Raw genomic sequence first — 144,179 nt, forward strand, 5'->3', positions numbered from 1 at the left:
ACCATATGTCAGGAGTGCTCTGATGGTGTTTCCTGCTTGGCAGGGGGTTGGACTCGATGGCCCTTGTGGTCTCTTCCAACTCTTTCTATGATTCTATGATTCTATGATCAAACATTAAAAGCTTCCCTAGACAGGGCTGCCTTCAGATGTCTTCTAAAAGTAGTTGTTCTCTTTGACATCTGATGGGAGGGCATTCCACAGTCACCAGGCAGGTGGAGAGGTTCTTGGGTGATGCCATCCCACTCATTGCTCTCCGTTAAGGATGGGAGGGAACAGCAATGCACAAATGATACGAAATAGGCTCTAATTGCTTTAGTGCTATAGGCATTCTTTATTGAAATTCAGTGACGATACATATTCCACTACTGATGAGAAAAAAATTTGCAGACCCTTTCTGATTTTCATGAGGACCACCCAGCAATCTGATATGCTCTCCCATTTGAAAATTAAGCAGCATTTTTAAGACAAGGCGGCGTCAAAATAACTTTGGGGGCCGATCACCAGGGAATTCTTCTGCACTGTCCCCATTGAAGTGAGCAGGATCTGTGCATTGGTGAGCCTGTCTCCGCAGTGGCTGAGCCTGTTGAAATGGCAAGCAAAGTACAGGATGGCAGGATTTTCTTCCTCTGACAGCTTTGATGTTAAGCACAAAGTTCCGTTTCATCATATAAAGGATTAATGTAATAGAGCTCGCTATTTTTGCTTGCCATCTCCTTCGGTGCCTCCTCCTCCTCCTCCACGGAGCACGCACCAGCTAAAGCCTAGAAGAGAGAGAGACCAGAGTGTTTAATGCGGCTGGTGCAAAATATAACTCTGGAGCTTAAATCCTTTGAAGAGAAAGTCGATCTTATGGGTTGAGATGAATCCATATTGTCAACGCAGCACTTACGTTTCACAAAGCAATGCTCAAGGCTGTTCGTTTGCTGTGCACATGATAACCCACTTCTGCACTTAGAAAAGCTGGATATTTGGGATATATATATATATATATATATATATATATATATATATATATATGCAAAGTTGCTTATACTGCACAAAACCTTTTCCCTATCTTTGCTTTATTCTAAGGACCAAACTGCATGCTGTGTTAAGCATGCTGTTCACAACTGCACTCTTTCTTGGCTTGGGAGGGTTCAATGCAGAAAGCAACTGTGGTGCATGTAAATGGTTAAATCAAGGCTACCTCCTGATCCCGATTGCTGCTTTTTAACAAATAGGGGTGTGCTGATGATGTGCTCAATGTTACATGTGGTTTAGTCCTAAATCTACAGCTTGGTGGGTTTTGGAATATTCCAGCCTGGACTGCTGGAACGAAGAATGTGGAAGGGTGGTGATGTGGTGGTGAATTCCAAGATATTTAATATATCATGGACAGATCTGAAAGCCTGTCTTCTCTCTTAATTCAATGGGTACATTCAGATGCAACCATTCTGATTTTGTTTTATTATTTCTCAATCCAGTCAAATCTAACAAACGCTTTAATTTCCCCGATGGCCTCCATTAGCGACACTTCTGGATGAGAGACCACCAGAGCTATATCATCAGCAAGCAAATTGAGCAGATAGGATTGACCATTACATATAACGCCATTGATTTTATTATTATTTTGAACAGTGTTTGCAAGTGTAAAGGTAAAGGTACCCCTGCCCGTACGGGCCAGACTTGACAGACTCTGGGGTTGTGCGCCCATCTCACTCAAGAGGCCGGGGGCCAGCGCTGTCCACAGACACTTCCGGGTCACATGGCCAGCGTGACAAGCTGCATCTGGCGAGCCAGCGCAGCACACGGAAACGCCGTTTACCTTCCCGCCAGTAAGCGGTCCCTATTTATCTACTTGCACCCGGGGGTGCTTTCGAACTGCTAGGTTGGCAGGCGCTGGGACCGAACGAGGGGAGCGCACCCCGCCACGGGGATTCGAACTGCCGACCTTTGGATCGGCAAGCCCTAGGCGCTGAGGCTTTTACCCACAGCGCCACCCGCATCCCTTGGCAGGAGCTGGGACCAAGCAACGGGAGCTCACCCCGTTGCGGGGATTCGAACTGCCAAACTTCTGATCGGCAAGTCCTAGGCTCTGTGGTTTAACCCACAGCGCCACCCGTGTCGTCCTATTTGCAAGTGGTTCCATTGCAAACATGAAAGGTAGCATTGACAGAGGCAGCCTTGCTTTGTACCTCTCTGTACATCTACAGAGTGGAAGAGTCGTGTACATTAACCCTAACTACTGCCTTGCTATTAGTATATAAAGGTTGTGATGCTAATACAAAACCATCGTCGAAGTTCTTTTCAGAGAGGAGTAGGTACAAATAATTCCCATGCATTTTATCAAAAGCTTTATGAGCATCTAATGAAGCGATCACACATGAATTTCTCTACAGTTTTCCGTAATATACTGCGTTTGGCATCTTACATGCAGGAACTTCTATATGCCTATGCTTAATGAAACCTGCTTGACCAGCACAGATTATACTAGGTACCTGGCTGTGACGGGCTGCCCTTCTCCCTCCTCGGGGAAAAGCCTGCACACACACTCCACGCGGCTCGTGAAAGGGAGCACTGAGCAGAGCCTGGGATGCATACAGGCTCTGCTCAGCACTCCCTTTCACGAGCTGCATGGAGTGTGTGTGTGGTTCTTGGGGGCTTTTCCCGGAGGAGGGAGAGGGGACTGACGGGCTGCCCTTCTCCCTCCTTGGGGAAAAGCCCCCAAGAGCCGCACACAGCTCCATGCGGTTCTTTAAAGGGAGCGCTGAGCAGAGCCTCCCGCCTGCATTCGCTCCATAAGATGCACACACATTTCCCCTTACTTTTTAGGAGGGAAAAAGTGCGTCTTATGGAATGAAAAATACGGTAATATATTTGCCAATCTATTAGCTAAAATACCAGAAAATATTTTAGCATCTTGCCCAATGACTGAAATGGGTCTATAGGATTCTGGAGTCTCTGAATCAGGAGAAAGGGAGGAAGCCTCCAGGTGCACAGAAAGACCTTTGTTGAGAACTTGGGATATAAATCCTCCTTTCTTCTCCTGCCTTAACACTTTCATTATTTATTTCTACAGTGCCATGAAATGTGCATTGCACCATACAAGGGGGCTGACCCCTGCCCTGAGGGGGGGTTACTATCTAACCCCACCCTGCTGCCATTTAAAAGAATCCCCTGGCTTTGCTGCAAGCTACCCTATGAACATAAGCTGCAATCGGGCATTTGTGCAACTTCATAGCCGTTCATTTTGGGATCCATTGACTTGTGCAGCAGCCTTCTCTCTGTGCTAAAATGATGCAGAAGGAGCTACCAATGATTTACATAAAGGTGGAATTATTACCGCTGGGTCACATGGTGTGTCGAAAATGGGATTATCAAACCCCTTGTCGGCTGTTTCTCCTGAAAGATCCAGGTCCCTTTTGCGGCTCCACAAGGAGGTAAAACGAACGGACGTGAGAGATCTGTAGAAGGAGAAATGACTGGAAATCAGCACAAACAACCGCCATGAAATTCTATGATTCTGTGTTGATCTCATAAGAGGTTTCATTTGGAGGCCCTGAACTCAGGGAACGGTCAGAGATTTAAGCTATGCACCATCACTGAACACTGGCTGAAGGAGGGTGGACAGCCAGATACAAGAGAGGCTTCTTGAGGCCAGCGGTTTGAATCCCCGCAACAGAGTGAGTTCCTGTTGCTCTGTTCCAGCTCCTGCCAACCTTGCAGTTCGAAAGCATGCCAGTGCAAGTAGATGAATAGGTACCACTGTGGCAGGAAGGTAAATGGCATTTCCGTGTACTCTGGTTTCCGTCATGGTGTTCTGTTGTGCCAGAAGCGGTTTAGTCCTGACCCAGAAAGCTGTCTGTGGACAAACTCCCTCAGCTTGAGAGTGAGATGAACACCACAACCCTATAGTCATCTCTGACTGGACTTAGCCGTCTAGGGGTTCTTTACCTTTACCTTATCTCTTGATCACCAGTAGGCCAACAGAGGTCATGTGAGAAGTCTTGACCCTTCCACATCCCCTACACAAGAACTCCTTCCCTGGCAAGCCAGTTTCAGTTTGTGGTGTATATAGCGCTTTTTTTTTCATTTAAAAGAAAAATGTTTAGGGACACTCATTTTGACTCAAGAAAATCACCATTTTATAGTTCAAATTGGGAAGAATAAATACAGTAAATGGATAAAAGTACAAAGAACATGCACAACACCGTTATCCCATCTTTTGTTTTTACAGAGTCGTCATTAACTTTACACTTCATTGCTGGCTGTGATGATGAAAAATAGTTAGTAATTGTCCTACTCGTATTGAAATACTGCCCCTCAATGAGGCCAAACTTTCATCAGTAAAACACCATGCATCCACATTTCACACTGCTTCACACATTAAACGCTCGCTTCTGTCTGAGACTCAGGAACACCATGAGAGGAAATGAGGCTGCCATTGGGGGTAGCAACGGAACTGGCGATTCACAGTGCTAGAGAAGAAACTAAAAAAATTAATTTTTTTAGATTCACAAAATGTTTAGGGGTATGCGTACCCTTGCACACACACACCCTGAAAAAAAGCACTGGGTGTATATATAGTGTGTATGTTTGAACAAGGGACCATGAAACTGAAACACCATTGATGATGACAGTCCCATAATTTACATGATTGCTTAACCTGGGATAAGGAGAAATGAGTGAAGAGACCCTTGTCTTGTCTCGAGTTGCTGACCATTTCAAACTCAATCCACTCTCTTACTCACCACCTGATTATAGTCACAAACCAACAGGCTGTAGTGACTTCAAAGAACATTTTCCCAGGACAACCGATAATGCAAATAGGCACAGAACAGGAAGGTTCCTTGCCTGATTGCTCTGATCCTCTATTTACAAAAAGATTTCCTCCAAACACCTCCTGCCTTTAAAAAAAGGGAGGGAGAGGGAGAGAGAGAGGACATTTTGTCTCAATAGAAAACCCAGTTTCCAAATCCACACCACAGGGAAATGCATGCTATATTCTCAGCAACGGAAGTTTGGAGTTTTATTTAGAAATTAAACGAAGCTCCTGTTTTATTGCCGGGAAATGCTAATCAGCTTGACACTAGCAAGGAAAACAAGCAAGGCCCAGGAGCTTTGCTGCCTGGTGTGTGTGTGTGGGGGGGGGACGGCTAGCACTAATGAACAGGAACAGCCCAAGCGCACAGAGCATGGCGCATTGGTTTGCCAGCTGGTGGAGCACACCGAGAATGAAGATTACCCCTGGGAGCGCATAGAAGGAGCATTTGGGACTTCAGCTGGAAGCTTGCCAGGGGCACGCACACACCGTGACCAACCACTACGCCCACTGGATATCTGCAGCATGTGTTTATATAGTCTACTGAAACGGCAGAACGGCGATGAGCAAGCAGGTCAGTCTAGGGCAGAGGAAAGGGCTGCCTGGCAAGGTCTCCATCCACCCGCCTCCTGCCTATAGCATAGGCATAGAAAGATCTAGGGTCTATCAATGGTTAGCGCGTCTACTCTGCATGCAGGAGGTTCCAGGTTCAATCTGAGTTATCTCCAGGGAAGGGGGAGATCCCTGTCTGAGATCCTGGAGAGACAATACTGAGTTGTGCAGAAGCTGCGAAAGGGGGTCCAATTCCATGCTAGAGATGGTTAGGAAAGGACTGAAAGCAAAACTGCCTGGAAAACGAGTGAGGTCCCAAGCAAAGAAGAATGGCAACATAAACTGATGGAATACGCAGAGCTTGCCGATTTAGCATATAGAATAAGAGAACAAGAAGAATGTATGTTCAAAGAAGACTGGAAAATGTTTACTGAATGTATGGGTGAAAATTGTGTTCATTTAAAAACGCTGGCAGCATTAAGACAAATTCAACAGTGTAAATAAGTTTTGATGGATGTAACAATGGATTACTGAATGGTTTAATTCATGCAAAATATGCAGGGATGTATGGTATGCAATTAAGCCAGAATTAAGATTGCCGGAAGAAATATCAACAACCTCAGATATGCAGATGACACAACTTTGATGGCAGAAAGTGAGGAGGAATTAAAGAACCTCTTAATGAGGGTGAAAGAGGAGAACGCAAAATATGGCCTGAAGCTCAACATCAAAAAAACGAAGATCATGGCCACTGGGCCCGTCACCTCCTGGCAAATAGAAGGGGAAGAAATGGAGGCAGTGAGAGATTTCACTTTCTTGGGCTCCATGATCGCTGCAGATGGTGATAGCAGTCACGAAATGAAAAGACGCCTGCTTTTTGGGAGAAAAGCGATGACAAACCTAAACAGCATCTTAAAAAAAGATAAACAGCATCTTAAAAAACCTAAACAGCATCTTAAAAAAAGCAGAGACATCACCTTGCTGACAAAGGTCCGTAGAGTTAAAGCTATGGTTTTCCCAGTAGTGATGTATGGAAGTGAGAGCTGGACCATAAAAAAGGCTGATCGCTGAAGAATTGATGCTTTTGAATTATGGTGCTGGAGAAGACTCTTCAGAGTCCCATGGAGTGCAAGAAGATCAAACATATCCATTCTGAAGGAAATCAGCCCTGAGTGCTCACTGGAAGGACAGACCCTGAAGCTGAGGCTCCAATACTTTGGCCACCTCATGAGAAGAGAAGACTCCCTGGAAAAGACCCTGATGTTGGGAAAGATGGAGGGCACAAGGAGAAGGGGACGACAGAGGATGAGATGGTTGGACAGTGTTCTCTCGAAGCGACCAACATGAGTTTGACCAAACTGCGGGAGGCAGTGGAAGACAGGAGGGCCTGGCATGCTCTGGTCCATGGGGTCACGAAGAGTCGGACATGACTAAACGACTAAACAACAACATGGTTTGCAAAATGAACCACGGAAAGAGAAGAAGGGAAGTCATTGAATTAAGGTTGTTTAAATGAATATTTTGAAATGTAAATTAGAATATATATATATGCATGCAAAACTGCCAATGCCAGAATACCATTATAGAGATGCATGTGTGATCACACTTGGAATACTGTGTCTAGTTCTGGTCAACTCAATGAGGATATTGCAGAGCTGGAAGAGGTTCGCAAAAGAGCAGCAGCAACAACAACAACGTTTATTATTTGTACCCAACCCATTTGACTGGGTTTGCCCCAGGCCTTCTGGGGTTGGAGTAACTTCCCTATGAGGAATTTTTAGTTTACAAGGCTCCCCTCTCCCCTGGTCTCCCAGGACCAGGAGAAGTATGAAGAGGGAGAAGCAGAGACAGGCACGCTGGCATAGTCTCAGATGACTTGGGAAGGACTCAGGGGAAGAAGAGACTTCAGCAGCTCAGGGAAGGCAGGGATGCTCAGCCTCCACAACTACCTCATAGGGGCAAGACTTATGAATAAGAGTTGCTGTGCTCATTAGTCCTGACACTCCTGAGCAGGCCTTGTTTCTTCTAACAGTGAGTTAACTTCACTTACTCCTTGTGATTTATTGCTGGCTCGCTCCTGACACAAGGCCAGCTCCATGGGAGTTTTTGTTTTCATACTGAATGATGAACTTTTGTATCAAAACGGGAGAGCGACAGATCTGATGATTGCTGGAGAATGCTGGACATTACTTTGCCTTGTGTGTCTGGGTGGGTCCGAGAACCTATCAAAACCTAGCATGCCAAGGGGCAAAATTCCAACCTCGCCTTCTTCCTGACATGCTTGTTTTCTGCATGCAAGGATTTTTTTAAACAATAAAAAATTGCAGAGGAGCATTTATATGTGCTTTCCCATGGTACATATGGTTCCCGAAATACCATACCGCGTACTGAATATGTAGCCTAGCCCTGTTACCTTAAAGTCCCTTTTCTGTAGAGTAGCAGGACAGCTCCCAAGAGCAGCAAGACAAGGAACAGAACGACGACTGTCCCAGCAATTGTAGCACCAGCCTCTTGAGTACTCCGGTTACTGCCAGTGGCTGCATGCAGGGTCCTCACCGCAATGCCAAACGGCACTCCTGCAAAAGCCAAGCAAAATGTTACCGCCCAGATGAGGTGTCCAATTAGTTTGCATGGAGTAAATGATCCATTTTCTGCTGGACAGCAAATGACTATATTCTACCTGTTGCCCCCATCATTATTCTATTGCTGATTTGCTTATACCAGACAGAATTGGTGCTGCCACTGCAATGTTTTTTCCAAGGGCACATTAGCACTGTACAATGGTAACTTGGTTTTTGAAACACCTTAGTTCATGAACAACTTGGAACCTGAATGCTGCAAAACCAGAAGTAGGTGTTCTGGTTTTCAAACTTTCTTTCAAAAGCTGAACATGCTCCGTTTTGAGTCCCCCTGTGTTTCGTGTTGCGCTGCTAATTTGCATCCCCCAATTGTAATTCTGAGGTGATATTTGGAGATTATATTTGGTGCTTTTGTTTTTGCTATTTATTTTGTGTTTTTTGTTTTGAGGCTTTTTCAGTTAATTTGTTTTTGTGACTGTGTGGATCCCAGTTCAGCTACTGATTGATTGATTGATTGATTGATTGATTGATTGATTGTGTGACTGCAAAATGAATAAAAGCCCCCCATCCAAAGTTTTTTAATTCTAATTTTTATCATTTACAATACTGTTTTGTTTATTGTATAGTACAGTACATTGATTATTGCTTTCATTTTATGGATCAATGGTCTTGTAAGGTAGTAAAATTCATGTTAAATTGCTGTTTTAGGGGTTCTTTTTAAAAGTCTGGAATGGATTAATCCGTTTTGCATTACTTTCTATGGGAAAGCACACCTTGGTTTTGGAACGCTTTGGTTTTGGAATAGACTTCCGGAACGGATTAAGTTTGAGAACCAAGGTACCATTGTACACCCAAAGCACTATAATACCATTTTGTCAGTCATGGCCTCTCCTAAAGATTCCTGGGCATGGTAGAATATTAGAATTATAGAACAGGAAGGGACCACCAGGGTCATCTAGTCCAAACTGCTGCTATGCAGGTATCTTCTGTCCAAAGTGGGACTTGAACACACAACCCTGAGATTAAGAATCTCATACTCTACTGACAGAGCTATAGTTAGTTAAGGGTGCTGAGAGTTGTTAAGAACCATAGAATTGTAGAGTTGGAAGAGACCTCAAGGGTCATTTAGTCCAACCCTGTGCAATGCAGGGATCTTTTTGCCCAATGCAGGACTTGAACCCATGGCCCTGAGTTTAAGAGGAAGAGGCCCTCATTTGCCTCCCAGAGCTACAATTCCCACAGTTCCCTGGGAAGAGGGATTGTTAAACCTCTCTGGGAACTGAAGCTCTGTGAGAGGAATAAGGGTCTCCTAACAACTCTCTGCACCAGAATTGTGGTCCCAGAACTGGAAAGAATATTTTGTTCATCACACCTAGTATTGCTGAGATAAAGAGCACTGGGCTAGATTTGACCTGCTACAAGGCAGCCACTCACCCAGATCTTTGGCAAAAGGCTTTCCCATCACCTGTTACCTGATGCTTTAACCTGGAGACACCAGGGATTGATCCTGAGACCTCCTGCTATGGCCCCTCCACAGCTATGGGGGATAAACCCAATTTGGTTAGCATTTTACCTAATTCACACTTCCTGTAACAATATGTCTGAACCGAAACACAGCCATGCTTCAAGATTCACACATCTCTGAATGTCATGCTGCAGTTCCCTGATCAAATAATGTGTACAGCGGGACCTCAGGTTAAGCACTTAATTCGTTCTGGAGGTCCGTTCTTAACCTGAAACTGTTCTTAACCTGAAGCACCACGTTAGCTAATGGGGCATCCCGCTGCCACCGCGCCACCGGACCCCGATTTCTGTCCTTATCCTGAAGCAAAGTTCTTAACCCGAGGTACTATTTCTGGGTTAGCAGAGTCTGTAACCTGAAGCGTATGTAATCTGAGGTACCACTGTACTAAAATGTGTATATTAGGGGACAGTGTGCCAACCCCCCCAAAACCCAAAACATAGATTAGCTTAAAAAAAATCACACACACAATGCATTATTTTAGGGGAAACTGCTTGCAAAAATGGTTATGCAACCAAAACGATATTCCAAAGGAGAAATTCACACCTGGTGGGTTTTCATGAGGAAACAAAGGTTCTTTTGTGAAGTGCGGCCTGTGTTTTAATAGAGAGACATGAAGGGACAGAAACATGATAATAGCATGGAACAATTTTCCTGCAGTGAGTTATCTCTCCTGGCTTGTAATACTTGTAAAGGGTCACTGCTGTTTTGCTCATTTCATACCTCGGGCCCAGTATACTTGAAGGAGTGTCTCCACCCCCATCACTCAGCCTGGACACTGAGGTCCTCCTCTGAGGGTCTTCTGGTGGTTCCCTCACTGTGAAAAGTGAGGTTACAGGGAACGAGGCAGAGGGCCTTCTCTGCAGTGGCGCCCTCCCTGTGGAATGCCCTCCCAGCAGAGGCCAAGGAGATAAAGAACTACACAACTTCTAGAAGACATCTGAAGGCAGTCCTGTATCAGGAAGTTTTTAATGTTTTACATTTTACAGTGGTACCTCGGGTTACATACGCTTCAGGTTACACACTCTGCTAACCTAGAAATAGTGCTTCAGGTTAAGAACTTTGCTTCAGGATAAGAACAGAAATCGGGCTCCGGCGGCGCAGCGGCAGCAGGAGGCCCCATTAGCTAAAGTGGTGCTTCAGGTTAAGAACACTTTCAAGTTAAGTACGGACCTCCAGAACGAATTAAGTACTTAACCCGAGGTACCACTGTACTATGTTTTTATATGTACTGTAAGCCGGCCAGAGTGGCTGAGGAAACCCAGCCAGATTGGCGGGGTATAAATAACAAAATTATCATTATAAATTATTATTGTAAGTCATGCAGAAATGTAGAGAACTGAACTTGAGAGAATCTGAAAGCCACAAATCCGCACATCCCTGCCACACCGACAAGGCACAGATTGCTGCCTACGGCAAAATGCTTTACCCTAGCGTTGGAGGCTTCACACGAGACCGATGGAACAAGGATCTGAAGCAGCAAGGGGCTGGCACACCTTACCATGCTCTGCTATATCCTTCACGATGTCCTGGGCCAGTTGCTCGGCTTGAGTCCCCGTCTCAGATCCGGTCCTGTTGTCGACCAGTACAATCTGGATGAACGAGGCTGAGCTACGCGGTATCGTTCCCAGGAAAGTCTGCCGCTCACGCACCTTTGACACAGCCGCCTGAACTCCTGCGTTCTTGGGCTTTGCAAAACACAAACGGCACACGGAACACAGTCACCATGTCTGCTGTGGTGTGCCCGGTAGAATCTCTGTACAGTGGCACCTCAGTTTTCAAACAGCTTAGTTCACGAACAACTTGGAACCTGAACGCTGCAAAACTGGAAGTAGGTGTTCCGGTTTTCAAATCCTTTTTCGGAAGCCAAACATGCTCCGTTTTGAGCCCCCCTGTGTTTCCTGTTGCGCTGCTAATTTGTGCCCCCCCCCCCATTGTAATTCAAGCGTTCCGTTTCCAATTGCAGTGTTCTGAGGTGATATTTGGAGATTATATTTGGTGCTTTTGTTTTTGCTATCTATTTTGCGTTTTTTGTTTTGAGACTTTTTCAGTTAATTTGATTTTGTGACTATGTGTTCAGCTACTGATGGATTGATTGTGTGACTGCGAACATACCAAACTGAGAAATGTGTGGAGTATTCTGTTCTGATACACCTCGATCTCAAAACCAGCAGAATATTCCAAGGAAATGATGGCTCCTGCAGTTTTTTATATAAAAAAAGAAAGAAGGCATGAAAACATAACCATTGGTTTAGTAATTGCTATGAACCTCCTACCTATAGGTGGCCATTCATAGCTCTAGCAGCTGAGTTGGTTGCTGCAGGGTGGTGCGTGTTTTTAGATGACCCTGTGAATCCCAGAGCAATCCTAAAATCCTAATTGGCACTTCTAGATCGTTGGATACAGTAAGCCAGCAACTTACACAGGAGTTATGTTCTGGGGAGTGCACCTAAAGCCCAAATTGTGTACACAGTGGTACCTCCAGTTACGAACTCAATCTGTTCCAGAGGTCCGTTTGTAACCCGAAACCGCTCATAACATGAGGCGCGCTTTCGGTAATGGAGCCTCCTGCTGCTGCCGCGCTGCTGGCATGCGACTTCCGCTCGCATCCTGGGGCGAAAGTCGCAACCGAGAGCATCTACTTCTGGGTTAGCAGAGCTCGTAACCCACAGTGTTTGCAAGGGGGACGGTACATAACACAAGGTTCCACTGTAGTCAAGACACATTGGGTTCAATGGCAGGTGGGATTGCCAAAGCCTTCCCTCCCACCAGATGTGTGCCCCTTTCAGCACCATTTTTAATTTTATTTCCCCCAAACGCATAAAACTGAATGTGCACAAGTTAAATATGTGTAAGCTGCAAGCTTAAGCCCAGCAGAGGGCAGGGTTGAGGCTAACAGACAGTCAGGGAAAATACACATTCTAGCCAAATTCCCCCTCTCCCTACCCTCTCTCTTTCTCACGATGCAGCCATGATTAACCAACTCCCACCTTGTAGGCTTAGAATCCAAATCCATCCTTGTAAAGTTGAAGAAACTGCAAGAACCTTTTCTTCGTTACCAATGGGACTTCTGTGTGTTTGATGTGTGAATGTGGAAGAACGGGGACTGGTGGGACTGGTAGCTCCACCTCTCTAGGTTTTAACTCTGCTATGTACGCCAATCTTATTTTTAAAACCCAAGGTAGACTTCCTGGGGCCTGGAGTACCCTTGGCCCTGTAGCAGGTAGCATATCTCAATTGCTGAAGTTCTTAGCTCTTCTGCAATTCTCCTCTATAGTCTACCTGATCTCTTGCAGGTGACACATTATGAGCTGCAGCTGTGAGGAGTGGCTGGATAAATCACCCTACATCATACCAGGTGGTTGACTAGATACCCTTTTGCTCTCTCCAGAGGTCTCCACCTAATCATAATATAATAATAATAATTTATTATTTACACCCCGCCCATCTGGCTGGGTTTCCCCAGCCACTCTGGGCGGCTTCCAACAAAATATTAAAATGCAATAGTCTATTAAACATGAAAAGCTTCCCTAAACAGGGCTGCCTTCAGATGTCTTCTAAAAGTCTGGTAGTTGATGTTCTCTTTGACATCTGGTGGGAAGGCGTTCCACAGGGCGGGTGCCACTACCGAGAAGGCCCTCTGCCTGGTTCCCTGTAACTTGGCTTCTAGCAGCGAGAGAAGGCCAGAAGGCCCTCGGAGCTGGACCTCAGTGTCTGGGCAGAACGATAGGGGTGGAGATGCTCCTTCAGGTATACTGGACCGAGGCCATTTAGGGCTTTAAAGGTCAGCACCAACACTTTGAATTGTGCTCAGAAACGTACTGGCTGTGTACACTTGAGATCCATGCACGCATACTCTTCACACATACCCCACATTTGTAGGGTGGCCCTTCTTATACCAGCTATTTCTGCAAAACCATCCAAACAAATTGCCTACAAGGCCACCATCTTAGAAGGTATGCAGAATCCAAGGCCTCCACAGCTCATATGTGATGAACATGCTTTGAAGGTCCCAGGTGCGCTTCCACTGCATCTGCAAGTAAATGGATCAGGTGGGAGGTATTGGCAAAGTTCTGTGCCCAAGACAGATGGGCACAGGGTGGAAAAGAAGGAAGGGGCAGCCCAAGCTTCAGGCAGCTTCATGTGAGATGAATTAATGTGCATGCACACCTGGCAGGCAAAAGATCAACCCCTGGTATCTCCAGCTGAAGCCGGGAGGGAGAGATCCCTCCCTGAAACCTGGAGAGCCACAGCCAATCAGGGCAGACAATTCTGAGCTAGATGGACTCTGTATCGGCCACCTTCCTATTGTAATAAAATTTTAAGGTCTTATATATATAATAAATGTTCATAAATGTACCAAGCAAACACGTACATAAATATATAAACCACATACATGTCTGAAGCAGCACAGGAAGACAGTCCCGAAACCATTTTGACTCCCAAACTGACCAAATGTTTCTCTGCCACGAGGGAGGGGGTGAGGGAACCTTCCCGTTGTCTCAGGAATTAAGTGATTACCATCTCAAAGGAATGGCCAGACTACCAGGAAAGGCAATCAGGTAACTTGCCAGACAGGAGATAAACAACGCACTCAGATTTCTGTTGTAGACCGCCTTTTCTGTGATGTAGGTATAGTGTTTGTGGGGGGTGTTCTTGGGTTACACCCCTTCTGTATGTATGATGTATGGAGGGGTGGTGTTGAGCTCCAGGGCAGGGAATTTAAAATGTCTATATAAGGGCAGGCACACCTTTGTTCTGGGTCCTCCTCCGCTCCTCCGCTGTGTGTGAGGAGAGCACCATGTTGCAACAGTTTTAATAAAGATCAGGCTTACTAGCTGCTTTGCTTCTCAATATTCTCTGGTTGGCCTCTGTTATTTTCTCCTACTGATGGAGAACCTACAAAGGACTCTAAGGGCTCTTGTGTACCCCATAAGGGAATAAGGGCAGATTTTGTTTACAACACTATGTCTCAATGTCTTCTGCCCCCACCCAATGCAAAGTGCGAGACAGCTATAATGTGCCGTTTTCATGGAAAGAGTCGATGCGGCCTCGTCTGTTCTACAGGAACTCTGATCCATTTAATTTGCTGCTCTATCAATGCTAATGGGACTTGGCTTCCTCTCTGCAAGGGGCACCGTTTTACAGACAGCTGGAGCAACTTGCATCGGCTTATTCTTTCCCCTTCACATCTCCACACTACTACTCAGATTAGACCTGTCTTCCTACCACATCGTTGCCCCCGCTCCCAAATGGTAAATTCTGCCCAGACTGAACCTCCATGCTTAGATCGCTTAAACCAAGGGTGCGGAAACTCAAACTCGGGGGGCCAAATGTGCCCCTCCAAGACCACTGGGACTCCAAACCACAACCCTTCTTTCTAGGCTTTGGCTCTCACAAACCCGACTTTGCACCTTCAGTGTTCTCCCCTGGGTGGAATGTATCCTTGAACTCTGATAATGCCTCTTTCTTGCCTGCACAAAGGATAGAGAAGGGTGTGTTGCAGAAACTAGCCTGCTGTACTATGTACAGTGGTACCTTGGTACTCAGACGGTTTGGTTCACGAACAAATCGGCTCCCGAATGCCACAAACCCGGAAGTGAGTGTTCTGGTTTTTCGGAAGCTGAACATCCGATGCGGCTTCCGATTGAGTGCAGGAAGCTCCTGCAGCCAATCGGAAGCTGCGCCTTGGTTTTGGAACCGCCTCAGGAGTCGAACGGACTCCTGGAACGGATTGTGTTTGAGAACCAAGGTACCACTGTATATTCATTACTCCATTTTGCTTCTGGCCCCATCCATCACTTGAACGTGGCCCCCAAACGTTACACATGGCTCTCTGGCTGAAAAAGATTCCCCATCCATGGCTTAGAGTCAGTGCTTCTTCTTTTTCAGCTGGAGAACGGCAGAGCGCAGTTCTGGCGCCTCTCAAGTGGGTGCCATTGCGGGCCGATGCTCCCTCCGCCTGCGTCTTACTTTTAAGTACTTCTGAGAAGCCCAAAACAAACACTTCAAGTCAAAACAGAAGCTGGTCAGCATGTGCGAGTCTACACTTGTTGTTGCTGTTTTAGATCTGTGAGTCCACCTAGCTCCTAACCACTCCTAGCCCTGATTGGTCAAGCTGCAAGGTGGGGTCAATTCCTATTTCCTTTTCTTCAGTCCATCTCTCATGTAGCGGCGGCAGGCTTTAAGTTTTGCAGCAAGGCTTCTATCGTCGCACACACACACAGGTTTCTGCAAGGACTGCTCTAGCCATCCTCCTGAATCTCGGAGGTGGCAGAGGTGCATTTATTTGATCTGCACCAGAACCAGGGGTGGACCCCCCCCCCAAAAAAAACCCAGCTAGAGAGACAGCATGCTGTGGTTTTTTTCTTGGGGGGGGGGGAAGCACTACTTATAGTCATGTAAAATCACCTCTTTTTATGATTTTAGCTGCTCTGAGCCCAGCTTTGGCTGGGGTACAAATAAAAATATTATTATTATTTAAAAAATGGTGCCAACTTAGCACAAAAAAGCCTTCTTGCCAGCCACTTATAGGTTTGAGTAAACCTGGATTTTCCTGGCACAGAACTGATGGTTGTGGGTGTTTCAAGAGGTGCAGCCAGCTCTGTCTTTACCCAGGAGGAACTACAGTGGCAGGCCACTGAACTTCATGTTCTCCATGACTCTGTATTAGTTTATTGGTTTTTCCCTGGTGAAGAAAAAAGCGGCTTCTGAAAAAATGTTATTTTAATTGCTTTAAAAGACTCGCCTAAGCAGCATATGGTAGCACCCTAAAGCATTCAGTTTTCATATGGTAATTAGGAACACTGTACAGAAAACCTCCACGTTTGCCTCCCAGGTAAACTAACAGACGCAAACCACGAGGAAGAAGAACGAGAAATGGAACTAACCTGTTGGATATATATGTCTCATTTTTAAATTGCATTTACATTTAGGTCCAGAACAGTTGTCTTTAGTTGGCCTCAGTTCCAGCTGTAGGCTGGAATGTGTTCCTAGCAATAAACAGGGGCTGAAATAATTTGGTAATTCATGACCTTTTGCTTTTGTGTTCAGGGCTGAGATAATTACGGTATAGACAATGAGATAGAGACAATGCACCAGGCCCCTTGGGTGATCTTGTCTGATCTCCACACTGTGATAAACTTCCACCTGCTGATTTCAGGCTGTTGCTGATAGCGCAAAAGCAGCCCAAGTTCGGTTTCCCCCTGGCCACTTAGCAACTCTGGGTTTAAGATGAAGCACTGTCTGTCGTGACCCAGCCTACCAGACTTGGGACTCCGCTACATTAGCAAAGAAAAAACACTTTATATGCATTGTTTATACATTCTAACACTGTGACACCAGGTGGCGCTGCAGAGTCCTGTTTTTCCTTACCCGATTTCTCATACAAAGTTTGTAACGCTTTTGACCGAAACACTTCTTTCATGTGTCTAGCTCCAGCCTTGGACTACCAGGAGCTGGGAACTGCCTCAGCAGGAGAGAGGACAGGCAGATCTATTATAAAATCCTCAACCTGGTTTTGGACTACAACTCCCATCAGCCCCATCAGTCAGGAGTGATGGGAGTTGTAGTCTAAAACCAGGTTGAGGATTTTATCATAGACATGGGGCAAAGTCACTCTTTCCTCGTTTCCTGGACTTGAAGGTTTTTTTGTCAGATTTCTCTACATTAAACTCACTTGAGAAGTACTGGAGAGAATTGAGTTCGAAACCTCACTCAGCTACAGAGCTGACTGACTGGGTGATTTGGGGTAAGTCATCATATCTCAACCGAATGTACCCCACAGACTTGTTGCTGAAAGGAAAAGAGGGAAAGAACCATGTGTGATGCCCAGAATTCTTCGGAGAAAGAGTAGGATATTGATAAATGTGGAGAAATAGCCTTTATCTCTCACCCTCGCCTAGATCACAAAATTGTTCCTTAGGAAAAATGAGATAATCCTGTGAATGTCAGGCTGGGGCTTTTAAGAAGAAGGATAAGATAGGAATTCATCCGGCAAATAAACTGACTCCCCATGCAGTCTGAGCTCCCATTGGAGAAATTTAAAGAAGCTACCATATGATGGATGGTTGTCTAATGTGAAAAGATCAGAGTATTATGTAATGGATTGAGTATCAGAATGGGGAAAATCTAGGATCACATCTCCATTAAAAGCTGATAAATTCATGGTGTTAGGGGCTGCCAGGAGAATAAACTTGTGTGTGTTTAAAATATGCCATTCTGTCATGACATCTTGGGAGGGTGGCAAAGATGCAAAGCTACTTAACCATTTTTTATTGCAAGATGTTTGCTGGAATTTCAAATTCAGGATGCAATGCTATCCACACTTAGTTGGGTGTAAGCCCCACTGCATACAGTGGGTCTTACTTCTGAGTAAACATGGATAGGATTGCATTATTAACTAACCCCCCCCCCTTCAATATTTTCACTTATAAGTCTTCCTGAGTTAACTGTTGATGAGACCCCAGGTATGTACATAGATGGGGGACCCAGGAAAGATGCTGAAAAGAGAGAGGAGGGAGGGTACCAATTGGGTAGCCATCTATGAAATGAGCCTGCCCACAGACCAAGAGAGATCATATTCTGAAGCGGGGATGGAGAACCTGTAGCCTGCCAGATGTTGCTGAAATACAACTTCAACTTTTTATTTTGTTTTTCTCATCAATATTCTGTAATGTGTTTTTAATGTTTACACCACCCAGGGATCTCCTGATAAAGGGCAGTATATAAATTGAATTATTATTATTATTATTATTATTGTTGTTGTTGTTGTTGTTGTTGTTGTTGTTGACTCCCATTGTCAAAGGTCCCCTAGCCCCGCTCCCTTCTTTCTTATATATATAAAAAACCTCACCTCGAGTCAATTTTCAAAAGCAAAACCTGTAACTGTTCAAAATGTGAAAAGTTTGAACTTATGCTGAATTTCAACACATAGCACTGTTCCAGCTTTACTTTTGATGCAGTACACATATTGCCATGAAGGGCTAATCCACACTTAGCTTCCCTCTGCTCTTTCCAGGCACAGTCTTAGGTTTAAAGCTCTGTGTCCAAACACCATCCCATCCCCCCGTCCTTTTGCTCCAAAGCTTTCCCTGCACATATCCGCTCTTTAAACCTCAATTGGAGCAAACGTCAATCTGCAGAAAACCCCAACTAGCGTTTGCTCCGATTCAGCTTAGAAGAGCGGATTTGCATGGGGAAAACTTGGGGTGGAGGAAAAAACAAACTCAGACACGGAGTGTTAAAGCACAGACCACTGCCTAGAAAGAGTGGGGCAAAAAGTAGATGTAGATAAGCCCTAATATAGGAACATGTGAGTCTGCCTTATATCATAGAATTGTAGAATTGGAAGGCACCCTGAATATCTAGTCCAGACATGCTCAACCGGTCGACAGCCATCGACAGGTAGATCCCCGGCGTGATCCTGGTCGATCATGGGTGATCCTGGTCAATCACAGTATTAAATGAAGAGGGCTAGGAATGTCGCCACCCCCCACCCCAAAAGAAGCTCCCCAAAAGAAGCTCAACAACTCTTGGTAATCTCCCCCCGCTTCTAGTTAGCCGCCACCTTCCACCCACCCCACGCACGCTCCTCCTCCCTCCAATGGGTAGATCACCGTCGGTTTTTTTAATACTGGGAGTAGATCGCAGTCTCTTGGGAGTTGGACATGCAGGAATATGCAGCTGTCCCATATAGGGTTCGAACCTGCAACCTTGGCATTATCACCACCGTGTTCTAACCAACTGAGCTATCCAGGCTGACCTCACTGGCTCGTCTAACTTAGAGTTATTGACTGGCAGTGACTCTCTCGGAGTCTCAGGCAGGAGATGTCAAGGACTGAACCCGGGGCCCGATGATAAGATCATTTTGGTGTGAGGTGAGGATATTTATAGCAAGAGTAATAAAAAGAAATTGTTATTTAGGGGAACTGAATTCTAAATTATATTCCAGAAATGTGGGAGATTTCAAGGGGTCAAAAAATATGTACCGTGCTATATTAGAAGCAAAAAAAAACTTGTTTTGATGAATTGGAAGAGCCACAAAAAGATTCCATTGAGTACATGGATTGATAATATGGACAGATTCGCTACATACGAACGAATTGCATGTCAACGCAAAATAAGAATGGATTAATATGAAGAAATCTGGAACGAATATTTAAATGATAAGGCACATAGTGGTAGGAAGTAGAGGGAAGAGAGATAGGTGGGAAAATATTGCTTAAAAAGGTGTAGTCATATGTATATCAGTGTATCCAAATCTGAATTGTCAAATTGTGTTATTACTGTTATTATGGTTTTTGTTGTATGTGTCTTTTGCGGTTGATGTTTGTATTAAAAAATTGATTAAATATATATATATATTTTAAAAAAGGACTGAACCCAGGGCCTTTTACATTCAAAATGCAATATATGCTGTATTTCCCAAATCCTTGCAATTGTACCTGTTGGCAGAGTGAATTGCAGGCGAACTGATTTGCTCCTCTGTCCTGTAAACAGCTATAACAAAGCTGGTCTTCACTTACCGCACATTTCACAGCAATGGCCAACGGGCTTCAGGGGGTCCTTGCACATCACCTGTGGACATTGATTCCCAGACTTCTGGAGCAAGGCAGCGCAGATTCTGTCGTGGTCCTTCAACAAGAGCTGGTAGATTACTCAGGGAAGAAAAAGGTTTCCGCCTGCACAAATGAACTGGTTTCCAGAGATCTCCAATGCAGATATCTAGGTGCTCAGACAAAGACTACGATACCCAGTGCTTTTTTTCCTGGGGGGGGGGGTACGCAGGAGTACGCACCCCCCCAAAAAAACATTTAATCTAAAGTTGGTCTTATTGAGGGGCAGGATTTCAATATGAGTAGGAAAATGAGAAGAAGAAGAAGAGTTTGGATTTGATATCCCGCTTTATCACTACCCGAAGGAGTCTCAAAGCGGCTAACATTCTCCTTCCCCTTCCTCCTCCACAACAAACACTCTGTGAGGTGAGTGAGGCTGAGAGACTTCAGAGAAATGTGACTGGCCCAAGGTCACCCAGCAGCCGCATGTGGAGGAGTGGAGACGCGAACCCGGTTCACCAGATTACGAGTCTATCACTCTTAACCACTACACCACACTGGCTCTCAAATGAGAGTACTCCTAATCATTTTTTTAGGGGGGGGGGGGAAGCACTGACTATACCTATTGCCTGCCTGCTTGTAAGAAGAATATAAGAAGAGTCTGCTGGATCTGGCCAAGGGCCCATCTAGTCCAGCATCCTGTTCTCACAGTGGCCAACTAGATGCCTGTGTGAAGACCACAAGCAAGATTTGAGCGCAATAGCTCCTGTGGTTTCCAGCAACTGGTATTCAGAAGCGTTGCTGCCCCAAACGGTGGAGGCAGAACATAGCCATTATCACTGCCACGCTCCTCTCCTCAACTGCAACTGTCCTGAAATCACCCCCTACAGAGCAGTTAGGCCGGGGGGGGGGGGGGGGGGGAGAGCCTTTCTTTCAATTTCTTTGTCTGATGTACTGTTTTTGTGTATTCTGTTGGAAGCCGCCCAGAGGGGCTGGGGCAACCCGTTCAGATGGGCAGGGCAAAAGCTGTTGTTGTTGTTGTTGTTGTTGTCTAATTCCAGCAAGGAACATCTCTGCAGGCACACATGTCCCCACAGGTGCCATGTTGGCAATCCATGTATGTGTTGGGCTGGCAGTCTGTCCACCTAACGCCTCCCATTTCTGTCAGAAGTCTCCAATATCCCTACTCCTTTCTTTACTGAATTCACGTTTTATACTGTATTTTATGCTGTTTTTTGTTGCATCAATTAAGTGTTTTAAATTTCTTGTTAGCCACCCTGAGCCCAATTTTTTGAACCGGGAAGGGTGGGGTATGAATAAAATTATTATTATTATTATTATTATTATTATTATTATTATTATTATTATTATTATTATTATTATTTATTACTGGTTATGCAGAAAAAGAGCCCCAGAAGACTTCACTGGCTGCATTGATCCTTATATCTCTGCAAAGTATTCTCAGTGAATCAGCTTCAATAATCTAGCAGTATATAACTGTGCTCATGTGGGTTTTCAATAGGCCAGACTCCTATTGAACTCCTCTCTTGAAGCCCTTGATAACAGAACCTAGTGCCTCAGAGAATGCCAGTGGCCAAGAACTTACCGCAGCATTTCCACATTCGCAGCCCGATTTGTCTGGGCACCTGGTGTTTGACAGCTGGAATGCCCCTTGTCCATGGAACTGTAGCTTTGCAGAGGAGCTCTGCATATACTCTGCCAGGGTGTTGTCACTGGTGAACTTCTAATTCCCGTTCAGGAGAAAGTAGCAGCGATGGGGAGGCAGGGGGAAAACAAAACTCAGAAATCAACAGTTCCCTCAAGAAAAATCAACCTGATCAGATAAAAAGTAAAGCTGTTTTTATGTCTCACCAACAACATGATCAGATAAAAAGTACAGCTGTTTTTATGTCTAAGCATTGTAAACTGCTGTGATTCTGAAATAGCAACCAGCTGCTAGTGGAAGGGAAGACCCTGTGACCTTGGATAAGCATCGAAACAACAGTGAGGGATAAGGCTTGATTCATGCAAATCAGGCCACTTGAAATCGAGAGTGTGCATGAACACAGCAAGGTTTTTCATGTGTGAAGGCTGCTTGACATGGCGATGTCGCTTTATCACAGTGCCAGAGAAAATGATGTTTCAGACCACCAATGCGCTTAATACAGAGGTGACTAACTGGCAGTTTGAGGTCTCGATCACAAGCAATTTTTTCCTGATCTTCCAAGACGGCACCGGAGGATGTGTATCTCTGTGTGTATCTCTATATGTATGTCTGCTTGCATGTGTGCATGCAAGAACAGAAGTGGATGTAGGGCAGCGCGAGGGGTGCAGGGGCACTGGGAACGCAGCTGAAGTATGTTCTTTTTAAATCTGGTAAGCGCTTGCCAGGCTTCAGCAAGGAGGGATGAGGACTCTGACAAGGTCCTAGAGTCTTCCTGCCTCCTCCCCCCAAACTAGGCAAGTGATTACCTGGGAAAGAGGAGGGAGGGCTTTAGAAGAGTTTGGATTTGATATCCCGCTTTATCACTACCCGAAGGAGTCTCAAAGCGGCTAACATTCTCCTTTCCCTTCCTCCCCCACAACAAACACTCTGTGAGGTGAGTGGGGCTGAGAGACTTCAGAGAAGTGTGACTAGCCCAAGGTCACCCAGCAGCCGCATGTGGAGGAGCGGGGAAGCAAACCCAGTTCACCAGGTTACGAGTCTACCGCTCTTAACACCACACTGGCTCTCTTCAATAGTGGACCCTTCAATAGTGAAGACTGGATCATGCCCTCCCCCAGAGCATCCTAGCTTAGCTGGCGTGGGGAGGTGGGCTGTTGCTTTAATCTAGCAGTAGGGCTATACCTGTTCCCCTCCCCAGGCTTTTCACAGTGAATCTGGAAGAAGTTGCCCATCTCCACTCGCAATCTTTTATTTTATTTTTGGAATCGCAAAACAGAAAATGGTGAAGCAGCCACGGTTTCATCTCACAAACACCCTGTTTTACCTGCCCCATGACTGAAATGCTCCTGAGCCGTATGGCCTGCTCAGACGACTCGATGTTCACACGGAAGGATGTTTCGGGCGGAAAGATAATGTCATCGTACTGGCACGGGACTCTTTCTTCATCCACGGAGAAGATGTGTTTGCCTTGATGGAGGTTGTCCAATGAGGTTGCAGCATGCCACAGGGTGGGGTCATACCACTGGAATTTGTCTGCACCGGCAAAGGTGACTTCTGAAGCTAATAGGAGGGAGGGAGGGAGGGAGGGAGGGAGGGAGAAGCTTGTGGAGTCTGTTCTGCTTCACGGATATTTATTCTTTTTATTTGTTTATAATTAACGCTAAGATTTCTTTTTTAAAGTGTGGCAAGTGCACGAGGGAAACTCACCAATCTGCATTGCCAGCCGCTGCACATGGGCGACTTCCGATTTTCATAATTAAAAATAAATGAGAACAAGGACCCTAGGAATCACCCATGCCATATTGATATAGTAAATTGCAGAACAGAACCTCTAATACCAAAGCTCATAAATCCACGGAAATTCTGATCATCTAAGCTTTCATTAGAAATATAGCGCATTTCTAACTTATTTCAAATATTCCAGTATTCTTTTTTGTTCTCCATTGAATTCCCCAGATATATATATTGCTGAAGTATTGATGCTTTTGAATTATGGTGGTGGAGGAGACTCTTGAGAGTCCCATGGACTGCAAGAAGATCAAACCTATCCATTCTGAAGGAAATCAGCCCTGAGTGCTCACTGGAAGGACAGATCCTGAAGCTGAGACTCCAATACTTTGGCCACCTCATGAGAAGAGAAGACTCCTTGGAAAAGACCCTGATGTTGGGAAAGATGGAGGGCACAAGGAGAAGGGGACGACAGAGGATGAGATGGTTGGACAGTGTTCTCGAAGCTACCAGCATGAGTTTGACCAAACTGTGGGAGACAGTGGAAGACAGGAGTGCCTGGCGTGCTCTGGGATCACGAAGAGTCGGACACGACTAAACGACTAAACAACAACAACATCACCTAGATGATCAACATCACCTGCAGTGATCATGGAGCCCAAGAAAGTAAAATCTCTCACTGCCTCCATTTCTTCCCCTTCTATTTGCCAGGAGGTGACAGGACCAGTGGCCATGATCTTATTTGATGTTGATGTTGAGCTTCTAGGTGATAGCCCACATCTGATTATTGTGGCTTCATACATATCACCCATCTAAAGCACATGACTACTCCCCCAAAGAATTCTGGGAACTGTAGTTTGTTAAGGGCGCTGGGAATTATAACTCTCAGTGTGGGATAGACACTTCCCAGGGTTCTTTGGAGAAAGTGATGTCCATTGAATGCATGGTGCATATGCAGCCCGGATTGGCATGGTGTGATCCAGTAGTTTAGCTCTCAGTCGGCAGAGCATGAGACTCTCAGCCTCAGGGTTGTGGGTTCGAGCCCCACCTTGGGCAAAAGATTCCTGCATTGCAGGGGGTTGGACTAGATGGCCCTCATGGTCCCTTCCAACTCTACAATTCTCTGATTCCACACGGCTATCCTCTGGTTTATTACAAGAACGCTGCACAGATCTTATGGAAGTCGCTGGGGAGGATCTTCCACAAACATCAAGAGTGAGTAATCCTGGGGAAAGCCGTGGATGACGATAACCGGAACAACTTTATTAGCAATGTATCAGCCACTGGTTCCCCTGCCGCCGCCCCCACCCCAGACCCGGCTCTCTGCAAGTGCAATTGTAAACATGCCATGCACGAACTATATCCCATAGTTCCTCTGCTGGGGAATTTAATATGAAAATAAACAATACACAGGGGCAGCTGTACACAGTCTATTTGCCGAGGCTCATATTTAATTCATTAACAACTTTCTTCCCGTTCAATATTAACGAAGCTGTCACAGATTTGCGCATAAGGCAGCACGCCCGTAAGAACGAAGGACGTCAAGGGCCTTGGTGTAGAATTTAGGTCTGACTTCTGGTCTCCTTAGATGGCATGGGGCCATAGACATCCTGCCCACTCATCTACAGATAAAGCCTCAGCCTCTGTCTCCATACAACAGAGCTCCATACATGCACATCTCCCTGTGTGGAGCTCTGCCTGCACCAGGCAGTTCCATCGGATATGACAAGGAGATGCAGGTGAAGGGGATTCCCAGTTCACTTAAACAGAGGGCTGCTGTTCATGGGCCATCCCATTCCGTGCACCGTGAGCAAGGCCAGATTTGGGTTTGATGAGGCCCTAAGACAGCGGTTCTCAACCTGTGGGTCCCCAGATGTTGTTGGACTACAACTCCCATCATCCCTGAGCTAGCTAGGGGTGATGGGAGTTGTAGTTCAACAACATCTGGGGACCCACAGGTTGAGAAAGGCTGCCCTAAGCTACTGAAGGTAATGGAGCCCTTGATACGTCCAGCTGTCCTTTGTCAACAACAAATTGTCACCATTTTTTGTGTTGAATATATGCTATATGGTGATTTATGGACCTAACGGGTATCTAAAACCATTTGCACATGTTGCCATGCAGCCAGTCCATGCAGAATGCAGGCACTATATATATAGAATGCGTATCCAGTAGACGTGCAATCAAACCCAGAAGTGCATTTAAAAACTGCAAAAGTGGGCTATGGATATTGGGCATAATATTGGGAAATGCTGAGTGGGGAAAATTATGGAACTCAACAAGGAACTTCTCAGAATGTTACCAAATAGGAGAAAATATGCAGCAGCAACAAAACGCAATATGGATTGGCCAAAAAATTGGCCAAAATGTGCAAAAGAGGTTCAAAATTGTGCTGGAAATGTCTGGTTTGCTTATTCATTTATGGTGGAAATGCAAACAGGCAAAGGTGTTCTAGGAGATGGTGTACAACGAGTTAAAGAAAAAAATTAAAGTTTACTTTCCCTAAGAAACTGGAAGCATTTCTTCTAGGTGTAGTTGGGAACGAATTACCAAAGAAAGCCCACAACTTGTTTCTATATGGAACGACAGGAGCAAGGATAGTATATGCAAGATGCTGGAAACAGAGAGAGATCCCAGGGAAAGAACAATGGCCATATAAATTAACAATATGCAGAAGTAGCCAGTATGACATCTAAAATAAGAAATCAAGATGATAAACAGAAGAAGAGTGAGTGGAAATACTTGGGGGAATATTTACAAAAATTCGACCTAAAATATAAATTCCAGGTAGGGGAAACTTTGTGACCAACAGTTGACAATATTAAAGATACGAGAGTGTGGAAAATAAGGTGAATGAACTGGTGTATATGCAGCCAGTTCTGAAAAGAACTGTCATGGAATGCTTGGGTGGGAAGTCAAACAGAACTACTGTATAAGAATGGAAAATTTGAAAACTTAAAAAATAAAATAAAAATAAAAATAGCAAAAGTGGCCCTTGAAGAGACCGGAAAGGATGAAAAAGGGCACAAAAGCAGCACCTGGCGACCCCACAAGTCTTTGCAAATGCAATGCCAGGAGCCCTTGCACTGACCATTGAAGCCTAGTTTGGCATCTGGTAAGTGCTGCTGGTTTTCCAAAGGATTCTCCAAAGGTTTCCAGATGTTTAGAGGGTATTTGGAGGTTTTCCTCATGGTGTTCCCAATATATGCAATTTCATGTAAACAACACGCGGTGCCTCGGAACTTAACCCCGGTGGAAATGGGGAGTCGCCTGTATCCACAAAAAAATGAACCGCATCCAAAATAGTGTTAGGTTGCGCTAGTCCTTTGGACAGTGTGGGAGATGAGCAGAGGGAAGAGAGGCGGGGGGAGTCCCATTGCACAAGCGGAAGTTGTTTTGCTTGCTTGGTTATTTAGTTGGGTACCACCCATAGGTTCCAAGACTTGGCTCCAGATTAAGTTAAGCCCAATGCATCCTTTTTGTTATAGGCCTTGAATCCAGAGAACGTGGATTTCAGTCTCCCTATGCTTGTATTAGACACAATGGAAAGGCAAACAATGAGCGTGATCCCACTGGGAATATCCCCCCATGTAAGCCGCACCGAAATGAATGCAGCTCTCTGGCAAGAGCAAAACAACTCATTTCAATGGGAACCTCTACGGAGACAGTCCTGCAGGAATGCCTGCAACCAATGCTTATCATTTCCTCCACCTCCTCCTCCTCTCTCTCTCTTTCCCCCACCTCCAATTATGAAAAGGAAAGCTAGTTTCGAAACTTTGGGGGAGGGGGCTCCAGGGGAAAGTTAATTATGACTGGGAGAATGACTCGTGAGCAGCAGCGTAACGGAGGCATATTCTCTCTGCGCTTAATTTGCATGACTAATGAAGGGTAGGTCGAGCACAATACCTGTCTCACATCCTGGATCAAAACTGCCGTCGAAGGCTGCAAACCCAGCACCAGGGGCCAGGATGAATTCTCCATCCAGTGGGATGTACTGAAAAAACAAACAAAAGGAAGAAAGGTTGCATCTTGGGGCTCTGTTCTGCCTGAGTCAGCCTCATAACTGAGCGACGTTAACAACATTCTTACACGGCTCCTCTCCGTAAATCCTTTCCACACATGATGAGCTTTAATAATATAGGGCTATACCCAGAATCCTCTGTCCGCTAGCCCAAGGGCTGTTGGGTTAGTGGACGGGCGAATTTGCTTATTGCAGAATGAAGGAATCCAACACAGCCGCTGCGCTAGCAGAAAACTATTAGGCAACTGATTGCGCTCTCTAAGGCCGATCGCCGAAGAATTGATGCTTTTGAATTATGGTGCTGGAGGAGACTCTTGAGAGTCCCATGGACTGCAAGAAGATCAAACCTATCTATTCTTAAGGAAATCAGCCCTGAGTGTTCACTGGAAGGACAGATCCTGAAGCTGAGGCTCCAATACTTTGGCTACCTCATGAGAAGAGAAGACTCCCTGGAAAAGACCCTGCACAGGGAGAAGGGGACAACAGAGGACGAGATGGTCAGACAGTGTTCTTGAAGCTAGCAGCATGAGTTTGACCAAACTGTGGGAGGCAGTGGAAGACAGGAGTGCCTGGCGTGCTCTGGTCCATGGGGTCACGAAGAGTCAGACACGACTAAACAACTAAACAACAACAAATCGCACAGCAAAGTTAACCTGCTTGCATTCTTCTTGTGCAATAACGTTCCCTGGAGCAAAACATTTCATGTACTGCTAAGTGACTTCAACTTGGCACTACATTGGGCACAACCCATAGATTCATGGATTGATTCATTCCCAAAGGTCAGCCCACATAGTCTGAAGTGCAGTAGAGTCCCACACCAAGCCAGAGGACTCAAAGTTTGCACAAATATGATGTTGACTTTTGCTGTCTGGGTGCCAGAGGGCACATCCACTCTTCTGCTTGCCCCATGCTTAGAAAGCATGGGTCCAAGAGGTTTTCTGCTGGTTTTGTGCTTTCTAGACATGGGTCCAAGAGGATTTTCGTTTGCCCTGCTGCATTCCCCAGGAAAACATACTCTTTACTGCTAAACCGGAGCAACCATCAATTTGCAGAAAACCCGGTGGACGTTTCCTGCGATTCAGCAGTAAAGAACAGGTTTTCCCAGGAGAAAGCAGTAGGACAAGTGTTCCCTCCTCGTCTGTCTCATGCTCTCTCCTTTCCTGTTGTGCTGAGATTCTCTCCTTTCTATTAGGGAGCAAAGGACAGGTTGTTATTGCTTTGCAAACCAGCTCAGTGATGAAGCACGTCCAGTGCGTGCAGAAGTTCAAGGCTTAGCATCTCCAGTTCAAAGAATAAGATAGCAGGTGGTAGAAAAACCATTTGCCTAAGACCCTGGAGGATCCCTGCTTGTCAGGGTAGACCATGGGTAGGCAAACTAAGGCATGGGGGCCGGATCCAGCCCAATCGCTTTCTAAATCTGGCCCACAGACGTTCCAGGAGTCAGCGTGTTTTTACATGAGTAGAATGTGTGCTTTTATTTAAAATGCATCTCTGGGTCATTTGTGGGGCATAGGAATTCATTCATTCATTTATTTTTCGAAATATAGTCCGCCCCCCCCCCAGGGTCTGAGGGACAGTGGACCGGCCCCCTCCTGAAAAAGTTTGCTGACCCCTGGGGTAGACAATCCCCACCTAGATAGAAAAACTATCTGCTTTGGTGGAAGGCAGCTTCTAGACAGAATTGGACTGGGTCACTGAGGCCCAGGATCGTTCATGTAGCACCAAACCGTGATTTGGCACAATGTCTGAATCAAGGCAGTATTTCTCCAAAGGTCAGACTCAGTGCTACCACAACTGCACTGTAAAATTTCAAAACCCATCATAGGGCAAGACCTTGATTAGGCCAGCCAAAAGTGTCACAAAACAGCACACCAACTTTTGTATTCTAGATGGCAAAAGCTTGCACACTGTTTGGGGACATTTTAGTTGACCTAATAACCTAATACGGATTTTCGAATTCTCCTCAACATGGCTACTTTTACCACAAAGTTTGCAACAGTTTATGTCAGATGTCATTGGACGATGACTCCCATCATGGCTGCCTACTGACCATGGGAATTGGAGTCCCAAACATCTGAATGGTGGAAGCTGGCTTGTATATTGAGCACATTTGGCAGGGCAGCATAAATTGGGGAGCGGAGGGAGCCCACTTTGTCCTCGCATAACAACCTAATGTGGCAACAGGCTAATCAGAGAGAGAGGTTGACCCACAGATCCCGGAGGGTTCAAGCCCAAGTCTTCTCAGTTTCAAAAGTATCCAGGACACCACACCGGAAAAAAGCTGATGGGAAAAGGGCAGGGAAGAATTAAGTTCTTAAAGCGGAGGCCTCCTGCTATGCAGTCATTTTAATTTGGTTCCTCCGAGCCAAGAACTCTCTCTGCTTCGCTTTGCCTGCAGTCGTGCCAGAGCTGTCCTGCTCTCCTGTCACAGACTGCATCATCAGAGCATGCTGTTCTGCAATGCTGGAAGCACTTGGGAGTGCTGCAAAGAGCTCATTTGCAATCAAGCCTCTGTGACGGCGCTGATTGGGCCCCGACTTCCCTTCTCCCGCCATAAAGCGAGAGCGAGAGCCATTTAGCTAGCCTGGCGCTGATTAAGGTGCCTCTTGGGGGAATGTGGGACTCTTAATATAGAAGCTTCCAGCATGTCTCTTTGCCCTGGACCACATCTCTGGGATTAGAACCGGGGAAGGAAAAGAAGGAGAAATGTAGATTCTGCTGTTACCCAGTTAATTACTTTCTGTCGGTTTTGAGCTGCCTTCGCCTGTCCTCGCCAGCGCTGACCTGCAGGTGGCAGCAGTTGGTCAGAGCTATCTGTACTGTCTAGAATGAGGCGCAATTTCCCTTTCCAGCTGGGGGAGGAAAAAAGGTAATTTAAGGATAAAGAGGCTGGGCCTGTGTCTTCTGGCTACCAATTCAGAAAAACCGTACACCTTTTTCATACGTAGGGGAAATTGGGCATGATCAAAGGGAAGAAAGGAAAGGGGTGCTGAGACCATAAGCTGCACTCGTGGGCTCGTGCACTAGCCGGCATGTGTGTTTTAATGTTGTGCAACAGAGAAATCCAATGCAACAATTGTGCTAGTGGAAATGGTGTGTTGCTAAGAACCGTCTAGAACAGCAGCATAGCGGACACAGCAGCCTGCACCTGAGAAAGCAGCAAAGCAGTTGAGTTCCCTGTTGCATCTTCTTTCCTCTGGTTACATTTAATCCTTGCTGTGTGATGAATGTCGGAAATGGAGAACTTGTAGCCCGACAGAAATCGGTGGACCCCAACTCCCATCAGCCTGAGCCAGCGTGGCCAATGGTTTGGGATGTGGGAGTTGTTGTTGTTGTTTAGTCGTTTAGTCGTGTCCGACTCCTCGTGACCCCAAGGACCAGAGCACGCCAGGCACTCCTTTCTTCCACTGCCTCCCGCAGTTTGGTCAAACTCATGCTGGTAGCTTCAAGAACACTGTCCAGCCATCTTGTCCTCTGTCGTCCCCTTCTCCTTGTGCCCTCCATCTTTCCCAACATCAGGGTCTTTTCCAGGGAGTCTTCTCTTCTCATGAGGTGGCCAAAGTATTGGAGCCTCAGCTTCACGATCTGTCCTTCCAGTGAGCACTCAGGGCTGATTTCCTTAAGAATGGAGAGGTTTGATCTTCTTGCAGTCCATGGGACTCTCAAGAGTCTCCTCCAGCACCTTAATTCAAAAGCATCAATTCTTCGGCGATCAGCCTTCTTTATGGTCCAGCTCTCACTTCCATACATCACTACTGGGAAAACCATAGCTTGAACTATACGGACCTTTGTTGGCAAGGTGATGTCTCTGCTTTTTAAGATGCTCTCTAGGTTTGTCATTGCTTTTCATGGTGGGAGTTAGAGTTCACCAATATCCAGAGCACCCTAAGTAGGTACCCCATCCTGATATTCACACTGGAACGTGCGCAGAGGAGGGTGACCATGATCCTCAAGGGTCTGGAAACCAAGCCTTATGAGGAATGGTTGAAGGAGCTGGGTATGTTTAGCATGGGAAAGAGGAGGACTGAGAGGAGAAAGGATAGCCAAAATCTCAAGGGCTGCTACATGGAAGAGGGAGCAAGCTTGTTTTCTCCTGCTCTGGAGGGTAGGACTCGAAGCAATGGCTTCAACTTACAAGGAAGGAGATTACGACTCAACATCAGGAAGAAATTTCTGACAGTAAGAGAAGTACCCAACCACAACCAAGAAACGTCCATTATATTCTCATATACAGTACTACCTCGGGTTAAGTACTTAATTGGTTCCAGAGGTCCGTTCTTAACCTGAAACTGTTCTTAACCTGAAGCACCACTTTAGCTAATGGGGCCTCCTCCTGCTGCTGCCGCGCCACGGGAACACAATTTCTGTTCTCATCCTGAAGCAAAGTTCTTAACCTGATGCACTATTTCTGGGTTAACGGAGTCTGTAACCTGAAGCGTATGTAACCTGAAGCGTATGTAACCTGAGGTACCACTGTATTAACTGCAAACCTCTTAAGAGGTTCTTCCAGCAAAGGCATTGAGATCAGTTCTTTATAATTTACGCCTTTACTGATACACCACACAGTCTGTTTGGCCGGTTCACAACATTTTGTATGTCCTTATAAAACCTCTTTCCTCAAAGCACGTGGAGTGACAGTCCTTTTTCACCGCCAGTTCATTGGACTTAACTGTCCATAAACTGCACAATAGCTTTCTTAAATAAAATAAAAACTTAGGTCTATTGTTCTTCTGCTACTGTAACCATCCCAAATGCATATAGCATAACAAACTGAAATTGTTCATCTCTCTTCATTGCCTCTTGCCCCTTTCTGACACAAGCTTGTGGACTTCCACAGGCGAGACATTGCTGGTAACATCCTCTTCAAGTCCAGAAGACTCCCTATGTGCTTTTCATGCTTAATTTTACTTCCTTACCAAGTAGCATTGATTGCAAACAGCATCTCCAAATGATGTCAGGTGATTGGCAGGTGAGAGGCTCCTCCCACTTGCCAAAGATTGCCCCTGGAGGGTGGAGGTAAGGATTTGATCTGCCAGCCAGCTCCAGCTTCCCATCTTTACTCCAAGACAGTATGGAAAATTTATTTTATTTTATTTTATTTTATTATTTTTAAATTGAATAAAACTGTAACTCCCAGACCCAGCTGCTTGCCATAGGGCTTAGAACCTGGCTGAGCATGACAGAGCCCAAAACCAAGCGCTGGAGCCAAGCCTTAACTTTATCCAATTTATCTAAGCCGTTTTTCACGCCATCATGCTGACTGACTTGAATCACCACAGCAATGCATTCTGCTCTGTCCTCCTGAGAAGTCTTAAGATACCCTGAGCTGTCAGCATCCTTCTGTTGGCTGTCCATAGCTGTGACCGTGGCAGCGCTCATAAATCTCTGCGCAGGACACCGTAACACTGACCCAGCATTTCAGGAAAAATCTGCCTTCCTGTGATTTATAGCAGGAGCTTCAGGGATCAGAGGCAAGGAGAGACTTTGCTGGGTTCTTTACAGCTCCAGAAAGGGGGCTCACCCCACAGGCTGCAGGGAACCAGCTCTTGCAGAGAACAGAAGCGCCTGGAGAGGCATAAGGAGACAGCAGGTTCCGAAGCAAGCAAGACATAAAGTGACCCAGGGGCGCCATTTTGGATTTCTGTAGGGCGGTGGGAAACGATGGGAGTGGAGCAAGATAGGGAGAAAGGTACAAAGGCTGTAGTGCCTTTCTTCATCAGGGAAGACATGTGTACCCTGAGAACATTTCTTGCAGCTACTCTTCATACTGCAACATATTATTTTATTTCATTTCATTTACGAATTGCTTCCTACGAAACACCTCGCAGGAATTGAACAATAAGAACATCAACCATGAATACATATATGTACAGCCGTTTCATATATAGTAGAGCATGCTGCTGTTGTTTAGTCATTTAGCCGTGTCCGACTCTTCGTGACCCCATGGACCAGAGCACGCCAGGCACTCCTGTCTTCCGCTGCCTCCCGCAGTTTGGTCAAACTCATGCTGGTAGCTTCGAGAACACTGTCCAACCATCTCGTCCTCTGTCGTTCCCTTCTCCTTGTGTCCTCCATCTTTCCCAACATCAGGGTCTTTTCCAGGGAGTTTTCTCTTCTCATGAGGTGGCCAAAGTATTGGAGCCTCAGCTTCAAGATCTGTCCTTCCAGTGAGCACTCAGGGCTGATTTCCTTCAGAATGGATAGGTTTGATCTTCTTGCAGTCCATGGGACTCTCAAGAATCTCCCCCAGCACCATAATTCAAAAGCATCAATTCTTCGGTGATCAGCCTTCTTTATGGTCCAGCTCTCACTTCCATACATGACTACTGGGAAAACCATAGCTTTAACTATACGGACTCTGCTGGTCCTGGGAGTTAATCAAGAAGCAAGGTCCAAGTCCAGTTCGTGGTCGATGAAGCAATATGAAGGCAGTCTGTAAAGGTCTAAGCTGGGTGCAGGGCAGGGTTCAGGCAGGGACTGACAACCACCAATGTTGCTCCAAGACTGGGGCTGGCTGGCTTTTATCTGCCCCGAGGTATAGAGCGGCCCCGATCCTCAGGTGACTCGCCTCTCCTGGCCTGAAGGCGAGCACTCCTCCTGCGGGAACTTAATTCCCTCCGCCTCTCTGCCCTGAGCCTCTGCAGCTAAGGAGAGGCTGGAGGGTTACCAGACCCCAGCTTCCCCTGATGTGGCTGAGAGTGGAGCACCTGAAGAGTGTCCTCCATCGCCTCAGGAGCCAGAGCAGACTCAGCTGGTGCCTGCACCTGAGGATCCAGCACAGGTGAGGACCCTTCAGACTCAAGCCCAGCCCCGGCTCAGCTGGTTCTGAAGGCGGGGGATCCTGTGCAGGCTGAGATTCCTCAGGTTCAGCATCTGAATATGAACCCCAGGCCATCACACGGACCTTTGTTGGCAAGGTGATGTCTCTGCTTTTTAAGATGCTGTCTAGGTTTGTCTAGTAGAGCATGGGGCTCTTAAATCTCAGGGTTGCAGGTTTGAGCCCCACATTGGGCAAAAGATCCCTGCACAGATGACTGTCATGGACTGGCTGGACGCAGAGGAGTGGTAGCTGGCACCAGCTGGGGAACCAGCAAGGGAAGAAGGCTCAGAACCAGGGCACTGGTGGTGGGACAACGATGAGTGGTCAGAGGGAGAAGAGGGAGCGGACTGGGAGGAAGAGGTGATGGAAGCTGAAGAGGGAACAGGGTTTAGTGAGCAGGGAGAGGCTGGGGTAGAGTATTGGCAAAACCTATTGTTGTTTTGCAACTTTCTGACTAGTTGCAGGACCTTAGCCAGACCTAGCAGAGTAAACACAGAGTTCACGAAAGCAATTGGCAACTTGGCTGCAGACAGGATGGACGAAGCAGGAACCAGAAACTTGTAGTTAGGTGTTTATTATATACAGTGGACTATTTACAGGAACAGAACAGAACACGGATCTTTGACTAGCTCTCTCTCACACAACTCTCAACTCTCAACTCCTGAACTCAATCTCATACTAACACATTCCAGTTAAAGGTAAAGGGACCCCTGACCATTAGGTCCAGTCATGGCCAACTCTGGGGTTGTGGCGCTCATCTCACTTTATTCAGGGAAGTTTAGGGAAGTTTTTAATATGTCACATTTTTGTGTATTTTTCATCTTTGTTGGAAGCCACCCAGAGTGGCTGGGGAAACCCAGCCAGATGGGTGGGGTACAAATAATAAATTATTATTATTATTATTATTATTATTATTATTATTAGCCGAGGGAGCCGGCGTACAGCTTCCGGATCATGGGGCCAGCATGACTAAGCTGCTTCTGGCAAACCAGAGCAGCGCACGGAAACGCCGTTTACCTTCCCACCGGAGCGGTACCTATTTATCTACTTGCACTTTGAGGTGCTTTCAAACTGCTAGGTTGACAGGAGCAGGGACCGAGCAACGGGAGCTCACCCCGTTGCGGGGATTCGAACCGCCGACCTTCTGATTGACAAGTCCTAGGCTCTGTGGTTTAACTCACAGCGCCACCCGTGTCCCGTTAGTAGACCATTAATCATTATTCCCATGAGAGAGCTTGACCAATCATGGAGCTGTCTCCATGCCTCTGTATCACCAGGCAGACTTACTCCTTCACATTGCCTTGGCTGTCGGCCAAACCCTAATTGACTCTGTGTGCGTAGCTGCACATATTCAGATTCCCAGCGTAGAGGACAGTCCAGACTCAGAGGCAGAAGAGAGGGGCCAGGAGACAGAGATGAGGCAGGCTGCTGAAGAAGCCAGGGAACTTCCCCCTTCTTGCTGTGACCAGTTTCTTTCCTCACTGGTCTCCCAAGAGTAGACCCATAAAATCGACAAACATTCTGAATTTACACTGTGCAAGTAGAAGTGGATATCCAAGGAAGACGCTCTATTCCACTGCAAGATTCTGCAGATGCATCTCTATTTTAAAATCATGAATTACAGCCTTGGAAGAACACTAATGAATATTATTAATTGGAGTTAATTGCAATGCAGCAGATATGAATAGTCATAATTGCGGCATATAAATATTCAGCGTGTTTACTTTAAACATATAGATAGTTTTATTGCACACTCTGAATGTTCTACCCAGGATGAATGTGCTATTTTTAGGGATCTCCATATTTTTTTAAGAATGACAGAATTCTCTCAGTTCTCCCTTCAGCAGTAAATGCAAAGCCCTTCTGCCGCTAGCGATGGTGGTTATGCTCTGGCCCAAGACATTTCGGCACCTGAGGCAAACCACAAAATGGTGCCTCCTTTGGCCAGGGAAGAAGGAGCAAGTGAAAATGTACATCAGAAGGAAGAGGAGAATAGAGACACTGGAAAGGAGGAGGGAATGAAGATCTACATTGGGAACCCAGGGGGGATCAAATCAACCTCACCTGGGGGTTGGAGTGGGAATCAAAGGCTGTTGCGGACGGCACTCTGAATCATGCCATGTGGGTGCAGAGCCTAGGAGAAGCCAGAGGGCAGCCCCAGCCATTTCCTATGGTGTAGTGGTTAAGAGCGGTGGACTTGTAATCTGGTGAACCGGGTTCACTTCCCCGCTCCTCCACATGCAGCTGCTGGGTGACCTTGGGCCAGTCACACTTCTCTGAAGTCTCTCAGCCCCACTCACCTCACAGAGTGTTTGTTGTGGGGGAGGAAGGGAAAGGAGAATGTTAGCCGCTTTGAGACTCCTTTGGGTAGTGATAAAGCGGGATATCAAATCCAAACTCCTCCTCCTCCTCCTCCTCCTCCTCCTCCTCCTCCTCCTCCTCCTCCTCCTCCTCCTCTTCTTCTTCTCCTCCTCCTCCTCCTCCTCCTCCTCCTCCTCCTCCTCCTCCCTGGGAGGAGACCAGCAGCACCTCCTATTCACCAAGAGGCAGATCAAGTTTTCCAAGGAGCCCAGCGCACCACAGCCATCACTGTTCAGACTTCAAGGCTGAAACAGAATCCCAGGACACCTGCCTCTCCCGTTGTGACAAGCTCCCTCTTTCCCCGGGTCTCCAAGAACACACAGGATAATGAGGAGAGCAGAACAGAGACCAGAAGTGCCCAGACACAGTTTGAGACTGCTTGGGGAACATCCAGGAGAGGAGGAGTCTTAGAAAGGGTGGAAGGCAACTGGCAACTCCCCCATAGGGGCTACTGGGAAGGGTAGCTGGGTTGCATGTTCGTTTCCTCGAATAGTTAACTTCCCTGGCAACTGCCTCTGCTTCTTCACGCTGACCTGCATCTTGCCTGGCTTGCTTCTGGCCGTGTGGATCTGGCTTGCTTTCCCTGCTCACAACACGTGAACCGCCCTGAGACCTCTGGGTATAGGGCAGTACATAAATTCAAACAACAACAACATTGAAGGGACAAAGCTAGAGCACCAGCAATGCACTCATTCACAGTAAACCACAGTATGGCGGGAAGCCTGGCTTATTGTTGCAGGTCAATGCAGGATGGAGGAGAAAGAGAGAATTCAGATATGTAAACAGGAGCTGTGATATGTACACCTCTGCAAATGCGCTTGGGCAGGTTTTGATCTTCCACTAGCAGGAATATGGCTGATGGCTCTAATGGCATTCCTGTTAGAATCCCAGTAGCACAGCTATGTGCCACCAGCCAGCCAGCCCTCCCAAACATGGATGAGGCTGGACGCACTGAATGGCATTAATAAACAGATAAAAAATCCCAGTAATGATGAAGCTTAATGGCTTTTCCTGAATGAGCAAAACAGGCACAGCCTGCCAGATCCCATAAAAATGACCAGGCAATGTGGTGGCGCAATAAATGACCGAAGAACCAGCAGGGCCAGGCAAGGAAATTCTGGTGTCACTTGAGATCTGGAAGCGATGAGATGGCCTTCTTCCTAGAAACACTCCTGCCCTCTCTGAGAGCTCAGAATTCTTTGATGGGGTGTGTCAGCCATGGGATTCCACAGAAGCCACGTGCTCGGCGTCAGGAGCGAGGAGCCTGGACCCGGAGGAGCAGGTGGCAATTTGCTGCCCTTTGAGCCACCAGGACTGACTGCCAGAAAAGACAACTGTGGTTAATTTATTGCCAGCTAAGAGCTGGCTGCTGAGAAGTGTCTGCTTCTAGCTACATACTTTATATTCCATGCCATTAACAGAACTGAGGTGCTTGGATTCTGCAACTCTGTGTCTGTGCTTGAATGCGAACGGCCACTTGAGAAACGGACCCTTCCAGGAAGAGATGTTGTAGAATTTTAGAGGAAACGGGAGTGGAAACTGCTGGCGTTCACTTACTCCTCCCATGTCTAGAACAGAAATCAATCCAGCAACTACGATCAATAATCGCTGTTGCTGTTTTCAGTCCACAAAGGATACGTAATTGCTTACTCGCTCCCCCATCGCCCGTCCAATTTGCATTGTGTTTCCTTTGCGCTGAAATGGATGGTGTCAAATAGCGTAACGATAACTGCATGAATAATTATGTTGAATTCCACCAGAGTGGACTGCAAGGCAAATAATGTAGTTTTTATAAGAAGCTGGACTGCAGTAGGAAAGAAACAGCACTGCTTATGAGGAACATAGGTCAGGATTGAAATCAGTATCATAGCTATGTATGTATATATCCATATATTTCATTCATTCATTTATTCATGCTCTACAGCAGTCTTCGCCAACCAAACCCCCTCCTGGTGCTGTTTGATTTTGCATTCAACATGCATCTGTACTCAATATGCCAGAGGATTTCAACCGTTTTTGAGTCCACAGCTCCCTTGACCAACTGCATTCTTACTGCAGCACCCTGTGGGGCTCAGGAACCCAGTTATGTCATCCCTTGCCTGCAGAGTTGGCAGCCTTGTAATCTTTTTCAAACACCCTCCCTTGCGGAGTGTTCCCTCAGCCTCCTCTCCTCTCCCCTCTCCTTGGGAGTCCTCTGGGCCCCCTCTTCAAATAAAGGTGCCTCCTCACACTGCCCCACAGGGGCCTGGGAGGCACCCCCTGGTCAGCCCCAGAGGCACCATTCACCTGAGGAGCTTGTAGCCAGGGCTGCTGCAGCAAACAGCTGTGTAAGCCTTTGGGAGGCAGAGATACGAGAAGGCAGCAGAGGAGGGAGGGAAGGAAAGAGGGACAGAGGCCAATGTTGCCTGTGGTACCCCTGGCCATCATTCAAGGCACCCCAGGGTTGAAAACCACTGCAGTTTGCCTTTGGATACCAGTTGCCAGGAACTGCAACAGGGCAGAGCGCTGCTGCACTCATGCCCAGCTTACAGTCTTGCCATAGGCAACTGGTTGGCCACTGTGAGAACAAGATGCTGGACTGGACGGGTCTTTGGCCTGATTCAATGGGGTGGTATTCAGTTAAGTTTTTAATAATAATAATAATAATAATAATAATAATAATAATAATAATACATTTTATTTATACCCCACTCTCCCCGGCCAGAGCCGGGCTCAGGGCAGCTAACACCAATAAAATTACAATAAAAACATAATAGGGGAAAAAACACCAATTTAAAATACAGGTTAAAATGCAATTTAAAAAGCAGCCTCATTTTAAAAGTAGCCCATAGATCAAAACCGTAAGGGGAGGGAAAAACATAAGGGTCAGACTGAGTCCAAACCAAAGGCCAGGTGGAACAGCTCTGTCTTGCAGGCCCTGCAGAAAGATGTCAAGTCCCACAGGGCCCTGGTCTCTTGTGACAGAGCGTTCCACCATGTCGGGGCCAGTACTGAAAAGGCCCTGGCCCTAGCTGAGACCAATCTAACCACCTTGAACTTGGGACCTCCAAAGTGTTGTCATTTGTGGACCTTAAGGTCCTCCGCGGGGCATACCAGGAGAGGCTGTCCCATAGGAACGTGGGTCCTAGGCAGAGCAGACCTATTGAAATTAATGGGCCTAATGTCGTTGTGCTCGTTAATTTCAGTGGATGTACTATGAAGGAAGCTTAGTGTATCTAAATTCTACCTCCAGTGTCAGAGGCAGCTGAATATACCAGTTTCATAGAATCATAGAATTGTGGAGTTGGAACGAATCTGTTGCCCAACATGGGGCACAACCCTAAGATGAAAAGTCTCTTGCTCTGCCAATTGAGCCAACTCAGGAGCAGTTGCTGGGAATCACAAGTGAGGAGAATGCTTTTGCACTCAGCTCCTACATGTGGGCTTCTCACTGATGCTTTTGGTTGGCCACTTTGAGAACAGGATGTTGGGCTAGATTCATCTTATGCTCTTACATTTCATTAAATCTATCCATCAAAACCCCCAAGGTGAAAGACTTCTGGGAGAAGATTTATAATGAATTGAAAAAAATGTTGAAATATACATTTATTAAGAAACCAGAGGCCTTTCTTCTTGGAATAACAGGTATGGAATTGCCCAAGGAAGATGTTAAATTATTTCTGTATGCCACAACTGCTGCTCAAATTTTATTAGCTAAGAATTGGAAAACGCAAGAAGTACCAACAGTGGAAGACTGGCAGATGAAGATGATGGACTTCTTGGAGCTAACCGACCTGCCTGGGAGAATCCGCGACCAGAAGGAGGAGGACTACCAGGAAGAATGGACGAAATTTAAAGACTATCTAGTTAAACATGTTAAGTTAATTTAATTGAAAAAGCTTGTAAATACCAGATAGGCTTAGGATTTTAATATGTTAAGTGATGAATTAAGATGTCGTAATGCTGAATTGAAAAGAAAGATATTAATGAAGAATTTTTTAATTTTTTAAGAATGTTGGTGTTGGAAAACCGTTAAAATGATCTGCGCTGAAATTCAACCAGGGAGATACGAGGAAGTCACTTAACAAAGAAGTGAATATCTGAAGAAGTGTGCATGCACACGAAAGCTCATACCAAGAACTAACTTAGTTGGTCTTTAAGGTGCTACTGGAAGGAATTTTTTTTGTTTTGACTATGGCAGACCAACACGGCTACCTATCTGTCACTTAACAAAGTTACTGAAGTTTGGTTTAAATAGAGGGAAGATTTATGTTTGTTTGTATTGTTTGTTTGTTTGTTTGTTTTAAAATCTTTTGGGGGAAAACTAATAAAAAAAATTTGGGGAAAAAATTATCCAACAAAACCTGAAGGCCTTGTGTGCACCAGTTGTGCTTTGCTGACAGTGGGGGTCTTGTGGAGGGGTACTCTGGCTCCACTCTCATCTCTGAAAGGAAACCCCCCCCCCCCTTTCTTTTGAAAACCTCTTCATTTGGCTTGGCCTGGCTTGGCCTCTCTTTGAAAGCCTCTGAATTTTCCTTCTTCTTTGCAGTGCCACAAAAAAATAAAGCACATCTGAAAATATAGACCATTAGGCAGCCCAAGCCAGTTTTTGGCTGTCATTTACTCTTACGCAACCTGATGGAGCAATCTTCTCGACACTGGGCCGCTGCCAATCGTGGAATTGATGTTCATTTTGCTGGGAGCACTGCTGCTAAATGATGTATTGATCAAACTCAGGAAGGAAGGGTTTGGAGCAGAAATACCCTATATTTATATGCCCAAATTTTCTGCTGCTCAGAAGCAAATGAAAAAAAGAAGAAAAAACCCATATACCCTCCTCCTTTCATGCACACCAACACACCACTGCCTTTGCTAAGCAGCTGGCGGTTACGGTTTTTAAATCGTCCTTTACAAAGCAACAAAAACAGCACTGTTTATCTCTGATGTGATCTCTGGTGTCGCTGCACAGGATGGGAGGGTGAGACAACATGGGCAGATGAACTGCTGGGGGAGGGATGTGTCCTACTTTACAGAGGACCATTCTCTAGTTGATGGGCTGTCTGGCCCAAGACCTCTTGAAAGGTCGAGAACCCTTGAGAGCAGATGGGCCTTGAAGTGACTCACCAGCCATTAGCACCCGGGCAGGTGACGGACCACCTGGTCATGGCCTTTTCCGCTATGCCAAAATGTGTTGCATTTCTATTGTATGGCAGTGGGACTTATGGGAGTTGTGGCCCAAAACATCTGCAGACTTCGGATTCCTTGAATAATATCTCCTTCTTCCAAGAGGACCTTGTGAACGATAGCTCTTCAACAGGGCTTTTACATATCTCATTGCATTTGTAAAACATGGAGAGGGTCCTTCCAAGTGACGCAGTGGGGCATTAAATATCAGGAAATAAAAATAGGGATGTATGGGGTTTTAGGGGAGGTAGGACCTCCATTAGGGGGACATATTGTGCTCCTTCTGGGGTAGCTTCTCCATCTTTGGTCCCCAGCATGCATCTAGCTCTCACCTGTGGCTCCTAGAAGCTGTCAGCATGTGACAGCGGCCACACCCTGGGACTGATTTGACTGGCTGGCTAAATCAGGTGAGGGTAGCCGATGGGTCTCAAACCCTCAGTGACTTCCCCTGCATGTGAAGACAGACTTCTGAGGATTCAGCAGACGAGACCCACAGCAGGCCCAACAGTTTAGAAGGCCCAGTGTACCTGAAAGAGCGTCTCCACTCCCATCGTTCTGCCCGGACACTGAGGTCCAGCGCCGAGGGCCTTCTGGCGGTTCCCTCACTGCGAGAAGCCAAGTTACAGGGAACCAGGCAGAGGGCCTTGTCAGTAGTGGCACCCGCCCTGTGGAATGCCCTCCCACCAGATGTCAAAGAGAAAAACAACTACCAGACTTTTAGAAGATATCTGAAGGCAGCCCTGTTTAGGGAAGCTTTTAATGTTTAATAGATTATTGTATTTTAATATTCTGTTGGAAGCCGCCCAGAGTGGCTGGGAAAACCCAGCCAGATGGGTGGGGTATAAATAAATAAATAAATAAATAAATAAATAAATAAATAAATAAATAATTATCATCATCATCATCATCATTATTATTACTACATTCTGCACATGCTGTAGAGGGAAGTGAGGGGCAGATGGGGCTTGTCGACCTCAGAGGTTAGCCCATCTAAGAGAAGGAAAACTCTGATCCCAAATCACTACCGCCTTGTGGGATATCTTTGGGAGAAGAAAAGTAGGTAAAAGGCAAAGGACCCCTGGACAGTTAAGTACAGTCAAAGGCAACCATGGGATGCGGCGCTCATCTCCACTTTCAGGTCGAAGGAGCCGGCGTTTGTCCACAGACAGCTTTCTGGGTCATGTGGCCAGCATGACTAAACCGCTTCTGGTGCAACAGGACACCATGATGGAAGCCAGAGGGCACAGAAATGCTGTTTACTTTCCCGCTGAAGGGTTACCTATTTATCTACTTGCACTGGCGTGCTTTCAAACTGCTAGGTTGGCAGGAGCTGGGACACAGCAATGGGAGCTCACTCCATTGCAGGGATTCGAACCGCTAACCTTCCGATCGGCAAGCCCAAGAGGCTCAGTGGTTTAGACCTCCTTCCGGCAACTACTGCAGCCAAGCTGTTGCATTGCTTTGCTTTCCTTTGTACCACATCAGCAAGCCCCAGAGAGGGGGGTCTTGTCATCTGGGCAGCCCAGGACCTCCACACACACACTGCCCAGGCTTGCAGACTTCAGTTGGATTTCCCCCAGAGGCGCACTGACAGACGGATGCCAACAACAACAACAAACTAGTTGCCTAGGTCCCTTGGACAGAAACTGCATCAGTTCAAGTGATATGAAACTAATGGAAGTTTGTAGTGTCGATTCACCCTTTGAGATAAGAGTGGGTCTGTACATGTCTCCGGAGGTAGAAGCTAGGAGAGAGGATGTTTGACAGGGTATATTCACAACCTAGATTATTTCCTAGGACATGTCATGGGAAAAGCCAAGGCAGATTTCACCAGCTCTCTGGCAGAGTCACTGATTAAAGTTTCACTTCCAGGTAAGGATGGGGGACTGTCAGTTCAGGGCTCCACATTTCTGCATCAGTTTGTGAGGGATTATTTTTTTTAAATAAAAAAATAGCCCTCACAAAAACCCAGTAGCATTTCAGTGCAGACTCCTCCCAGTACACATCTCTACATGCAGTGTTCCCTAAAACACATTTTTGAAAAGCAATTTCTCCTTATACAAAGCATTTTTATGCTATTTTCACTAATATGTATATTTCAAATGTGCATTTTACCCTCATATATGTATTTTTATACACTGTGTATAGGATTTATTGCAATCAATACAACTTGTTAATTGAAAGAAATAATTGTTTTGTACACGTTACTTGCCTCGAGAAATGGGAATGCAAAAGTGTGAATTTTGAGGCATACCTGTGTTTCAATTCGCTTCAGGTTTCAGAAAATGAGAGATAGTCAGGTTTGCTTTCAAAGGGAAACGGCATCAAATTCCTTCCCCATCCCTGACCCCCCACCGCACCCCACTGGTAAATAGCCTCTGCCCAAATTCTGATTCATCAGCTTAATGTGAATTATCATAATCCCTTTCAGATCTCTGCTTCTTTTTAACCAGTATCCCCGCTATTTTAGAGGAAAGGGGAAGGCTGAAAACATTTGAGCCCCTTAAGACTTCAGTGGAACATTTCAGCTGGGTAGGAGCTGCCTCTCTGGAGAGCAGTTGGCATTTCAAGATCAACCTTCCTGCTAGCTGAAGGATGCTGAAGCGAAGTTTGGTACATTCTTCCCATACCAATTAGGAGGCTAAGAATAAACCGCCGGGACCCCAAACTCTTGTTAGACGTTGTCACCTTCTGCCTCTTCCCCGGCAGCCATCTCTTCCGTTTGCTTTCCTCCTCCTTGCCTGCCTAAATAGCAAGGATGCAGTGTGCTATGGACCATTCCCTGAAGATGCTACTCAGAGGCCTTGGGTCTCTGGTTTGGGGTGGAATGGTTGAAAGAGCTGCCGGAGAGAGAGACTATGTTTTTGGTCAGGTGTCAACAATTCAGCCCTCTTTATTTGCTCCTTTGTTTTCCTTCTCTGGCCATATCTTGATCCTGAGGGTTAGACGAAGAAATGCCAGACGAGCAGCTGTCAGCAACTCTTTCTTCAGAGGCATGAGCTGCAGCCACACGTACGCTTGCCCTTTATTTATAATGGAAGAGGGGGACGTGATTTGTCAATGCGGCGTTCGTGATCTACAAAAGCAAAGCCCCGAGAATGCAGAACAAGAGCAGGGGATTGTGTGTAGCTTGCCACGACCGCCTCTCACCTCCCCATCTGCCGCACAAAGGCGGAAGCGACCCCCATATATTGGCAGTCGCTGCAAAGGGGGCCCCCTCCTTCTGCTTACATCTGCAGAGCTTTCTCTTCTGTAATGCCCCCATTCAGCAGCCATATGGTGCTTGTTCTATGGAATTGGCTTTTGCCCCTGCTTAAGCGACTTCTGCGCGAGATTGAAACGAAGCCGTTGTGGGCACCCAGAGAGCCTCTTTGAAATCACAGCCTCGGGGCAGGGCTTAGATTCACGAAGGCTGCCAAGCCTTGTGGCACCAGACTGCGACCCCTTGTTTGTCACAGGTCGGCTGAGGCAGCTTCACACATGCAGTCTAAGTCCACTGGGTTTCGTGTGCGGCTGATTCGCATGCCACCTTCCCTTGGTGTGCACTTAAGGCTGCGCACCAGAAATGGCAAACTGTGAATTTAACGAACGTGTTGAGGAGTGCAAGACATCAGTAGGTTCATCAAATTTGAGGGCAGCATCCAGATGCCTTATGTTTTGCATCACTATTAGGAAGCCTCCTTACACTGAGTGTTGTCAACCAGGGCCAGATTTAGGTTTGATGAGGCGCTAAGCTGCTGAAGGTCATGGGGCCCTTATATGTCCAGCTGTCCTTTGTCAACAACAAATTGTCGCCATTTTTTGTGTTGAATATATGCTATATGGTAATTTATGGACTTAATAGGTATCTAAAGCCATTTGCACATGCAGAATGTTGTTATTGTTGTTTAGTCGTTTAGTCGTGTCCGACTCTTCGTGACCCCATGGACCAGAGCACACCAGGCACTCCTGTCTTCCACCGCCTCCCGCAGTTTGGTCAGGCTCATGCTGGTAGCTTTGAGAACACTGTCCAACCATCTCGTCCTCTGTCATCCCCTTCTCCTTGTGCCCTCCATCTTTCCCAACACCAGGGTCTTTTCCAGGGAGTCTTCTCTTCTCATGAGGTGGCCAAAGTATTGGAGCCTCAGCTTCAGGATCTGTCCTTCCAGTGAGCACTCAGGGCTGATTTCCTTAAGAATGGAGAGGTTTGATCTTCTTGCAGTCCATGGGACTCTCAAGAGTCTCCTCCAGCACCATATTTCAAAAGCATCAATTCTTCGGCGATTAGCCTTCTTTATGGTCCAGCTCTCACTTCCATACACATCACTACTGGGAAAACCATAGCTTGAACTATACGGACAGTTGTGGGAAAGAATGTAGGCACCCTATATATAGAAATGAGCAAAGCAGTGATATTTTAGGGAGCAGGCTAGCAGGCGGGGCCCATTGCTTACACATAGCAGCCTACACAACACAAAACACTGATGCTGTATGCAGGTTTTATTTTATTTGTTTTTTATCTTATATTTTGGAAATGTATATCCAGGTTGTTTTTTCCTTTAAAAAATTCTTTTGGGGGGGGCCAAGAAAGTGGGGCCCTGAGCTATAGCTTGTTTAGCTTATACATAAGTGTTGTCAACACTGACAGGCAAAAAATGTAGATCCTGCACTGCCCTTATGTCAGTAATGCAAGAGATGCAGAGAGGCAAGAGATGCAGCTCATTCATGCCCATCAAGCCACCCATTAGATTCCTAAGACACAAATGAAGGACTGGGCTGTGACCTGGAGTCATAGAAGCATAGAACTGTAGAGTGGGAGGGGACCCTGAGGGTCATCTAGTCCAACCCCCTGCAATGCAGTAATCTCGACTAAAGCATCCATGACAGACAGCCATCCAACCTCTGCTTAAGAACCTCCAAGGAAGGAGAGTCTGCAACCTCCCAAGGGAGATCGTTCCACTGTTGAACAGCTCTTGCTGTCAGAAAGTTCTTTCTGATGCTTAGTTGGAATCTCCCTACTTGTAACATGAAGCCATGGGTTCGAGTCCTGCCCTCCAGAGCAGAAGAGAAAACAAGCTTGCTCTATCTTCCATGTGAAGGTATTTGAAGACGGCTATCATATCTATTTTTATTAATTTTTTATTTTTAAAAATTTCTGTACCCCTTTATATTTTCAAGAAAAATCTCAAAGCGGTTTACAGCATATTAAATCAATAAAATGTAAATAAAACAATCAGAAGAAAGTCAAATATAGAGTATACAGTCAAAGCAACATAACAGAAGACTAAAATATTATCTTAAAGGTTTCAAAATAAAACATTATAAAGGAGGTCAACTACAGAATACATATTTAACATAGTAGGGCTGGGTGAGTGTGGGCTCCGCCCCCTAAGCCAGGTGGAAAGGGCCTTGCAGGGAGCGGCCTTCACCCCTCACTGCTAGGCGATTTTCCTCTCAGTCTCCTTTTCCCCAGGCTAAACATACCCAGCTCCTCCAACCGTTCCTCAAAAGGCTTGGTTCCCAGACCCTTGAGCATCTTGGTTGCCCTCCTCTACACATGTTCCAGCTTGTCAATATCCTTCTTGAATTGTGCCCAGAATTGGACACAAGATTCCAGGTGTGGTCTGACCAAGGCAAAATAGAGTGGTACTGTTATTTCCCTTGACCAGGACACTATACTTCTGTTGATGCAGCCTAGAATAGCATTAGCTTTTTTTGCCGCTGCATCACACTGTTGGCTCATGTTAACCCACTAGATCCTTTTCAGATGTGCTACCTTACCAAGGAGAACTAATTTATGTTCAATCCAGCCTATTTTCCCTGCAGGCATAATACGCCGATTTAACTGCAATGATACTTGCTTCCTGGGTAGACCGTTATACAAAAGGAAAGCTCAGGATATACATTTGTATATTAGAACGGCTAAGCACAGCTGAAAGTGCAACTCCTTATAGGCTTTAAGTCTATAGCATAATAAGCTACTGTGTCTGCAAGATTTGATGAAAGAATAAGTCCTTAATTTTCAAATCTAGAGTCTTTTGCTTCAACAATCAACTTCACCAGAAAATGCAGGATCGTTTCTAAGACAACGCAAAACGATTTGAAAGAATTTTCACTTCGCACCATGTGGCCATACAACATATTTGCTTTGTCCGACTATCACTTCTGGTCAAACAGGTTGGGCATGTTTTGTTGCCGTACAAAAACCTGCAAGGCCTGTTTAGCCAGAAGCAATTGTAGGGCAAATATATGCACCACATGCAGCAATCCAATTTCAGACATACTTCAGTTCTCTAGAGGGGTGGGCATAAAGTAAATCAGTTTCTACTGGAAGATCTCTGGGCGATTTGAAGTCAATCAGGAAGGAGTCCTGACTCCCAGTTGTTTAGCTATGAAACCACAAAAATAATTCTCCTTGCTCTGAATCATACTACTGAGACTAAGAAAGCTGAGGGGAGTGTTGTGGAAGCGGATTTCGCAGAATCGCCACATTTGTGTGCGGAAGGACTGTGAGCTCCTGGGCTCAGAGTTCTTTCATGTCTTCGGCATCTTGCTCTAGCTAACAGATCACAAGGAAATGGTAAAAAAAAACCAAAAAACCCAAAAGATCCCACCAGCCTGAAGTTTGCCTATTGTGGCTCTAAAGAAACAAAAGTCAGACTCTGCTTTGTAATCTGCTAACAAATACAGTGGTGCCTCGCAAGACGAAATTAATTCGTTCCGCGAGTTTTTTCGTCTTGCGATGTTTTCGTCTTGCGAAGCACGGTTTCGGAAAAGTTTTGGAAAAGCTTCAAAAATCACCAAAGTCTTCAAAAACCTCAAAAAAGGCTACCACACCACGTGCTATGAGTTGCTCCTCGAAGTCAAGTCGCAACTGTATTAATAGTTTTAAGAAAAAGGAAACAAACTTGCAAGACGTTTCCGTCTTGCGAAGCAAGCCCATAGGGAAAATTGTCTTGCGAAGCAACTCAAAAAACCAAAAACCCTTTCGTCTTGCGAGTTTTCCGTCTTGCGAGGCATGCGTCTTGCAAGGTACCACTGTATATACGGTGAGCCTATCTTAGGGTGGTTGAATCTGCCAATCATGGTTTCCCTCGGGTCCTCGTTTTTCCAGTCTTAAATTCAATTATCCACATTTCCACAGCAGGTTGTGATTTTTTTTTTTTTTTAAGAAATCCTCATGAAAATTTGTTTGCACAGTCGTTCCCAAACTCCCCTGCCCCTTGAAATAATTTGTGGAGGATCTTGGCAACCCACTTCATAATTTTGCTGCCTGTCGTAGCAATTGTAATGGGCTGGATGCCGGACGATTTTTAAGCTTATTTTTGCAGACATGCTGCAAACCACCTGGATGAAGCTCGCGGACCACAGTTTGGAACCCCTGCATTTCCATTTCTTTCCGGATTTCTGCTCATAAGTATACATGTTTTTGTATGCAATTTGGCTTAATATACACCTTTTTTTCTTCTTCTTCTTTTGCAAAGCAAAGCAATGCTCTCTAATATAATGCAGTGTTTGTATGCTATTTTCAAGAATATATACCTTATATGCAGACCTTATCCTAGCACGTGCAATTTTGTATGCATTACTTGAGCTGGAGAACTTGCATTGCAAAATTCAGAGAAGTGTGGGTTTTCAAGAATGGCTTCATTCTCTCTCCCCTGCTCCTGGCCTGCCCTATCCCTTTAATGCTTTTTAAAAAAAAATGGGTTGGGGGTGGCTAATGCTGTTCTCATTGTCTCCTCTGTGCCTGTTTCAGAAATTAGGTTCGATTGGGGAGCTGTAGGTACTTGGGAGCCACACAAGATTTAAGCTCTAAAAGGAAGCCCTGCAGGAGAGGACAGAATTACCAGGGCCCTTTAAATGTTTAATGCCAGGCCTCCTCCTTGGAAATGTGAGGGGTGGACCAGTCAGCTGGGAAGCAAGGTCTGGCAGCCTGTTCCTCCATCACGGTTCCTATTAGATTTCCACTTGCAGCTGGTTTATGGGCCACTGTTAAAACGGGAGCGAGATTAATACAGGAAAGCGTGGCAGGCGTACGGAATTATGTGCGTTGCGCGAACATGCCGAGATTTTTAAAAGGAGCCTCGACACTGAGGAGACTTCAAAACAGAGCCCTGATTCTCTCCCCTCCTCCCAAAATCTGACTTTAACCTTGAAAGATTTCCAGTTCGGAGGATTCTAGTGCGATAAATGCAGGTCTCTGTTCCCTTCGTGTGATGGCCTGGGACTCAGGCTCGGACTCGGAACCAGAGGAGTCTCAGTCTGCACCGGATCCTTTGCCTCAGGTGGCATCTGAACCAAGTCTGGGGCCTGATTCTGAAGATCCCTAGTCTGCACAGCTTCCCCTGCAACAAGCACCAGCTGGGCCGAGTCAGGGGCCTGAGCCTGCCCTGGCTCCAGATGTGGGGATTACCTTGTTACCCTCTGCTGGGCCATCACTTACAGCTGCCCCACTACCAGTTGGGTCAGGAGAGGCTGAGGTGGCCTCTGGGTCTAGTAACCCACCGACATCTCCCAAGCTGCAGAGACTAAGGTCTGAGAGATGGAGAGACCTCAGTACTCGCAGGAGGAGTGCTCGCCTTCGGGTGAGACAGGGAGGTGAGTCACCAGGGGATCAGGACTGGCCACTACCCCGACAGAGATAAAAGGCTGTCGGACCCTGCCCCAGGTTGTGGGAGCAACATTGCTAGAACCTTCCTGAGACCCTGTGCCTGACCCTGCCTTGTGTCCTGCCTTGGCCCTGTCGGACTGACTCCTCGCGAAACCCTTGGATTCGGGACTGGACCTGGATGGTGTTGTTTGGGTTACCCCCGGGCCCAGCACACTTCACCTGACAGCAACTAAATAACCTGGTGAAGTTGCCTTGGTCTCTTGTTATAGGAATTTGGCATAAGGACAAGTACAAAACCCTGGAATCATAAAGTTGGAAGGGTAACCTGGTCCATTGTTTCCCAACCCTGGGTCTCCAGCTCCCAACCCTGGGTCTCCGGACTACAATTTCCATCATCCCCAACAATCACTGGTCTTGCTAGCTAGGGATGGTGGGAGTTGTAGTCCGAAAACAGCCGGAGATCCCAAGGGTGCAAAACAGCAATCTAGTCCCAACCCACTGCGATGCTGGAATCTCAGCTAAAGTACCCATGACATATGAGCAAATGAGAGCGGGGAAATACCACGGGAAAAGTCACCCAACACACATTCTTGTGGGCTTCATCCAAGCCACCTTTTAACAAAATCATATGCATGGAGGCATTGGAATACAAATGTCCACATTTGATTTTTTTATGGAACTGGCAGAAATGACTGGCAGAATCCGAGACCAGGGAGAAGAGGTGGTGGAAGAAGATTGGAAGAAATTTAAAGACTATTTGCAGAAATACTGTAAAATTAATGAATGTTAAAATGATGTTGGATTGAAAATAAGTGGTATTGGTAATAAGGTTAACAAGAATATGCAAATATGGATTGATAATGGATGAAAATATATAGTTATAATAGGTTAAGATATAGAGTAAAGATAAATGAAAGAGGGTAAGGATTTGCTGAAATGATTTTGTAAATGGGAATACAAAAAGGGGAGGTATGAGGAGGTCAAGGAAACAAGTAAACGAGCCTAAAGATATTGAAAAATGGATTTATTTTTAATTTTTTTCTAGCTATTTGTTTTTTGTATTTTGTATCTTTTTTCTTCTTTTTTCTATGTGTGCTTTTTAGTTTGTTAATTTTTGTTTTAATTTTCCTTATTCTGTAAACCTATGTTTTTTTTGTAAAACCTTAATAAATATTCCTTAAAAAAAAAACAGAAATGGAAAAAAATATATGTATTTTTGACCCTTGGAGTCACTTCCAAGTCTACAAATTCTACTCTATGAGTCTATGATATCAGGAGCTGCCCCTGGCCACATTGGGGACCAAGATTTTTGAATCATAGAAACAAAGACTTGTAGGGTTGGGAGGGGCCACAAGAGTCATCTAGTCCAACCCCCGGCCATTGTGGAATAACAATTAAAGAACCCCTGACAGATGACCACCCAACTTCCATTCAAAAACCTCCCATGACAAGACAGTCCACTGCCTTCTGAGGGAGCTCATTCCACTGCTGAACAGCTCTTACCATAAGAAAGTTCCTCCTAATGTTTAGTTTGGAATCTCTTGTCTTGCAATTTGAATCCATCGGTTCAGGTCCTACCCCTTTAGCAGCAGAAAACAAGCTTGCTCCATCTTAATGTGACAGCCCTTTGGACAAGGCCAGATTTAGAAGAAGAAAAAGAAGAAGAGGAGGAGGAGTCTGGATTTGATATCCCGCTTTATCACTACCCGAAGGAGTCTCCAAGCTGCTAACAATCTCCTTTCCCTTCCTCCCCCACAACAAACACTCTGTGAGGTGAGTGAGGCTGAGAGACTTCAGAGAAGTGTGACTAGCCCAAGGTCACCCAGCAGCCGCATGTGGAGGAGCGGGGAAGCGAACCCAGTTCACCAGATTACGAGACTATCGCTCTTAACCACTACATACTGGCTCTAGGTTTGATGAGGCCCTAAGCTACTGAAGGTAATGGAGCCCTTTATATGTCCTGCTGTCCCTTGTCAACAACCAATTGTCACTGTTTTATTGTGTTGAATATATGCTATATGGTAATTTATGGACCTAACAGGTATCTAAAGCTATTTGCACATAACAAACAGGAGCCTACACAACACAAAACACTGTTTTATTTTATTTGTTTTTTATCTTATATTTTGGAAATGTACATCCAGGTTGTTGTTTTTCCTTTAATTTTTTGGGGGTCCCCAAGAGAGCTTATACGTAAATCCGGCACGGGCTTTGGAAATATCTTCTCTCAGTCTTTTGTTCTCCAGGCTAAACATACTCCAGGTCCCTCAATTGCACCTCATAAGATTTGGTTTCCAGATCATCTTCCAGCTTATAATATCAGTCTTAAATTGAATCAATGGTTAGTTTAAACCTAGTGCCCCATGGCAGCAACAGTGCACTGAGGTAGTTTTAGATGCTGGATTTAATCAGCTTTTGGGGGCGGGGTGAGGAGACTGTTTAGACGGATTATTTTACAAGGTTTGTTAGCTAGCCCTGCTCCATTTGGGGGCACTCCTGTTCGTTCTGCAGAGTGGCCCTCGACTTTGGCAAAGGGCTGCAGCTCAGTGGCAGAGTTTTCCATGCAGAAGCTCCCGAATTTAATGCAGAACTGGCCAGTTAAACAAGGAGAACACCGAGGCTAAGGAAAAGGAAGAAGACAGGTGGTGCCGCCCTCTGGACTGCGTTCAGGTAAGAAGGTAGGCAGGTGGGGGCTACCTGAGAGTAAACAGAGGCTGATGGGAACAGCACCATACAGCACCCAAATTAACAATCTCAGAAAATTAGAATATTAAATGAAATCAGCATCTGGCATTGTGTGCCTCTCCATTCTTCCTTCAGACTCTGGGTCCTTGGTTTCCAAATGAGATACAAAAGCTGCTCTCATCAGAAAAGAGATTTGGGGAGCCATGTCATCAGCTGGTGTTGGTCCACTGTGCTTCATTAAGTCCAGGGTCAACACAGCTGTCTACTAGGAGATTTTGGAGCACTTCATGCTTCCTTCTACAGACGAGCTTTATGGGGATGCTGACTTCATTTTCCAGCAAGACTTTGGCACCTGCCCACACTGCCAAAAATACCAAAACCTGGTTCAATGCCCATGGGATTACTGTGCTTGATTGGCCAGCAAACTCACCTGACCTGAACCCCATAGAGAATCTATGGGGCATTGCCAAGAGAAAGATGAGAGACATGAGACCAAGCAATGCAGAAGAGCTGAAGGCTGCTATTGAAGCTTCCTGGTCTTCCATAATACCTCAGCAGTGCCACAGGCTGATAGCATTCATGCCAAGCCGCATTGAGGCAGTAATTGATGCAAAAGGGGCCCAAACCGAGTACTAAGTACATATGCATGCTTCTACTTCTCAGAGGTCCAATATTGCTGTATTTGCAATCCTTGTTTTGCTGATTTCATTTAATATTCTAATTTTCTGAGATTGTTAATTTGGGGTTTTCATCAGCTGTACGCCATGATCATCACAATTACAACAAATAAAGGCTTGACATATCTCGCTTTACATGTCATGAGTCTATCTCATATATTACTTTCACCTTTTAAGTTGAATTACTGAAATAATTATCCGAGTTTCACCTGTATTTGCCCTTATGGGTAGGCAATGGGTAGGCAAACTAAGGCCCAGGGGCCGGATGCAGCCCAATCGCCTTCTAAATCTGGCCCACGGATGCAGTGGCGTAGCGTGGGGGGTGCAGGGGGTGCCGGCCGCACCGGGCGCAACATCTTGGGTTAGGGCAAATCCACAGGTTAGGGGGCGCAAATTACTTGCCTTGCCCCGGGTGCTGACAACCCACGCTACGCCGCTGCATGGATGGTCCGGAGTAGAACGTGTGCTTTTATTTAAAATGCATCTCTGGGTTATTTGTGGGGCATAGGAATTCGCTCATTTATTTATTTTTCAAAATATAGTCCAGCCCCCCACAAGTTCTGAGGGACAGTGGACCGGCCCCCTGCTGAAAAAGTTTGCTGACCCCTGGTCACTAGCTGCTTCTTCTGGCATCTCCAGATAGGGCTCCTGACTGACATCTGCCCCGGAGGTGTGCCCTGATGGCTGTGCTTCCCATGGCATCAAGCTTTATGACATCTGCTTTTGCAGCCAGTATAAGCAGAGGTGAAGGGGGGGGGGGAGCTGAGACCAGTTAATGATCCCTAAATAGAGACTTCTATGCAAAAACACGAAACACTCCCATTATCATGGTCCATGTTTCCTTCTCCTAAGTCTGATAAAAGCACTCGGTTAAAGAAGTCTTTAATTGAATGAGCCTTAGCCAATTATTTTATCTATTATGTCTGCATCAATTTGCATGCGAGCATAAAAACAGTAGTTCGGAAGGAAAAAAAAGGATTATTTGCTTTTAGACAAGGTTTGCGTGAGCTGCAGTTAGGATCACCTTAGGAGAGGCAGTCTCTGCAGTGGGAAAGGAAAGGGGGGATATTTTCAGATGGCGCTTGCTCTCAGCATGGTTTAAAGATAAAATACAAAGCACTTATAATTCAAAATAGTATTTTTATTTTTATTTTTATTTTTTATTTTTATAAATAAATAAATATAAATAAATAAATAAATATTTTAATAAATAAATAAAATATTTTATTATTATTATTTTTAATGAGGCCTGATTAAGGCTGCAATCCAAGCCACACTTACCCAGACATGGGGGTGAATAAGCATTCTGCTGCTTGCTCCATAGTTGCAGAGTACTAGCAAGAATTCCAATCAAATGTTCACAAAGGCATGAATGTGCATTCGATTCAAATGTTCACAGAAAGATCAAAGGGCAAGCACCCTCTGCTGTCGCCATAGTAAGGTAAAGGGATCCCTAACCATTAGGTCCAGTCGTGACCGACTCTGGGGTTGCGGCAGTCATCTCGCTTTATTGGCCAACCATGGGATGTGGCGCTCATCTCCACTTTCAGGTCAAGGGAGCCAGTGTTTGTCCACAGACAGCTTTCCGGGTCATGTGGCCAGCATTACTAAGCCGCTTCTGGCGAACCAGAGCAGCGCACGGAAATGCCGTTTACGTTCCCGCCGGAGTGGTACCTATTTATCTACTTGCACTTTGACGTGCTTTTGAACTGCTAAGTTGGCAGGAGCAGGGACCGAGCAACAGGAGCTCACCCCGTTGCAGGGATTCGAACCGCCGACCTTCTGATCAGCAAGCCCTAGGCTCTGTGGTTTAACCCACAGCGCCACCCGTGTCCTGTTGTCGCCATACCAAGGCCTAAAAGCTTATCTTGGAGCAGGGTGATGGCAGTGGGCACTGCCCACGTCCCACGAGATCATCTTTCCCTTCTAGAGATGGAACTATAAGTGACAGAATCCCAGGTTGAGAACTGATACTGGAAATTTAGGTTTGTGCATTCTGGCACAACAAATCATATTTTTTTTCTTTTTAAGGACTTTCTGAGGTTATGGAAATCATGCAGAATTGCGCTACAACATATGGGATGACTAGTTAAGAGGAAAATGCACAGCCACTGTGAAAGCAAATCAGGATGCAATCGGGGTGAATGCTCATTGTCGTATAACCCTCCAGCAAGCAGATTAGAACAGATGTCCAATAATGGCTGGAGGTTTTCTAATCTCTACGTAAGTGTTGCACAAGCAATTCAGTATGAACGTTGAATAATCAGGTTGTCGGAACACTTGTGAGCATTTGAGTCAGTGCCGGATTTACATATAAGCTAAACAAGCTATAGCTTAGGGCCCCACTTTAGGGGCCCCCCAAAAAATTAAAGGGAAAAAACTGGATGTACATTTCCAAAGTATAAGATAAAAAAACAAATAAAATAAAACCTACATACAGCAACAGGGTTTTGTGTTGTGTAGGCACCTATGATGTAAGTCATGGGCCCCGCCTGCTAGCCTGCTCCCTAAGATATCACTGGTTTGCTCATTTCTATATATAGGGTGCCTACATTCTGCATGGACTGGTTGCAAATTACCATGTAGCATATATTCAACACAAAAAACAGCAACAATTTGTTGTTGACAAAGGACAGCTGGACATATAAAGCGTAGAACCTTACATTTGTCTCTACTGAATTGCATCTGTTTGGACCCGATTCTCCAAACTGTTAAGATTCACTGGAGGACACACGACGCACCCTTATACTGAGTCAGACTATTGCTCCATCTCTCTTAATATTGCCTACACAGGCTGGCAGTGGCTCTCCAGGGCTTCAGGCTGGGTTATTTGGTTCCATGCCTAAAACCCCGAACAGCTGCTGCCAGTCAGTGTTGACAATACAGTGGTACCTCCGGTTATGAACGGGATCCATTCCAGAGGCCTGGCTGTATCATAACCGGAGGACCGCTTCTGCGCATGTGCACAGAGCCGCAGAGCGCTTCTGCGCATGCATGAGGGGCAAACCCACTTCCGGGTTTGCCACGTTCGCAACCCGAGGGTCCACTGTACTGAGCTAAACAGAGCAGTGGTCTGATTCTGCATACGGCAGGTCTCTATATTCCCAACACTTTGTATCAGCATCCTAATCAGATACTTTGCAGTTCTTTTTGAATGGGAAGTGCTTTGCCAGAAATAACCACAAACCATTAAGCCATAAACCTTCTGCGGGAATTGGAACTGTTCAGCTTTAACGTTATAATAAGGCCCATATTTCCAAACATTCCACCTGTCCATTTCCTGTCTGCTAACATTCCACATGCTTTTTTTTTTTTTTTTGTGCATACACAGGGAGATACAAAATTCCTCATGTGGGTGTTTATAGACCAGTTAAACACAGCATGCTGTCTTATTAAAACATCCAAGTAATTAGCAGTTTAAGCAGCTTGGATAAATTATGGCACATAAAATTATAGTGGCTATTTGAACAGAGGCACTTGCACACAAACCTTCTTACAACCCACCCACTCCAAACAGTGTAAGAGGCAAAACACCACACACACACACACACACACACACACACACACACACACACACACACACCATAATGACTAGAAGCCAAGTGACCTTCTTCCCCCCCCCCCCCACAATTTTCCTGTATTATTTCAAAGTGGAGCGTGCACTAATGGTTAGAGTATTTGATGGACTAGGGGGGAGCAGGATTCTGATCCCTACTCAGCCGTTGAGCACACTAGGTGAACTTGGGCCAGTCAGCCTAGCCTACAGGGTTGTTGCGAGGAAAAAGTGTGGACCATAGAGTTGGAAGGGACCCTGAGGATCAACTGATCCCTTACGGGGATCGAACCTGCGGCCTTGGCTTTACCAGCACCACACCCTAACCAGCTGAGCTATCTAGCTGATGGCATGGAAGGGACTAAGTTTAGTACACCGAACGCCTTGGAGAAAAAAGGTATAGGCAATAAATTAGGGAAGGGGTGATTTAGGTGTGACCCAGACTTCCAAGAAAGAGACTGAGCAGCCTGCCTCCCCAGAAAGAGAAATCATTTTCAACTGCACAAGGCTCTGCTGGAAGATGCAAAACGGTATTTTGGAGCAGATTTGTGGCAGACAGTACGAAGGTGCTTATCATATACCACACAATGGATCCTTAGAACTTCCAAAGACATCGACAGCCGATCCTGCTGGACCAGACCGATGGCCCATCCAGTCCAGTCTCCCGTTCTCACAACGACCAAGCAGATGCCAGTGAGTAACCCACAACCAAATATTCAGCCCCAGCTACAGAGGACGGGCATAGCCATCAAGAAGAAGAGTTTGGATTTGTTATCCCGCTTTATCACTACCGTAAGGAGTCTCCAAGCTGCTAACAATCTCCTTTCCCTTCCTCCCCCACAACAAACACTCTGTGAGGTGAGTGGGGCTGAGAGACTTCAGAGAAGTGTGACTGGCCCAAGGTCCCCCAGCAGCTGCATGTGGAGGAGCGGAGACGCGAACCCGGTTCACCAGATTACGAGTCCACCGCTCTTAACCACTACACCACACTGGCTCCACAAGGCTTCTAGCCATCGATAGGCAAGCAAGTGCAGGGCTGAGGGCAGGCGGAAGGGGTATTATTCACTCCCCACCGACTGACCCTTCTCGGCCCTCCATTTTTTTGTCTATCCCTCCCTCAGCAGAGCATTTCCAATCAGAATATGTTTGTCACTACCACAACACCAATGGGACATGGCACACATGCCCTCCACTGTCCTGAGAAATCCTCTTAAGTCTGATTTTATTTTATTTTATTCTTTGGTAGACTTACAATACTGTCAGACTTCAAGGGAATCCCCCTCCCTCATGGCTGGATGCCAGAAATGGGGAAAACAAGACGTTCTTGCCAATGTATTTATTCAAGATTCACAGAGAGAGGCGGAAAGGCAGCCGATCGGATAATGGCGTTGCTCCTACTGAACTCCTCCCCCCTCCCTTCCTAGCAACAACACTTTCCCCCCGGCCACCAGGGGCTATTTGTCTCTGAGTTCTTTGCTCTTGCACTTTCAATGCACGCCGGGTTCTGGGAGAAGGGGGATTGGGAATGCTTTCCAGTGACAACGTGTCAGCTGGCTGCTCTGTCTCTGTCTCCCCCTCCTCTTCTCCCATCACCTCCCAACTCTTCTGTTCACCTGTCTCTGGGCTGTGACCTTCCTCTAACCAATGCTCTAAATCAATATTGTCTTCCTCTTCTCTGGAAGGTTCAAGAGGAGGGTGGGCCGGTCTCCACCATCCCTCCTCAGTCCAGTCCCCCTCAGACCAGTCTCTGACAAAGCCACACACCAATAAATAAATTTGAGAAAGGGGCAAGATTAGACATGGATGCACAAAGCGTTAAAAAAAAATTAAGGCCCCTTGTGCTCTGCTCCACTCCCCCTTTCTTCCTGCCCAGGGCAGCCCTCTGCCTGCATCTCAGAGCCTGCACCTCACTCGAAGCTGGGTCTCAGCAAGTACAGCATCTCCTCCTCCTTGCCTACTCTCCAGTAGCCGATACGAGATGCCCAGAGGAGGAGGCTGGGAGCAGGAGTTGTGGAGAGGCAACACGATGCTCCCTTGCAGCTGCCACTCAGGATAAACATCCTCCCCTTGAGCTCAGCAGCGTTAGCACTGGTGGGGGAAATAGGAAAATTCTGGGATCAAATCAGAAGCTGGGATGGCTTTCATAATTTCTGGGACTGTCCTTGGAAAATTGGGACACTTGGGGGGTATGCGATAGACCAGCTTCCACCGCCAACTGGGTCTCCCAGGGTGGAAAGGACAACAGCCTGGGTGCAGCAGCTGACAAGACCCTGCCATGTGTCCCCAACCAACTGCTCTTGCAATGGAGGTAGGACCTAGAGCTGGGCCGATGTCCAGGGCGGGTGGGAAGAATCCTGCGTGGGCAAGACGGCCCTTTCATTTTGTCCTGTGCCACTGCAGAATACAAACACTCCCGAATTCAGCTAGATAAGGGCTGGTAAGTCAGTGGCTGAGAAAAATCAAATCACCGTAGCAACCTCAGTTGCCATTTCCCAGAACAAGCGCTGTTGGAAGCAGAAGGGCAGGGAGAATTAAAAGGCGTATATTTTGACACAATCGTTGTTTACAGCAGCAACAAAGGGCTACTTGCTGCAAAGTAGTTTTGCTTCGTCTCTGTGTGCTCACTTGGCTATTTAAGTGCTCTTTTAAGTGCTCTGAGAACGGCCGAGCATGGGAGTCAAAAATGACATTCTTGGATGGGAAACGGCAGCTCAGAGTATAGCCCCATCCTTGCGAGACGCTCTCTTGCTCAGGTACCTGGATGAAGCAACAGAATACCACTCAGTCACGTAGCGATTCACAAACGTGGAATTGTTCCCTCCAGAACATGCCCCAAAACAGGATCTGCTCAGTCAGTGGCATCCAGGGTTGCCATATTTCAAACAGTGAAAATCTGGACAGAAAAGCTGGTGAGCTCTTTTGGCCAAAGTTGTTGAGCTTTTTGGGCAAATGCTGTTTTTGAGCTATTTTTTAATACGCCTGTATTTTCCTGGACATTGTCCCGATTTCTGCCTGGACACTGCTGCCGACTGCAGTATTCCAGATATGACAGTCCTAAGTGCATCGGGAATTAAGATTGCTGGGAGAAATATCAACAACCTCAGATATGCAGATGACACAACCTTGATGGCAGAAAGTGAGGAGGAATTAAAGAACCTTTTATTGAGGGTGAAAGAGGAGAGCGCAAAATATGGTCTGAAGCTCAACATCAAAAAAACGAAGATCATGGCCACTGGTCCCATCACCTCCTGGCAAATAGAAGGGGAAGAAATGGAGGCAGTGAGAGATTTTACTTACTTGGACTCCATGATCACTGCAGATGGTGACAGCAGTCACGAAATTAAAAGACGCCTGCTTCTTGGGAGAAAAGCAATGACAAACCTAGACAGCATCTTAAAAAGTAGAGATATCACCTTGCCAACAAAGGTCCGTATAGTAAAAGCTATGGTTTTCCCAGTAGTGATGTATGGAAGTGAGAGCTGGACCATAAAGAAGGCTGATCGCCGAAGAATTGATGCTTTTGAATTATGGTGCTGGAGGAGACTCTGGAGAGTCCCATGGACTGCAAGAAGATCAAACGCATCCATTCTTAAGGAAATCAGCCCTGAGTGCTCACTGGAAGGACAGATCCTGAAGCTGAGGCTCCAAGACTTTGGCCACCTCATGAGAAGAGAAGACTCCCTGGAAAAGACCCTGATGTTGGGAAAGATTGAGGGCACAAGGAGAAGGGGACGACAGAGGACGAGATGGTTGGATAGTGTCTTCGAAGCTACCAGCATGAGTTTGACCAAACTGTGGGAGGCAGTGGAAGACAGGAGTGCCTGGCGTGCTCTGGTCCATGGGGTCACGAAGAGTCGGACACGACTAAGCGACTAAACAGCAACAACAACAACAACTGCATCGTTGCAATTGGATGCTTTGGGCTCCTGCAGAGATAGCATAGACTGAAAAGAAAGACAAGGGAGGGCAGCTATAATGTTATGGCTGATGGGTGGCCTTCTTTCTTTCTTGGCTGGACTGATGGCTAGCAGTCTGGGAGGTTTGTTGTTGTTTATCAGTGGGAGCTCATGGTTAGGCAATGGTCTCCTGGTAGCAGGGAGTCTCTCTTGTGTTTTGAACGAGAGGCCCATCAGAGCTTGGAAAGGGCGATGGCTTTCTCCGGCTAAGGTTTGAGTGTCTTAGAAACAGTTGGCAGTTTAGGAGAAACAAAGGACTGTATCTCCTTGAATGAACCTGACTGGGCTTTGAGATCTTCTGGAGAGGCCTTTCTCTCAGTTCCGCCACCTTCACCCGCGAGTTTGGTGAGGACACCAAAAGGGGCCTTCTTGGTGGCTGCTCCTAGATTTTGGAGCTCCCTTCCACAAGAGGGTAGGCTCCCCCCTCCCTCCCGCTTTCCTTTCACAGGCAGGCAAAATAGTTACTCTTATAGGCCTTTGGCTATGAACTGGCTGTCGTAGTAGCAGGGTCTTCTGAGGGTGTGTGGGTTTGTGGGTGGGTGGGTGCATGCTTTTAAATAGTGAGTGTTTCCAGTGCTGTTTCCAGTAGGGTTATTTATTTAATCGTGAGGTTTTCTATATTGCGGTTTGTTGTTGTTGTTGTTGTTGTATCTGATTTATTTTATGCTGTGAGCTGCCTTGAGTTCTGCACTGGCAGAACAGCAGGATATAAATTTTAAAAATACAAATATTCTACCTGGAGATGTTGGGAATCAAACTGGGACCTTTCACATGCAAAGCAGAAGTTCTATCACTGAGCCACAGCCTTTCCCAGCTCTCCATATTTCAGTTATTATATATCTTTGTAAATGGCTCAACATTAAAGCACAGTGCAAACTGTGAGCCACAAAGCCTGGCATCAGAGACAAAGGGGTCCATTAGCAAACAAATTAATGTGAGTGTAGAAAGCTTTAAACCTGCTGCTTTAGTATTTAGCCTGCTTTCTTGTTACATTGTAAAAACTGACATTCGTGCATGAATGCTATAAAAACATCACTCCCGGACCAGAATTAAATTTATTTGATGGCAGCTCCATATAGTTACAGCTATGGTTTTCCCAGTAGTGATGTATGGAAGTGAGAGCTGTACCATAAAGATGGATGATTGCCGAAGAATTGATGCTTTTGATTTATGGTGTTGGAGGAGACTCTTAAGAGTCCCATGGACTGCAAGAAGATCAAACCTCTCCATTCTGAAGGAAATCAGCCCTGAGTGCTCACTGGAAGGACAGATCCTGAAGCTGAGGCTCCAATACTTTGGCCACCTCATGAGAAGAGAAGACTCCCTGGAAAAGACCCTGATGCTGGGAAATATGGAGGGCACAAGGAGAAGGGGATGACAGAGGACGAGATGGTTGGAAAGTGTTCTTGAAGCTACAAGCATGAGTTTGACCAAACTGCGGGAGGCAGTGGAAGACAGGAGTGCTCTCGTCCATGGGGTCACAAAGAGTCGGACACGACTAAACGACTAAACAACAACAAGGTGGTTTTTAAAGGGTGAATGCGAATTACTTTTTAAAAATACCTTTCTTATAAAACTAGACATCAATGTCATCCAACAAACGGCTGAAAAGTTGATTTTGTTGTTGTTTCAATACCCTCAACATGGCAAAACTTGTAGCTAATACAACAAAATCAGAACCGACAGAAAAATGGACCCCAAGTCCTACTCCAACATAGTTCATCTAACCCAGTGGTTAGCTAGTTCATCTAACCCAGTGGTTCTCAAACTTTTTCAGTTCACCGTCCCCTTGGTTCTATAAGCTCATCGCCAGGGCTCCCCACCCTATAAAAAACATTATTCAGGATAGCGGCTTGCACGACCCACCAAGGAAGATAATAACGCAATAAAATTCAGCAAAGAATGTTGCATGGAAAATATGCTCATGCATTCTTAGTAACAAAAACATGAGGCTGAAGGAAATTTATAGCATAAAATATTTATATACAACTACTTACCGCACATGCACATAACTTCACTTCTTGCAGGTAACTAACTTATAAGAAAATTAGTAGCTATTGCCAATAATTGCTCCCCCCTGTGACTGGTGATGACCCAGAACGGTAAATACATACAAGCAGCAAAACTTTAAATATGAAACGAGGAAGGTATTCTGCTCTGGTCAGACCTCACCTGGAGTACTGTGTCCAGTTCTGGGCACCACAGTTCAAGAAGGACACTGACAAACTGGAACGTGTCCAGAGGAGGGCAACCAAAATGGTCAAAGGCCTGGAAACGATCCCTTATGAGGAATGGCTAAGGGAGCTGGGCATGTTTAGCCTGGAGAAGAGGAGGTTAAGGGGTGATATGATAGCCATGTTCAAATATATAAAAGGATGTCATATAGAGGAGGGAGAAAGGTTGTTTTCTGCTGCTCCAGAGAAGCGGACACAGAGCAATGGATCCAAACTACAAGAAAGAAGATTCCACCTAAACATTAGGAAGAACTTCCTGACAGTAAGGGCTGTTCGACAGTGGAATTGGCTGCCAAGGAGTGTGGTGGAGTCTCCTTCTTTGGAGGTCTTTAAGCAGAGGCTTGACAACCATATGTCAGGAGTGCTCTGATGGTGTTTCCTGCTTGGCAGGGGGTTGGACTCGATGGCCCTTGTGGTCTATTCCAACTCTATGATTCTATGATTCTATGAAGGTGTTTCGCTCTGAGCTGTAGCCTGGACAATTGTAAATAAGATGTCAATGTGCTCCAAAGGCCGTAGGGCCCTCCCGATACCCAATTCCGTCTTAGTGACCCCTGCTGCCCCCTCGGCTCCTAATAATAATAATAATAATAATTTATTATTTATACCCCGCCCATCTGGCTGGGCCTCCCCAGCCACTCTGGGCGGCTTCCATAAAAACCAAAAATACAATAAAATATCACATGTTAAAAACTTCCCTGAACAGGGCTGCCTTAAGATGTCTCTTGAATGCCAGGTAGTTATTTATCACTTTGACATCTGCTGGAAGGGCGTTCCACAGGGTGGGCGCCACTACCGAGAAGGCCCTCTGCCTGGTTCCCTGTAGCTTTGCTTCTCGCAATGAGGGAACCGCCAGAAGGCCCTCGGCGCTGGACCTCAGCGCCCTACACAAATGCAGATAATGGACCCCTCCCTCAAATAATCCCTGCATCCCACTCTTTACCCTGTTTCTTACTGTGTTTGAGATTTGTTTTCATCCATCTGGCTCAACAAACAATGGAGTGTGCCTCTGGGAGTGAAGTCAGAACCTCCGTGTTAGCAGCACTGAAGGGACCTCCCTGGCAGTGTGCATGGAGGTCCAGGGGTGCCCAGTTGACAAAAAACCCCTCTTGGCCTCTCTGACTGGGTCCAAAGGAAAGAAGGGCTTAGGGCCCTCGTATTTACAGGACTGCCTCTCCTGGTATGCCCCGCAGAGGACCTTAAGGTCCATGAATAATCATAGTTTAGAGGTCCCGGGCCCTAAGGAAGTCAGATTATCCTCCACCAGGGCCAGGGCCTTCTCAGTGATGGCTCCCACCTGGTGGAATGCTCTGCCCCATGAGACCAGAGCCCTGCAGGATTTAACTTCCTTCCGCAGGGCCTGTAAGACAGAGCTATTCTGCCTGGCTTTCAACTTGAACTTAGCCTGATCTTTTATTCCCATTCCTTCTCTCCCCCTCCCCTTTTTATGAAGATTACCCACTCTGGGATCCCACAGCTAATTCTCCCCTGGTCTCCTCGCTGGCCCAAATAGGACTAATTTAGCCAGCTAGCCCTGGTGATCATCTAATGTATATTGGATGGATTTCCCCCCTAAATTGATCTTTGAATTCTGAATTTATTGTTATTCACGTTTTATATTGTATTTTATGCTGTTTTTTGTTGCATCCATTAAGTGTTTTAAATTTGTTAGCTGCCCTGAGCCCGGTTTTTGAACTGGGAAGGGCGGGGTATAAATAAAAATTTGTTGTTGTTGTTGTTATTTGCATTTGGCACCAGCTTGGCTGCTGCAGTTGCCAAAAGGAGGCATATAGTGAGCCACCAAAACGTCTTAGGGACTCCACTCTGCATTTGTGTAGGGTTTACTCCTTGGCCTTCTCTTCTCCCAAAGATGTCCTGCAAGGCAGTGGAGTTTTGGACCAGGGTTTTCCTTCTCCTAGATGGGCTCCTTTCCCAGGTAGACAAGCCCCACCTGCCCCGTGTTCGATTCTACATGCCACGATTTCAGGTGCACTTACCATGTCTGCCAAGGAGTGGGATGACTGGACGTAGACTGACACAACCTGGAAGAAGCAGGGACACGGTTTCACAAACTGCCAGAAAAACTCCCCGCAGTAAATTTTATGTGTGTGCATTTTTTTTAAAGAAACAAAACCAGGTACCTCACTGCTCCGAAAAAGGACGACATCGTTGCCACACGGGATTCGGCCCTTATCCCAATTGGAGGCATTTTCAAAATTGGTGTCTGGAATCCATTGTTTGTACACTGCACTTGAAGCCCCTGAGAATGACCAAAAAAAACCCACAGAAGGTAATTGTTAAGTTGTGGGTGAACATATCAGACGACACAGCGATTCTTCAAACAGCTCTTGTTTATTCACAGGCCAGAACAGAACTGAACTGAAGGGTTCAACCAGCCTGTTTATATAGAGCTCCACTAGAACGCAACAGTAAACATTTTCTGTAACTATCCAATCACTGAACGTCACTTTCGATCCTTTATTTGCATATGTGGACCTGAACTATCTACAGTATCCCCCTGCTGGCCCAGGGTGAGAACTTCAGTACATAACACCAATAACAATAAGCTTTGACTGGGACTGCTGTGCCTGTGTGGACACAAGCGTTGCAGAAATGGCTTCTTGGTTAGGCAGACATGTTGCTGGCTGGCAGCAATTCTCCAGGTCTTCAGGCCTGGGTCTCTCTCAGCCAGAGGCAGATCTACCATGAATCTAATGAAACTTCAGCTAATCCCAGAGAGGGCCCAGAAGCAACTTTACTCCACATTGCTTTTTTAAAAAAATGGATCTAAGAAACCCAATTTGAGTCACATTGATTTGAGTCATATTTATTTATTTATTTTCTTGTATATATTTCAACAACCCCAAAGTTTGAGAGTCGGTAAAGAAGGCTGATCGCTGAAGAATTGATGCTTTTGAATTATGGTGCTGGGGGAGACTCTTGAGAGTCCCATGGACTGCAAGAAGATCAAGCCTATCAATTCTGAAGGAAATCGGCCCTGAGTGCTCACTGGAAGGACAGATCCTGAAGCTGAGACTCCAATAGTTTGGCCACCTCATGAGAAGAGAAGACTCCCCGGAAAAGACCCTGATATTGGGAAAGATGGAGGGCACAAGGAGAAAAGGACGACAGAGGACAAGATGGTTGGATAGTGTTCTCAAAGCTACCAGCATGAGTTTGACCAAACTGCGGGAGGCAGTGGAGGACAGGAGTGTCTGGCGTGCTCTGGTCCATGGGGTCACGAAGAATCGGACACGACTAAATGACTAAACAACAACAACAAAGCACAGATGTTGTAAAGGTGTGTTGATCTGTTGTGGAACAAGCCCACTTGTGAAGCTAACAGTGGTAGTGGGATAGGAGAAATGAAAATAATACCAATATATTTCACATCTGAAATGTGCCCCTTTGGTTTCAGATAGCACATGGGTAGACAAGTCTAAAAAGCCCAGGACACAAATTTTCATGGCCCTCTAGCTACTACGGTGGCTCATTTACCAGAAAAAACAAATTTAGTGTTAACTCTAGAAGTATATACTCGATTCTGATCAAAATAAGCCTCATACACACCAGGAAGCTTAGGTGAATTCCTAGCCCTGAGTGAACATGCAGGGAATTGGAACCAGGAGCTATACTGTACCCCGGAACTATGGCTGTTTGCCAGAGAGAGATTGCCCTGCTGTTCCCACAATGTTCTACTGTTCAGCTCACAAAAGACTAGAGCCGAGTCTGCAGGCAATTTCTAGGCAGAGAATGGCTTCATATATTTTGGCAAACTCCAGCAAGCGCTACAGCAAGCAGATTGACAGGCAGTTCCTGCTTTCGCTGCAGCATCCAAAGCAGAAATGGCAGAGGGGTAACGGCAACAAGCTGTTGACTGCCGAAACAGGGGGTGCGTGGCAATTGCTTGCCGCCCCCGCCCCCGCCCAGCCCTCTTTCACACCTGAAGCCTTTCCCAATCTACTGAGAAGAGGGCAGCCAAGAAAGTGCTTTGTGATCATTATGGCGAAGGATCGTCGGCTGCCGTTATTTAGAAATGTTGAAGAAAATCTACAAAGCAAAATGTGGCCACAGAAGAGCCACGCTTGAGGAAGCATCCTGAGTCCTGTTGCCTTAAATCCCAAACCAAAAAAGGATGTTTCCAGTGATCACTTGTCGGAAGGGCAGTTGGTGCAGCATCTTCAAGGGTGAGGGAGTTGCTGAACAGGTAAAATCCAGCATATTTGGGCAAGATGTCTGTCTCTGCTGGATTTACCTCCCCCTGAAGCAGTGTATGTGTGCGCACATGACAGATAGCAAATGCTGGCAGGACTTCTGCCCCTTCCAGATTTTAGGCATGTTCGCTGCGAGTCTAGGGTGGACAAACAAAACCCAAGAATCGCACCTGTAGCTTGAGTACAGCCACATACAGCCTTCTCTTTTAGACTATGGTATTAACATGCAATTCGATCAGTTTCCCAGCAACAACGCTGAGTGCTCCTGATTGGCGCACCACGAGCTTTACTCTAAACCTCCAAGGGTATTTTGCTTCATGACAGAGAGCTTGCTATGTCTTGTTAGGAGGGCTAAGTCATCTCCGTGGCCCGAGAATCTTCTTTGCCTTCCTACTTGCATTGGTGAGTGACGCTAAGGGCCAGTAGGGCAAATTTTGCAAGCGATGTGATCTTTCTTTTTTTGTCTGTGTGGCTGATGCTCAAATAATGTGCTGCTTGCTTTGAGGAGCATCTTAAAAGGCAGAGACATCACCTTTCCAACAAAGGTCCGTTAAAGCTATGGTTTTCCCAGTACAGTGGTGCCTCGCAAGACGAAAATAATCCGTTCCGTGATTCTCTTCTTCTAGCGGTTTTTTCGTCTTGCGAAGCAACCCTATTAGCGGCTAAGTGGATTAGCGATATTAGCGGCTTAGCGGCTATTAAAGGATTAGCGGCTAAGCTGCTAAAAGGCTATTAGCGGCTTAGCGGCTTTGAAAAAGGGGGGGAGCGGGGGAAAAATCGCAAGACTCGCAAGAGCAAGCCCATAGGGAAAATCGTCTTGCGAAGCAGCTCAGAAATGGAAAACCCTTTCGTCTAGCGGGTTTTCCGTCTTGTGAGGCATTCGTCTTGCGGGGCACCACTGTAGTGATGTATGGAAGTGAGAGCTGGACCATAAAGAAGGCTGATCACCGAAGAATTGATGCTTTTGAATTATGGTGCTGGAGGAGACTCTTGAGAGTCCCATGGACTGCAAGAAGATCAAACCTCTCTATTCTGAAGAATATCAGCCCTGAGTGCTCACTGGAAGGACAGATCCTGAAGCTGAGGCTCCAATACTTTGGCCACCTCATGAGAAGAGAAGACTCCCTGGAAAAGACCCTGATTTTAGGAAAGATGGAGGGCACAAGGAGAAGGGGACGACAGAGGACGAGATGCTTGGACAGTGTTCTCAAAGCTACTAGCATGAGTTTGACCAAACTGCGGGAGGCAGTGGAAGACAGGAGTGCCTGGTGTGCTCTGGTCCATGGAGTCACGAAGAGTCGGACACAACTGAACGACTAAACAACAACAACAATTAAGCTCCTTGCTCTGGTGGAACTTCCTCCTGCCCCCTCCAGCCTGCAGATTCAAAAACTCCCTTCTGATCCCTGTGTCTGCTTCTGCCCAACCTGTCCTCATTAGACACGGCGATAAACAAGGCGAGCCAGAGACATCCAGTCCATGCCTTTCCCCACCAGCAACCCCTCAAAACAAACCCAATATATATATATATATTACTGCTTGCAGTGATGGCTGGTGCCCATGGTGAGTGGTTGAGCAGAAGGTAGGGAGCCTAGACAGTAGGGGGCGAGAGAGCCAATGATACACGAGAGCCAGTGATACACAGAGGCAGTGTGGTGTGATGGCTAGAGTGGTGGGCTATGGGCCAGTCTCCTTGGGCCAGTCGTCATCTCTCAGCCTATCAACAGGGTTGTTGTGTGAATGAAATGAGGAGGAGGAGAACCGTGTTACACCTTGACCTTCTTGGGAGAAAAGGTGGTATTTAAATGTAATAAATAACATGAGGATTGGCCTTTTCTGTGGTGTCGCCCCCACTGGTGGGACACTCTCCCCAGGTAGACTCACCTGGCACCTTCAGTACTTATATCTAGGCACCAGGCAGAAGCATTCCTCTTCTCCCAGGCCTTGGGATTTAACTTCCTTCCGCAGGGCCTGTCAGACAGAACTATTCCGCCTGGCTTTCAATTTGCACTTAGCCTGATCTTTTATTCCCCTTCCTTCCCTCCCCTTCCCCTTTTTATGAAGATTACTTGCTCTGGGATCCCACAGCTAATTCTCCCCTGGTCTCACTGGCCCAAATAGGACTAATTTAGCCAGCTAGCCCTGGTGATCATCTAATGTTTATTGGATGAATTTCCCCCCTCAACTGATTTTTGAATTCTGAATTTATTGTTATTCACGTTTTATACTGTATTTTATGCTCTTGGGTTTTTTTTGTTGCATCAATTAAATGTTTTAAATTTGTTGTTAGCTGCCCTGAGCCTGGTTTTCTGAACCGGGAAGGGCGGGGTATAAAGAAAAAATTATTATTATATTATCATTGCGTTAATTAAACAATCTATGGCCTTTTAAGTTGGGTGGTGGTGCTATAGTTTTGCTTGTTATGTATTTTTCTGGCTTTATACTGTAAACCGTGCTGTGGAAATGTGGGGAACTGAATTTAAGATTGGGAAAAGGAGCAACTGAGAGAAAATGAAACTGACCAATTCGCCCATCCCTAGTTAACAACCCAGTAATACTCATAGTAATACTTGTGATTAAACAAAAATGGGGCGAGCTCCTCTTAGAACTAAATTACTAGATATAATGTTAAAGGCGTTACACGTTTCAAGACATGTAAAGTTGTTGTTCTTCTAAATGGTCTCCTCCAAGGGGGTTCCCCCCCCCCTCCAACGGCTGTTATTTTAGAAGGGGAAACCTGGGCACATGAATGTCACGTCAAGTTTCACACTTACTTTTTAAATTTTCTTTTTGAGTCTATAAAAGTAAGTCTAAGTAGTGAATTTCTCTTAAGTCACGTGGGTGAGGGGGAGCAAAGCCACATGGTACAACCATGATCAGATCTCCTGATATGTTGCTTAAAAAAGCCCCAAAACTGCAATGTGTTCTTTAAATTACAGCTGCCTCAAGAGTTTCACTTTCCATTTAAGTAGTGGCGTTGGAGGAGAGGCTGTTTAAGCCTTCTGCACACCAATCTCCTCATCTAAATCAACTGCCCACAAACAGGGACCTATATTTAGCCCAGACACGGATTCAAAGCCCACCTTTGAATTTTTCACCATATTTTTATATGGTGGTAGTCCTACTGCTGGAGACCACTATAGGTCACCATTGGGCCCTGACCCACTCATTTGAAGGCCATAAGCCCCATAAGCTTTGATTCGCCACAAAAGGGGGAGGGGAAAGATAGCCTACATGGTATTTACCGCATTTTTCACTCTATAAGACGCACCAGACCACAAGACGCACCTAGTTTTTGGAGGAGGAAAACAAGAAAAAAAAATTCTGAATCTCAGAAGCCAGAACGGCAAGAGGGATCGCTGCGCAGTGAAAGCAGCAATCCCTCTCGCTGTTCTGGCTTCTGGGATAGCCGCACAGCCTGCATTCACTCCGCAAGACGTACACACATTTCCCCTTACTTTTTAGGTGGGAAAAAGTGAGTCTTATAGAGCAAAAAATACAGTATATTTTCCCAGGTGCAGAGCCATTAGGAGTGGTCATTTACACCAGGAAAACACCCTCCTCAACCTCTATGGCAGCTCCAGTCAAAATGGGAGTCCTCTTGACTACTGTGGCGCAATGAGTCAGCACAACTGGCTGTTAACCAGAAGGTGGATGGTTCGAGTCCAGCCAGCTGTGGGCAGGATTTCTGCATTGCAAAGAGTTGGACTAGATAAACCTCAAGGTCCCCTTCAACTCTAAGATTCTACTCTAAGATTAGCCACACCAAAGTAACATTTAGTTGTTGTTGTTTTTTAACTTTTTAAAATGTTTAAATGTTTTAAAATGTTTTTTTAAGCTTTTTAAAATGTTTTTAACTGTTTCTATTTTAGTTGTAAGCCACCTTGACTCCCATAAACAGCCTCCTTCCAGTATATCTGAAGGAGCGTCTCCACGCCCATCGTTCTACCTGGATACTGAGGTCCAGCGCTGAGGGCCTTCTGGCAGTTCCCTCACTGCGAGAAGCCAAGTTACAGGGAACCAGGCAGAGGGCCTTCTTGGTGGTGGCACCTGCCCTGTGGAAGGCCCTCCCACCAGATGTCAAAGAGAAGAACAACTACCTGGCTTTTAGAAGACATCTGAAAGCAGCCCTCTTTAGGGAAGCTTTTAATGTTTAACAGACTACTGTATTTTAATACTTTGTTGGAAGCCGCTCAGAGTGGCTAAGGAAACCCAGCCAGAGGGGTGGCGTATTATTATTATTATTATTATTATTATTATTATTATTAGGGGGGAAGGTGAGATATAGATATAAATAAAATGATAATGATAATAGTGCATCCATCATCAGTAACTTCTAGCACACCCATGCAGTCATATGTTTGCCCTAGGTATGAAAGGAGGAGGGGTGAAGCATGTTAAGACACCTTATCAGGCTTCCCATTCTCATGGAGGACCTGTACCCCCATGTACCGATAAACACTTAGGCCACCTTTCGCACATGCCGAATCATGTACAACTTCCAAGAGGCCTCTCCAGGGCCTGGGGGCATGGCCGGCAGTGGCAATATCCCACTAGGGCGTGTTGAATTTTTCAGCTTTCAGCTTCCAAAAATGAGGGGTGCTAAGAAGTTGTAGCCTGACTTGGGAATTCCAATGATATTTCTGTTAAATTAATATGATTTAGTTTTGCTTGGTGAGTAAAATGCGTGTAAAATGGCTCAGAAACCATGACAAGTGATTACAGAGTACTTGCAGTTATATTATGTATTCATTTTGCTTGTTTATTTGTTTTAGCGTCACCTGGCGTTTTCAGAAGGTAACGTTAAAATTCTTTGGCTTTCCGAAAGCAGTTTATGTGCTTCTTACTCAACGAGATGTTGTACAATCACAGAAATAAGAGCAGATTTGAATTCTTCACACCCAAAAACATATTTTTACGACCCCCCCCATTAAGAAAATAGCAAAAAATTAAGTATCACCCCCCTAAAATGGCACGCCTTAATATCCCACTCACCAAGAGGGCATGTGCGCTTGTCTGAACTGCCCACCTCAGGAAGCCCTGTCACGGTTCTCCTGCATCCTGCTCTGCCTGTTCCCTCGACCATCCCAAATTTGGGAAAGTCTGCTTTACCAGTTTCTCTCGCCGGCATGTGTGTATCTTTGGGGGGGGGTGCCTTTTTAGAGAGGTGTTGCCTGCCCATCTCCAGATATGCTTCTCAGTCCCTTGCAAGTTGTAGGCTATGCCTGGTGGTTGCTAAGCAACCATCAATTATTTTCCGTTCCCATCCTCCCTGCCTCAGAACTAGCAAAGAAGCCAGCTTGGGGGGCAGGAGCTGGGGGTGGCTGGGTAGGGGCAAATGGCCGTATGTGGGGAACAGACACGTGGCAAAGGAAGGCACGAACAGAGAGTCTGTTCCTCGCATCCCCTAAATACCTGCCTCTCTCCAGAAATCGCTTATTAACGGCCAGGAAGCTCTAGCCAGAAACAAGCAAAACACGGGGTGGGGGGGGGGACCAATTCCTTTGAATAATCCTTCTCTCGCCCCAATCTTGCTCTGAAGCTGGACAGAGAAGCCCCCCCAACCCCCCAGCGCTTAAGCGCCTTTGGTCCATTGATTGTGAGTTAGTTAGCAAGCGTTGTGTGTGGCCAAGTCACACCAAGCTGAAGGCTGCTGGCTGACTAAGGGGGCGGCAGCACGGCTCACGATAATAAAGCCTTTTTCTGAAGAAATGGTGCCCTGTGGGCCAACGATGGTGGAAGTTTAATTAGTTGGATTCCAAGCTCTGAGGCTCTAGGAAGGTTACTGGGTTTGTTTTAGACGCGTCCAATATGAAAGATCTGACTCCGGAGTGAACGTTCTATAAAAGCTTAGAACAATTTCTTATCCTGCTTCTTTTTAATTCCTCACCTGTCTGAGGCAAGGAAGCAACAGAAATTGTGTGCGTTTTGGCTAATGAGGCAGCCGTGAGTAAGAAGGGATGTCTTTATGGTTCACAATCAGTTTGAGATTGAGAGAACAGACTAGATTCCAAACAATGGCTGTTCCATACTCTCAGGGCCTTTGATATTTATTTGATGATCATATTTGTTGGAGGCAGGGAAGGACAAAATCTGTCACTTTTGGTTTGTCTCAGATTGCTACATTTCCACATCAGTTTGTGAGTGGTTTTGTGTGTGGTTTTTTTTAAAGTCCTAATGATGCTTTTGGATTATGGTGCTGGAGGAGACTCTTGAGAGTCCCATGGACTGCAAGAAGATCAAACCTATCCATTCTGAAGGAAATCAGCCCTCAGTGCTCACTGGAAGGACAGATCCTGAAGCTGAGGCTCCAATACTTTGGCCACCTCATGAGAAGAGAAGACTTCCTGGAAAAGACCCTGATGTTGGGAAAGATGGAGGGCACAAGAAGAAGGGGGCGACAGAGGACAAGATGGTTGGACAGTGTTCTCGAAGCTACCAGCATGAGTTTGACCAAACTGCGGGAGGCAGTGGAAGACAGGAGTGCCTGGCGTGCTCTGGTCCATGGGGTCACAAAGAGTCGGACACGACTAAACAACTAAACAACAACAACAATGTAAACTCATCAGCATTTTAGGGCATCATAAGCAATCTCTTCTATGCAATATCCCCTAACAGAGTGCATTTTTGTAGTGCTATGTTCAAAAATATGTGAATTATATGAATATATGCACATTTGCCCCCTAGCAGACACATGTTTGCATTAGAGATCTGCAAAACAAAATTTGAGAACTCTGAATTTCATATGATAGCCGTGTTACAGTTTGTATATTGTTTTGGAAAAAAGCAGTCTGGGGCGGGGAAAGCAATTTTCACAAGGAAAATGATGCTCAAAGAAATATTCTAAAAACCTCTTCCCCAGGAGCTAGATTTTAATCAAGTTTTCTGTTTACATTCTTATTTGTACTAGTATTTACTACTGCTGCTGATTTTGCATGGACTGCTGCTGTCCAGTTTTGATTCCAGTTTTCCATTTCTATAAATATTCTGTCTTCTGCTTTACTCGGTTCCCGCAGTAAGGAATTGTGGTCTTTGAATGCTAAATAGCCATGCATATTCAACAGAAGTCATTTTACAGTGCATCGCTTCAGGCCTTACATGGGGTGGGGTGTCGGGAATTCAGAGATAGAAGACAGACCAAAAAAACTCAGAAAATATCCAACTTTCATAATTGCACTGCTCTGGATACGTAGATTGCCACTCCAGTGCTATCTCTTTGTCCTCCTGGAAATGATTTTTTTACCCCTGCTTGAAATTTAAATAACTCACAAAACTACCAGATTCATAGTCCCATTGCTCATCACAAAAGTTGGGCATGTGGGTGGACTGGTTTCTCCCTCATCCTTCAGTCTTAGGTGCTTCTCTCGCCATCTATTACTTACCAAGGAGATGTAAGAAAATGTAGAAGAAAAGCAGAGGCTTCATTTTGCAGCCTGTGGTTTGCACTTTATCTCCTCTTGGACTCCCAGTGAACTTTGGAGCGCTCCAGCGTCACGTGACACCTGGGAACTTGAAGGGGACTTTGTGAGACTGAAGAGGCTCCTGTCTCAGGGAGCTGAGAGGAAGACACAGAGTTTTCTCTTTGCGTCAGAATAGGCTGTGTAGGAATAGTACGATCAGGATCATGGTTTCCTTGCACCAAAAGAGCAGCATCCAAAACACAATTCAGAAAATCACACCTGCACTTCAAGAAAAGGAACCTGAGTACGATTGCAAGCCTGTACAACATTGTGAACCCCTAAATCGGGGGGGGGGGGAGAAGGTGGTGCTTTTTACCTTTAACCCTTGGAACTAGGGGTGAGCAAATATGTCAATTTCCGTTCTCTTGGTTACAAATTTTTCCACAGTTCCAGTTGGTGACTTATTTTTTTAAGTCTTCATGAAAATTCACCAGGATGTTAGTGTAAATTTATCCCAATTTTCACACATTTATCCTCATATCCACACATTTTTGTATGCAATTTATTATTATTATTATTATTATTATTATTATTATTATTATTATTATTAATACCCCACCCATATGGCTGAGTTTCCCCAGCCACTCTGGGTGGCTTCCAATTAAATGTTAAAAACAGTACAGCATTAAATATTAAAAACTTCCCTGAACAGGGCTGCCTTCTACCTGCTAGACACATTTTTGCAAAGCAATCTCCCCCGCTACAATGCATTTCTGGCGTGCTATTTTTCACGAATACATGCATTTTTATGAATACATGCAGCAGTGTGGCTGCTGTCGCATGCTGGCAGTTTTTGGAGCTACAAATGAGAGCTGAGTGCAGGCTGGGGACAAACAAACCCAGAAGGAGCACCATGTGTCCCCCACCAGAGGTACTACCCCATACCCCCCCAAGCACATCTAACGTGCATCAGATCTTCATGCGCTGCTTGTGTCTGTGATGAATGAATGATAAAGATTCAGTTAGCAAGACCTCCCCGTGAGTCTCTAAAATGTGAGGGAAGACGTGACATTGCTAGCATAAACCCTTGGGTAAAAATATGAAAGGGGAGAAAACTTTAAAAGAGATGCAAGGAAATAAATAGCAAAAAATGCAACGGTTAGTATGCCCTTTTCAGCACATATTTGACTTCGCAGCTGGTCCCAGGATCTTGCTGTTAGACTGCAATCCAAAATTCACTTACTCCGAAGTAGCATTATTAACATTAATGGAACTGCTCCTCAGGAAATGGGGTTGTAGGTTAGGACGATGAGAGCCCAGTTCTGAAAACGATTTGGAAGATATCTTTGAGCCTTAATTAATTGGATTTTATTCCCTGCTTGCACAATGGTAACATTCTATATAACTGCCGCGCTTTATCCATTTCTGCTCATTCCTTCTCTGAAATGCTTGTTATCTCATAATTACTAATAATAGTGCCAAATGGCACTCTCTCTTTTTCCTAATTAATGTTCTTGAAAGAAAGCAACTAGCAGAAATGGCTTCACATTGTCCTTTGGACAGTGGGTGGTTTTTCATTCTTATCCGCCAAACTCAGTTGTGGCTCCTTTTCTAACCCCACATATGAGACGTCAAGGCAGGGATGGGTCAAAAGAGGAGCGAATGGAGAAGGAAGAGAACCATGTCTGTTTGTAGTTTTTGCCCCCCTCTCTCCCTGGAGGCAAAATTAGGACAGAGTCTCAGAAGCAAAATTTGTAACACTTTCCCTGATCTCTCAACGTGTGAGAAATAGCAACGCTTTACTGATACCGCCAATTTTCTGCAAGAGCGCTTACCCTCTGCATCTCCTGGTTATATAAAATAGAGATTTCATAACAGAAATCTCTATTGCTTGGATAAGTTGAACGGAATCCGTTCCGGAAGTCCGTTTGACTTCCAAAATGTTCAGAAACCAAGGCGCGGCTTCCGATTGGCTGCAGGAAGTCCCTGCAGCCAATCGGCAGCTGCGGAGGTCACGTTGGATATTCAGGTTCCAAAGAACGTTCACAAACTGGAACACTCACTGGTGTTTGGGAGCCAAAAAGTTCAACTCACAAGGGGTTCGGGATCCAAAGTACAGTGGTACCTCAGGTTACATACACTTCAGGTTACATACGCTTCAGGTTACAGACTTCGCTGACCCAGAAATAGTGCTTCAGGTTAAGAACTTTGCTTCAGGATGAGAACAGAAATCATGCTCTGGTGGCGCAGCGGCAGCAGGAGGCCCCATTAGCTAAAGTGGTGCTTCAGGTTAAGAACAGTTTCAGGTTAAGAACGGACCTCCGGAACGAATTAAGTACTTAACCAGAGGTACCACTGTACAACATTATTATTATTATATCACAGGGCAGTTCACAACATAAAAATACAAAATGAGAACATGAAATATATAATAAATCAAGAACAAACCAATAACTCCCCTCCAACAAACACATTTAAAAGACCAAAGAATGTTATTCAGCCAGGAGGTCAAATCGGTCATGATCAAATGGACAGAGGATATAGGACATAATATACAATTTGAGGGAAAATTGTGGAAAGTAAATCTGAAATTTACAGATTGTTCTCTTTTGAAAGAAAATTATATGAAAATGATGTATATTACACCAGTACAGATAGCAAAAATGTACAAAACCGGGTCAAACACATGTTTGAAATGTAAAGAAAAAGAAGGGACTTTTTATCATATGTGGTGGGAATGTAGAGAAGTTTTTAAAAAATTGGGAAATGATATATAATGAATTAAAAAAAAATGTTTTAAATGACATTTGTCGGTCAATAGATTTTATTGCGTTAGCCGTGTGGCCATAGCATGATATACATAGAAATAACAACATAAAATGGGGGGTGGGGAGATAAAGGTAGATATCGTCCTGGGCGAGTACTTAAAGAAAGGGGGGGGAGGGGGATAACAAAAGGGACAGGGGATTTAAAACATCGAGTGACAGATAGTACAAAAACAGAAAGACAAAAAACTGCTGAGGCTGGCGGAGGATCATTAAAGGGTCCTTCGGCTCCTCAGATTTGTCCTAGCTCCGTTGTCCTTGTATAATAAGGCTACTTGGAACTTCGTTCGGTTGTGCGGCATATTGACTGCAGCTGTGGTGTTAAAGAAGAAGTTAGTGCCGCTTTCCTCTTCATCACACTGAGCAGGAAGTTAGCTGTCATCTCGGTAATCCGACAATCAGAATCCTGCAAAAGAAGGGACACTATCCAGGGCTGGATTGGGAGATGAAGCTTGTTCACGAGAGGAGTTAAAAACCGAGATCTTTCATCTGTCCAGTTGGGACAGAAGAGCATTACATGTTCCATAGTCTCCAGAGCCGTGTCATTACAGGTGCATGTTCTATTTGCGATGGGAACTCTGGAATAACGACCCGACAGAACTGCTGTAGGAAAACAGTTGAGACGGGCACAGGTAAAGGCCCTTCGCTTAGCCTCCGAAGAAATTGTGAAGCAGTATAGAGGGATCCCTTCAGGGGGTGGAATAGCTAGGGCTAGGCCTGAACACGGCCCTCTTGCATGGGCAGCTGTATTAGAGAAGTCAAGTTGCTGTAGCTTCTTTTTAATTGGAGGTAGGGCCGCCGGACTGATACACTCTAAGTTAAGAACAGTTTTGCAATTCAGATTGAGAAAAGAGCGGAGTTTGAGGTTAATTGTAGTTTTCCAGGGGGAATTATGAATATCTCTTAGGATCAGATTGGAAAAACCACCTCTAATTCGAGCATCCGATGCTAGTAGGTGGGAGCTATAGGAAATGGCTCGACTCCATGCTCGTTTTACAATTGAGGGCTGGGCGAACTCAAGTCGTAGGGCTGCACCTGAGACACATCTCGGGACGCCGGAAAGAGATCTCAGAAACATATGAAGTGGGCGATCCAAGTTACCTGATATTGCTGTAGTCCATACTTCACAGCCATATAATAATTTAGGGACAACTTTGGCATTAAATATTTGAATTGCTGCTGGAAGGTGTTTGCCGCCCTTCTGGTGGTAAAATTGGACAATGGCATTAGAGGTCGTGGTTGCAGCGAGAAAGGCAGATTGTAGATGGGTGGTCCAGGAGAGATTATAGGTGAATATTAAGCCTAGATATTTAAAGGCTTTTACCTTTTCTAAGTAGCCACCTGTGATCTTAAGCGGCTCCAGCTTGAGTTTGCGGGAACGAGTGAAGTGGAGGACTTTCGATTTTTTATAATTAATATTAAGAGCTTCCGCCTTACAATAGGCGATAAATGCATTAACTGCATTTGCTAGGTCCGCAGCTGTTCTGGATAAGATGATGGCGTCATCTGCATAGAAAAGGGAAACAATGGGGTGGCCTGCTAAGTGAGGAGGATACTTAGATGCTAGCTTCAAAGGGGTAATTGCATCATGAAGATAGAGATTAAACAGTAAAGGGGCCAAGAGACAACCTTGTCGGACGCCCTTGGCTGTTGGGAATGGAGTGGTAAGGGAGCCGTTGGGATCACTTCGGACGCAAGCTGTGGTGTTTGAATAAAGGGAAATAATTAGGGAGAGGAGGTGCGGATCAATTCCCAGATGGGCAAGTTTGGACCATAATCTCTGCCTAGGAATGGAATCAAAGGCGGCCTCCAGGTCCATGAAAGCGGCAAATAGGTGGCCTTGTCAAAAAAACCAGAAGCATTTCTGTTAGGGATTGTAGGACAAGACTTGCCAAGAAAAACAAAGAACTTATTTATGTATGCTACAACAGCGGCAAGAGTCTTGATAGCACAAGGATGGAAGAATGAGGAAATCCCAACGAAAGAACAGTGGCAAGAAAAATTGATGAGCTACGCAGAGCTGGCTAAATTGACATACAAATTGCGGGACAAGGACAACTGTGACTTTAAGGAAGAATGAGAGCTTTTTACAATATATCTAAAAAGACAACAAAATGAATTGGACTCCTTGGCAGGTTTTGAATAAACATACACTGATTTATTGGCTGGTAACATGGTAGATAGATAATGTAAGGATATGTATAATTTTATAGCATGCAGAGAATAATATGTGCTGAGAAATCAGAGAGAGGAGCCGAGGGAAGTCTCGGGGGGAGGGTTTGAAGGGGGGAAGGGGGAAATAATGAATATTATATGTTTTGATAATTTTGTTATGTTGAAATTGTTAATAAAACTTTTTTTAAAAAAAGAATGTTATTCGGCCAAAGGCCTGATCATAGAGAAACGTTTTCACCTGGCGCTAAAGATTTGGGGCACCAGGTGAGGCTCCTTGGAGAGACCATTCCGCAAAGAGGGAGCCACCAGAGGGACAAGAGTCCCTAGCACAAGTGGTTGTCTTTGTCGGAACTCCGTTCGACCTAGCCTTTGAAACCACCTCCAACGTGTTTAATGACCTGAGCCTTTGATAAGGCTCCAAGGCACATTCTTCAATCAGCAGAGTTCCCAGCACAGGGAAGGATGAGACAGTATGAGTTACATTGTAAAGAGTTTTATTTTCTAGCTACGCAGAACAGAAAAGACATCCTCTCTCTATGGAAGCAGAGAGCAACTGAAAACAAAGGAACAAAGGAAACAGGAAACCACTAACGTCACATCCCGTCTCCCTTTCCCGTGAGACTTGAAGGTCTCTGGAATGTAAACAGAGTCCTGTGACTCCACGCAGCTGCACAGTGATAAAAGAAACTAACATCCTTGACCAATCCAAGTGCCTTGTCCACATCCTCAAGCCTTATGAACTGAAACTCGTCCAACACAACAGGACTAGCCGGTGCTCTGGACACCTCTTGAGATTCACCTGCTGGAACAATGGAATCAAGATCCCACTAGGTGCAAGTTATTTTGTCCTTGAAATGCTTTGCAAACAAGTCGCAATGAGCTACGTACGGTCAGCTCTGCCACCTCCTCTGGGCCAGATTGCAAGAGGTCCTGTAGAACCCTGCCAGATGGCACAATGCGGATGCAATGGAGGCAGCAAAGTATGCCTTCTTTGCTGCCTTTGCTGCCACTAGTTAGGTTCCATGATGTGCCCTCAGCAGTGTTTGACTGCATTTGACTGGAGAGAGAGCCTGGAAAGAAAGAGAGAAAGAGAGAGAGAGGAGGAGGAGAAGAAGAAGAGTTTGGATTTGATATCCCGCTTTATCACTACCCGAAGGAGTCTCCAAGCGGCTAACATTCTCCTTTCTCTTCCTCCCCCACAACAAACACTCTGTGAGGTGAGTGGGGCTGAGAGACTTCAGAGAAGTGTGACTGGCCCAAGGTCACCCAGCAGCTGCAGGTGGAGGAGCAGAGACTCAAACCCGGTTCCCCAGATTACGAGTCTACCGCTCTAAACCACTACACCACACTGGCTCCCAGTGTGTGTGTGTGTGTGAGAGAGAGATCTATAGACCACAGCAACTCTCCCTTCCCAACCCTAAAGTCTGCCCTGATACTGCACCGAGTACCCAGGGGCACATCTGCGCGAGACCAACTCTACCATGCTCACCCACCCAGGTCTCAGTGATACAGACCATATCAGCCTACTCAGCCTCCAGATCAGCCTCCTCCTTGTAGATGAGGGAGGTCTTACTCCGAGTCAACCTGGCATTCAGCAACAGCAGCCGCAGACCAGAGAGCTGGCTGATAGGTCAACTACAATTCCCCAGGTTGGAGGACGGGCTGGCACAGGGCACAGCCATGTCACTCTCAAGCCTGGAGGACAGTCAAAATGAAGAATATTCACAACATCACCCCAGTCCTTCCAGATATGGCTTTGCTGGAATACTCTTTCCCAGAACAGCTTCCATCACCCCCACACCATAGGAGTCAGTGGTGGCAGAACAAGACAATGGTCTTTTGCATTCCTCTGTCCAGGGTCCTGAAAGGTCTTGCCTTGCCTCCCCTTGCCTGAATGGGACTTTGCCTCGCCTTAACATGGCTCAAAGCATCCGTTTTGTTGTTGTTGTTTAGTCGTTTAGTCGTGTCTGACTCTTTGTGACCCCATGGACCAGAGCACTCCAGGCACTCCTGTCTTCCACTGCCTCCCGCAGTTTGGTCAAACTCATGCTGGTAGCTTTGAGAACACTGTCCAACCATCTCATCCTCTGTCGCCCCCTTCTCCTTGTGCCCTCCATCTTTCCCAGCATCAGGGTTTTTTCCAGGGAGTCTTCTCATGAGAGCCAGTGTGGTGTAGTGGTTAAGAGCGGTAATCTCGTAATCTGGGGATCCGGGTTCGTGTCTCCGCTCCTCCACATGCAGCTGCTGTCACACTTCTTTGAAGTCTCTCAGTCCCACTCACCTCACAGAGTGTTTGTTGTGAAGGAGGAAGGGAAAGGAGAATGTTAGCCGCTTTGAGACTCCTGAAGGGGAGTGAAAGGCGGGATATCAAATCCAAACTACTCCTCCTCCTCCTCCTCCTCCTCTTCTTCTTCTTCTTCTGGTGGCAAAAGTATTGGAGCCTCAGCTTCACGATCTGTCCTTCCAGTGAGCACTCAGGGCTGATTTCCCTAAGAATGGATAGGTTTGATCTTCTTGCAGTCCATGGGACTCTCAAGAGTCTCCTCCAGCACCATAATTCAAAAGCATCAATTTTGCAGTGATCAGCCTTCTTTATGGTCCAGCTCTCACTTCCATACATCACTACCGGGAAAACCATGGCTTTAACTATACGGACCTTTGTTGGCAAGGTGATGTCTCTGCTTTTTAAGATGCTGTCTAGGTTTGTCATTGCTTTTCTCCCAAGAAGCAGGCGTCTTTTAATTTCATGACTGCTGTCACCATCTGCAGTGATCATGGAGCCCCAGAAATCATGGAGCATCCGTTACCCCTCTGCTAAGAGGTACCACAAACATAACCTGTTCTCTGGATGCAAGTTGGAGCCCAGCTGGGGGAGACCAGGACAAGTGCATCTGCTTTCAGCTCCTATTTCTAAAAAGCTAGATTATACAGAGGGACCATTAAGAATAATAATCGCTATTCCAGATCGCAGCAGTTACTTATTGAGGTTGCACCAGTTTGCCATCTAGCTAGGGGCTAAATTCACGAGGAATCAGGCCTCCACATATGTCTCCCTGGAAAACCACAGGCACAAATGTTGGCTTAATGAGCAGTGCTTCTCTCTGTTCCTTCTGCCAGCGCTGTGCACATGGAGACATCTTTTAAAAATAAGTAGCCACACAAACCAGTTCTATGGAAGGGGTACAAGGGCACAGAAGAATAATTACTCCTCCCAGCATGACTACTGATTCCCAAAGAGGTTTTCACATTTGAAGCCACAGCTACAGAGTGCGTCTATAGCTGGAGAGCAGCCTGCGTCTATTTCTGCAGTCGTGTTGATCCCTTTTTCTTGTTGACTGTGAAAAGGATGCATAAATACAGCCAAAGTGGTGTTCTGAGAATAGGGATGGGCAGATCTGCCAATTTCAGTTCTTATTTGTCCAGTCTTAAATGCGGTCCTCCACATTTCTGCAGCAATTTACATTTTCTTTAATTAAAACAAACAAACCCAAAACCCTCAAGAAAATTCTTCAGCCTGTTAGTGTGAATTTCTCCTAATAAACAGTTTTGACTAATGTACACATTTTTTTGCAAGAAACTCCCTCTAATACTATGCACTTGTACATTATTTTCACCAATATATTCATATATATTTTTTGCACCTATTCCCCTAACATATGCACTTTTGTGAATGGGCCTTTTCCGCAGTGGTCTCTGTTGGAAAACTAGCCCCCTCGGGAGAGGCTGGCCCCTCTCCCAGGCTCCAGGGGCTTGTTTGCCGGTGATCTACCCTGGCTGGCATCCCGGCAGTCCAGGAAGATCTTGATAGGCGACACCTCCCTGCGTGAAAGGTGCACACCCCCTTTGCTCCTGCATACCAGCAGGAGAAAGAAGATAGTCAGAAAGTCTATTACATCTCTAGTTTATTTCTGACTGTCCAACTGTACAAAAACATGTCTGCTCACTCAGACTTCTCCGAGCGACTCACTGAGACTTCCTTCACACAAGCAACAGGAAGGTCTCATGTTACACAAAGAACAAATGCCTGAGAAATCCCTGGAACTTCCTGTCCCACGGTCAGGGCCATCATGTGATGTAAACATCGAACTGCTTGTTCTCAGCTGCGTAGTACTCATATCCCAACAGTCTCCTGTTTGTGGAATGCTCTCCCCAGAGAGGAGCCATACTCCCCACAGAAGTGGAGTGGTGGCCGACCTTGGATGGCTTTAAAAACAGATTAGACAAACCCAGGGAGGACATGCTACAATGGCCATGTAGCTTCACTTTCAAAGGCAGTTTGCCTCTGAATATCAGTTGCTGGGAATCGCAAGTGAGCAGAGTGCTGTAGCACTAAGGTCCTATTTGTGAGCTTCCCATGGGTTGACTTCTGTGAGAACAGGATGCCGCATTAGATGGGCCATTGGCGTGACCCAGCAGACTTCTCTTACGTTCTTGACATTTTGAATTGCACTCAGCAGCCAGTGCAGAAGAAGAAGAAGAGTTTGGACTTGATATCCCGCCTTATCACTACCCAAAGGAGTATCAAAGTGGCTAACATTCTCCTTTCCCTTCCTCCCCCACAACAAACACTCTGAAGTGAGTGGGGCTGAGAGACTTCAAAGAAGTGTGACGAGCCCAAGGTCACCCAGCAGCTGCATGTGGAGGAGCGGAGATGTGAACCCGGTTCACCAGATTACGAGTCTATCGCTCTTAACCACTACACCACACTGGCTCTCAGTGCAGCTGTTTAAGCAACAGGAAGATATGTTTTGTATAACCCAACTTGCTCCAGCAGCCGTGCTGCAGTAATTTTGGACCAACTGAAGTTTCCAAGACATCTCCAAACTAATCTCGCGCATATATCCAAATGCAATAGACTAGCCTGAAAGGACAACAGCAGCAAGTCTATCACTATGTTTTGTTTTGTTTTTTTAAAAAAAGTTTTTTTCAAGTTTATACATTTCATTAATTTTACAATCAATTTAACATTTCCAAATTTGACTTCCTTCCTCCTCTTTCTGCAGTTCCTTAATTTTATTTTTAATATCTTCTGTATATCCAAATTCATTTAATTTGCTCATTTAATTATCTACTTTAAATATATACTCTTCTGAAACTGCAGGTTATTACAATAATCCTGCTGATGTTTTTATCTGTTTGCAATATATCTGTAAATATTCAATAAACCATTTCCATTCTTTTATAAAAAGTTTGTTTATCTTGCTTTCTTATTCTTCCGGTAAGTTTCGCCATTTCTGCATATTCCATGTTTTTGTATCCATTCTTCCTTTGCTGGGACTTCTTCTTTCCACTTTGGGGCAAGTAGCATTGTTGCTGCTGTAGGTAGTTCTGTCCCTATAATTCCCAAAAGAAAAGCTTCTGGTTTGTTTTTGTTTTTGTTTTTTAAAGAAAAGTTAATCTGAACACCCTTTTCAATTCATTGCATATCATTTCCCAGTATGCTTTAACCTTACTACAAGACCAACACATATGATAAAAAGAACTTCCTTTTTCTTAACATTTCCATTGCTTGTTTTAGATTTATACATTTTTGCCAGTTTACTCGGTGTTAGATACCAACTATATATCATTTTCATATGATTTTCTCTTAAACCATAACATGCTGTAAATTTTATATCCATAAACAAGTCTATCACTGTTAATGAGAGGCCACAGCTGTTACACAATTCTTAGGCAGTAAAAGTTTGCTTAGTTCAGTGGTATGAGATGGGGATCCAGGAAGGGTCAATTTTAAGAGCCTCCACCTTCTCGCTCTGAGCTATAAACCTGATCTATCCAGGGGAGTCCACATCAGGTTGAAGAACGTTCACCTGATTGACCAAACCACACCAATAGTATCTCCTTCTTGTCTGGCTTGAGCTTCAGTCCACTGGCTGATAGCTAGCAGTAGTGCAGTGGGGAGGCTAGCCCGGACACAGCAGATAGTGAATAATTCCTTGAACTTATTTCCTATGCATGGACTCAGGGTGGTGGATATAACAGGGGACAAGCTCCACTTTTCATGAACAGTGAAAAGGCAGGCTCTCTTGTGTGTGCAAGGCAGAGCTAGGTTGCAGTAAAATTGTATGCCTTATCATAAGCCCATAGAAATTGGTGGGTTGCACTGGAAAGGAAGGCTAGCTCATAAAAGCTTCAGGAAAGAAGAATGGCTTAATTCAGAGGCAATCACAACAGCATAGCCTGGAGTGTGAGACAATGGCCGGTTTTACCATTCTGCAATGCATCTGGTGTGCAGCTAGGCATTCTCCAGAAAACCCTTAAATCTTAGCAAATATCCACATATAAAAGCAAACGTCAAGACCCTGCATCCACTGGCGGGTTGCGAGTGCAAATCAAACACGAACCAAAAGGGAAGTTTCTGCTATGAAACTTGTGCTGTTAAAAACCACCCGAGAAGCAAATGGCAGTGTTTTCAAAAGCAACACCCTCCAGAGTCAAGCACAAGGCTTGCAGAAGCCAAATCTAGCAGCTTTCTCTTCTCAGTCTTCCTCGTCAACAACACCGCTTGAGCAAACTGCACTCACCAACAATCTAATAATAAATTAATAAATGACATACCCAGTGAAGAAATGAAATGATGAAATAGCTGGCCATTTGCTCTTCTTTTAAATTATGCCCACAGTCAGGGCCAGGGTCCTCACTCTACCACACTCAGGTAATGCCCCCCTCCCCAATAAATAGGCATGAGAGATCATTGCCACCCATTAGGGATGGGGGGGGGGAGAAAGAAAGCAATCCAGTTCACATTTAAAGTCAAATTTATCAAATTTGTACTTTCCAAAACAATATGGGAATCCAAGCACGCTCATCCTTCGAAATCCCCACTTATCTGAATTTTGCAAGCGTTCAACCAGTGTTTACAAAAATGCATATATCAGGTTAAAGGGTGCATTGAAATGAATGATTTGGTGAAAATAACAAAAATGTATTATGGTGGGATAAATAGCTTGCAAAAAATATGTACATAGGTCAAAACTGCAAACACAAATGTGTTATATCAGGAGAAACTCATACCAAAATGCTGAATAAATTTTCATGAGGATTTAAAAAGAAAAAAGAAAATTCACCACTTGCTGCATAAATGTAGAGATCGGAATGTAAGATAGGAAAAATGAGAAATCGAGAGACCTGAAATTGACAGATCCACCCATCTCTTCTACCACCTATTTACTATTTCTCTGTTCTTATTAGTAAGAGTATCAACCTAAGTGGCCCTTTAATACAAGAACTGAGAGACATAACTGATTTCTTTTCTGTTTTGTTTTGACTGCTTTCATCCTGTTAACGAACACACAGGCTGTTATTATTTCTACGCGATGCAAGCCAAACTGAACATTTGAGATGGAAGATTGCTGGGATATCTAGTCTAGGCTATTAGTACCCCGCTGTCTTTGGCCACAGATCTTCTCAAGGGATGCTGCAATCAAACCACTGGTGTCAAGTCGGCTGCTTTTAATGAAACCAGGATAAAGGAGCTTGATAAAAAAAGAAAGAAACCACACAAGATGGAACACACAAATTTACACCCAAGGTGATGCCAGCTCATGTTTTTATCTGCCTTAAGAGAGGAAAGGGGTTGTCTGTCCCCCCCATACATCCAGAATTTCCCATACATATCCGGAACACCGCAGTCGGAAGCTCAAAAACTTCCATTTTCTTTGTGAATTTGCCAAAAAAAAGCTCAACAACTTTTCTGTCTGGGTTTTCACTGTCAAGCGTAATAGACAGAGCAATTATATATGCTACATAATACTGCATATTCAATAAGGTCAGCCTGGATGATGTCGGTGAGTTCCTAACCTGCGATCCTGTATCTGAGAGGGTACAATGTATAAAAGAACAAGAGAACAGGCCTTTTCTGTAGTGGCTCCATGATTGTGGAATGCTCTCCCCAGAGAGGCCCTCCTGGCGTCGTCACTACATGTCATTAGGCACCAAACAAAAACACTCCTACCTAGACCCATGGCTATTAAGTACTCTATGGCCTGTGAAAGTGCTGAGGAGATAGCTGTTATTATGATGACTATTTTATTATTAGGCTATCTGTCAGTATGCTTTTTATTATGCTTTTATCATTGATGTTCTGGAATGTGCATTTAATGGGATCATCTGATAAGGGGCGGCATATAAACTGAAATTATTTATTTATATATACATACATACATACATACATACATACATACATAAATAAATATATACCCTGCTCATCTGGCTGGGTTTCCCCAGCCACTCTGGGCAGCTCCCAACAGAATATTAAAAACACAATAAAACATTGAACATTAAAAACTTCCCCAAACAGTCATTCAGATGTCTTCTAAAAGTCAGAGAGTTTTTTATTTCCTTGAGATTCCACAGGGTGGTTGCCACTACCGAGAAGGCCCTCTGCCTGGTTCCCTGTAACCCCACTTCTCGCAGTGAGGAAACCGCCAGAAGGCCCTTGGAGCCAGACCTCAGTGTCCGGGCTGAACAATGAGGGTGGAGAGGTATACCAGTATACTTCAGGTATACTGGGTCGAGGCCATTTAGGGTTTTAAAAGCCAGCACCAACATTTTGAATTGTGCTCGGAAACGTACTGGGAGCCAATGTAGGTCTTTCAGGACCAGTGTTATATGGTCTCGGCGGCCACTCCCAATAATAATAGGAAACCAGCCAACCCAGTATCTTTGTTTAGGGTAGTAATGATATTGGCTGACCAGTTATGTGCTGTCATTTACATGTCCTAAGCAATTGCCGTAAGGGAGAGAAAGGGGGAGCCTTTCTCCACTGCCCCTCACCTGGCTGGATGCCACGCCATCCCAGGGTGGGGGACAATAAGCCAATGAGTTTTTATATGTGCATTAGAGTTTTGGCTGGAAGCTGGAGACACAGAAGCTTGTCTTGTCCAGCTCTGTGCTGGATCCAAAGCTGTGACCTAGGGCTTCCCTGGAAACTTAATGGGGAAGCAAGGTTTGCAGGAGTGTTAATGCTGTGAGCCCCTCCATCCTATGCTCAGGTTGTGTACAGGGCCGTCTTTACCCGGGGGTGCAAGGGGTGCGGTGCACCCGGGTGCCGAATTCTGGGGAGCGTCAAATGTATACCTACTGTATACCGGTCCCTCTCAATCGGCAGCAGTGAAAAGCAATGGAGCGAAAGCCCCCACCCTCCTCCACCACCGCTCTGTTACTCCATAGTGTCAAATATTCCTGACGAGTCAGGAAACAAAAGCAGTTATTGTGACGTTAACATATGAGAGTGCTGGAGGTGAAATAGTTAAACAAGTTACCCAATCAGAACCCAGGGGGGTGGAGTCAGAGGGACTATAAAACCAGCTCTGGGAGGGGCGAAGGAGGAGTTCATTGGGAGTTGGGTGGTTGGTTGGAGTGGGAGTGAATTGGGATAGAGTCTGTGGGTAGGCTGAGTTAGTGTAGCGAAATAAGCCGAGTCAGGAACAGTTAGGAGCCAAGAAGACAAGTAAATATCTGAAAGGTGGTTTACTGAGTGAGAGCAGGTAGCAGAAGTTATAGGTCTGGATAGGCACCCCATGATTGTAATGGACCGATACCGTTTATGAAACCACACGCTTGTTAAACTGCAATAAATAAACAGAGGTTTATGTTCCAATTTAACCCTGACTGGACTCGGTATTGTACCAGGTAGGGCCTGGGTGGTGGCAGCGAGAAATAAAGTGGTGGCACAGGGATCAATAGACGGTGAAACGTCTGGGGACCCTGTGTGATCGACAGTTATTTCCGCTGCGTCCTTGTTACAGGGGAGCGATTTTCCTCCCCCAAAACAACTTTGGCTTCCCCCCTCCCAAACAAAAGCACAACAACTTTGAGTTCGTCTCCCCTAAAAAATCTGGGGGTGGCTAAACAAAATCTGGGGGCGCTGGGTGGATCTTTGCAGCTGGCGAATAGAAATAGAAAAACAGTGGTACCTCGGGTTAAGTACTTAATTCGTTCCGGAGGTCCGTTCTTAACCTGAAACTGTTCTTAACCTGAAGCACCACTTTAGCTAATGGGGCCTCCTGCTGCCGCCGCGCCGCCGGAGCACAATTTCTGTTCTTATCCTGAAGCAAAGTTCTTAATCTGAAGCACTATTTCTGGGTTAGCAGAGTCTGTAACCTGAAGCATATGTAACCTGAAGCGTATGTAACCCGAGGTACCACTGTAGAATAGAAATACTTTATTGTCACTGTACCAGTTGTTTACAGTGAGATTAAATGAGCCTCCCCTCCCCCCCCACAATCTCTCAGTCCTTGTTACACTCTGTGTGCTGTCGTAGGACCACCAGCCCCGAACGTCAGCTGCAATGTTGCTGTCTTCCATTCAGCAGCCTCACTGCCCACGAGTAGAAACTGTTCTTTAACCTGTTGGTGTGGCTTATCATGCTTCTATATCTCCTGCCTGAGGGCAGGAGATTAAAAAGGTGCTGGCCAGGGTGTGAGTCATCCCTGAGAATGTTCCTCGCTCTTCTGAGGCAACGGCCTCCTGTGATAACATCTAGCGGACTCAGGGGACAGCCCATGATATCGTGTGCTGTCTTCACCACCCTCTGTAGGGACTTTCTGTCCATGGCTGTCAAACCAGCGTACCACAGCGTAATACAGTATGAGAGAACGCTTTCTATCGTGGACCGATAGAAAGAAATCATCAGTTGCTGTCTAACATTGTTCTTTCGCAAGACCCTAAGGAAATGAAGTCTCTGTTGGGCCTTCCTAACCACCTGGGCTGTATTGACCTTCCAAGTAAGGTCTTCCCTAAGATGGACTCCCAGGAATTTAAAGGAAGAGACTCTCTCCAACAGCCCCCCCCCCCCCGATATACAATGGGGCTAGCTCCCCCTCTCTTCCTCCGAAAGTCCAACACCATCTCCTTTGTCTTGCCAATGTTTAAGTGCAGATTGTTCTCTGAGCACCATGTGGATACCTTTTGAACCTCCCCCCGTACGCAGATTCGTCTCCGCCTGTGTTGTTGTTTAGTCGTTTAGTCGTGTCCGACTCTTTGTGACCCCATGGACCAGAGCACGCCAGGCACTCCTGTCTTCCACTGCCTCCCACAGTTTGGTCAAACTCATGCTGGTAGCTTCGACAACACTGTCCAACCATCTCGTCCTCTGTCGTCCCCTTCTCCTTGTGCCCTCCATCTTTCCCAACATCAGGGTCTTTTCCAGGGAGTCTTCTCTTCTCATGAGGTGGCCAAAGTATTGGAGCCTCAGCTTCAGCATCTGTCCTTCCAGTGAGCACTCAGGCCTGATTTCCTTCAGACTGGAGAGGTTTGATCTTCTTGCAGTCCATGGGACTCTCAAGAGTCTCCTCCAGCACCATAATTCAAAAGCATCAATTCTTCGGCGATCAGCCTTCTTTAGGGTCCAGCTCTCACTTCCATACATCACTACTGGGAAAACCATAGCTTTAACTATACGGACCTTTGTTGGCAAGGTGATGTCTCTGCTTTTCAAAATGCTGTCTAGGTTTGCCATCGCCTTTCTCCCAAGGAGCAGGCATCTTTTAATTTAGTCTCCGCCTGTAATTAAACCCATTATGGTGGTGTCATCAGCAAACTTAATACAGTGGTACCTCTTGTTATGTACTTAATTCGTTCCGGAGGTCCGTTCATAACCTGAAACTGTTCTTAACCTGAAGCACCACTTTAGCTAATGGGGCCTCCACCTGCTGCTGCTGCTGCTGCCACGCCACCAGAGCACGATTTCTGTTCTCATCCTGAAGCAAAGTTCTTAACCTGAGGTACTATTTCTGGTTTAGCGGAATCTGTAACCTGAAGCGTATGTAACATGAGGTACCACTGTAATTGCAGTAGATGGGTCAGATGAAATGCAATCATATGTATACAACGAATACAGGTATGGACATAGCATGCATCCCTGTGGAGTGCCAGTGCTGAGCTTCAGGGAGGTAGATGTAACAGGCCCAGTCCTCACTATTTGTGCATATGCTAAAGACGGCCCTGGTTGTGTATATGTGTAAACAGAACCATATACCCTAAAGGCACCATAGTTTCCATTGACCTTCCTTTTAAGGAAAACGAACTGCTCAGAGATTGCGATGCATGCAATCTGTGTAGCTGCTCTCTGTGCCTGGATGTTTTCTGCAAACCCAGGTTGCATCCTGGCACACACACACCCTCCACCCCCAGTGCAGAATCATCCCAGAGTGACCTCCCAGCAGAGACTCCAAGGCCCTGGCAACAGATGAAAGAGAGATGACTTCCTTGGAGAACACCGTGACCATTTCTTTGAGAGCCGCAAGCATCCACAGCCACTGCAACGGTTTTCCTTTTTTTCTGAACATGGAAATGTCGTTCCCTGACAGAGAGGTGTGAGGCAGCGACAGCTCAGCTCTGCTGTTCTTGACTCGAGGTGAATCACTTCACCTCACTTTATTTTACCTTTCCTGTCTATAAAAACAAAAGCCAGGCAAAAAAGATTTGAGATAATGATACAGCTTGGAGACACAAATGGACATGAATTGTTTAAAACTACTATTATTTCCCAGGATTGACAGCCACCCACCGAGAAGGACAGCGCAAACCAGCTGCCCGTTTTCTCCATGGAAAGAATGTCAGCCATTTCATGGCACACATTCAATAGGTGTATTTGTTTGCTTGTTGTTTTTAATTCTCCTCCCCCCCCCCCCGACATCTTTATTAAAAGTTAAAAAGTACATAATTATACATAAATAAAAGAGAGAGAAAGAAAAAGAGAAACAGTGCCAGTGTAGAAGGGAAAGTAAAGGGCAGGAGGGGGACACACAAAACTGTATACTTTACAAAGTTGTTATTGTACTTCACCAGATAATATTAATATCATCATCATCATCACCTATTACAGTATTTGTAAGAATGGATTCCAAATATCATTGAATTTGTCCATGGCAAGTCTGCGCTTATATTCAAGTTGTTCATATGTTGTGAGTTTGTATAAGTCTTCAATCCAATCGTAGAAAGGAGCCGCATTTTTATTTTTTCCAATTCATCAGTATCAGTCTTTTTGATGCAGTAATGGCACAGAGAGTCCACTCGTATTGTCCTTTTGTAAGGTTCCATGTGCTGGGTATATACAGTAATTCAAAAGGATATTCTGCTCTGTAAATGTAAGGCTGTTCTGTACCGCTCTGTTGATAGTTTCAGTTAACTTCCATTAAAACTCTTTCAATATAGGACATATGTTTTAGAGAAGCATTATCCCTATTGCATCTCCAACAGTTAGATACCTTAAATAGCCCTTTTTAAAGCAAACATAATGGGGTCCAGTATAGTCCAAATATTAATATTTTGTTGTATGAACCTCAATTTAAGGTCCAGAGGCGCCCTTGTTATAGAACTTAAAACAGATTCCCACTGTGTGGTCAAAATTAATAAATTATTATTATTATTATTATTATTATTATTATTATTATTATTGCCACTGACCCAGCCACTGTGATCCACGTGACGGTCACCTGCAGACTGGATTATTGTAACTCACTCTACGTGGGGCTGCCCTTGAGACTGACCCATAAACTCCAGCGGGTGCAGAATGCCGCGGCGAGACTCCTTACGGGGTCATCACTGCAGGATCACATTCACCCGGTGCTATACCAGCTGCACTGGCTCCCGGTGGAGTACAGGATCGGGTTTAAGGTGCTGGTTTTAACCTTTAAAGCCCTATACGGCCTAGGACCCTCGTACCTACGGGACCGCCTCTCCTGGTATGTCCCACGGAGGACCTTAGGGTCTTCAAATAAAAACATCTTGGAGGTCCTGGGCACAGGGAGGTTAGGCTGGCCTCAACCAGAGCCAGGGCTTTTTCAGCTGTGGCTCCGATCTGGTGGAACGCTCTGTCACAAGAGACTAGGGCCCTGCGGGACTTGATATCTTTCCGCAGGGCCTGCAAGACAGAGCTGTTCCACCAGGCCTTGGGCCAAGGCACAGCCTGACCCCCTCCTTTGGTAATTCTTCACAGAACTCTAGCCCAATGGTTGCCATCAATTTGGTATGAACTGATTTTATAATGAATTGCTTTTAGAATGCTGTATTATTTTACTGTTGTTAGCCGCTCTGAGCCCGGCTTTGGCTGGGGAGGGCGGGGTGATGATGATGATGATGATGATGATGATGATGATGATGATGATGATTAACATTGGGAGGAAGGGGGGGAGCAGCAGCACCTCCTGCCCACCAAGAGGCCTCTGTAGAGGCAGCATTGGGGGCACTGCCAAGGATGAGGCAGCTTTTGGTGCCACAGCAATGGCAGTAGTAGTGGGCAATGCGTTCCTTGGAGGCTGGATCTGCTGCCCCTGTAGATCCTGTCGCCTGAGGCAGCTGCCTCACTTTTGTCAGTGACTTGAATTGATCCTCAGAAACGTTTGCCCATAGCAACAAGTTTGACCCTGGCAACAGGTCTTCCCCAGCAACAGGGTTGCCCTTAGCAAAAAAGAAAAAAGCCTTCTTTATAAGGCAGGGTCTGGAGGAGAGAAGGCGTCTGTGGTGTGAAGGCTGTTAACTCTGGCCGAGATGGCTGAAGAGGAGTGAGACAGAACAATTCTCTGTATATAGTTCCATTTCGCTTTCCTCTAGACCAGTAGTTATATAGGTTGTAGTGTTAATTCTGCAACAAATACTTTAAGAACAGAAATGGGCGAGGTGTTTATTCCCAGGTGGGAGTTCACCAGTGGATGAGTGGAACTGAGAAAGGAATTCTGGAAGACTTTCTGGGTGACTCTGGTGACTGAAACAGGGAACCCCAAACGACTGGCAAGCTACACTAACAACCATGCCTCGTGGGTGAGCCAGCCCTGGTGCCCTCTACCCGAAGGGCTGTCCAGTCCAAAACCAGTTTAAAGAACCACAAGACAGGACTGAGCAGTTGCCCATCTGGAACCCCCTTATTCTGAGTCAGACCCTTGGTGGAACTTTCTGAGTATCAACTATTCTGACAGACCCTGAGGCAGCCTTTCTCAACCTGTGGGTCCCCAGATGTTGTTGAACTACAACTCCCATCACGCCTAGCTAGCAAGGCCAGAGCTGAGGGATGATGGGAGTTGTAGTCCAACAGCATCTGGGGACCCACAGGTTGAGAACCGCTGCCTAGAGGATGGTAGTGGCCATTCTCTCTCTCTTTTTTTTAAGATATTTATTAGAATTTTACAAAATGAAAAAATACAAATACAAAATAAAAATAGATAAAAAACAATTCCATCTTTCCATCACTTTCTTTCATTAGCTTATTTCCCGGACCTCCTCACACCTCCCTTTTTGTATTCCAGTTCAATTTGTTAGTTCAGCAAATCCTTCCCCTCTTTGTTTATCCTAATCTTTAATCTTAAAATAATGTAACATAAAATTTTTGTCTATTAATAGTCCATTTTTTTTTCATACTCCTGATAGCATTATAGCTAAAAACCACATAACTTTTCATCCAACATCATTCTAACATTCATTAATTTTACAATATTTCTGTAGGTAGTCTTTAAATTTCTTCCAAACTTCTTCCACCGACTCTTCTCCCTGGTCTCGGATTCTGCCGGTCATTTCTGCCAATTCCATGTAGTCCATCACCTTCATCTGCCATTCTTCCAGGGTGGGTAGATCTTGTGTCTTCCAATACTTTGCAATAAGTATTCTTGCTGCTGTCGTGGCATACATAAAGAAAGTTCTATCCTTCTTTGGCACCAATTGGCCGACAATGCCCAGGAGAAAGGCCTCTGGTTTCTTCAGAAAGGCATATTTAAATACCTTTTTCATTTCATTATATATGGTAGTGGCCATTCTCAGCCTTACTTGAATTGAACTTTCTGCATGCAAAGCTGAAATCATAGGAGCCAACTCCTAGGGGCCGAGGGGTCTTTGCCCCCACCTCAAAATAAAACATTTGCGAGGGCCACCGCCCCCAAATTGGTGGGCATTCCAAATCTGCAACCTGTTGGGGAGTTCCTTTCCTTTTTAGTGTTCTGCCCTTGCATATTGATGAGAGAGGCTTCCTCCTCTGCTTCCTTTACCGCACCAGTCATTGCAGTACATGCCTTCTTCACCCTTCTGCATGTAACGCTTCCTGCTCTCTGTCTCGTCTTCTCTCAAAGGGAAACAACCCCTGTCATTTCAGCCTTTCATCACAGGCTGCTCCTGCTCCCTTAATCGCTTTCCCAGAGCAACTTTTGCCAGTCATATGCCAATTGCTGCTCGGATGTTGCTGGGGAGGGAGGGAGGGCGAAAGGCATGCATGAGAATGTAACTGAGCTGAATTAAAAGCACTTTGCAAAAACGCACAGACCGGCTATTATAACCATGCAAGTCTTTGTAGTGATGCCTTTGCCAGATGAAAGGAGGCAGGGACATTACGCTGGTGACCTCACAAATGGATCTTGCTCAGTTAAGGCTGCATTTCAGGTCGGCTAGGTGAACCCATTCCAAGGACTCTCCCCCCCCCCTCCCTGACATAATGTATGATTCAGGAGCTAATGCAAAAGATTGTAGCTTCACGAACAGGGGAAATGGCCCTGACATACGGCAGCCATCACATTATACTTCAGGATAAATGAAGAGGGGAAATACGTCTTTCATTGGTTTAGCTTAGTGGTGGGGAATCATTTGGCCTAGGCAGGCCAGATCTTTAAGCGGATTCCAACTACAATGGTACCTCGGGTTAAGAACTTCATTCGTTCTGGAGGTCCGTTCTTAACCTGAAACTGTTCTTAACCTGAGGTACCACTTTAGCTAATGGGGCCTCCCGCTGCTGCGCGATTTCTGTTCTCATCCTGGGGCAAAGTTCTTAACCCGAGGTACTATTTCTGGGTTAGTGGAGTCTGTAACCTGAAGCATCTGTAACCTGAAGCATTTGTAACCTGAGGTACCACTGTACTACATGCTCCCCCTGCATGTGTCATGCCCGCCCACCCTCAAAAAAATCTTATCCAGAGAACTGGGGGAATACCCAGAGCAGATTTGTGGCGTACACAGGGAGATGTGAGGGCAGGCATTTCCAATGCACAAATGGAAATCTTTGCACTGATGGGATGCATTAGTTCAATACCACCCTTGATCTCTCCCTCATCCTGCGCTGTGGTCTAAACCACTGAGCCTCTTGGGCTTGCTGATTGGAAGGTTGGCGGTTTGAATCCCCGTGACGGGGTGAGCTCCCGTTGCTCTGCCCCAGCAGCTCAAAAGCATACCAGTGCAAGTAGATAAATAGGTACTGGTGTGACGGGAAGGTGAACGGCGTTTCTATATGCTCTGGTTTTTGTCATGGTGTTCCATTACATCAGAAGTGATTTAGTTCTGCTGGCCACATGACCCGGAAAGCTTTCTGTGGACAAACACCATCTCCCTTGGCCTGAAAGCAAGATGAGCGCTGCACCCCATAGTCGCCTTTGACTGGACGTAACCATCCAGGGGTCCTTTACCTTTAGTCGGGGCACCTTGCACAGTCCTGCTGTCTCTCGGTGTCTAATATTCTTTGCCTGACCATAGCTTTTGCCTGGTCCAAGCCCAGACTTAGAAGGGCTTGAGGGGCAAAACCCTTTTTCCGGAGGGTGTTCAGAATTGCAGTCTGCCAGCCTGACTGGAATTGATCGCAGAGGATCAGTGGGGCTATCCCTCAGGGGGAGCAGATTCAATGTCAGCCATTTGTAAATTGATATTGAGCAAATGCTAGCCTCCACTCTCATCATCCCCGTTTCCAATCTAACCCATGCGTTTGAGACACATCTGGGGACTTGGAGGAGAGCTCTAAGAAGTCTGGATTGAACTCTCTCAAGGGGGGAGAAAGCAGAGAAAGGCGGACCCAAAAAGGAACCATACAGGAGTTGTGCCAAAGTTTTGGCCTTGTATAATTTTAGAGCTGCGGGGACGAAGAAGCCCCCTTGTGCACTGAAGAATTTAAGAATAAAATTTGCGGTTTTTTCTGCTGAGCTCCCGATGGAGTTTATGTGTAGTTTGTTGGTTCCTGAGGCCTGTACCACCATTCCTAGATACTTGTAGTTTGTCACTTGTTCTAATTCAGTGTTTCCCAAACGTTTTTGGGCAACGGCACACCTGTTTACCGGAAAAAAATCTCGCGGCACACCACCATTAAAGCCCCGCCCCCGTGACGTCATTCGGGGAGCCGGCGGCCCGGGCCTGAGCTGGAAGGAGAGGCGGTGCTTTTCGGCACAAGGCAATCGGCCTGGAATTGTTTCCCGCGCGCTGCGAAAGGGAACAGCTGCGGTCGCGCGAACCCTCCGGCGCTGGGAGGGGAAAGGGCGGAGTCGCAGAGCACCAGCTGGCCGAGCGGTTGCGCGCAGCGTTGCGCTTTTGGAGAGCGTGCGGCTGCTGCTAGGGGATCCGGGGACGTGAGCAGGCCTGGCCCGACCCGGGTTGAAGGAGGACAAGCCGGCAGCGCGCCAAGTGAGTTCGGTTGCGCACGACGGCCCCCGCTCCCCCCACCCCCGCCGGATCCTCGCCGCCGCCGCCTCTCGCCCGCCTCCCTCCCACGGCACACCACCCGATGTCTCACGGCACAGTAGTGTGCCGCGGAACACCGGTTGGGAAACACTGTTCTAATTTATGGCCTTGGAGTTCCCAGCTTCTAAGCTTTGGTTTTCCCCCCAAAAGCAAGTATCTTGGTCTTTTGATAGTTGATTTTGAGACATTCAGATTCACAGTATGCTGCGAGCTTTCTTAGTGCTCTTTTGAGACCAATGGGGGTTCTAGATAGAATTACCACATCATCGGCATATAGCAGGACCGAAATATGCCGATTTGCAAGCTTTGGCGGGTGGAGTTCTGAGTCATTGAGTGCAGATACTAAGTTACTTAGATAGAAATTAAATAGTAGAGGGGCCAATAGGCACCCTTGCCTGACTCCTTTGAAGGTTTTAATAGGGTCTGTTAGGTGTCCTACGCGGCTGCACCTGACTCTAAGAGCCGTGTTTGCGTGCAGTGGCCTGAATTAAGAGCAGGAGCCTTCTATCTATATTGGTACCCTGTAGTCTGTCCCAGAGTCTGGTTCTGGAGACTGTATCAAAGGCTGCTTTTAGGTCGACGAAGGCCGCGTATAGTGAGGCCTGCCCTCCTGATTTGTATTTGTCGATGAGATGTTGTAACATTAGACAGTGATCTATTGTGGACCTTCCAGGTCTGAAGCCCGCTTGTTCTGTTGCCAGGATATCTTCATTCTCTAGCCATTCTGTAAACTTATTAAGGAGGTGCTTTGAGTAGAGTTTACTAAACACACTTAATAAGCTAATCGGCCTATAATTCGCTGGGTCAGATAGCAAGTCGGATTGTACTCCTCACATATCAGCTGATGGATTCAACTGATACTATGCAGGGATTGGGTGTGCAACAGAGGGTCCCTGACAGGCTGGAAGTTCAATCCTGCTTGGGGGGGGGGTTTAATGCTGGGTGTGGGTGGGACATGGAGCTGTTCTTTTGGCAGAGCTGGTGGAGTGAACCCTCCCTCTCTACCATAGACAAAGAGAGTGGCAACTGGTAGATGACAATGAAAAAAATAAAAACTCCTGCTGATCTTATGCAGGATCTAGAAGACGTCCCAGGCTTTTATGCCTGGCAGCTGGACAGCAATTCAAAAGCTGGCATGTTCCTTTGCCAGCAGAGGTTAGTCCAATAAAAGACCAGCATTGTTTTTGTTATTTCGCAGATTTGGCTTTCCGTCGCAGTTCGTCAATAGCGGACTCTGAAAGGCGTCCTCTCCAACTCCTTTTATCCTTGCAGGTAGAATTAATGACATGGTTTGTGTGACAGCGGCAGCTGAAGGAAGCAGAGATGACTTTATCACACCCCTGAGATGATTTCCAGCTGGAACCATTGGAGGCCAAATGCATTAATTTCAGTTACTCTCTCTCTCACGCCCTGCCATCCACTCCCAGTACAGTTTCTGATGATCACGGCTGGTACCTCTCCTTGGCAAACCTATCAGGTTCCAATATGTAGCCTGTGAACAACAGAGACTGAAGTATATATTACGCTCTCTGCTGTCAGATGCAATAACTTAAATTTAGGAACAGAAGAAGAGCCTTGCTGCTTTGTTGTTGTTGTTTAGTCGTTTAGTCGTGTCCAACTCTTTGTGACCCCATGGACCAGAGCACGCCAGGCACTCCTGTCTTCCACTGCCTCCCACAGTTTGGTCAAACTCATGCTGGTAGCTTCAAGAACACTGTCCAACCATCTCATCCTCTGACATCCCCTTCTCCTTGTGCCCTCCATCTTTCCCAGCATCAGGGTCTTTTCCAGGGAGTCTTCTCTTCTCATGAGGTGGACAAAGTATTGGAGCCTCAGCTTCAGGATCTGTCCTTCCAGTGAGCACTCAGGGCTGATTTCCCTAAGAATGGATAGGTTTGATCTTCTTGCAGTCCATGGGACTCTCCAGAGTCTCCTCCAGCACCATAATTCAAAAGCATCAATTCTTCAGCGATCAGCCTTCTTTATGGTCCAGCTCTCACTTCCATACATCACTACTGGGAAAACCATAGCTTGAACTATACGGACCTTTGTCGGCAAGGTGATGTCTCTGCTTTTTAAGATGCTGTCTAGGTTTGTCATAGCTTTTCTCCCAAGAAGCAGGCGTCTAATGGGGCCCTTTATATGTCCAGCTGTCCTTTGTCAACAACAAATTGTCACCGTTTTTTGTGTTGAATATATGCTATATGCTAATTTATGGACCTATTAGGTATCTAAAGCCATTTGCACATGCAGAATGTAGGCACCTTATATATAGAAATGAGCAAACCAGTGATATTTTAGGGAGCAGGCAAGCAGGTGGGGCCCATTACTTACACCATAGGAGCCTACACAACACAAAACACTGTTGCTGTATGTCGGTTTTATTTTATTTGTTTTTTAACTTATAGTTTGGAATTTATCTTATATTTTGATTTCCTTAAGAATGGAGAGGTTTGATCTTCTTGCAGTCCATGGGACTCTCAAGAGTCTCCTCCAGCACCATAATTCAAAAGCATCACTTCTTCAACTATCAGCCTTCTTTATGGTCCAGCTCTCACTTCCATACATCACTACTGGGAAAACCATAGCTTTAATTATACGGACCTTTGTTGGCAAGATGATGTCTCTGCTTTTTAAGATGCTGGCCTTGCGGCTAGATCAGGGCAAAGGCCCATCTAGTCCCGCATCCTATTCCACAGTGGCCAACTGAGAAGCTCAATAGCAGTCTCTCCCTCTGAACTGGCATACAGAGAGAGGCATTTTTCCTCTGACTCTAGAGGTAGAAGCTAGGTACTATAGCTAGCAGCTATATACTCTATGAATTTGTCTTTTAAAGCCATTCAAGTTGTCGGAGTGAATTTCATAGTTTGACTGTGTGCTTTGTGAAGAGGTTCTTTGTCCTGAACCTTTCAACATTCAGTTTCATTGGAAGGTACTGCGTTCTAATATTTTCAGTGCCTACTAAAAACATTTTTCTATCCAGTTGTGTATTAACAGGTGTTTTAATCTGGGGTTTTTTAGCTTATCGTTGATTTATTTATTTTCCCAAAAAAATGTTTCAAAAAGGTTTTTTTAACTTCTTTTTCTTTCACTGATAATCTTCTTATTTTGTTCCTTTGGTGAGCTGCTTAGAGGTTTTAGGGTTGGGTTTTTTTATTTTGTTGATTGTGAAACAAAAAAAAGCTATATAAAGTTGGGGGGGGGGATAAATAGGCAATAAAAACTTCTATCCACTCCCAAACTGTGTGAATTTCACAAGATGTCTTGTGCTTCAGTTAGCGTAGTGTTTTGGAAAGGGCGGATTTGGTAGGTTTGCCTTTAAAATGCAAACTGAATCAAATTTCTCCACCAATCCTAGGCACCAGATCCCTGTAAACTCGGTTAGGCAGGGGGCCACACATTTTTTTGGCGCCACGGTTGCTTGAGATTTTAAAAAGGCAGGAGGTACACAGGAGGCAGCTAAAGCCAGCAATTCTCCTTTCCTCAAATAACAAGCATTCTGAATAAAACCCAAAGCTCCATGGCTCTGGTGAAAGGGCTCCAAATTGATAAACTGGCAAGAGTTCAGCGATGGCTGAGGTAAAAAAAGGAGAGAATTTGAGGGTCAAACTGTGCTTTATACGTAATGCATAGTGTGTATCTAAGGTCTCTTAGTTAATTACAGCCATGGGGAGGGAAATGTTTACACTGAATGCCAACCCTTCCACACAGCTATACAAGGCTGAACAAAAAGCAGAAATAGTTCCCGTTGGCAAATTAAGGCACATGGCTCCCCCCCCCCAAAAAAAAAATATTCTTTGGAGCTACAGTTTATATAATATATAATAAAACTTTATTTATATCCCACCCTCCCCAGCTGAAGCCAGGCTCAGAGCGGCTAACAACAATAAAAGTAACACAGTTTACATAAAATCACAATCAAATTAATTGAAATACATTCTAAAATCAATTCATTCTAAAATCAATTCAGAGTCAAATTAATGGCAAGCATTGGGCTAGAGTTCTATGAGGATTACAGAAGGAGGGGGTCAGACTGCCTTGGCCAAAGGCCTGGTGGAACAGCTCTGTCTTGCAGGCCCTGCGGAAAGATGTCAAGTCCCGCAGGGCCATTGTCTCTTGTGACAGAGCGTTCCACCAGATCGGGGCCACGTCCGAAAAAGCCTTGGCTCTGGTTGAGGCCAGCCAAACCTCTCTGTGGCCCGGGACATCCAAGATGTTTTTGTTTGAAGACCGTAAGGTCTTCCGTGGGACATACCAGGAGAGGCGGTCCCGTAGGTACAAGGGTCCTAGGCCGTATAGGGCTTTAAAGGTTAAAACCAGCACCTTAAACCTGATCCTGTACTCCACCGGGAGCCAGTGCAGCTGGTATAGCACTGGGTGAATGTGATCCCACAGCGAGGACCCCGTAAGGAGTCTCGCAGCGGCATTCTGCACCCGCTGGAGTTTCTGGGTTTACCCTCCAAAGCACTACAGTTCCCAGCACAAATCTACAGTTCCTAGGATTCTTGGGAGGCAGCCATGTGCTTTTGATGTCCTTTAACTGTGTATCCCAAATGCCCCCATCTCCCCAGACACATCCCAGCAGTCTCCAGGATTTCACACATAGGTCTTTCCCAGTCCTATCTGGAGATACTGGCCAGGGATTGAACCTGGGAACTTCTGTACACAAAGTACTGTATTTTTCGCTCCATTGTTGTTGTGTTGTTGTTTAGTCGTTTAGTCGTGTCCGACTCTTCGTGACCCCATGGACCAGAGCACGCCAGGCACTCCTGTCTTCCACCGCCTCCCGCAGTTTGGTCAGGCTCATGTTTGTAGCTTCGAGAACACTATCCAACCATCTCATCCTCTGTCGTCCCCTTCTCCTTGTGCCCTCCATCTTTCCCAACATCAGGGTCTTTTCCAGGGAGTCTTCTCTTCTCATGAGGTGGCCAAAGTATTGGAGCCTCAACTTCACGATCTGTCCTTCCAGTGAGCACTCAGGTCTGATTTCCTTAAGAATGGATGCGTTTGATCTTCTTGCAGTCCATGGGACTCTCAAGAGTTTCCTCCAGCACCATAATTCAAAAGCATCAATTCTTCGGCGATCAGCCTTCTTTATGGTCCAGCTCTCACTTCCATACATCACTATTCGCTCCATTAGACACACTTTTTTCCTCCTAAAAAGTAAGGGGAAATGTGAGTGCGTCTTATGGAGCGAATGGCGCTGCGCAGAGAGGTAGAGCTGCACAGCGCCCCTTCAGCAAAACGGGAGGAGGAACGGAGCCCCTTCTGTTCCTCCTCTGGCTTCACGGCGACGCGCCTGTCCTGGAAGCCGGAGGAGGAACAGAAGGGACTCCTTCTGTTCCTTCTCCAGCTTCGCTGAAGGGGCAGCTTGGCACGGTTATCCCAGAAGCCAGAACAGCCGCACGGTATCCCAGAAGCCAGATCCCTCTTGCTGTTCTGGCTTCTGGGATTCAGAATAATTTTTTCTTGTTTTCCTCCTCCCAAAACTAGGTGTGTCTTATCATCTGGTGCGTCTTATAGTGCGAAAAATACGGTAGATGCTCTGCTACTGAGCTATGGCCCTTCCTTGATTTATCGCCTGTACCTTATTCCCTTTCCGTTCTTCTTTTCCCATGTCACCAGGTAGTCTGTGAATGCTCTGTACGAAAGTTTTTAAAATCGGATGTAGGCAAACATTTGGGAAGTAACTTTTGCCCTCCTCCTGCTCCCCATCATGTCATTAGGCAATGGTGGTGCACAACAGGACTGTGAGTTGCTGCACATTTCTGCTCAATATGTTTTCTTAGATGTTATTTTGTTTATTCTCTAGCTACTTGTTAGCTTCGGCTGGTAATAGCCAGAGGCTAGTTAAAAAGAAAATCCTTCTGCTTTTTAGTTTCCAGTATGGAGACGCTTAGGGGCACGGAGGAGTTAGAAGGCCAAACTAAATAAAATGCCACTTCTCCGAATGCAATTTGCATGCATGCTTTTTGTTATGTAAATAATAGCCTTATGGAAACATGAACAGCCTCAGGACAGGGGGCACAGTGGAGAGGGGAAGTTTCTTTCTCTGCCTCCAAGGTCCTAACAAAATACTGTCTCTCAGAAGTTGCTATTTGCTCTCTCGGCACAAGAGGCTCGCTCGTCAACAGTTCTGATAATCAAGATGTTTCTCTTCCTTAATTTATAACTAGTATCTTGTAAACAAAACTGTCAGCATCGCCCTTGAGCCAGTGCCACCGACTGGACTCATCCACTTCAGCCCCGACTGGGCCAGGCGAGCTGGGGTAGCACTTCCAGAGATCACCTTCTGCACAGGAACAGGTCAAGGTGCTGTGGACTCACAACGCAGAGCTGTGAGCACCAGATTCACTCCCGAAGACAATCGTTGCACAGCAGAGTACAGCAGAGCATAAACCACTCGAAGAACAGCTCTGTAGAATAACTACTTTTATTCTATCTACAACTATCATACAAACTATATACAGAGCTAAATGGAGAAGCTGAACTGCACTGAGTGTCTGCAGCTGCTCTTAGCAGCAACCTTATCTATACAGAGATAACACTCTCTCTCTCTCTCTAACACTCAGTCTCTCTCTTTGATGTGAGGCTGGAGCGGAATAAGTAGCGAGCAGAAACCGTCCCCCTCCTCTCTGGAGAATCAGCAGAGAACATCAGCAGATTCTTGGAATGGGAGGGGTGAAATCTCCTCAAAAACGAAGCACTAAAAGGAGTTAAGAAGTAAAATGGAAGAGAGGATAAAAACAAGTGCTAAGGCTTGGTTATAGAGCAGAAACTTGCCTTAGAGTTGGCCTTAGAGTTCAGAACCCTGCTTCAAGCATTTGGCAGCCATCTTCCTTTTCCAAGAGGGAGCTTTCCTTGAAATGCAAATAGCAGCTTGCGGGGGGGGGGGGGGGGGAGAGAGAGATGTACCTTCCTCACCCACCACTCCCAGAGTCTTGAGGTTGTGCCCAGGTTTCCCTGTAGCTAGGGTATTGTTTTTGTAAACTGCTTCAAGGTCAGTGAATATAAATATAAATAATATAAATATAAATATAAATATAAATATAAATATAAATATAAATATAAATATAAATATAAATATAAATATAAATATAAATATAAATATAAATATAAATATAAATATAAATATAAATATAAATATAAATATAAATATAAATATAAATATAAATATTACTGTTGTGCCTGTGTCCTACTTGTGTTAGTTGCTTTCCCTGTTACTCTAATCATGGTCCAAGCAGCTTCTACAGCAGACATACACAGATGGCATAGTGTCATCCATTTAGAGCCACCGTGGCTGCTGTACTGTGCACATGGAATATACCATAACTGCTGGTTGTGACGGCTATGTAGGCCTAGCAGGACCCAGATCAAGAGCTTATAGGATTCCCACAGGCATTTGGTGCAGCTGAACTGGATGGGACAGCTGCCAAGGCAGGAGCCAGGAGTCAGTCAGCAAGAGCTCCCAAGGTGTCAGTTTCAAAGAACAACTCTTCCCAGTGGGTCTTGCCCCAATGAAGCAGTTGCAAGGACTTGTCTTTCCCCCTGCTCTAAGTCTCCTCCTCCCCGGGGTCCTTCCCAAGCGACCTGAGACTTCTTCGCCTGGTGTGCCTTTGCTCTGCCCTCTTCACACCTCTTCTGGGAGACCAAGGGAGAGGGGAGCTGGTCTCAGTAAGAGGGGAAGACTCCCTGGCTCCTTCAGCACCCTGCCTCATCTCTGCCTCTTAGCCTCCCCTCCTCTCCAGCCTCCGCTTCTGCCTCTGATTCTGGTCAGCTCTCTGCCACAGCCTCTTCCTGCTCACTAAACCTGTTACCTCTTCAGCTTCTGATGCCTCCTCATCTTGTGCCCAGGTTTCCCATGGGAATCTGGATAGCCACTGTAAGAACAGGATGCTGGAACAGATGGACCATTGGCTTGATCCAGCAGACCCCTCTGCACTTAGAATAGTAGATTAGGTAGGACTTTGGTCTGATCCAGCAGAGCATATGGATTGATTTATTAAAATAATCAAACCCAGTCCCCCTCTTCCTCCATTTTGTCCTTCTCCGTGTCTTTCATTTGTAAGCCGTCCACAGCTCTCAGATTTGGACCTGGCAGAATGTCGAAGTCAATGGCAGTTTTGTATTGTCAGGAAGTCTGTTTTTCTTCCCTTTACAGATAAAAGGGAAATAATATCCACCTATATAGGAAGTAAATGAAAGGAAGTGACAGATTGTGGTAAATTGTGAGAATGGAAGAAATAAAAAGAAGACGACTCTGAGGCAAAATCGTGTTTGACAAAACTATCTGTCACTTCTAAACTAGAAGCAGTAAGAATAACAAAAAACATTCCAGTTCCTGCATGTGATAATGAAAAGTCCCATGTGTGAATGAACAAGTAAAAAAGCCTTCGTAGAGTCTACATCATTAAGTGTGCAGTAAATCCCTGAAGATTTTGTGTTTTTGTTTCAAGTTTAAAACACTGGGAGGAGGGGAGAGAAATGTCTCTTAACTTCCTTTTCAAGAAATTCAGGCTGCAGTTATCATTTCTTTCCATCTCCTGCTCTTGCAGAGAGCTAGCATCACACACATGAGAAATCATCTTAATTATTTCAACTTCATCTGCAAAGGGCATTAGGATTAATCATGCAGAGGCTGAGACACAAGGCAGGCTTCAGGTTTGAGATGAAGTATCCTAATGATGATACTACAGTTGTGTGTCAGCTTCAAGAGTGCAGCCTTGAATTTGATTCAGGAGGTATCTGTAAGATTTGAAGATGATCCTTTGTGCGTGCCTTGCTATGCTGCAGGATTCTATTCAATGTGCTGAACCGGTATGTTAATATTGAGCAAACTCAGACCGTTAAACCACAGGAAGCTGTGTGTACAATGTCCAATTGAAGCATCTCCTCAGAATGTCTCCTCATTCTGGAGCACGGACAGTTGAATGAGAGAACAGGTCATTCCAGTGGTGGCCCTACATTTGTGGAAAACTCTCCTCTAAATAGGTCTGTCTGGTGCCTAACTTTAATATATATTTTTGTGCCGCAGGGCTTTCTACATTTCTTAACAATTTAATGTTATTTTAATGCAATTCATTGTTAGCCTCTGTTTAGTGGATGACGATTAGCTGGTTTTAGCTCGGATGCGGGTCTTTTAAATTTTTTTAACGTTAATATGAGCGTGCCAGCGTTGATTTCTATTTTTTTCCCCATTTTGTTGGCTTTGTTATCGTGTTTGCATTTTGATGCTTTCATCGTACACCGCCTAGAGCCCTTCGCTGCATGAAATTGATAAATATACCAGACAAACAAAATTATGGAAAAGACTGAGAAAACAGCGTGAAGTCACAGAGCTGGAAGCTGTCCTTCTGATCCGGAGGCATGTATGGCTCCTACGCCTGATCCTTAAGAACTCCAGAGCATCTGTGCTGGATCAGAACAAAGGCCCAGCAACTTGTTTACCACAGTGGCTAACAAAATACCTCCGGGAAGCCTTAAAGCAGGATATGAGGGCAATAGCTTTCTGTTTTTGCTCAGCAACTTCCGAGAGTGGAAGGAGCATATCGCCATGACAACTGATAGCCACAGCCTCTATGAATTTGTCCAACTCCCAAAGCATGTTCAGGATTCACAGAAGATGAAGAGCAAAGGATGCCAGAAACTTATCTGGTGTGATCCCATTCTGCTTATAAACAATCTGCTCCCAAGAAACTGTGATGCCGAAACCTGAATGCTGTACCCCAATCAAGTTCATAGCAGTACGTTACTTCCATACTCAAGTGTCCTGGGGAAAAGGGACATTGCAGCAACCTACAGCACAGAATGTACTACCATTTTATTCCTCAAGATGACATCATTGGACCTTAAGGTCCATAAATAGCAACACCCTAGAGGTCCCGGGCCCCAAGGAAGTTAGATTAGCCTCAACCAGAGCCAGGGCCTTTTCAACACTGGTGGAACACTCTGTCTCATGAGACCAGGGCCCTGCGGGATCTGATTTATTTCCGCAGGGCCTGTAAGGCAGAGTTGTTCCGCCTGGCCTTTGGTTTGGAATCAACTTGATTCCCCTCCCCTCTTTCCTTTCTCCTTCTGTGATGGAACTCCTATTTGGGGACTTCCCTGGCTTTTTTCTGGCCCACATAGGACCAGTCTGGATAGTTGGCCTTGGTGAAGATTTGACGTTTTCATCCCCCAAACGTTTTTGCTTTGAGTTTCTACTGAAATGAGGCTGCATTTTAATGTTGTGTTTTAATCTTGTTTTTAAGTTGTATTTTAAATCAATTGTTTTTATACCTGGTGTTAGCCACCCTGAGCCCGGTCTTGGCTGGGGAGGGTGGGGTATAAATAAAATGTATTAATATTATCATCATCATCATCATCAAACTGAACTCCTGCACTTTGTTTTAACCTAGCCAATGAAGAGTTTCACTATGTAAAAGAATCTGGTTTAAAACGTGTTAAATTATTTTGGTTTTTCTAATACTTCTTTGCTGCTCCACATGAGAAAGTCCCAGCTCTTAGTATATCACAACTTTCATTGTTTCATTTCATCCTTTTCAGATTTTCATGCTTTGCCCGTTTTGTTGTTGAGTATATGAAAAAGCTGTGAAAACTGATTGAATTTCATATTCTTGCAAGACTAACTCTACAAAATATTGAAATCTCATGCTTAGACTGCCTAAACCTTCCCACTACTGTATTGCTGCCAATTAAGTAAGATGCGATCCATTTCTTTGTCCAAGGTATTAAACTAATGTAGTGAACTATACCTGATAGAAATTGATTGAGAAGCCAAACTTAATAGTTCTTGTTTACTGTCACTCTCCACTCAATAATACACCAAGACTGAAATTGTATGCCCACTCTCCTGGGAGTAAGCGATGCTGAACTCAATGGGCTTACTTTTGAATAGGCATGCATAAGATTGCACTATAAATGAAATGTTGAAATCCACCATGTGTCAGACCTTGTTAGTTCCTTCAAGTTATTAAAAGGATGTCTATGTTAAGCCAAGACATAGCCTACATGCAAAAATTGATCCAACACGTATCTCAGTGAAAGAAAATTCAAATGCTTTGTGGAAACAAATCTACACAGGATTGTATTTATCCCAGTGTTTCCCAAAATCGGACCTCCAGCTGTTTTTGAACTACAATTCCCATCATCCCTGATCACTGGTACTGCTGGCTAGGAATGATGGGAGTTGTAGTCTAAAAACAGCTGGAGACCCCAAGTTTGGGAAACACTGATCTATACACCATGAGTTAAGTTGCAGTTCTCCAGATGTTGGGGGACTGCAAGTCTCATAATTCCTAACCATTGGCTATAGAGATAATGGGAGTTTGTAGTCCAGTAACATCTCAGGGACCACAGATGAATTTTTAGGGGGGGTTATTGGGTTGTTGTTGTTTTGATTACCGTATTTTTCGCTCTATAAGATGCACCAGACCACAAGACGCACCTAGTTTTTGGAGGAGGAAAACAAGAAAAAAAAAATTCTGAATCTCAGAAGCCATAACAGCAAGAGGGATCGCTGCGCAGTGAAAGCAGCAATCCATCTTGCTGTTCTGGCTTCTGGGATAGCTGAGCAGCCTGCATTCACTCCATAAGATGCACACACATTTCCTCTTACTTTTTAGGAGGGAAAAAGTGAGTCTTATAGAGCAAAAAAATACGGTATGTATTTTGTGATTTTGTATTTTTATTTTGTTCTGTGAACCGCACTGAGACCTCTGGGTATAGGGTGGTATATAAATTCAAAGAAGAAGAAGATGATTATTCCCCATTTGTGAGAGAACATGTTTCTAGGAGCCATGAAAGTGAACTGAAAATGGCTCAACACCATACGACAAAATAAAAACGCAATTCTGTTTATTTAAAAAATATCACTTCCTATTTAGGTTTATTTCCCCTCCCCCCTTTAATACAGTTCAGCATTTCAAAGTTTTGCATTCTACACACTGTTCTCATTTATTAGCATCAAAACACAAGACATAGCAAGACCTTCAAACACAAATAAATACCAAATAACAATACAACAAACCGAAGGACAACATATAATAATGCTATTGGGGAATCAGGGCTTGTTGCTAATCATTATTAACAACCTGGGTATTGCTGAGCAATAAATTATACACTTTAAAAGTTCTTTTCCTTTAAAAAATAAACATACAAAAACCATTGATTACCAGATTCACTTACTTGCACTGTATCCTTTATAGCTATCAATAATTAAGACAGGCAGAATATACACAGTCAAATAAGATTGGCCTTCTTTGGTCTTTGTTTCTGGATCAGAAAACCGAACACAACCAATGTACCTTTTTACCAAATATGAAATAAAAAGAAGTCACACAAGTTTTATACAGACTGATTTTGTACACAGTTCATGACTACTGGTGTGTTTTCAACAGATATTTATTCTTGGAAAAGGATGCCCATATTTCTTTTCCAGCTCATTCAATAAATGGCATTTTATGGATGTTAAAAGGTTATCCTACTTGTCCTAAAGGAGAATGGATTCATTGCCCATCTCTTCAGCACAGGGGTGTCTCCCAACACCCCCTTTTTATCCCTAAATCATGAGAGCTTTTGGATCACAGCTGGGCGGGGAAATTATATATTTTCTTATAGTCGTACAAAATGCAGAAGATATATATCCTACATAGCTACATGGAAAACAATACTATGTGAATGATTTGGTGCCTCAGCACTAGCAAAAGCATTATTCCCCCACCCCACCCCCCCAATTCTACAAGTACCAAAAACTCCGCGAGCAGAAGCAGTAATGGCTGGGAAATGATATGCTCGCAAGCGGCAGCCCAGTTCATAGCTCTAAGAGTATTCTCTCTGCAGGGAACGAGGTCCCTTAAAGTATGCCAATAAATGGTTTAATCTCTCTCTATATATATAAAAACCAGTTTACCAAGCAATCTGCAGGCAGCACTGCCTTTTGTAAGAAGTTTAAAGTCCTTGCAGAACTAGCCACTGCAGTTAATAGTTTTGTTCTTATGGACGACTTTTGAGTCCCTTACATGGTGGGTGGGATGGATGAAATCTAATCAGCAGAGTTTAGGAAGGGAATCCCAATCTTAACTCCAAAAGCATTATGGGATTCCAGTTCAAAGCTGCATGCTTACAAATATTAAAAGTGTTAGCATGAATTCCCCATTAATAATAATAATGAAAATTATTGAATATTGACTCTCACTGCCTGACCCTAAGCTTCGATAAACCTTGCCGATCCTCGCTTGGAATATGGTCTCCTGATAGCTGGTCCCGCAAGTCACACTCAGCGTAATGCCAGAAGTGCAAACAAATGTTTAGGATCAGGGCTTGAAACTGGGAAGTGGAAGACAAAAAAGCTACATAGTCTTGCCAATATGTCAGAAGGTAATTTAGGATGAAACAGATCCCTTTTCTGGTGTATCATTGCTTCGAAACAATGAAGGGTGCCCCCTCATCAGCACCCATTAACGTACTTATTCCTACATCTGGCACAGGTCTCAATAAAGTCTAGGGATCGGTTCCAACGTAATATTTTACATCTGAAGGATGGCTCCTGAATTAATCATTCTCATGGGTGCGTACTTGGAAAACACTGTCAGAACGGGACAGTAATTCTACGAGAGGAGAATGGAACATCAAACTCCTCAGTATGCACATGTAAGTTATGAGCAAGTTATATAACCAATAAGTGCATGGATAGCATATACACATTCCTTGGGAATACATTTCAGTAGCCATGCCGCAGATGCAAGAATGTTACGTTGGATTAAAAGGCAGGAAGTAATAGTAAAGCCCTCAGTATTTTATTTCTGTTTAAAGTACATAATTAAAGTATTCACAGTGGAAAAGGTGACAGAACCAGAATTAAGTCATGCACTTAAAAATATTTTGAGTTTTCCTTGTCCAATAAAGCCCTTAAAAACTGAATCCTCTAAAACAAAGAACATAAATTGCTGTATCAGAAGATTATTTTTTTTTATAAAACCAAGACACAGGTTATCGTTTATTACTGGGCACAAGTGGGAATATGTTATGCTAAGCTTCTCGTTAATCTCATGAGCTCTGAAGAGTAAAAAGGGACACTGGAACGTGGACAGCCGAGTCATCACATCACAAATACATTCCCAAAGCATGACAGCCGATATGTCAGTTATAGACTTTGCAATCCGTAAAACAGGTTCCTTGTCCCCTGTCCCCCCCCCAAAAAAAACCCTTCTTTGTGGGTTAGAGATCAAAAAGGATGTTTCAGTGGACTGAAAGCAGCACAAGGAAGTAAGAGCTGGTGTTTACCATATAGCACCAACACCAGCTTTTCCTCTGTGCAACATTCAATTTCTACATAAATAAGCAATTCTATATTCATTCATTTTTTGAGGCTTGACTGACATTTTGTAAAGCAGTGCACAGATGAAAGATGCACCAAGCACCAAGAGCTGTTATTTTAAACAGACTTGAAATCCCAGGTTCATTGGCTTATAATTGTTTTTGGATTTATAACAGTGAAGAGTACTAAACACAGTTAACTGTGGAAGCTGGTAGACTTTCCCACACTGCCAATTTACTTATTGTTTTGTCCCTCCTGTCCCCGTATTCCATTTCGGTCTGCTGAGTTCTATGGTCAGTTTCTAGCTTGACCCTATGGCCCCTCCAGAGGCTCTCGGATATGGATGTTACCAAGAAGCAAGCAGGCTGCTACTTCACGTCAGCCAAAGCTGATCTTTTATGTTCTGGGCTTTTGTTGCCCAAAACTATTACTTACATCCATGAGCCCCTGACATTCGCAGCAAAGGGAGGAGGTGGAAGATAAGTGAGCTACTAGGAAAAGGACAAATTTCTGTGAGATTAAAGCTTCTGTCTTTTACCAAAACAGAACACATGATTTCTAGCAAACCAAGGCTATGATCTATTATATTAGGGTCTGTGCGGCACCAATTTTTTTAAAAAATAAAAGTTTCTTTCGTGGGCTTATTTCACAGAACCACAGTTCCCCCACCCCCAGTGGCACCTGGTTTTAAAACTCTTCTTGGATTTGGCACAAAAACATTTCAAGAGGACAGCCCTGGCCCTGGCTGTGCACAGGAGCTAATTCTCCCTATCACCCCCCTTTTTTGTGTACAAGGGACAAAAGGAAGGAACTTCTTTATGACCAGGTCAGACTATTTTGTTTCTGTCCACCTGGCTTTTGTGATTTGCCCAAGCCCCCCTGGGTCTCCAGGAGAGGCCCTTTAAATCATCAGATACCTGGTCCTTTGAGGTGCAGATGCCAGGGATTTTATCCAGGACCTTTGCATGTCAAACATGTGCTCTACCTCCCCAGCTACTGCTTCTCTCCCTATTAAGGGATTTTAAAGAACAGTTGGGAGCAGCTATTGGGTGTATGTGCTTAGAAGAATTCCGGCATGTGATACATGCCTTTAGGTCCAGACCTGGAAAATAAAATTACCAAGTTGTTGTTGTTGTTGTTTTTCTTCTTAAAACCTGCCCACCTCTTTATACATTTGCATAGTTTGCATAAATGAAGGCATCAAGACTACAGGAGATTGGAACTTGTGTCATCGAGGTGCAGAAAATATCTCCTGTAGTGACTGCTCTATGCCAGCCTTTGCATGCACCAGTCGGTATTTCTAAGGAGGCTGGTTTGTCAGTGAAATGCCTGTTCAGCACGATGAAAAAGAGATATAAACAGGTGAGGTTTTAGAGAGAGAAAAAGCCCACTCAAAGTTTTATAAGCAGGAGAAATTGGTAGTACAGTCATACCTCATGTTGCGTTTGCTTCATGTTACGTTCTTTCAGGTTACGTCCCGCGGCGACCCGGAAGTACCGGAAAGGGTTACTTCCGGGTTTCGCCGCTCGCGCACGCGCAGAAGCGCAAAAATGACACCACACGCATGCGCAGACGCGCTGAATCACAACCCACGCGTGCGCAGACGCGCTGCTGCGGGTTGCGCTCTTTTCATGTTGTGAAAGGGCCTCTGGAACGGGTCCCGTTCGCAACCAGAGGTACCACTGTACTTTGAGCAATACAATCCCAATCATTATACCAAATCTCTATTTGAATTTTGACAAAGATTAGTATGGCAAAACATAAACATTCCACATCTTTGAGTTTCCCTTCTCCCAAGGCGTAAGGAAACGCAGCTTTTATAAAGGAACTGAGAGTGCACCTCACTTTTAAAGTTTTAAGAGATCTATTACATTCCATCGCTTGTAGAGCCATATCTCCACTTCTTTTCTTCCTATTCTACATTCTTCTCAAGAACAATGAAAGTTACAGTACAAGGCTGAAAGTCAATGCTGCATTTTAGCCGCTCGCATCTTACTCAATAATTGTGTCGTAGACAGCAGCTGAAACGAAATCAACAGAGAAGCAATGCAAATACAGTCATGAAGGAAGATCACACATTGATCTTCAGGCACCGGAACAGTTTACTCCTGTTTGGATCTGAGACTTTAAAAAGAAGAAAATAGGAAACAGGGCGGACGCATGTGGTGCAAAAATTGTTTGATGCGGCAGTCTAAAGTGCTTTGTAGAAGGTAGGAAACAAAAGCTGCTTTGAAACGTAGAATGGGGAGATAAAGAACAGCAGCAATGGGACTGTGCTTTCTTAAGCAGTCAGTGGCCAGAACTGTACTTTCAACACTGAGTTCTATATACCCTCGTGTTGCAACACAAAAAGCTAGTTATGCAACACCAGTGCAACTGTGGGGTTATCACAGGAGTGCAGAAGGGTGACACTAATCAACTAATGAATGATCTATACATCACCAAATTGGCCCTACAAGGCCATGAAGGGAGAAGTGTGATTTTGGGTTGTGCTCACTCGTGAAACTGTAGGATCCTGACATTTGAGAATCTTTTCGAACCATTTTAAGACCTTTAAACTGGGGCTGGCTTTTGCAATCAGAGTGGGGCAATTGCTTGCTATATTCCTCTTATTTAACTTGTCTTTTTATGACGCTTTTTTTTTTACCTACCTGAGCATTTGAGATAGGCTACAAATGTAAATAAAATAATCCTGAAAATTTGAGGAAAGTTAAAAAAAAATTAAAGAAAGGAAAAATAAAGACAATCAATAGTGCAAACCCTAATCTTATTTGAAGGCTGCATCTTCAGAGAGTAAGGTTATCTTAATTTCAGGAAACTGCTTCCTCCCCAAACAATTGTTCTGTGTGGCAGGCCAGCCAAATTTACTGCAGTTGTTCATCAGAAAAAGTGAGCCAATCAAGGTATATTCTATGAGCCAGCAAGTACTTGGGCTTACATCTTTATTAAATATCGAGTACAGTGGTACCTTGGGTTTAAGAAGAGCTTAGTTTATGAACAACTTGGATTAAGAACGCTGCAAACCCAGAAGTAGGTGTTTTGGTTTGTGAACTTTGCCTTGGAAGCAGAAGAAGAAGAGTTTGGATTTGATATCCCGATTTATCACTACCCAAAGGAGTGTCAAAGCAGCTAACATTCTCCTTTCCCTTCCTCCCCCACAACAAACACTCTGTGGGGTGAGTGGGGCTGAGAGACTTCAAAGAAGTGTGACTAGCCCAAGGTCACCCAGCAGCTGCATGTGGAGGAGCGGGGAAGTGAACTCAGTTCACCAGATTACGAGTCTACCGCTCTTAACCACTACACCACACATGTTCCGCATCCTGTTGAGTGTGTTCCATTTGTAAATTGAGTCCCCCGCTGCTATGGGAAAGCACGCCTTGGTTTAATAACGCTTTGGTTTAAGAACAGACTTCCGGAAAGGATTAAGTTCATAAGCCAAGGTACCACTGTATTGTGATATATAACCTACTTACAACATGGCAGACTGCATACTTCATCTAAGATTAGTGACCGGTATCCTGAGCTGACCATGATTTTGCCAAGAGGCACAGCCCAAAAAAATGCACTTGGCCTTAAGTGAGTGACAAAGAAAGTTGTGATGTGGAAAAGGGAGTCCCAAGTTAAACCTGCACTCACGAGTCACGTCTGTTGTAAACAGCACCATGTTTGAAGGTCAAAATCCCACCCAACCCTTTTGGTAGTCCAAGCTACCTCTTTTCTTGCAGGGTTGTGGGCGGGATTGCTTTTTAACAATGGAGAGAATCTGCACTATGAGTTATATGAGGAGCAACGGATATAATGAGGATGGCAGAAAGAAACGTCATGGTGGAGGGAAAATAATTATAGCAACCAGTGTCATAGCTGGTGCTGTATTTACTCTGATATTCGGCCTCCTTTAAATGTAGTAACATTTAAATGCCGAGGTCCCAATCAGGATACGGCCCAACGAGATTTAAGCTTCAGGAAGCTGTTGATTTAATTTAAACAGCATAAAGCAAAAACATAGAACTATAAGCACGTCAGAGAGTTGACTTGAGTTTACAAGCTGAAAATTAGACTTCTGTGGACTCAGGGGAAAAAAAGAGGGTCTGCACTGACTTCTACTCCATTCACATTTTCTAGGGTTTCAAAAATAAAGAGATGTTTTGAAAGGAATTCTGCACTGCACAAGGTCTGGGTCGTCCTCTAGCAGTATCACATTCAAACAGGACATAAACTGTTCGTAGAAGACCGCGCTCGTAAAATGCCCATGACGTAATAGCAATGAGGAGGGTGAGCCCTTTGGACATTTCCACTAGGGAATCCTGTTTTCAGTAAAATTCTGTAATGCATATACAAAAGCTCAGCTGCCTACATTCATGACTATTAAAAGAGTACCACAAGCCAACTTAACATTTTCCTCTAAAGCAGAAGGTTATGGGTTTACACTGGCCTGCGTAAAACTGCGCCAGGTTGTCTCTTCGGCAGGAGAAGTCTTCCTTTCGTGTCAGAGCTAGGATATTAACGCTTGCCTTTCTCGCGGCAGCTGGCACCAGCGGACACAGCTAAGTTAGTACCATAAGAGAAAAATACAGTACTTTGAACCATGGAAGGCAAGAAGAGGAAGACAGGTTGCTACTGAATGCTTTGGCTGCCAGGCAGCAGGCAGTACTCAAGCAGGCGCCTGGGGAAAAAATAAAAATAAAATAAAACAACCCCACGAGGATCACTCGGCATGCACGGTACGTATATATTTGTTAACAGAACGAAAAGGGGGGGGGGGGAGCCTTTGGCAGGCACTGAGTGAAAAGGCACAGCCATAAAAGACAATGGCAAGAGCAAGGAACTTAACTACAATGACGTGAGGTTTCAACTGAGCCCTAGACATGGAACTCTGGCTATAACACCCGACCGAAGCGGAAAGGTTGAGTGGGTACAACAATTGACTGGTTAGGAAAGCGGGGGCCGCGATCCCTCTGCCCGCGTGCACGTCAGCTCTGTCCAGGGGGAGCACTCTAAGTGTTACACAGCCACCCATGCAATTAAAAAGCAGCACCCACATGGTTGGTGTAGTACAGGTCAAGCGATGCCATTAGACTTACTAGTCGCACAAGGGACTATTAAAAACAGAAGTCGGTAAGTTCTGTGGGTTGCAATCAGCATGATTCGAAGGCTGGGAAAGATGCTTCCTAGTAAAGGCTCAGGTAGTAGTTTATAATAACAGGGTCCTGTAGGTTTTCCCTGCAGGGATGCGTGTCGCACCTGCCAGAAAACCAACACCCCTGAATACATCCCCTTGCAAATTCTGAAACCGAGCCAGTTTGAAATGATGTTAGCTCTGCTACCTAGGAGCATGGCATCATTGAACAGCCGCTCTCCTTGGAAACAGGGGCGCTGTCAGAAGTCCTGGCTCCATAGGAGCACCGTGCACCAAATATATATATATAGCACCTGAAGAAGTAGTATTCCACAACACTGAGCGGATGGAATATCTGGTTAAGTCAGAAGCGCAGCTGTTGGGCTTCTGTTTCCGCATCTCGCGAAAAATATTGGCGTGGGTTTTTACAGACCAGTCAGCACATTATGCCTAAAGTCCAGTTAAAAAAATGACCATTTCAGGAATCTGAACTTAAAATCTGAATACAAAGCTATGAGCTATAAAGCAGCACGTTACAGCTAAGGCACATGAATTGCATGCAAGCCACCGTTTTTCCATTAAGACACTGCTTTCTCCTAACAGATTGTCCTCTGCACGATGCGGTTAATTTCTAAGCAGAGGATCAATTAGCAGGTTTCCTATAAAGGTATTACTCAGCACTATGCCCCCTTCTCAAACACCAAAAATATGTTGCACATTTATGCTTTAGCAAAAAAATAGATTATATATAGATATATAGATATATTTTTATAGAGCTTGGTCTGAGCGCATGAGGCAGAACTTTAAAAACATACAGGATTCCGTTTAGAACTCCAAAGTTCAACAAATGCCCTATTTTAGGGTGAAAATTATAAATCTGATAATGATGCACAGCATCCATGAGTGATTATTTTTTCTTAATTTTGAAATAGTGTCATTAACTACGACATAATATTGTTAGGTTTACATTTCTAAAGAGAAATAACAGCTGTAGTTGAATAGTTTCTTTTCATATCACAAGTGATAACCTGCATTTGATCTTTTTTTTTCTTCCAAGAAATATCAGTCTATCAACAGTTTTAAAATAAAATGCTTTTTTTCCTGTAGCAATTAATAGAACTCTAAACAAAAATATGACTCTGATTTAGACACTTTCGAGAAGATCTGGACATTCTGTCGAGGTCTTCTGGCAAAGTAATTATTTTAAAACAGAGACCAGGAGAGGCCTTAAAAATAAACAATATGCTGTATTTCAGACAGGATTGCACTTATCGATTTTCAAAGTAATAATATCTTTTAACTGCAATGTTACTTCATAATTTCTTCTTCTTCTTTTTTAACTTAACATGCTGACAGTTTCTAGCTAACCCACATGTGAACTTTTACTTTTGTTTTCTAGTTAAAAAGGAATAAAAGTTTCATGTCTTTTCCAGCACAGGATATTTTTGTCTCCCCCTCCCCCCTTCCAACCGATTAGAGATTACCAATAAATTACGAAAAGGTTTTCTGACTGTAATCGTTTGTCCTCGTGAGGATTAAGTGACTTGTCAGAACTTGAAGTGTTCCTATTAGTTTTAATTAGAAAATATACCATGGTATGACTTCTTAATGGGTTGCTACGTTTGCCATTGGACCCCTATGCAAATTTATGCCTCCAAACGCTTCCTTCTGATAACACAAGGTGGTCCCCCTCTGAGCTTTAGGGACCTCTTATTGAAGACAGGTAGATATAAAAAAGAGCCCCAAATGGAGTTGTCTTCTGTTGAATCTGCCTCTCTGCTATACGTCAGGGGTCTGGTAGGTCCGATGTATCCACTATGACTTTAATAAAAATAGTATCATCTTTAATATACGTTCCGTTTTCTAGAACAGTCTGTGCAACGAAGACTGGGCAGCCAGAAGCAATATTCATTTCTCCGGTGGGCTTCTTGAAACTACTGCTGTTGGGGTCTGGCTTGAAAGCATCCCCTAAATGGCGCCTGGAAGGTCCTTGATCCATCAACATAAGGGTGACTTTTTGCTTGAAGGGCCACGGAAGCAACGCGTCGTATTCTCCCCGCATGATGACAAAGAACAAGGACAAGTGCGTCCCTTTCCCCATGCCGTCTCCGTTGAGATAAACTCTGGCACACATCTTGTAGCCGAAGTACCCCGTATAAAAAGGTTGACTGTATAAGGACAACGTCTTCCCCATGACCGCCTCCTGCTTCCGACGTTTATAATCTCGGATTTTCCAGATCAATATTCCATTGTAGCTGGCCGTTTCCAAAACTTGAAAGCGGAGATCCATATCAGCCAATCGGATGTCGTGGACGCTCAGCATCTGATCATGCCTAGATAACTGGGATTCTAGCATACCTGGAAGGAAAAGAGAGAAAACCCAAGCATTATCAAGGAAAAACATTTATTCAGGGGGGGGGGGGCTTCAGGTCAGTTTTTAAAAACGATATTGGGCTTTTTCCCCCTTGGGACCTGAAAACACAACGTGAACAATGTAATACAATGGATCTCAGCAGTTAGCATACACACACACCCCTCAGTAACATACGCTTCAGGTTACATACGCTTCAGGTTACATATGCTTCAGGTTACAGACTCCGCTAACCCAGAAATAGTGCTTCAGGTTAAGAACTTTGCTTCAGGATGAGAACAGAAATCGTGCTCTGGTGGCGCGGCGGCAGCGGGAGGCCCCATTAGCTAAGTGGTACCTCAGGTTAAGAACAGTTTCAGGTTAAGAACGGACCTCCGGAACGAATTAAGTACTTAACCCGAGGTACCACTCTGTGTGTGTGTGTGTTTAACTGCTTGTGCAGAAAGATGTATCCCAAGTGCAAAAAAGATGTAAAAAGCTCAATATGAAATGTTATCAGCAACAAAAATGCAAGGAAAGAAAGCAATACTTTGACAACACGACCCAAAACACAGCCTTAAGACAAGGCACACCTCACTGCCAGTTTCTAACTAATGCTTAGTCCACGGCGCTTTCACTGTGACATTTTGCTCTGTGAAAGTTGCAAAAAAGGAAGAATTTTGACTAAGTGTTAAAGAAAGGTGCACAGTAGCATCCACAGCAGGCAGAACTGGGTGTGGTGGGATGTCTTACCTGGCTTCCCAACCCAGTGGTGGCTGCTGGGAACCAAGGAAGGAGGGGCGAGGCAGCGGAGAGGTCAGCAAAGTGTGGACACAGCAGCAGGAACGGCTGATCCCCTTCCCTGCTGCACCTGCCCCTACCTCTCCACTGCCTTGCCCATCTTGGTTACTAGCAGCGACCTGGGCATTAGGAAGCCAGGTAAGCAACATCCCACCCCACTTGCCACTACTAGTACTTGTTAATAATAATATAATAATTTATTATTTATACCATGCCCATCTGGCTGAGTTTCCCCAGCCACTCTGGGCGGCTCCCAGTTGAGTGTTAAAAACAATACAGCATTAAATATTAAAAACTTCCCTAAACAGAGCTGCCTTCAGATGTCTCTTAAAGATAGGATAGCTGCTTATTTCCTTCACATCTGAAGGGAGGGCGTTCCACAGGGCGGGCGCCACTACCGAGAAGGCCCTCTGTCTGGTTCCCTGTAACCTCACTTCTCGCAACGAAGGAACCGCCAGAAAGCTCTCGGTGCTGGATCTCAGTGTCCAGGCTAAACGATGGGGGGGAGATACTTCTTTAGGTATACTGGACCGAGGCCGTTTAGGGCTTTAAAGGTCAGCACCAACACTTTGAATTGTGCTTGGAAACGTACTGGGAGCCAATGCAGATCTCTCAAGACCGGTGTTATGTGGTCCCGGCGGCCACTCCCAATCACCAGTCTAGCTGCCGCATTCTGGATTAATTGCAGTTTCCGAATCACCTTCAAAGGTAGCCCCACGTAGAGCGCATTGCAGTAGTCCCAGCGAGAGATAACCAGAGCACGTACCACTCTGGCGAGACAGTCTGAGTGCAGGTAGGGTCTTAGCCTGCGTACCAGGTGGAGCTGGTAGACAGCTAGTAGACTTGTTGGTATTTTAACAACGTAAGAACATAAAAAGGGGCTTGCTGGTTCAGACCGAAGGCTTACATAGCATCCTGCTCCGACAGCGGCCAACCGGATGCCCATGGGAAGCCCACAAGCAGCAGAGGAGCACAAAAGCACTTCCTTGCTCGCAACATACAGCAACTGTGGTTCAAAGGCATACCAGAGGTACTATAGCAATCAACTCAGAGGAGGAGAAGTTATATGCTTAATGCCTGTATATATTCTCTCTGATCTCAACTGAACAAGAGACCTGCTCTATGGGACTCCAGAATCAATTTTCAAAATTCATGGTCTCCAGCAACATAAGTCTAAATGGCTGTGCCCCATTGTGCCCCCCCTTTCAGGTGGCAAGGGGGAAAGCACCCTGTGCGCTGGTGAAATTCCACCTGTCGCCATCAGGCACAACACCCCAACCTGAGCACTGAGTTATAGATCTATATACTACTGTTCAGCAATGAATGGACTGCATATTTACACAACAGTCCAAGCAAGGTGCATTAACAGATGGCTTATTCTTCATAAAAGTTATTTCTTTTCTTGCTGATTCGCATTTGAACCAAACCGTATCGGGTAAGCCGCTAAGAAAGGCCTGCGTCATATTTGTGGTTTTTATTACTTTGTTCACAGAGTAAGGCAACGGTCTCCTTTATTTTATCATGGTGATGCTCAAATAAAACATCCCTCTGAACTACACATAAAAGACTGTAAGCCCTACAGTAAAAGCAGCCACAGATTATAAATGGGGAGACTATAAAGGATTGGGGGGGGAACGATGACATTTTTGAAAACCGATTATGCTTTTGAATACTGATTATGCTTTTTCCATCACAGCGGCTGAAAAAGCATACCAGCAACTTGATTGGGAGGTACTAATGTCTGTTATGAGGAGCATCTAAAAGTTGTTATTTCCATCAAATTTATCACCCACCCTTCACCAGCAGGTCACAACAAATTAAAATTCAAGATTAAAGAGAGAAGAAGAGTTTGGATTTGATATCCCGCCTTTCACTCCCTTTAAGGAGTCTCAAAGCGGCTAACATTCTCCTTTCCCTTCCTCCCCCACAACAAACACTCTGAGAGGTGAGTGAGGCTGAGAGACTTCAGAGAAGTGTGACTGGCCCAAGGTCACCCAGCAGCTGCATGTGGAGGAGCGGAGACGCGAACCCGGTTCACCAGATTACGAGACTACCGCTCTTAACCACTACACCACACTGGCTCTCAGAGTCAGAGTTAAAACGGGTTACAACCACAGGAATAAGGTGGGCCCTGGAAACACAAAATTTCAGGTTTCAAAGGCAAGGTATAAAGAGGACTCATAAAGTTCGTTATTAAGGGGTTGGGCCACACAACAAAACTGCATAGCCTGGTTTTCTCTGACAGCCACATGGTTTGGCAAGGGAATCGCATAGGCTAAGGCCCTCAATTGCTGCTGTAGCACAGACACAATGGGGATGAACTTCTGAGATGACTATTAAGCAGACAGCTCTCAAGAAACTACAAGGTTTGCAGTTATTGCTTGTCTTCAGAGGGGAACATCCCCAGCAGGAGTTCCACTTCAGAATGCACCTTATTAGTTATTTTGACAGGATCTGCCAGGCAAGTTCCTTGCTGGCTTTGTGCTCAGGTTTTTTTAAAAAAATATATTTTTTACCTGCATTCCTATTTCCCTGACCGGCATTCTTATCGACGCTTTCCAGCTCAGTCACTCTGTTCTGGAGAGACTCAACGCTGCTCTTCATGCTGTCTGCCTCCTCCCAGTTCTGTCGGAAGGGACGGATCTCTTTGTCCAGTTCTTTCAGCTTCTCAGCTTGGCTGTCTATCACTCGCTTTAAATGAAAAGAATAAATCGGTTTTTTAAAAAAAATTAATATTTAAAAGGAAACCTCCAAGGGAAACAACAGACGAGGGAATACAGGACGACTCACTATTACTGAAGGAGGATGCAGGAACTGCTATGATGCAAGCATTTAAAGTAAATAAACGTGCATGGATTGTATTGAACGCTAGTACAACCCACCCCAGTAAGCCTTCGTAGCAGCAAAGTAAATGGCAACAGACGTGTTCGACTGGACTTATTCCTAGGAAAGTGTATATAAGACTACGGCCTGAATTGTCATACTTGGCTCTGCAAACAGGAAGGCAAAGAGCAGAAAAATGCTCACCATGCTCTGCTCAAGCAAGGGGAAGAAATCAATAACTTACCTGTAAGTGATGTATTTTGGACTCATTACTCCGCAACATTTCCTTCTGTCTCTCAATTTCTATTTCAAAGCTACAAATCTGATTATGTAAAGTTTGTATACTCTTGTTCTTTTCCAAACTTTCATTCTGGAGCATGGCCACCTGGAGGGAGGGGGAGAATAATCTACAATTACTCCCACCAGACGTACAGAAAAAGAACCAGCCATCTCTCACAAACAAGGAGGAGCGTTCCAAATAAAATATATCTTCACTGTGTTTCGTGTATTTTCTAGCCCTTCCTGAAAGCAGATTTCTTCTTCTTCCTCCTTCCCCTGGATTAAAAGGAGGAGTACAACTCTGGTCATAACTCTTAACTTCTAAGCAAGTTTCACTTATTTAGTTGGTCGTTCCCAAGGCTTTGATTTCTGGAGATAAGAGAACTGCATTATTTGAGGGCAATCCATACTGGGCATCCAAGTCCTTTACAACAGACAGGCCAGTAGAAAGACTTACAGAAGAAAACGATGACCGAAAAGGAAAACAGAAAAGAGGATGATTAAAATTGCTTCACCCCACTTGGTGCCTAAAAAGAAATAGGCTGTGGCTGCTTTAAGAATCGTATTTCAATGGTTCTTCAGTAAAGGACACAAGTCAAAACCAGCCTGTAATGATTTCCGTGAATGAAAGATACATACTTAGGGAGCAATATGAAAGAACAGGGGTGTGCACTGATGATATCGTCTAAAAGAAATCAGCTTGTGCTTTGTTGTCGGAAAATACTTAGCGCACCTACTGGACTGTGCTGGAACCACAAAGAACAGCTGACTATCGTTTTTCAGTCACTGTGAGGATCTTTGCACTATTCATCAGTGCTTTTCTTCCCTTCAACCATCTCGCACCTGGAACCCTGCCCTCTCGTCCTGGCAAAACGTGAAGATGGCATTCAGCATTCATCAGCAAAACAGCCAAAGAAAGGAAACAGCTAGAGAGGGTATTTATGTACCTGAAATACCACCACAGACTGCCTAGGACCACCATTTGTGATCCATCTTAAAAAAGTAGGGAAGGTTTCTCAAATGTTTCCGACACAATGCTGCCTATCAGTTACAGTAAAAGCACACCTGTGCCAGTATTGATAAGGATGAAAGCATCTGGGTTTTCTAACACAAGAGGGGTCAAACTCTTTATAAAAGTGGTTGTCCTTCATTTTGCAATAAATCCACACTTCCTTGCCAAAACAAAACAAACAAAATGCTTCTTTCTCCTTGCCCCCAAAATGAAATTGTGTATGAGCAGGTGCTTTTAAGATGCAGAAATACTAAGGAGGTGGGGGGATTTGACAGGCAGATTGGTCGGCCCACTGAGATGGCATAACTCAAGGATAGTTTGTCAACCCTAGGATTTCAGTCCTCAAACTGCTCTTGGCATTCCTGTTGGTTCCTGGATCTATGAGTGATTTGAGCATTCAGCCCAGATTCCTCTGAGACATCGCAGTTAAGTGCACTCACCATGCCAACACACATACCCAAGCCTAGGGGTTAAAAAACCAAAACCGAATCTAGTTTTGTTTAAAGAAGTAGGAGAGATGAGGGCATAATACATGCTGGTTTTCTTTTGACATCTGAGAAGGGAACAGACCTTTGCCATCCTCAAAGGCATGAGTAGGCAAACTAAGGCCCGGGGGCCGCATCCGGCCCAATCGCCTTCTAAATCCGGCCCACGGACGGTCCGGGAATCAGCGCGTTTTTACATGAGTATAATGTGTCCTTTTATTTAAAATGCACCTCTGGGTTATTTGCGGGGCATAGGAATTCGTTCATTCCCCCTCCCCCAAAAAATAAGTCTGGCCCCCCACAAGGTCTGAGGGACAGTGGACTGGCCCCCTGCTGAAAAAGTTTGCTGACCCCTGCTCAAAGGGCTGAACAAGGGGGTTTTCTTGGTAAACATTTGAAGAAAAATATCATTTTTCAGGTTCCTCTTCCGCACCAAAACAAAACAAAAACAAACCCAAAAATCTTGTGGCATTTGCCAGTTATATTCCAGCTATTTCGCACTGGACAAGCTGTCTAATACATTAGCGCACTAAATTCCCTGATTATTTCAGAAGGCTATTTTTAGAAACCCAACCACAAATGAGCAAACTTCTCAGCTTGTACCAGATTTGATAAAATGCTTATCGCTATTGCCTCGGGCTAAAAGAATAAAATCTCTTTCATCAGCTAATAGGTTTTATTAGAGAGGGGGCGAGGGGTTCAAAATTTGAATTTGGATCGCTAGCTGCGAGATCCTTTTTGAAAGAAGTTTCCGTCTTGTAAAACTGGGGAGGGGTTGCCATCCTACTTTGGAAAATTTTCTAAGTGAGGATTAATCTGGCAACTCTTCTCCAGCTGTGCGAAGACAACTTCAACCAAACAGAATGGTAAAATCAGTGCCAATCTGAAGTACCAACTGTATAACTGCACCTGCAGATTATAGAGACTACTCAGAGGTACTGCTGGGTCTTTTGAGAGAACCTTTTTGAATGAAAATGGTTGTCGTCGTCGTCCCGTCCCCCCCAATCTTTTCTACTATGCTACTCAAGGTATAGCTATGTAAGATGGCAGTCTGGTATCAGTTTAACCATTGTGGCTTCCTCCGAAAAATCATGGGAATTGTAGTTTAGTAAGGAGAGCTGGACCATAAAGAAGGCTGATCGCCGAAGAATTGATGCTTTTGAATTATGGTGCTGGAGGAAACTCTTGAGAGTCCCATGGACTGCAGGAAGATCAAACCTATCCATTTTTAAGGAAATCAGCCCTGAGCGCTCACTGGAAGGACAGATCCTGAAGCTGAGGCTCCAATACTTTGGCCACCTCATGAGAAGAGAAGACTCCCTGGAAAAGACCCTGATGTTGGGAAAGATGGAGGGCACAGGGAGAAGGGGACAACAGAGGACAAGGTGGTTGGACAGTGTTCTCGAAGCTACCAGCATGAGTTTGACCAAACTGCGGGAGGCAGTGGAAGACAGGAGTGCCTGGCGGGCTCTGGTTCATGGGGTCACGAAGAGTCGGACACGACTAAACGACTAAACGACAACAACAACAAGGACATTGAGACCTTTTTAAAAGATCTTTAGCCATGCTCACAGAACTACAGTTCCCACGGTTCCCCAGGGAAAGGACATGGCTTTTGAAGTCTGCTGCACAGATTACAGCTCAGTAGAGCAAAAATAAGAGCAAAAAGAAAAGATTCCTTGATAAGGGGACTGCTGAGGATGGCTGTTTTTTGTTTTTTTTAATCTGTCAAACCTGCCTTTTATGTAGGCAGGATAGAAATCTCACAAATAAACAAACGAGACATGAAACAACCCTACAGAACAATCGTACGTAATTTTATTCCAGTAAGTGTGTGTTTTCTCCTTTGATTGCTAACGATTTACTTTTGTTCAACTTACTTATGCTGATTTGGAAGAAAAAAGTAAGTTTTAAATTTTAACTTACTAGTCCAGCCAACCAAACCTCTCACTTCTTAAACCACATAAGGGACTTCCGTTTTCTGAATACCTGATCAGTTTGCATTGAATTAAGTCAGGAGTCCGTTTCCCCACCCAACTCCACTCCAGAGCTTTGTTTGCATCATGAACACAGTGAGATGCGAAAAGGGAGCAGGCCAATCAGGGGTTGTTGTTTTTTCCCTTTTGCTCTTGAGGGCTTTGGAGATGGCAGCAATAAATGTGAACTCTAACTACATATTAGTCCCTAAGTAGAAAAATGAATCAACTTAGAGCAACACCCATGGCTATTTCAAACCTAGATCTAGGCATCCAGGGAATTCTCCATTTTATTATTTAACCAAATTAACAAAAACCAACACACACAGAGACACATATATTAAACTATCTAGTGGGGGGGGGGGCTTTTCTACAACGAAAGAGAGACATGGGTTTACTGATTCAAGTGTACTCTCCAGATGTTGTGAGACTACAACTCCCATCATCCTTGAAGATTGAGCATGCTGGCTAGGGATGATAGGAGTCGTAGTTCAATAACATCTCGAAGGCACCACATTGGCTACGCCTGCCAAGTCTACCCAAGCAAGACCCTTTAAAAACGAAGATGCCACAGAATGGAAGTTGACACCTTGTGCCTGTAAAGTATGAGGGGTCTAATACTGAGTTATGGCCTCTCGCTCTATGCTGAGCTGTTGGAAACGCCCGCATTAAAAACATCCTTAAAATCAAGCAGCAATGCAGGTTTTAATAGCGTAGGTTTTTCTTACTTGCCTGTCTTTGTAAGGCAGCCCAATGGGGGGGAAATTATAATTAACCAGTTGGGAGTGAAAGACAAGTTTACCTATCTATATTATGCACATTCTACCAGTTAATGAAAACCTCTTTAGAAGACTTCTTGTTTTTCAAACCTTAAGAACAAAAATCTTGCACAATTCATTGCTTTTGGAAACAGAGAAGTATTTCAGCGGCCGTTCCAAACTCCCACAATGGTATCCCTGCTAGATGCATAAAACATAAAAGTAATGCAGATAAGGTGAGGAGGAGATGTACCTTATTTTCTAGACAATTACTCCACTCTTTCAATAAGTCTACATGCTGCACTGCTGAGGTGGCTTCATGTGCTTTGACTTGCTGGTTTGTTCCCTGTGACAAAGAACATGATTTAGCCAACTTCATTTCTTAGCCAACCCTGCATTCAATGTAGCACCAACCCACCCACCATAGGTCTGGCCCAATGATGCATTTCTCAGGCATATTATTGCAACAAACCTGCTATAATAATAATAATAATAATAATAATAATAATAATAATAATAATAAAAGACACACAACACAGAGACCACATTTGCACATCCTGCTAAGCCATAGGTTGGTACAATGTGCACAAACAAGCAATGCACCACAGGGAGCCTTGAGCTTGTGTGCTCCTGCTTTTCATGGCCCAGGTGTTGAAGCTAGATTGTTGTAAGGCAGCCTCCCCCAACCTGATGCCCTCTGGATGCTCCTGGACTACAACTCCCATCATCCTTGCCCATTGGTCATACTGCCAGGGCTGATGTGTTTTGTAGTCCATCAACGTCTGGAGAGTACCACGGCCATGAGGGGCAGCTACTTTAACCTAACCATAGGGTGTGCTTTTTTAACATTTTTTAACATTTTATGAAGAGAATTTCTTTTATTAAAAAAAGGGTAAGAAAAAAAGGGAGAATGAAAAAATAAAGAAAAATACTGTTACATCACCACACATTAATATACAGATGAGAATATCCTTGTTATCCTAATACACATATAATTGTCAATAACCTAATATATTCTGTGTAAATGGATTCCAAACGTCACTGTATCTATCCAAAGAAAGTCTGAGTCTATAAGCTGCCTGTCCATATGTTGCCAATCTCACGTTGTCAATCACTGATTAAGGGGAATTGTATCTCCATTCTTCCAATTCATCAGTATCAGTCTTTTAGCCATGGTTAATAGTATCTGCAGTTTGCCTGCCATGGCCAACTGTGGTTAAGTAACTGCAGAAGCAAACGCTTCTGAACTCCTCCTGGCTGCGTAAGAGGCATGGGAAGCGCATGTGCCCAAGCCTTGCTGCACTTCATTCCTGCTCATGTGCTTCATGGTAATCTGTGGCTTAGCATGATGTGCAAACACAGCCTGAATTCACCTTCCATTCAGGGATGCTGGAGCCCCCCCCAAAAAAACAACCCCTCCTACGTGGCTTTAAAACTACCGTGCAAAAAGAAGTTTTTGTTTTAAAATGCATTTCAGAACCATTTGTGTAACCACCAAAACACACACACACACACAACAGCCTTTAAAAGGTAAAGGCTCAATCCACCAAACCTTGCCCGTGGGAAAAAATATCCCTATTTATTTCATTTAAACAGTACGTTGAGGGGACGAACAAAGGGGGAGGAACCCTATTTTTCTACAGTGTTTTGTTAAGGTGAGTCCTGAATCGCTCTACTGCTTCCTCTACTAACCTGTCCTTAATTGCTAGCCATATAAGCAAGAGTTCTTCCACCATAGGTCCCCAGAGGTAGAGGTGCCTCCACACAATCTGCTAATTAAGCATTCAACCAGCTTAATTCAACCAGCATCTGCCAATTAGGAAGCGTCCAGCCCAATTAGATTTGAACAGAGGTTGTACAACTACCCATCAACTGATTTTTCTCATAGAATTGTAGAGTTGGAAGGGACCCCAAGAGTACCTAGTCCAGCCCCCTGGGGCTCAACTAAAGCATCCCTGACAGACGCCCATCCAACCTCTGCTTAAAAACCTACAAGGAAGGAGAGTCCACAACCTCCAGAGAGAGACCGTTCCACTGCGGAACAGCTCTTACTGTCAGAAAGCGTTTCCTGATGTTTAGTTAGAATCCCATTTCTTGTAACTTGAAGCCGTTGGTTGGAGTCCTACCCTCCAGAGCAGGAGAAAACACTCGTCCCACAATATCTAAAGCAAGCATGTCCAACTCCCAAGAGACTGTGATCTATTCCCAGTATAAAAAAACTGGCAGTGATCTACTCATTGTTATTGTTGGGAGGAAGAGCATGCGTGAGATGGGTGGATTGCACAGAGTTGTTGAGTTTTTTGGGGGGAGGATTGCACAGAGTTTTTTTTAGCTTTTTCCATGAAACTTGTACACGATCTACCAGGATCAGCCAGGTATCTACCCGTAGATCATGATCTACTGGTTGGACACCCCTGACCTATAGCATGTTTTCCCATCCCTTCCCACTTATCACAATTTTTTTAATATATTTTTTTTGCTGTGCAAGACTGCTTTAACACATTTAACAATGCACACCTAAATTTGGCAGCCTGCAAATTCAACTGAACTCCTCCTGCAAAACAGCGAGCCACCACCCCTGAACGTTGGGCTAAGTTGACTGGAGATAATGGGAAATGTGGTACAGTGACATCTGAGGACCCAAGGGTAAAGAAGCACTTGTAAAACCTAAATCTTCCCTGAAGACTCAGAACCCTAGAGCTGTGGGGGCCATTCTCTAAGGGGCACAGACCCTAGGTTGCTGGGCTCTCTCTTCCACTGCGGTCTGGAGAGAGTGCTTCTCCTATGGTCATAGCACTGGAACCCAAGGTCATCCAGTGCGGGTGATTGGCAGGAGATCCAGGTCAAAACAGTTTCTTCTCGCATAGCATCCTTGGGATTTGCTGCTGCGAGATGCTTATGATGCTGCTTTTACAAGGGGGATTAGTCAAGTACACAGAAGACGAGGCTGTCAAAGGCTGTGTGATACATCCTGGATCAGAAACAGCATGTTTCTGTATGGCAGCCCTAGGGAAAAGGCTGCTCCCTTCATGTCCTACTTCCCAGATGTGTCTAGCTAGCCACCACGAAAAACAGGATGCTAAACTGACAGGCCATTGGCCTGTTCTCTCTTCAAACCTTTAAGGTTGGAAGCGAATCACAGATGTCCACACAGTCTGGCTTCACTGTGTCTGGGGGGCACAACAACGTAAGAATAGCTTGCCAGGGGGCAATTTTTACTTGCTCCCCAGCAAGTGGCTATTTGCAACCTGTCTTCCCAAGCAGCAGTTTAGCACAATGCCAAATTTAAGCAACAAATTAGCCAACAAATACCATTCAAATCTACGTGCTTTATTTTATTTTACTTGCCTTTTCTACTCTATGGTTATCACGTTCCCAGGAAAAGGAAGGAAGTGTGAGGCAGAGAGAGGGAGAATGGTGGAAAAACTGTGAAAAGCAATATGCCTTCTGCTCTCTCCTGTGGCCAACGGGACACAGGTCTAGTTCTGCTGCTGCAAACCATTGCTCACAACCTGTTCTGAAGCCCCTGAACGTCTCCACTCATTGGCCTAAAGGGTTAATTCCACAGGAGCAGAACTTGGTGGATTGTCTACCCAGGAAACTAGAGAAAGTAAACCAACAGGATTTGATGCTTTTATATATGGAAATGCTCATTGGCTGCATTTGGATATAATGCTAAACCATGGTTTAGTGTTGAAGGACAAGCTTCAGTGAGTCCTGCCCTTCTGTTCTATATTAACAGCAGATTTAAAAAGAAAAACTTATCTAGACCACTTTATTTATTTATTTATTTATTTATTTATTTATTTATTTATTTATAAATAAATAAATGTGTGTTGTGGTTTAGTGTTTTTTCAACTCTAAACTCTGGTTAATTTTAACTATGATTAAACCATAGTTAAAACCATAAACTATGGTTTGAAGTTGGTTTGTTTCCACTAACCACAGTTAAGATTAACTGCAAGGTTCAGATGACACACTAAACTATAGTAAAATAGAAAACAGACACAGAAGCTCCGGGTTCACTGAAGCTTGTTCTCATAATGCTACGCTATGATTTAGCACGAAGCCCAAGCCAGTCCACTGAGTAAAAAGAGAACAAGGTGTTTATGGGGTGGGGAGCAGATTGGAAGATTAAAATTTAATTCATCAACCCTAGAAATGGCAGTACTGCTTCAACAGAGTGAAATTTTCCATTTTAGACAGTTTCCAAAACGCTCTGCTTAATGCTTTTAGGTACCGTATTTTTCGCTCTATAAGACGCACCAGACCAGAAGACGCACCTAGTTTTTGGAGGAGGAAAACAAGAAAAAAAATATTCTGAATCTCAGAAGCCATAACAGCAAGAGGGATCGCTGCGCAGTGAAAGCAGCAATCCCTCTTGCTGTTCTGGCTTCTGGGATAGCTGCGCAGCCTGCATTCGCTCCATAAGACGCACACACATTTCCCCTTACTTTTTAGGAGGGAAAAAGTGAGTCTTATAGAGCAAAAAATACGGTAATAAGAAAATATGTGATCCTTAACAAACACACACATCAGTATGAATAACTACTACATACAATTACACAGAAAACAAGTAATATGCGGAGTATGTACATCTGCTTGTTTCAGTCCCCTTAGGGGATGAGACACCGTGCAAAAAAGTTTTGTGTAAATTAACCTTTTAAACATGTGTAAATTAAGATGCAAGTTTAATATTTCTGTGATTTCCAATGTACATGTTCTGTATAATAGGCATTCCAGTAAATATATATATCTACATACGCACAGAAACACGGAACATAAAAATAGTGATTGGTGATAAGGGAACAGAAAGCAGTGCCAACAAGACAAACTATTTCTACCACTGAGAGCAATTGTGTTTGTGTGCAAACTGTTGAATGCTTTGTTTCCCAGGTGTTAAGAACCCCTTGGAAGTTTCTTCACAGTGTAACTAATCAAGCCTACTCAGGAGTAAGTTGTATTAAATTCAATGGAGCTTGCTCCCAGGTAAGTAAAGATAAGATTACGGCCCCAGCGCTGTTGCTCCTCACTGCTCTTATGGCCTGTCTGTGCTACAGATATATAAAGGTAAAGGTAAAGGGACCCCTGACCATTAGGTCCAGTTGTGACCAACTCTGGGGTTGCGGCGCTCATCTCGCTTTGTTGGCTGAGGGAGCCGGCGTACAGCTTCCAGGTCATGCGGCCACCATGACTAAGCCACTTCTGGTGAACCAGAGCAGCGCACGGAAACGTCGTTTACCTTCCCGCCGGAGCAGTACCTATTTATCTACTTGCACTTTGACGTGCTTTCAAACTGCTAGGTTGGCAGGAGCAGGGACCGAGCCAACGGGAGCTCACCCCATGGCGGGAATTCGAACCCCCGACCTTCTGATCGGCAAGTCCTAGGCTCTGTGGTTTAACCCACAGCGCCACCCGCGTCCCTACTACAGATATATAACCCAGTTTAAAAGAATATTGAGAACCATAGCTCTATATGGGAACTGGACACAGCTACTCACCACCCAAAAACCACCTGCAAAACTCACTAATTTTGGGAGGGGGATACCTGTGAGTTTGGGGGGCTCACACTTGGGCTAAAGAGGGTTTAAAATTTTAAATTAAAACAGCAATAAACTGCAGGTCTGCAGAATGCCTCTTTATATCCTTGTTCCCGCACATTTCCTCAAAAGGAACAAGAAACGGGCAATTATTATTAGACTGAGCACTTCCCACTAATGTCCAACTGTCAATGGGTTTCACCGGAGAGCTAAGGCAAGAGGCATGGCAGGAAAGGAAGAATCGATCTACCTGGCAAAAAGTCTCATTTTGAAGTTCACCGTCTTCTACACTCATTCTTGATGGCTTCGTTTGCGCATGCCAAGGGTTGGACAATGAACCTACTCGTTGCAGGTATGAAGAACCAGGGTCATCCTTCCCCCAGCCCAGAATCCTGCAGTTGTTTGGGGGCCACTGTCCACACTGGGTACCCCCGGCCTAGGCTGACACATTTTTAACTCCTTAAAGGACACTCACTAAACCTCCACATATACCCTGGTTAAATGCACAAAGGCAGAGGTCGCAGGACAGCAGCTTATAGCAGGTTAAGCCTTCCGTGGATTTTATTGGGCACAAGCAGTATTAAGGGCCAAAAGTTTCATTGCAGAAAAGTAGTAAGTTTTGTGGAAACAACTTAAGTAATTGCAGTCTGCTTTCTTGAGGGACAAATTGCGCCTTTCAAATTCCAAATGCAATGTATCTATCATTTTAAGCAACAGAGTACTGGAACCCTGACACACTGTGGTTCCTAGAAACACGTTTACACATTTAAATTTCTATGGCAGGTAAACTGATCATCACCCAATACATAACTTCAAAATCACTCAAGCCACTGGGTGCCTTTCTCTTAGCGGATAACGAGAGACGTCAAGCCCAGTCAAGAGAGCTATCAATAAGTATTAAGTTTCCTTATTGTAGACTTTCAATCAAGTATATAAATCATTATATACTGACCTGAAAAATGCAGCCATAACGCTTAAAACTACAGGTGCTTGGGGCATTAATACATTCTGACAAATGTGCATTCAACTGTAACGGGAAAAAAATGTGAGTTTTTTTCTTTCTTTCTTTCTTTTTTTAACGGAAAAAATGTATGCACAATAAGGTTCATAAGTATATTTGGGCACACAATGCAGGTTTGTGCATTGTGTGGCTTGGTTTTTTTTTTTTTTTTTTTTTTTTTTTGCTTGCTTTAAAAGCATGTGCTCATATATTACCTCCAGTTGTACTTGAGGGGTATACATATACACATGTAATCACAAGAACATTCCAATAAGATATACAAAAGTGACACATTTACAGTGAAACCTCTTCGGGTGGCTACTGCAACCTGATTCAAAAAGGACCTCTGCACGCTTCCCGCGTAATTTTGATTTCTGACAAGAGACTAATTTCTCAAAGTTATCATGGTCCGCTGAGCAGCCACTCTCGGCAGCAGTTTCACTGTATTAATAATGCACACACCCCCTCCCTCCTGCCCTCTCCGAAACTGTTTTTAATTCGGAACGGATTTTTTTCCTCTTCCCGAAACGTGTCATGCAAAATTCCAGTGATAAGAATAAAGAACAGAGTGACAGAGACTTAGAACAAATATTGCATGAAACAGACATATACATTTTCAATAAAGAAACACGGGTTCTATATTTACAGAAGCAGCAGGCTGGTTTTGGACTGCAACTCCTATCACCCCTAAGTGGTCAGGGATGATGGCAACTGGAGTCCAAAAACAGCTGGAGACCCAAGTCTGGCCTATCATGTACAATCTCTCCGGAGCTTCAAACCGCCTCACTCCTCGGCCCATCCTTGCAGCTAACAAGAAGGCCTGCATAGCCAGCTTTTTGTTTGAGGTTTGTAGCACATGGTGTGAGAGAAAAGCAGGAGAAATAGCAGATGACATGTCCCTATTATCACAAAGCACAGAAATAATCTAGGAATTTATTAAAGGTCTGATCCTGAAAACTCTTTATGAACCAGAAGACTTAGTGAGGAGATGGAACTGATGGATTCATTCCTTACATTTATACCCCACCTTTCTTCCATCATGGAAACCAAGGCATCACACATATTATTCCCAACAGGCCACTGACCACATCCAGAGCTGTTTAGCTTTGGTTCGTTTTGCCTCCAAAACATCCCTTGAGAGTTGGTGCTGATCACGAATATTGTGTGGCCTCAAAAGTTCAGATCACCCGATTTGGGGCATGACCTCAGGTTGCTTTATTAAACTGCAATTTACCTTTCCAAGTTCACTACATTGTCTGTGCACAGTCTACACAGCCCAAACCAGGACAGCCCACAGGAAGATAAATCAGCTCATATAATCTTTGCACCAGATTCACCAGCGGATGGAAAAGGTGGCTCCACAGCACATCGATAATAATGACCATGCTCCTCTCTTTCAGAGATGCCTGTGGGATTGTTCCCCACCATTTTGGGGGGCGGGACTGAAACCTGTTGTTTCGTAGTATATTACTCATGAGAGAGCAGGCATTAATTATATGTTCTCTCTCTCTCTCTGCTCCCGACCTCTGCTCAGCACATACACTTTGACTTATGACAGGCCTGCTCCCCCAGTTTGAGAAATCACCTCTGTCGGTCGTGTTGTTGTGCTAAAATATTGATGTTTATTAGTAGGTCCCGATATCAATACTGAGCATTCTTGGGGTGCTCTTGACTCTAGGGCCAGATTCAACTGAGTCTGGCACAACAAGACTTCCCTCTCACTTGAACTCCCCCCAAATCAGCTCAGGAGAACCTCAGAACAGCATGCAGGGGAGAAATAGGGGAGATGGTTCCATTTGGCAAGTGAAATTCTTGTGTTGACGGAACAATCAACTTAGCATGATGCTAAGTTAGTATCTTCTAGGGTCTTAACTTACATGTCAGTGGACCATAAGTAAACAGGCTTGAGGATGTTATATCATAAGAAAGTTAACATCATTGATCCATAAAAAGCTAAAGGGACCCCTGGCCATTAGATCTGGTCGTGGCCAACTCTGGGGTTGCGGCGCTCATCTCGCTTTATTGGCCGAGGGAGCCGGCGTACAGCTTCCGGGTCATGTGGCCAGCATGACTAAGCCGCTTCTGGCAAACCAGAGCAGTGCACGGAAACGCCGTTTACCTTCCCGCCAGAACAGTACCTATTTATCTACTTGCACTTTGAAGTGCTTTCGAACTGCTAGGTTGGCAGGAGCAGGGACTGAGCAACGGGAGCTCATCCCGTCACAGGGATTCGAACCGCTGACCTTCTGATAGGCAAGTCTCCTAGGCTCTGTGGTTTAACCCACAGCGCCACTTGCGTCCCTCATTGATCCATACAGACAGCTAAATAGTATGCCTTACTGGACCATCACAAATACTATTCCCCCCCTATTTAATACCAATAAACTAATGTGGAGCAACATGTGACGCTGGTCGATGTATTTCCATAAATGTGTGTGACAGTTAATGATGCGAGGTGCATTTATGTGCTTGTACGAAAATGTCAAATGAGAACTGATGGGCAGAATATGGGGTGTTCCCAGAGATTTTCCGCTAGGGCCTTCCCTCCCCGCAGTTTGTTTTCAGTTTTGGGCATGGTAGGGCACGGCAAGAAAAAAATGGCTGGACAGTGTTGCAGGGGAAAAGCAACAGACAACAGGCAATAGCTCCTCTACCCCTCCCACATCTTCCAGTTCTACCCTGCAATCCCATAGGATGTTCATTCTTACTTTCTGCAGCTAGATGTTTATCCTAAAGACTGCGTAATGAAGTCACTCTTAACGCTATACTTGAAAATGATGGTTACAGGAGCTGGATCACCTCTTTAAAGTTAAATTACCAGTGCATAAGTTTTGTTCCCAGTGACAAAAAAATTCCACAGGTCAAATTAAGTGTAGCAGGAGATGTCTGTCCGAACACAATATCAAATGCAAAGGGTGGTTGTGACGGACGGCTGAGCCAGACCAATCTGGTGGCGCAGTTCCCCTGAAACTCCACCAGAGTACCAGAGCCTCTTTCTGATTGGCTACAGAGTCAGCTAGTCACACAAGGGGGAGGAGCAGCACTATGGGAGAGAGAATAAAAGGAGCGGTTTCGGAGGGAGAGAGTTAGAGAGAGCTAAGGTTCAGGTTATGAGACAGGGCTTGATTTGAGATGTTAGACAGGGTTTAGGTTGAGAAATAGGGTTTGATTTAAGAGGAGAGATAGGGCCGGATTTGAGAAGATGGACAGGGCTTGTTTTGAGATGGGAGTGAGGCTGAGGGAGAACTGGTCCTGAGTTCAGTTAAACATCCACACTGAGGAGACTATCCATAGCGAGAGGACAGACACTCACAGCTTAGATATGGAGACCGGGTTGAGGGTCTGGGAAAGGACAGGAGTGTCCTGGGAGGGCTGTGACTGAACTGGGAGAGGTAGAACCTGTGGGAATTCAGGCTAGCGGCATCTCTTTCTATCCAGGAAGGGAGAGTTCTTCTAGGTCCAAAACTCCCAACCCAGTAACAAGGGGTGAGGTGATCCCCTGGGTCTGTTATGCTATTTTCAAATACCTCAGGAGTGAGATTGTTAAGTGAGTGAGTAACTGGAGGAAAGTGCCCCTCGCTCATGAACCAGGGTAATAAATCTGTGAAGGAAGCTGTGTTGCAATAAAAGTATGTAATGGAACCGCCTGTCATAACTAAGTAGCAGAAAGTGATTTAAGCATCTCACCAGCTGATTAATAGCGGCTGGAGTTTAAGAAGAGCTGTGCCTATACTAGTGTATTTAAGACCGTGACATCTTTTTTGCCCACTTCTAGTAGTAAGTTAACGTCTCTTTGTTGAATACACTTTCCTTGTTTGTTTGATCAACTCCTGACTGGGACTCTAAATCATTAAGTTTCCCCTCACACAAGTCCACCCCCCCCCAAGACACCCCGTGGTAAATTTGCAAAACTCTGTATTAATTGATGTACGGTGAGGTGTGCACGCTATATTTAATTGGGGGCAGTTAGCAGGGTGAGTCCGCCGCATTATTAATTGGCGATAAGCGGCTGGATCTGCTACAATGAGAGAGTTCTTGTTGACGTTCTTTCAATTGCTGTTGAAAATCTGGTGCCCATGTTTCCCTTATCTTGCACCTACAGGTCTTGTAATTAATGTTTGAAGGTCAAAGTGACCTGGCAACTGGCCAAGAAGGTCACTGTGACCTGGCAAAAGTGTGTTCGTTCTTGGGTATATTAAGAGGGGGCCATGCATTGCCTTCTTGCTTTGCTGTGAGGAAGATCTGCCAGATTGATACTGAACTCTATGCTGGATGTATGTTGTGAGTTGCACTTGCTTTGCATTTGAAGCCTGGACCTTCTACTACGGATCTAGTGGAAGCATTTAGCGTATTGCAACTGCCTTAAAGCTTTGGACTTGGTCAGTAAAGGACTGAACCAACTGAAAAGCTGGGAGTCCGACTGAATTTCTTCCAGCACAATCTGCACGCGTTTGGGGAGCTGCACACGTTTGGCACATGCCGTACGCCAACAGTCCTACTGGTGCAAAGACTTCTGGTTGCATAAAGGAGCTTCCCATCCCCAACCCCCGAAATCCGTTTCAGGGTTTCTCCCAACCATCCAGAACAGATATGGGGAGAGCGCAGAGGTGCACAGAGAGCGTAGAGAGCAGGGATTTGTACTAACAGAAATCCTTGCGCTAATGGAACTGCTTTGTTGGGTACTACACAAAACGTTTTTAAAACTGGGTCTTTTTGTAAAAATCAAAACCCAGCCTCAACGTTAGAGAAGCATCAGCTAGATTACAGACTGCAAGAGTACATATTATGAACTCTGTTATTCAAATTATTTTAGGGTTGTTGTTTTTTATATAAAAAAAAACTTTTAAAGCATTTAAAACTACAACTTAAATTCAGAATGCGAACACCACCTAAATGATGCAAAGGTTGCACGGTGCTAAGAAGTTCTTCTCTGATACCTGCAGTAAGCATTTTGAATTTAGCTCTAACTATGACTGAAGCGATGAGAAAATAGACAGGATCAACGAAAAAATTTAGGAGAGGGGGAAGCGGAATCTGCATTACAAAATCAGAGAAGTCTATAGAGATTTCTCTTTAGAACAGCACAAAGGTTTGTTTCCCTTTTCAAAAAAAAAAAAAAAAAGCATACTGTAGCTGCTTCTTCTCGCAAATTTCTTGCACGTTATTACTAAGAACAACATTCTAAGCCGAGTAATATATGACAGGCTATTCTTCATTCTTTCATTTTCATGAATGGCTGTGCAATATGATCTCTTACCTCTTTTCTCAGGAGCGCTGAAACGCTACATTTATGAGGACACGTGACCATAACGCAAGGGCAGTCTGCATCTTCATGTTTCTAAGCGGGAGAAAGGGAAAATCACACTCTTGAAAGTCCATTAATAATTTTCGCAGGAGGACATTAAAGAACCAGCACGTCTCTCCTTCGTAATTTACATCTCCGTACTCTGATCTTTGGAGACATATATTGCGGTGTTTATGAAGTCCTGCAACACTCGTTACTGAAGTCACACTTAGAGCATCAACACACTTATTTCCTTTCTGATATAATTCACTAGGGTGCACATTATTTTAAAACGAATTATTAAAGTAAATAAACTAAAAATCCTTGCTTCCAGCTGTAGCACACTCTTCAACCTCAGGTCCCCTAATGCTATCATCATCTTCATCACTATTTATTAGATTTCTTTCCTACAACTTCTCCCCCCCCCCAACTCCATAAAATATTAACTGCATGGATTTCAGACTATATAGCTGCAATTCCGATGTTATAGTTTTAAACCATTTTAATTTTCATTGTATTGCATTCCTTAGACACAGTTGTGATTAGGTGATATATGAAATCTATAAATAAATATTATTAAACAATATTGAGTATGACAAATGGTCAAAATTATGGGTCAGCGGAATGAAATTTACAGCATGTGTAACGCTCAGGGAGAACTTAGAAAAAATGATGTATAGGTGGTACATCACCCCAGCAAAGCTGGGGAAAATGTACAAAACAGGAGATAAGAACTGTTGGAAATGTAGGACAAAGGAGGGCAATTTCTTTCACATGTGGTGGACGTGTGAAGAAATGAAGAAATATTGGGAACTCATATATAATGAGTTAAAAAAAATATTTAAGTATACATTTCCTAAACGTCCGGAAGCATTCTTATTAGGAATTATAGGAGATGAGATCAAGAAAGAGGATAAAGTTTTATTCCAATATGCTACGGCCGCGGCCAGACTGTTAACTGCCCAAAATTGGAAGAGTCAAAATATACCGTCAATAGAAGAGTGGCAAACGAAACTATTTGAATTTGTTAACTTAGCAAAATTGACACAAAAAATTAGAAACCAAAAAAATGCAAAGTTTATTAATGATTGGAACAAATTCATGACCTACATAGAAGAAAACTACAGAAATTTAAGGACTATAGCGGGTTTGATGTAAATCTCATGATGTATAAACTAATTGAAAATGTAAGCTGCAGGAGAACTAAATAATAAAGATTAAGAAGCCTGAAAGCAGGAGGGATGGAGGTCGGTAGGGGGGTGAAAGGAAATTTAGATCATGAAAGACATAGAAAACAAAGGAGAGGACTAATAATTGAAATGGAAATTGTTTATTACTGATATTAGTTTCTCTCTTTTTATCTTTGGAACTTTGTACATGCAATGATCAATTTTAGATGCAAGTATATATTTTTTTTCCTCTTTTTTGTGTATGTTTATTTGTTTTCTTTTTTTCTGTTTTATGTATATGAAACTTAATAAAGAGAATTAAAATATATATATATAAATAAATAAATATCAGACATGCACATGGGGGTGGGGGCTGACCCCATGAGTTTACAGTTCTCTGTGTTGTTAAGTTTATTATTATTATTATTATTATTATTATTATTATTATTATTATTTTACCCTATACCCTCAGGTCTCAGGGCAGTTCACAATATAAAACCACAATATAAAAACACAAAAAACATAATGAAAACAAGAACAACAACCCAATAATCCCTAACACATTTTAAAAGGGCATTGGATGTCAAACAACCAAACACCTGGTTAAAGAGGAAACTTCTTTTGCCTGGTGCCTAAAAGTATATAATGAAGTTAAACTAACTGATTAATTAACAGGCTTCTATTACACTGGTCATCAGTGCAGATACCAGGGCACGATACAGAATAAAGCAAAGCATTTGACATATAAGAGACAATAAAACAAGTTGACAAAACGGAAAAACTAGGAACCAGTGCAAAAGTCGCCAGGCTCTGGAAAGCTATGGAAAATCGGTTTGTTAGTTCTTGAGCTACAAAGGGGATTTCCAACTCTGCGAGGCATGCAGAGTCTATGAATCCTTGAGTTCTAGCTAGCAGAACAAAAGATATTTAAAGATCTCGTTTGCATAACTTTGATTCCCTTCCCTCCCCACAAAAAAAAAAAAAACCCTTCCCCCTTCCGAAAGGGCAGAGAGAATTGTTTGCTTTCTTTCATTTTCAGAATGTCACTGGAAGGCTGCCTGATATGATAAAACATGGATGGGTTTATCTTGTGACCAAAACAAGGAAGCAGCTGTTAATTAAGAGCAGGTCTCCTTTTGATCAGCTTAAAATGTTTCTCCAGTAAAGAGAAGAGGTGTCTTCCTGCACTGGGCACAGTGTCCCATTCACTGTGGATCAGATTAGATTCTAAGCATAGATCACAGGTTCTATACTACAGCACCATTTGTGGGTCCAAATGCCTCCCTACCGTTAAAAAAACAACAACCCTTTTTAAAGTTCCTGCTATGCAGAAGTTGAAAAAGCAATGGCAACTTTTAGCAATGAACTATTTTAGTGAAAAGCAACACTCACCTGTATCATAATCATTGGGACTTGGTTTTTACAGTATTTACACGTTGTTTCCCGATATTTACAGGTCTTCTCTACGTGGTCTGGCAAGTCTCTTCGCAGTATTTTCTCCTTGCAATCAGCCCGAGGGCATGGAAGCTCTTCAAACAGACAGTCATTTCTCAGGTGGGTCTGAAGCAAACATGTACCAGGCGGTCATGTACACTTTTGGGTTTCACATTTTCTCACTTTAGCCATTAACAGGTGAATCTTACCAAGTTAATTTAAAGAGAGATAGCACCACTCTTTCTCAAAATCAACCCTTTCCCTCGTTTCAGATTAAGTGCAAATATACTGTATTTTTCGCTCTATAAGATGCACCAGATGATAAGACGCACCTAGTTTTTGGAGGAGGAAAACAAGAAAAGAAAAAATTCTGAATGCCAGAAGCCAGAACAGCAAGAGGGATCTGGCTTCTGGGATAGCCTCTTGCTTTTCTGGCTTCTGGGATAGCCGCGCAGCCTGCATTCGCTCCATTAAGACGCACACACATTTCCCCCTTACTTTTTAGGAGGGAAAAAGTGCATCTTAAAGAGCGAAAAATACGGTAACTAACCAGCACAAAGCTGGGAAAATCTCAAGACACCTGGCTACCTACACACCTGCGGTTGCCACCCAGAAAAGCTTTAAATATGACTTTTGAAGAAGTGGTGGTTGACACCTTTGAGGCTAACTCCTAAATCTTACCAAAGTAGCACCTAGAAAAGGTAAGGAGGTTTCCCAGCTTTGTTCAAAAAAGCAAAATATTGGTACCTGACATCTTTCGTGACCATACAAATCCTAACGTTCCACAGTTCCAAACATCTTGCCTCCTCTACCCACCGTTCCAAACGCTTCCTTTTCACACACATTTAATGAATTAAATGCCCCACCTTTCCTCCCAAGGGAGCTCAGGGTGGTAATCATACAAGCGATAAAACAATCAAAAAGTCGAAAAAGCAATTCCAATAGATGCAGATGAAAACGTAGGTTCTGTCAACGATGCTTGGATAACCAGCGCCTTTTCTCACATTGCATTAGGAGCTGGTTTACAACACCCCCTGCCAGATAGTCACTTTATTCTGGTGCTTTGGTTTTGATCTGACAGGTCACAAACAGTGACTGGAGTGTGACCTGACTGAGGGCTGGACCAGGAGAGAAAAAGTAGGAGGAGTAAGTGTTGGGAAAAGCAAGAGAAAGATGCTTGGTCTGTTTTTTTGAGATCTCAAAATCCACCCTTAATGTTTTCAACAGGGAATGATATTCGAGGTTTCGTAGTCTAGAGGTCATTAGCCGCTCTGCTTTCCAACATCCGTTCCCTCGTTTTGGTTAATAGGGTGGACACGTCTGCACATCACAATAAG

The 144,179-nt window shown here is 44.8% G+C and overlaps 2 protein-coding genes across 5 annotated transcripts in view; both read right to left on the reverse strand.

Annotated features, from left to right (window-relative positions):
- Positions 1 to 307: 307 nt before the first annotated feature.
- On the reverse strand, positions 308 to 75,157 carry AMN (amnion associated transmembrane protein). 2 transcript variants are annotated; one of them, XM_028704891.2, is made up of 12 exons: positions 75,064 to 75,157; positions 65,609 to 65,727; positions 65,465 to 65,509; positions 27,311 to 27,398; positions 23,001 to 23,236; positions 21,617 to 21,754; positions 19,981 to 20,089; positions 11,570 to 11,652; positions 10,956 to 11,142; positions 7,767 to 7,929; positions 3,323 to 3,443; positions 308 to 761 (listed from the first exon to the last, which is right to left on the reverse strand). In XM_028704891.2, the coding sequence occupies exons 1-12, from the start codon at positions 75,104 to 75,106 to the stop codon at positions 642 to 644; spliced, it is 1,452 nt and encodes a 483-aa protein (XP_028560724.2). In that variant the 5' UTR covers positions 75,107 to 75,157; the 3' UTR covers positions 308 to 641. The 2 variants fall into 2 exon arrangements, with proteins under 2 accessions (XP_028560724.2, XP_028560670.2); XM_028704837.2 differs by lacking the exon at positions 75,064 to 75,157 and adding an exon at positions 72,677 to 73,132.
- A 35,211-nt stretch (positions 75,158 to 110,368) lies between these two features.
- The window catches only part of TRAF3 (TNF receptor associated factor 3), a 95,866-nt gene continuing 62,055 nt past the window's right edge, over positions 110,369 to 144,179 (reverse strand). For 2 of the 3 annotated variants that reach the window (XM_077923895.1, XM_077923884.1), the window contains 7 exons: positions 142,801 to 142,968; positions 140,213 to 140,293; positions 134,908 to 134,982; positions 128,669 to 128,761; positions 124,150 to 124,290; positions 123,599 to 123,773; positions 110,369 to 120,289 (listed from right to left, as the gene is read on the reverse strand). In XM_077923895.1, the coding sequence (XP_077780021.1) occupies positions 119,718 to 120,289; positions 123,599 to 123,773; positions 124,150 to 124,290; positions 128,669 to 128,761; positions 134,908 to 134,982; positions 140,213 to 140,293; positions 142,801 to 142,968 (1,305 nt within the window). In that variant the 3' untranslated portion in view covers positions 110,369 to 119,717. The remainder of the gene's footprint in view (positions 120,290 to 123,598; positions 123,774 to 124,149; positions 124,291 to 128,668; positions 128,762 to 134,907; positions 134,983 to 140,212; positions 140,294 to 142,800; positions 142,969 to 144,179) is intronic. The other variant, XM_077923891.1, reaches the window with a different exon arrangement.

Source organism: Podarcis muralis, chromosome 1 (genome assembly GCF_964188315.1).
Source record: "Podarcis muralis chromosome 1, rPodMur119.hap1.1, whole genome shotgun sequence".
NCBI classification, from domain to species: Eukaryota; Metazoa; Chordata; class Lepidosauria; order Squamata; family Lacertidae; genus Podarcis; species Podarcis muralis.

Coding starts and splice junctions, on each gene's coding strand:
- AMN (XM_028704837.2), bottom strand. CDS start 72,863: ATGGGCAGGCAACACCTCTCTAAAAAGGCACCCCCCCCCAAAGATACA. Junction 27,399..65,464: donor CCCACTCCTTGGCAGACATG/GTAAGTGCACCT, acceptor TTGTTTTTTCAG/TACATCCCACTGGATGGAGA. Junction 762..3,322: donor ACACACCATGTGACCCAGCG/GTAATAATTCCA, acceptor TCTCTCTTCTAG/GCTTTAGCTGGTGCGTGCTC.